This window comes from Pelobates fuscus, chromosome 5, assembly GCF_036172605.1.
Source record: "Pelobates fuscus isolate aPelFus1 chromosome 5, aPelFus1.pri, whole genome shotgun sequence".
Taxonomy (NCBI): Eukaryota; Metazoa; Chordata; class Amphibia; order Anura; family Pelobatidae; genus Pelobates; species Pelobates fuscus.
Window position 1 is genome coordinate 369,503,521 of NC_086321.1, and position 115,778 is coordinate 369,619,298.

The 115,778-nt window shown below is 41.9% G+C and overlaps 2 protein-coding genes across 6 annotated transcripts; both read right to left on the bottom strand.

Annotated features, from left to right (window-relative positions):
- Positions 1–9,723: 9,723 nt before the first annotated feature.
- On the bottom strand, positions 9,724–80,559 carry HELZ (helicase with zinc finger). Of its 5 annotated transcripts, none has more exons than XM_063456129.1 (33): positions 80,487–80,559; positions 59,555–59,782; positions 57,800–57,836; positions 55,983–56,107; positions 54,986–55,042; positions 52,412–52,463; positions 51,976–52,051; positions 50,796–50,994; positions 48,786–48,893; positions 47,765–48,062; positions 44,197–44,464; positions 42,322–42,655; positions 41,580–41,710; positions 39,750–39,800; positions 38,847–38,924; positions 37,179–37,358; positions 35,143–35,247; positions 34,282–34,460; positions 32,301–32,419; positions 32,035–32,180; positions 29,246–29,393; positions 26,792–26,975; positions 25,701–25,929; positions 22,410–22,620; positions 22,158–22,206; positions 21,709–21,893; positions 21,145–21,358; positions 20,752–20,828; positions 20,043–20,574; positions 18,411–18,633; positions 15,180–15,690; positions 11,175–11,427; positions 9,724–10,467 (listed from the first exon to the last, which is right to left on the bottom strand). In XM_063456129.1, the coding sequence occupies exons 2-33, from the start codon at positions 59,762–59,764 to the stop codon at positions 10,133–10,135; spliced, it is 5,904 nt and encodes a 1,967-aa protein (XP_063312199.1). In that variant the 5' UTR covers positions 59,765–59,782; positions 80,487–80,559; the 3' UTR covers positions 9,724–10,132. The 5 variants fall into 5 exon arrangements, with proteins under 5 accessions (XP_063312199.1, XP_063312198.1, XP_063312202.1 ...); XM_063456128.1 differs by having other exon boundaries at positions 41,556–41,710; XM_063456132.1 differs by lacking the exons at positions 38,847–38,924; positions 39,750–39,800 and having other exon boundaries at positions 35,143–35,244.
- Positions 80,560–101,009: 20,450 nt separating this feature from the next.
- PSMD12 (proteasome 26S subunit, non-ATPase 12) lies at positions 101,010–110,206 on the bottom strand. Its single transcript, XM_063456138.1, has 11 exons — positions 110,012–110,206; positions 108,773–108,832; positions 107,779–107,907; positions 107,163–107,270; positions 106,571–106,675; positions 105,421–105,570; positions 104,931–105,065; positions 103,744–103,856; positions 103,267–103,441; positions 101,842–101,919; positions 101,010–101,598 (listed from the first exon to the last, which is right to left on the bottom strand). The coding sequence occupies exons 1-11, from the start codon at positions 110,114–110,116 to the stop codon at positions 101,389–101,391; spliced, it is 1,368 nt and encodes a 455-aa protein (XP_063312208.1). The 5' UTR covers positions 110,117–110,206; the 3' UTR covers positions 101,010–101,388.
- Between the last annotated feature and the right edge of the window lie 5,572 nt (positions 110,207–115,778).

Genomic DNA, 115,778 nt, shown 5'->3' on the forward strand with positions numbered 1-115,778 from the left:
GTGTATAACAGAACTCCACAGCAATAATACTCCCAGTAATGTGTCTGAGTGTATAACAGAGCTCCACAGCAATAATACTCCCAGTAATGTGTCTGAGTGTATAACAGAGCTCCACAGCAATAATACTCCCAGTAATGTGTCTGAGTGTATAACAGAGCTCCGCAGCAATAATACTCCCAGTAATGTATCTGAATGTATAACAGAGCTCCACAGCAATAATACTCCCAGTAATGTGTCTTTAAACTACAATAAATGTGTTCAGAAATCAGTGTTCCTGTTTTAGATCACATTTTAGTTGTATAGATTGTTATTGGTAAGTCAAATTAAAGTGTCCCAATTTATCCATCTGAAATATTGGAAGGTATGGGGTAATCACCATACTGAGTGCGAATATATGTGAACTTACTGTGTCCTCTGGGATCAGACTATTTGTCCATCTATACAGCATGGATCAGGGAGTCTGTGCTGAACCCTCATAGAAAATTTCTCAGATATTATCACTGTCACAAACAGTCTCTTTGAGTCCAGCTGTCTCACCATTTCACAGAATAAAGTATGTCTCTGTACTGGGGAAGTCTCACTCTCATTGCTCCCAGCCAGCCTCTGTGTTGGAGCAGTCTCACTCTCATTGCTCCCAGTTTGTCTCTGCATTGAAACAGATCCACTCTCATTGCTCCCAGGCTGTCTCTGTATTGAGGCAGTCTCACTCTCATTGCTCCCAGGCTGTCTCTGTATTATGGCTGTCTCACTCTCATTGCTCCCACGCTGTCTCTGTATTATGGCAGTCTCACTCTCATTGCTCCCACGCTGTCTCTGTATTATGGCAGTCTCACTCTCATTGCTCCCACGCTGTCTCTGTATTATGGCAGTCTCACTCTCATTGCTCCCAGGCTGTCTCTGTATTGAGGCAGTCTCACTCTCATTGCTCCCAGGCTGTCTCTGTATTGAGGCAGTCTCACTCTCATTGCTCCCAGGCTGTCTCTGTATTGAGGCAGTCTCACTCTCATTGCTCCCAGGCTGTCTCTGTATTGAGGCAGTCTCACTCTCATTGCTCCCAGGCTGTCTCTGTATTGAGGCAGTCTCACTCTCATTGCTCCCAGGCTGTCTCTGTATTGAGGCAGTCTCACTCTCATTGCTCCCAGGCTGTCTCTGTATTGAGGCAGTCTCACTCTCATTGCTCCCAGGCTGTCTCTGTATTGAGGCAGTCTCACTCTCATTGCTCCCAGGCTGTCTCTGTATTGAGGCAGTCTCACTCTCATTGCTCCCAGGCTGTCTCTGTATTGAGGCAGTCTCACTCTCATTGCTCCCAGGCTGTCTCTGTATTGAGGCAGTCTCACTCTCATTGCTCCCAGGCTGTCTCTGTATTGAGGCAGTCTCACTCTCATTGCTCCCAGGCTGTCTCTGTATTGAGGCAGTCTCACTCTCATTGCTCCCAGGCTGTCTCTGTATTGAGGCAGTCTCACTCTCATTGCTCCCAGGCTGTCTCTGTATTGAGGCAGTCTCACTCTCATTGCTCCCAGGCTGTCTCTGTATTGAGGCAGTCTCACTCTCATTGCTCCCAGGCTGTCTCTGTATTGAGGCAGTCTCACTCTCATTGCTCCCAGGCTGTCTCTGTATTGAGGCAGTCTCACTCTCATTGCTCCCAGGCTGTCTCTGTATTGAGGCAGTCTCACTCTCATTGCTCCCAGGCTGTCTCTGTATTGAGGCAGTCTCACTCTCATTGCTCCCAGGCTGTCTCTGTATTGAGGCAGTCTCACTCTCATTGCTCCCAGGCTGTCTCTGTATTGAGGCAGTCTCACTCTCATTGCTCCCAGGCTGTTTCTGTATTGAGGCAGTCTCACTCTCATTGCTCCCAGGCTGTCTCTGTATTGAGGTAGTCTCACTCTCATTGCTCGCAGGCAGCCTCTGTATTGGAGCAGTCTAACTCTCACTGCTCACAGCTTGTCTCTGTATTGAGGCAGTCTCACTCTCATTGCTCCCAGGCTGTCTCTGTATTATGGCAGTCTCACTCTCATTGCTCCCAGGCTGTCTCTGTATTATGGCAGTCTCACTCTCATTGCTCCCAGGCTGTCTCTGTATTGAGGCAGTCTCACTCTCATTGCTCCCAGGCTGTCTCTGTATTGAGGCAGTCTCACTCTCATTGCTCCCAGGCTGTCTCTGTATTGAGGCAGTCTCACTCTCATTGCTCCCAGGCTGTCTCTGTATTGAGGCAGTCTCACTCTCATTGCTCCCAGGCTGTCTCTGTATTGAGGCAGTCTCACTCTCATTGCTCCCAGGCTGTTTCTGTATTGAGGCAGTCTCACTCTCATTGCTCCCAGGCTGTCTCTGTATTGAGGTAGTCTCACTCTCATTGCTCGCAGGCAGCCTCTGTATTGGAGCAGTCTAACTCTCACTGCTCACAGCTTGTCTCTGTATTGAGGCAGTCTCACTCTCATTGCTCCCAGGCTGTCTCTGTATTATGGCAGTCTCACTCTCATTGCTCCCAGGCTGTCTCTGTATTATGGCAGTCTCACTCTCATTGCTCCCAGGCTGTCTCTGTATTATGGCAGTCTCACTCTCATTGCTCCCAGGCTGTCTCTGTATTATGGCAGTCTCACTCTCATTGCTCCCAGGCTGTCTCTGTATTGAGGCAGTCTCACTCTCATTGCTCCCAGGCTGTCTCTGTATTGAGGCAGTCTCACTCTCATTGCTCCCAGGCTGTCTCTGTATTGAGGCAGTCTCACTCTCATTGCTCCCAGGCTGTCTCTGTATTGAGGTAGTCTCACTCTCATTGCTCGCAGGCAGCCTCTGTATTGGAGCAGTCTAACTCTCACTGCTCACAGCTTGTCTCTGTATTGAGCCCCTTATTCCTGGGAGAGGTGTTCATTGAATCCCTCAGTACCTGTGATTACTGACACCTGGGAATTAACCCTGTGTATCCCAGTCCTGAAACTGATCCATAGAAATCACACCATTAACTAACACATCATTCCTTGAGCTCAGGTGCAGTAATTAGTGCGAGTCACGTGACAGGCTCACCTGTGCTCAAGCCTGGAAGGTGGAGTGAATTTTACCATTCACTTCACACGTTATTACAAAGAAATCCATTAAAAAAATACCTGTTTATGTTTTATTTTTGAGCTAATTTAGATATCTGTACAGGGCATATCAGTAAGTCATGTGACACTCCTCCCAGACCCACCATTATAAACACTTAATGCTGTTGGGCATAACATGAAAAGTGCTGTCTATGGGTGCTGTTGTGGTTTTAGTCAAAGCCCTTCACACACATACATTGAAATAAATACAGGAGTAATAAATATATGTTTTGGAGAAATCCAAAACCCACTCCCAGAGTTTGGGTTTTGATGTAAAGAATATTATACCTTTTCTATAGACAGCGCCCACAAACAATACTATGAATGAATGACAAGTCCCATAAACCTCTGCTGGGCTGGATATATGGGATAAGATCAGAATTTATGGGTTAGCAGACCCAGGCAGAGAGTGATGATGCTTGGCAGGGGAAAATCAGCAGATGTAGGCCATTTCAATAAATGTTTTAAATATATATATTTTAAAATGTATTATTTCTATTACACTTCCACCCTGGGGAGGCCCTTTGATTTTCTCCCGAACTCTGGATTTCATGAACAGTTGGACTAGATAGGATCTCCTGTTCTGCCACCTTGAATGTGTTCTCTGGTGTCTCCAAAATTGATAAAGTGATTGCACTCTGCAAACTAAACACAGGCCATTCGGACCATATGGGATCATTTCAGATGTGCTGTTCAAATGGGTTTAGCCGTTCTGGCCAGGGCAGTGGTCGACCCAGTCTTCATGCTTTTTTTTCTTCTTCTAATTTTAAAAATTTTTTTTTTTTTTTTTTTAAGTATTGTCAGTGTAACACATTAAAGGAGAATTGTTACTTCCAAGCATTTTCCTTACTGTCTTTACTTATGACAAATACATATTTATAAAGGGTGAAAATAAAATATGGAAATCCACACCTCTTTATCCTGTATATAATTATAAGCCAGCCTGGCAGCGGAAACAGTATAAGGAAATCAGTCTTTGCATTCCTCTCATTTGCATCGTGTGCCCTGGCTGTGCCATGAATTAACTGGATTGTGATATAATTTGCTATTTCTATAAATATATGTAAAAAAACAAATGGGTTAATCCAGCCTCTAGTGGTTGTCTCATTGACAGCCGCTAGAGGCACTTCTTACTGTGATTTTCACAGTGAGAAGACGCCAGCGTCCATAGGAAAGCATTGAGAATGCTTTCCTATGAGACTGGCTGAATGTGCATGCGGCTCATGCCGTGCATGCGCATTTGCATTCAGTTGAAGACGGAGAAAGGAGGAGGAGAGTCTCCAGAGCTGAGGGAGCCCGGCCCTGGAGAAAGGTGAGTGTTTAACCCCCTTCCTCTCCATTCAGCCCGGCGGGAGTGGGACCCTGAGGGTGGGGGCACCCTCCAGCACTATAGTGCCAGAAAAAAAAAGAGTTTTCCTGGCACTATAGAGGTCCTTTAATTGTTCTTGTTTTTTTTTTTTTTTTTTGCAGGCTGTGGATTGAATTCCAGCAGGGTTTAGATTCTCTCCAAAATGTTACATTTGTTTGAATGAGCAAGGGGCTAAACAGGCATGTTACGTAGCTTTGACACCTAGATTGGAATGAAAAACAGCACAAGCAATATGGCTATCTTGCAGCGTATTATTGTATTATTTAAGATGATTGGGCACATTAGAAAACAATGCCATCTTACATTTACCTGCACAAAGATACATGTAGTAGGTGTGAGGCGATATAGAATCAAACCAAACGTCTAAAGTTTACCAGAATTCTTTATGTTGTCTGAATGTTTGTGTAACAGTCTTATGTGGTTATATCTTAGATAATTGTCCAAATTCACTAGATTTACCATTTTTGTGTTTCCAACAGGGTGGAAGCCAGGAATTCCACGCTCTGCCCTGATGTAAAATGAGGCGCATGCCTAAAGAATCCAATTGGCCTGTGTTGGCTTTCACAAAAGTGCAAGTCAACACAGGGCCTCAGTTATGTGAAGCTGGAAAGTAAAGCCAATGACAAAATTGACAAATGCCATGGACCTTCACCGAAGATGTACTTATTGTCAACCTGTAAGTTATACATAAGGAAAATCACTTTCCAGTGTTCCTTGTGTATACCTTTAAAAAATAAGCTTTGTTGGGGTGACAACAACTGCCCTCGTTAAAGACATCCGTTGGTGCCCTGAAAGACTGGACGCAATGAAGGCTCAGATATCTTAATGAACAGGCTGAGCACCATGTGAAACACTGTCCATAAAACCTAAAAGTGCCAATTATCGTGGCACCATATCTACTAAGGTGTGTCCTGATTAACAACTGGAAAGGCCAGAAGTTCATCGGAATCTCTCTCTGTATTGCACATAGACCATCTGTGCCCCATGGGATGAACTATTACCCATCGTTTTCCCAATTAATTTCCCTGTGATTCAGTCTGCTTGTGAATGTGTTTTAGATGTTTGACCCTACAGGTAGAGATTGTTTTATATTTTGCTAGAGTCCAGTTGGAGATGGAGATCGGACACTTGAGACCAGAAAGCCCTTAATGAAGCACTACCTAGGTCAGATCCCAGTTTAGGGACCAACACTAGCAGAGTTCCTCAAAACTGCCTTCCATGGCCCCATACAGGCCAAGAAACGAGGATGTCCTTATAGGTGGACAAGTGTCTCAAAGAAAACGACTGCTGCAATGGTTAAGAGTTCTATGAAATTGTGGCGTGGTGGTATCTGGTGACGGGTTTAATGCCAGGAGGAACAACACCCACAGACTAACAAAGCAGGTCAGAATAAAGTGTTAACCAAAACACGCTGATAACTAACAGTCACCACTTAGACTGCAGAAACTAGTGCCTGTTTAATTATGCGCAGCTTACAGGTATGCTGTCCACATTTACAAGGCATTCGTTCATATACAGTAATTTACAAATAATTCTTCTACATTCACTGTCACAAAGAGGATTAATTTGCTGCTGACCTGACTACCAAAACTGCATTTATTCATTAAATAAGTGACATCATCGTTGAAAAGGGAAGGAAAAATGACTGATTGTCTAGACAGAGACACTTACAGTTTCATTTTCAAAAGGTCATGATTAAATTGCTGCCAGTGTTTTTAACCATCGTTCCAAAGCTCAAGGCTCTGTACCATAAAACTTTACATGTGGCAAAAGTTCACCAACAATTTGGCTACAGGATCAGGTCATATAAGAGTTGGAATGCGAGCTCTTTGAACAAGAATTACATGTGCGCACGTGCATGTGTCAAGAACACTCAATCCGGTTTTAATTTTGCCATTGCTCAAGTCATAAATATTTTGGCATTACATGGCACAGTCTTTATAATTCCTTTATGTAGAAGATTTTGAAGACATTACTACTGAGACCTCCTATAGCACTAGAATGTGTGAAATACTCCCCACACGGATTTCAGAAAGGGTAGTTTATGGATAAAATTAGGACGCAACGTTATATGCCATTTTTCATCTGCAAAATTAAAAAAAAAAAAAAATGAATGCTACTGTTGCATTTTAAGTAGTTTAAAATGTGCTAAAATGCATTCTCTTTACCAAAGTCACTTATCTGGCTAGAAGCCACCAAGAAACCTAGACGGAAGGGACCAATAGAATATGTATTAAAATGGAACACTGTCATCAAAAGGTAACGGGGATGGTGTATTACATTCTACATTCTTTTCTTTTTTTCAAATAAACAACAAAACAAGACTATCTGAAATAGCAGTGTCTTTGAAATTCCCAAAACCGGATAACCGTGTTTACATCAGCTTTGCTGAGCACAGGGAACAAACATTGGCTATCCAATATGGAAAGAGGATTACGTAAATGGAGCCAACAGGCTCTCCTGTGCTCCACAGAAGACCCTTACCTTTTAACGGTATCCATATATTTAATAATATGTTTGTCAATTATTTTATTTTAGTGGAGCTGTAATTTAATATTTAAAAAAAAAGTAAAGCGCTGGAAGTAGTTTCTTTTTGCATTTTTAGCAGACTATATTTAAAGTTATTTTTTTTTTCAAACTGTAAAAACAAACCAAGCCCCATTTACTGGGTAAAATCTGTGCATACTGGTGTGATGAACACGTGATGCTAAAAACAGTCAAGGAAAGGGACAGTGGTATTCTAGAGAGACTTTTTCTTTAACCCCTTAAGGACCAAACTTCTGGAATAAAAGGGAATCATGACATGTCACACATGTCATGTGTCCTTAAGGGGTTAAGTAAATTTCACTTCAACTGCGAAACAAACCAAATCAGGAGAAGGAAAGAAACAGAATAGTTAATGTTTTCTGTGCCTTACAGAGTTACTATTTTCCTTATTTTTGAGAACAGTGATGTGTCCTGTTCAAACATAATAAACATCAATATCTGCAATAGGACAAACAGTGATCCTCGGCTGTGTTAGAAGAACGCAGACCGACAGAGCATCACACTAATATTGCAATGCAGTCCACTATCTTTATTTCCCTTTATCTTCTGTGCAGCAACGAATTGGAGGGTTGACATTTGTACATGTGGAATAGTCGGAGGAAAAAATAAGTCACTTTTGACACAGAATCCAAGGCTAGTTTAGTTGGTTACCTCCAGGTCTAAATTGTGGGAACGGAAGCACATCTTACGGATGAACATAGTCCTCAGAAGACTTTTAAAAACAGTGTAAATACTAAAATATTCTCCAACACACCAAGAAGACAGGCTTGAAACTATCATTAAGAATTCAACACTATCGCTGTTCAAATAAAACAGCAAAATGGTGTTTGTTTGTTTGTGTTTTCTTGAATAATGTCACATTTTAATGTAATCATCAAATAATGTACCAAAATTTTGTTTTGTTTTTACTGGAAAAGAAATGGAAGCGGTACAATTTGCTTCAATACCACTGAAGGGGAGAAGTTAAAGCCAGATTACAAACATTTACACATGCATAGTGAAAAGAAACATGTATCTTTACTAAATTCACACAGTTGTTTCCTTTTAAAATATGTAATAAAAATCTACTCAGCACCAACATATCCTAAAAATGTATTTTCAGCTTTCATGACTCAGAATTAAGAAAAAAAAATAATAATAATCTCAAAATTAAAAACTAAAAACAAGCTGGTTAAATGCTTGTTTAAAAGAAAATTCAGAACTGATTTTTTTTAATTTTAAAGTATATATATTTTTTTATATATTTATATATATTTATATATTTTTTTATTTAGTTTTTTGTCTTCTGCTTTTGCACATTTAAGAAGAGGATTTTGATTTAGGTTTTTGTATTTTGCTTACTGGAGATTGGGGGATATTTACCCAGCTTTAAACTACACACCTTTTTACATTCTGAAATTGTTCAATTTCAGATCCTATACTTTAATAAAATAACACCCCATCATCCCCAAACTCCCCAAAAAAAGATGGTAATATTGCTTTTTTGTAAATCTCAAATTATTTACCTTTTTCCAGTTACGAAGCAAGGTTATAACAATGGAGAAGATTTATAAAGATGTTGCTAACAGAAGCACTGGGCAATATTCTAAAGTGGAGCAATTAACACAAAAACAGAATCAGCACATACCTTCCCAAGATTTAGAGGACGATTACCCCATTTCTAGAACTTTGCTCTACTTCTGTATAAACCTTTTTAAAAATCTCCCAGTTGTTCTTGCAAAACAAAAACATGCAAATTAATTTTACCTTCTAAAAAAAAAAAAAAAAACAACGGCATGTACCATCATGTCACAAGATGCATGATGTACAAAAAAAGGTTAAAAATTAAATTTAAAAAGACAAAAAAAAACAAAACACAAACATAAAAAGGTAATTTTGTCCCACCAATATTACAATTATTTCACAACTTTTTTTGTTTTGTTTTTTTGTGGTACTTCCTAAAAACCCTAAAAAAAGTCAGACCATAAAGAGTTAAATATCAATTAATAGGTGGAATTTCGAATATCCTAGTTAATGCACTTCTCGTTTTAAAGTTATCTTCACGACCTTGCAAATTTGTGTTTCTGAATGGCATTAGGGAAAAAGAACTGCGCTTCCTTTGCTTAATGTAAAAACCAAATACATACACAACCTACATCCCAATAACATCGAGGGGTACACTACCCATAAGTATTCCCCGCATTTCATTATTACTAGCTGTTCCTTTGGATTTTATAGAAATAAATTTTAAACTTTTAAGTATACAGGTTTTACTTGAGAGGGAAAAAAAAAAAAAAGTTAAAGGCAGCATACCTTCACAGAAACAAAACAAAAACACAAAAATTATATTTATATATCTTTAGGAGATGCTGCACATTTATTAAAAAAAAAATTAAAAAAAAAAAAAAAGCAAAATAACATACAAATTTTACATTAACTGGTTATTTCTGGTACAGAAACCCAGTTTTGGATGCCAATGTTAATTGAATATATGTAAAGGCTACTAACTTTTTTTTTTTTCCTTTTTAAATTCGACAAAGTTTTGCTTACATTTTTCCTTTTTTATTTATTTTTTTAAATTTTTTTTTTTAATTTAACAGTCCAGCTAACTATGCTGCTAACTGCAATGCTTCATTTTACACACGTTAAAAAAAGAAAAAAAAAAATTTATTCTACATAAAAAGCAGTCAAAAGTCTGACCAACATTAAAATTTGCAAAATTATTAAATTTTCTTAAAATTGTTATTTTTTTTTTTTGTTTTAAATTTTTGAACTAGTTGCAAATTTAGCAGCAAAACCTTTAACTGCTGTCGGGACGTATATTTAGGAATATACCTCCCCCCTACATTTTATGGTTGTGTGTATGTTTGATAGTGTGTCTGTATATCCCTATATACACACACATTTTAGGATGTATATACAGACATATTGATTTGTGAATATGTATATATAAAATACTAAATATATTTATACTATATATACATACACACAAATACAATACACACACTTACACACAAGAAAAACAAAAATAGCTGAAAAGCACTGACGAGCCTATTTTTTTTTTCTTTTAACTCTTTATCCAAAGCTAAAACAAAGATTTTCTACAATACAAAAACAAAAACGGTGCATAATAAAATCAAAAACAGGAGGGGGGGGGCATTTATTTAAAATAGGAATAAAAGCCATTGCTACCTGATGAACTGCCTAAACTAAGTTCCTGAAACAAAGACAAAGGGTCACTATTTTTTTTTGCCTGCTCTGGTGGGGGTTTGGGCTTTGGGGGCGCCCGCAGTGCACTTGCGTAAGACATAGTTGGTTTGCTGTTGCTCTGCTGGACAGCCGCTGCGCCACTGGGCTCTACAATCTGTTTGTTGGGCATTAGAGGTGGGAACTGGCCAAGATGTTGTAGGACATTGTAGTTAAAGGAATTGGCCATCTGGATGTTTTCAGCCTTCAGAAGATCATCAGGAGGTTTTGACATTTTCGGTGGAGCAACTGCAAAAACACAAACAGAAGGGTAGCGGTTTTATTTCCTGTGAAAGAGTGGGTCTCCAGCAATAGTGGAGGAAAAAAACCAAAGGCCAAGAATGTCACATACAAAACTGTTGAATAATTAAATACAAGATGGGTGTAATAAGAGGCCTCTAGAGAGACTAGCGTAATTTGCCATTTTGGCAGACCTCTGCTTAACCTGAAAGACACTTCCAATGAGGAGCCTCTATTTCCATAAACTTCTGTCCAACAGAGATTTATGGGATAAGTAATTAATCCCGACAGGAAGAGTGGAACGGTTATGTAAACTGATAGAAGCATGCAGACACCAGAAGAGAGGAGAGCTCAGCCCAATATAGAGCCCAATATAAAGTTGTCTGTACTTAGATTTAAAACTAGGAGGGGGAGGAGAGATGGATGGGGGGGGGGGGGGGGGGGGGGGGATTAAAATAAAAAATTATATATATATATATATATATATATATATTTCTTTTTTTGTTTTTTTTAAATGGAAAGCCTAACCCCCACCAAAAAATACACAAGTTAATACAGCACTTATTTCATACGACTTAAAATAAATTATGTTTAAAAGTGCATTCCATAAAGGCCAAAGTAAAAAAAAAAAAAAAAAAAGCTCATAAACTTAACAGAACATGTGCCTGAAAGCTACTGACAAAAATATAGGTGCTGGGAGAGCAATGTATTATTACCTAACATGTCCCTAGGTGGTAACGGTCGATTGGATCCATTGCACGGAATGTTCTGATAGGAGACTGACGATGCCGCGTTGACCCACAGCTCAGGGGATAAGTAGCTAAATGCAGGCTGGCCGCCATGTTCTTGAGCCTCTTTACATGGACCAAGATTTTCTTGACAAGCTCCTAACTCCTCGGGAACAGCATGTCCCGAACTAGCAGAGATTCTTCTTTGGTACAGCGGCCTGCCAGGTCCTCGTGGTTCATACTTAAACAAGAAAAAAACGCAAAAAATAATGATAATTACAGACATGGTCAGATGTCAGCGATAACCATTTTTAGTGTCAACATTTTTATTAATTCCAAAAAAGTTTGTTAATTAATATTTTTAGTGACAAAAGCAACAGATATAACTGGGACCAAAAACAGCACAAAGAACAAGCCAACGTCATCCTGTTTTGGATCGCTAGAGGATCAAAGGCCTGCCTCCTGCAGCTGGTAGAGTCCCTTCCCCCAATATACACCCTTTAAACTGAAAGGGTTTTATTTACTTACACATTGTACAGCAGTGCTATAACCAGCATTTCACTCATTCTATACACAAACTAGTATAAATGGATTTAGTTATGGATTTCTTTTACAGGCCATTTCTATGGGAACATATTAATGTGATGCCATGACTAGCAGGGCACCGGTTTTGGAGAATAATTGACAGTACAGTGTCCAGTGCACTGTAATGGCACCCTACAGCTGTACTCTGTTGTCTCCTGTTAAATTAATTTAGCTAGAGGCACTTTATTTCTAGGCATGATGTTTTGATCTATAATTTACACATTCTGGTGTATACGAATGCATCACAGGAAAGACTTCAAAAAGGAAGGCCAATAACAGAGGTCACGCTCACATATTTAATGTGGATACAGACAGGTAAAAAAATGACAATGCTACTGTGCTCCGTGCATTCTAATCTCCGTACACATGTTATTCACTGTACATACTGCCATCAGATGTGATATTTCTGCTCCAATATGTGCAAAAAGCATTTTTCTAAAGAACAAAAAAAAAAAGGATTTGGTTAAACAAAAATATGGGTTCTGTAACCTTCCGCATTCCTTCTATCCACGGGGTGCATATACTAAAACCTCCAGCTAACAGACCCAAATCTCCTGCTTTCAGTAATGATAGTCTGACACTAAGTCAGACTTTGATCTTTATTTTCAAAGGGAAAGATTACTTAATAGAGTCTGCCCACTTATTTTTCAAAGTCGAAGCAAAGCACGCTACCGCAACATTTTAGGTCAAAATGCAAGCATTTAATGAATCCACTCCATTTGTGCAGCATAATCCGGCAGAGGAAAAAAATTGCCAAAATGTCCTGCATCCAACAGATGGTCTCCACGAAAAGGAGGCTTCCTGACGACCAAGACAAGCAACGCATTGCACAGGGGGTTGAGGGGGAATCTACCCCCACGGACTGAAGTTTGCTAGAAAAGGTACACAAATATATTTTATAACTACTGAAATCTCACTTTAAGAGAGCTTTTAATGGATTTAAAGGCACAAAATCAACCTATGCATTATTTACACAGATTATGGTTTATTTTGTTTTTTTTTTTGCATGCTCACTTTGTTTTTGTAAATGTAAAGAGATGTTTTTACAAAAAGTGAAAGTTTGCCTCCGACATTCTACAATACCAAGTTTTTCCCAGTGTACAGCTCTGTTTCGGTTATTCGCACCAAGCCTGCAGCATTCAATAAGCATTCATGTCACCAGGAATCATTGCAAAGCCTTCTGGGAGATCAGTTAACCACTGTCGTTCGCACAAAATGCAGAACTAAACAACAAATCCCAGGAACCAACGCTCTAAGCAGAACTGGGACTGTGCACAGAACGTTTCGATCTCTGCTAAATCGCAAACGACTGTGGATGTTTACTGAAGGGACTTGCCCAACATGTCAACAATAAATTACACTCAAATAGTAGTCACCATTAGAATAACAAAACTATTAGGACACCACTGAAATGATCCAACCACAATAAGTGTCCAGGCAGGTCCCAAATGCTCTGTAAGGTACTGGCTGTATGGAAATCAGAGAAGAAGGTGTCGCTAGATGCCCCATCTATATAATTCGGGGGCAGGGAAAATACGACAAATTTCTTTTCGTTTTAAATCACAAGACAAACCATTAAACTGAAGAGGTGGTCATGGACATAATGTATATATAAAGTATAATTTCAACTGTATTCCACTTCCATTTTCCCGTTACCTGTGCAATCTCTCTGAAATCTGCCAATGTAACAATGAAAGCATTACAATAAATTATATCTGCGTAGCAGCAGAAATGAGATATTCAGTGCTACCTCACATTATGAGAACGATTGGTTGGAGGCCACAGATCACAATCACTTATGTAATAAAAGAAGCTTCGTAATGAATTCCGTTTGCAGAGAATGACGTTACCCTATCCGCATAGAACATTCATAGAAAGGTGGTGGTGGGGTAAATGCGGTCATTGTTACATAGATGGGTTAACGCCCATTTTCTTATAATGCCCTATTGAACACTCCCAGGGTTTCTCACTAAAGTCTGAATTTAAAATCGACGATGAAAGCTGTGACTATAGCCGGGATGGAGAATGTTTTCAGATCAGCTATTTTGGTCTCTAGTTTACAATTCAGAATTAGGCCTCGGTTTAAAATGATCAGATAAGCTCTTTAAATGATTTAGTATTTTTGCAGAAAACAAAAAAAAAGTGTGTTTCCCCCCTCAAAAAATATTAAATCATTTGTAAAGCATATCCAGAAATATTAAAAGAGAGTTAATAATTCTGTTAAAGATATAACTCTGTTTAAACGTTACAAGGAAAGTAATCCTTTTGTTGATTCTTCCGGCTGCGGTCAGTGATCTGTACCGTTACACTGACTGGCGTTTGTAGAATACTTGGATCACAGCATCTTGACTGGATGGAGGGCAATTAACATGCCAAAGCCCCCAGCATATTTTATACAAAAGGGTCACGGCCATTAAACAACAGTTATTAAAGGGACACTATAGTCACCCAGACCACTTCAATGAAGTGGTCTGGGTGCCAAGTCCCTCAGGTTTTAACCCTTCACATGTAAAAATTTTCCTGCCACTTAGTTTTCTGCCACTTAGTTTTCCTGCCACTATAGTGATCCTTTAATATATATTCAATGCATACTTAAAATAACATATTAAAATGTTAATTTTATGGCAATTCATCTTTAAAGGGACACTATAGTCACCAGAACAACTACAGCTTATTGAATTTGTTCTGGTGAGTAGAATCATTACCTTCAGGCTTTTTGCTGTAAACACTGTCTTTTCAGAGAAAATGCAGTGTTTACATTACAGCCTAGTGATAGCTTCACTGGCCACTCCTCAGATGGCTGTTAGAGATCCTTCCTGGGTCATGGCTGCCTAAAATGCATCCAAACATTCAGTGTCTCCTCCCTCTGCATGCAGACACTGAACTTTCCTCATAGAGATTCATTGATTCAATTCCTCTCTATGAGGAAATGCTGATTGGCCAGGGCTGTGTTTGAATCGTGTTGGCTCTGCCCCTGATCTGCCTCCTTGTCAGTCTCAGCCAATTATATGGGGAAGCACTGTGATTGGATCAGGCTACCACTTCTGCTGATGTCAGCAGGCAGCTTGTTTTTCTGATGCAAACAACATGCAGATCTACAGCTTCAGGCTTGAATACAGTAAGATTTTGCTATATTTATGGAGGCATGAGGGTCCCAGGGTGGCTAGATGGTGGTTTTAACACTAAAGGGTCAGGAATACATTTTTGTGTTCCTGACCCTATAGTGATCCTTTACGGTGCAAGTAGAATAAATAACCATGCATATCAAAATAACAGCTTTTGTCCTCAGTGATACCATTAACAGCCAGGTCAATAAACCATTATGCAGACATTCACACATGATTAAGACAATGCATGCAGGCTATGCTACATCCCTTGAACCCATTAAATCCAACCTGGAGCATTTACCTCTTCTAAATTGTGGAGTGAAGAGGTGGACACTGCTCGCGATGAAGGCGGGTGAAATGCTTCCTGATTGGACGCTTGCTGATGGTTCTGTAGATGGTGTATGAACGGGTTCTGGGGAGGTCTGTGTTGAAGAGGGGTCATACCGTAATGAAAACCCTGGCCCATTAAGGGGTTTTGCTGTAGATTAGCATATGTCCATGATCCGTCGTGCTGCAGGTATTTGAGGGGCGGAGGTGTTAGGTGCCCAGAGGGCATGGGGTAAGGACTATTGTACATTTGGGCTATGTGCTGGGTAAATGCTGGATTGTTGGCCATTTCCAACTCCCGGCTGTTTTCGTTGAAGTTTGGATAGTGGCCGCTGTGGTTAGAGGAAGGGGATGACAGTGCTGGTGGGCTTCTGGGCTGGACCTGTCTGTATTGTAACAGTCTAGACTGCGGTGGGGGCATTTCATTCAGCTCACGGTTATCGCTTGGATCTTGATGGGAAAGTTCTCGCAAGAATTCCTGGAATCTGAAAGTGTAAAATAGAAGAAGATAAGAAAAAACATTATTGTGGCTATCCCAAACATTTTATCTACACCATCATCGAGCCCTTTAAAAACTGCTGATAATAAATAATCATAGTAAAATCTCTTCCGCCATTTATAACTGAATAAACTATCACTGACAAACCTGGACTTCCTGTGAGAATGATGTCCATCAGACAGTTGGAATATTACGTTTCCTTTTCTCTGAACAGGAGGATTCTGGAAACTAATGGCATGACTTGGATGTGCCCCTGCGCCTTTATTAATCTATGACTGTTATAAAAGTGGCACTAACTTTTTTAATTTTTTTGCAAAGACCACACAGGGTGAAACGTTTGCTTGTGCAGAGGTGGACAAGAGGGTTGCAGATTGGAAGATATACTTCATTTAGGCTGTCCTTCCTAGGCTTTCTTCATTATTGCTCATAGAAGATAATCTTGAGCAATAAGTATCAGGCATCTATTGAGCATCTTGCAATATGCTGCCTGTTCCCATCAGCCACTGTGACCAACGCTAAGATGGAGGCACTACTTGTCTCATGTATAATCTTAGGATTTAAAAAAAAAAAAAAAAAAAAAAAAAAAAACCCTTTAATAAAAATTACATTTTTACCTAAACTAAAGCTTCTTTAAGGGCTTATATGGCTTGACAAATTGTAAAACCGGTCATATGACAGTTTCTACTAAACACAAAATAAACCACGGGTATACTGACCAAAAGTATTGTTTTAAGTTGGTACTAGTATACGTGATTTAAAGGGAGAGGTTATAGCAAATCATACCAAACTATATTTCCTAAAACTATATATTACCTTCAGCATACATAAATAATAGTTAAATACGCTAAAATATGAAAGACACAGTGTGAATACATTTTTAAATGTGCACCCATTTCTGTTAATAAAGCTCTGAGGTGTATTATCAAGATTGATAATGTCTCCTATCAGAATATCTATGTTTGGTAGAAAGCAGTCTGGCTCCAGACAGAGATACGGTGACTGAGACAAGAAATAGAATAGGCATATTTATCATAGTAGCTTGCCATTTATTTCCCAATATATTTATTGCATTAAAGAATAGTTTGAGAATGTATTTAAAATATTGCAGTGATGGGCGGGGCCTGGCCGCCGGCCGGATCAGACACGCTTTGTCTGAGCTCCTGCCTCGGAGCCGAAAAATCGGAGCTAACGGCGGGCCATGGGCACTCAACAGCTTGAAAATGAGAGCACAACAACACCCATGTGATGGAGATTCCAGGGATACCCGATGGGACCCCCAAAGGCACCAAAGTCACCCGATCCAGGCCTGAGGCCTACGGGCTTGAGCTCGGGTGAGACGGCCGCTCACCCAGTTCTCTGGCCGGCGGTCTGCCACCCCCCCCCCCCCTCTGGGCCGGGGGGGGGGTCATCCCGGTCCCCACGGGCAACGTACACGGCTGCATTTCCACTCAGGCCGAGCGCTGTGGAACGGACAGCGCGTGCCAAGATGGCCGACCAACAACTCTACGGCATAACAGCGAGCAGCGCACAAACAAGTCTGGCTGTTACCTCGTGGCGGAGAACTACCGACCTCAAGAAGCATCTCCACGAGGCACTGTAACCCGCCAAGACAGCAGCACCACGCCAGACTGCACATATCACCTGAGGTATCGAGGAGATCCCCACCAGCGAAAGGGCGGCATAGGCTGAGCAAAGGGGACTGTGTAGGGGACCGGATCTGACTCAGACCACCCACAGAAGAAGAGACCATACAGACGACAAGCAGATAACTATATAAACTTCTGTGCCTATCTGCTCAACCTCCTCAGACTTTCCACTTGTTTTAAAGCGACTAGTACTTAAACCAGCTAGATAGGCATGTCACCTGTGTAAAAGATCCCTCTGTTTAAATCGTTTTTATGCACATCATAGCAAGATAACATCTGAGACCTTAGCCTGCCTAATTTCGTTACCCGTAAATGCTTTAGTTAACTTAACCATGTCTAGCCAGATAAACAGCCAAGTATGACATGCTTTTGTTTTAAGTTAAATGCATGATTATTTTGGCATGTCATGCTGCAAGAATGAGCAAGCTATTCTTAAGCCATGTTTATACCCAACCTGATGTCAAACCTATGTATACATTAAAAAAAAAAAAAAAAAAAGTGCATTGTTTATCTATTCCCCACTGTAACTAATGTCTTGAAACCTACATATGGATTGCCGTTGGGGTACCATATGTATGCCTGTGATTATTATATGCACTGCAAAAATAAAGAATTAAAAAAAAAAAAAAAAATATATTGCAGTGATTAGATTTTTTTAATCTGCGGAAGAAAGTTTAAGGGAAAAAAAATCTGTTACACGAAGCCTAACCTAAAACCGACTTAACACTTTAAAGGGACATTGCAGGCACCCATGCAGTAGGTGAAATGTAGGATATGGGTAGTTAAGCTGGATGGATTTGTATTTAAAAATAAATAAATAAATAAATAAATAAATAAAAATATAAAGCTATATTTTCTCGATGACCAAACCAATTTTATAGCACCTCAACGTCCAAAGTTTTCCTTTTATACATACAGCTGTTTATCCTGAGAAATTATAATTATAATTTCAATTATCACTTTTTGCCATTCAAAGTTTATTGAACAATATCATAGAACATAGTTACGAAGATTAGTGATCAATCTGAACAACAATTTACGATACGAACAAGCCACCCACCTGGAATAAGCCACCTCCGATTCATCCTCTGCATTGTTGGGGGTCTTCCAATTGGGTCGGACTAACTGCTGTTGGGGTATTCCCAATGCTTGCAGGTGAGGATGGGGATGGTGTGGGAACGGGATGTTGCCTTGGTTCAGATAGGCGTTATGCTCATTCCAATGCTGTAACCTCGTCTGCTGCTGTCTTAATGTTTCCAGGGCCACGCTGCCATGGAGGCGATCTGGAAAAGGAGGGGAGACCGATTAGCAGGGAGTATCAAGAAACAAAAGCACATCCTTCTGTTACATACAGTACTCATAGCTAACCAAGCCAACAGGGAATAGCGAGAGCAATTCAATCTAGTGTGGCAAATTCATATACGGAATGATACAAGTGGGGACTGATGCTTAAATCTTCAGATTTGTGTCCTATAACTTACTGACCAGGGCCAACTGCTGAATGCTCGTCACTCTATAAACAATGATGTAGCCCAATAAAAATGAATTTTAACAATGCAATACCCCAATGTTTTATGGGTCACTGGACTTCTATAACTATTCCAGACAAGTTAAAATGACATCTCTGTACAATTCAAATAAGATCTATTCTAATCTCAGCCATCTCAGGTCCTCATCTCTTCTACTCGTACTCGCTGTTCACTGTGAGACAACTTGGATCCAACATAACACCACCAACGTGTTCACTATACAGAGATCTTGCTAGGTAGCTGCCAATGTGTTTTCCTAAGATAAGCCAACATGCAGTAATCTGGGAGATCAGGAGCAAGTAAAAAACCGAGAGAAAACATTGCATTGGAGAGAAGTTTTCACACCCAGTGATTGGGCCATGGATGAACCAGTTTTGCATTTGTTGATTAGTTTCACAACAAAAATCTGTTCTGAATCGATTAGTCGGCATTTGTTTTTAAACAGATCAATCAGTTTAAATTTTTTTTTTTTTAATCAAAACGGGTTCTATGCAGGACAATCCGTTCCGGGTCAAACAAATCGGCAACTGCACATGCCTAGTGGCAAGAAATTTCTAGGCTAGTAGTGGCTAGTAGTAAATACAATACATAGCTATCATTGGGGTGATTGTTTTGTTTTTTTAGTTTCAGTGCCTGACCTTTTTCTTAAAATAATAAAGGGTGTTATATATAAAAAAAAAAAAAAAAAAAACACTAAATAAAAATACCCTACACTCCAATAAACTTACTGGTAATACAGTGGGAGAAACTACTTGCAGCAGCTACTCTTTGTTTAGATCAACAAATTTGATTACTTCTGTCCAACAAAATGTTACTCATAGAGAAGCATTGAGGACAGGGTATATGAGTAACCAAATCGCTCCAATCTGAAGCTTCGTATAGATTGAATAGATAAGATTGTTATAGGCATTACCCTGTATTATGTGGAATTTTTATAACAACTCGGCCTAAAAAAATCTGATCAGACTGATTAACAGACTTGTTCTGCATCCTTCAGGAAATAAAATATTCGCCTTGTGCTCTCCCACTTGAACAGAAGTGATGACCCAGATCAGCACTGTACATATAAATATGCATGTGTTTTGGTGCATATGGCATTTAATTAACCTTTAGTATGTAAAGTAAACAGACGGCTTTAATCCAATACTGTCATGAATACCCACCTAAAGCATCTCCAGCACCTAAACCCGGAGGACCATCTTCAATAAAATTGTTCATATGAGAAGATAACAGCGGGTTGTGTTGAGGAACAGATCTTAGAGGGTTATTGATGTCTTGGAGCATGTGAGGAGGTTGTTCGGGGATCATTCCATCCACGCTGGGGGAATGAGGTCGGTGGGGCATGGGGTTGTTAAAAAAGGAGTGGCTGGGGTTGGGCTGGAAGGCTGGAGAGAGCTGTGAGGGCTGAGATGGGGCTTGCTGTTGGACCACCTGGCCCTGCTGTGGAGGTATTTGGTTTTGCAGTTCAGATAAATGGTTTTGTTGCTGCTGCTGTAGAGAATACGCCGGTCTGGGTAATTGAGATAAGTGAGGGTAATGTCGATTCGGTATGGGGTACTGAGGGTGTGGAGGGGTGAGGTGGACGTTCAGGTGTCTTTGATTTGGATTATCTTTCCTGTGAAATTTAGGGTTGAGAAAACCAGGATTGGCCCGTGATTCTGGGCTTCTTGTTTGTGCATTTGGATCCATATCGACCTATCAAAAATAAAAATAAAAATACACCATATATTATGGATATAAAATAAAATCAACTGACAATACTAAACTTTGGGACAGGAAAGCAAAAATATAAAACACAAACAAAATTAAACCCAAAAGTAGCAAATATTAGCCTTTGATTCAAAGTCAATGGCAGTAAATGTAACGATTTACCTGTTTACATTCTTGTGGTTTCTTTTCTGGCGTGCGGATTTTATTCAGTTCTGCTACTGGATTGTGTTCGCTTTTACCTGAAATGTTAATTTATTGCTTTGTCAAATTTGATTTTAATGGGATTGCTGCTTCTCTAAATGAACACATGTGGATGAGATCTAAAAAGATCATTAATACAGACTAATCTGTATTATTCTTAATACTAGATCTAGTGTGGTTTCATAGTGCCCTTTAAATAATTTGACTTTCAAAACTTAAGTGTAATGGATGACACATTTACATATTTGTAAACTGCCACAGTCAGACCCCAAATATCACATAAATGTAAATGATACCATTTGTTATTGAAAACAGTAGGCAATTCTGTGGGAGACCTAAATTTCTCATACAGACCGTTCCTGTTTTGTTCGTGCTGCTCCTTGTCGGTGTGTGGTGGCTGTGGTGTCTGTTGCTGACCAACGTTGACAGGTGAGTGATGACCTAACCCAAAAGGGATGGGAGAGCCTCGGCCATGAGCCTGGAGAATGTTCATATTGTACGCCATAGCTGGATGGGTCATGAGACGGGGATCAACTGAAAATCTACCCTGATAGCTTGGCCAGGTCACCTGCAACAAGAAGAGGTCAGTAAAGTGAGGATGTTCAAGAGTTTTGGTATTTAAGAAATTCACTTGCTGTATCACTAAACTAAGGCTGGAACAGCGCAGAGTTTTGACGCGTATTCACAAGGGCTTGCCAATGTATGCATGAATGGATAATACAAGCAATGAAACAAAGAAAAGCAAGACCTGGTGAATACATTTTATAAAAATAAAACCTTTATCTCATTGTAATTACCAAGAGGGAGTTTTTATATACATCTAATACTGTACCAGTAACAGTGAGCTCAATCTAAGCAGACACTTCGAATCAGCAATACATTTACAGCCAAGCTTGCATTCACTGTTGGTATACTCACAGGTAAAGGCACAGACATGACCATGTTGCCTCCGTAGACAGCCGGTACATATAAAATGCTGGTGCCGGTGTGTGGATCTATTCTTTGTACCGGACTTGGAGACTTGCCCATGTTGGTGTGGGGTCCCAGGGGAGGAGTGTAAGCCCGGATAGGATTTCCAATAAGAACAGATGGATTGGGCTGAACTATATAAAAAAATTAAAATACAAAATTAAACCAGTGATCATTACATTTAATGTATTAATGTCTTAATTGTCCATTACCCAAAACATTCCATATTTGGGTTTTTTATTTATTGAAATATGCCATCATATATAACAATATCGCAGATCATGGTTTATACTGTAAATAGCCAATTAACAAGAACCCAATACACTGTTTAAACACGTTCGCAAGGTCATCCCTATAATCTCACAGACTGGATGCACATGGATTTTGCACCAACTTACCTAATCCATCAGCTGGAAAGTGCTCTGTTTGGTTGTGATGGCTTTTCCCCTGGAAAAAGCAAAAAGGCAGCATTAAGATCCAATCCAACAAGTACAAGAAAATGAAAGGAAAGATTTATACTGACATTTTGGAGGTAAAGCCTGTGCAAAGGAACCAGAAAGAGAGACACTTCTCAAACAACTATTTTTGGATGGTGGCACAGACTGGGGTCTTGCCCTGGGACTGGATGGTGGCACAGACTGTGGTTTTACCTTGGGAGGAGACTGCTGCTGCTGCTGTTTGGAGCTGTTTCCGGAATGCTGCTGTCTAAGTGCCCGAGGAATAAATTCAGGAGCCAGAGGATTAAGCACATAGGTTTTTTTCAACTCTAAGGCCTCGAGCTGAGCTTTGATCTGCTCGAAGGTGATCCCATGAAGGCTTTTATTTTCGTGACAAATTGTGATGAATTGCTCCCAAAACTTCCTGCAAATAAAACCGTGGATTATAAAGGCAATTCGTACAGTCTAGGAGAAAACGTTCTGTTGGGATGAATTCTGTTATCTGGTTATGAGAGAGATACTTCCTGAGGGTGTAATTACTAAAAGAGGTAGACTCTTGAGTATTTATATTAAATAGGAACTTTATTGGGAGGGTCAACTTTATGTTGTTAGTGGGTCAAATTCTGTGGAATCAATAATGATATTATTTCTATGTGGGTACGGATGTTAACATGTACATTCACAAAGGGTGATGTGTTAGCGGGCACATTCTCTGGCACCAACTCTACAAAGCTAGAACCACAGCTCTTCTATTAGATATGCAAACTGAAACACTACCCCACCCACACGAAGCTTTAACTCGGCACATCATCAACGCAGCTAAAAGTGTAATTGCAAAAAAGCTCCCATTATCGCAATTTTAACCCAAGACTCCACAAAGATTTGTCCCATACCAATAAAGGCCTGCTTCCAAACCTCACCAAGATTTGCTCAAGCTGGGACAACTACGGCAATTTATTAAATCAAACATATGCACAAACGGACTACTAGTTGTGTCTTAAATGCATGATTTCCACAACAAAGTATGGCACCTCAATAATTGCCTCAAAAAAAAACAAAAAAACAAAAAAAACATGCTGACTGGGATAAATTACTACACTATTTTATTTAAAAAAAAAAGGAATCACTGACATCAAATATAACACTTTACATGCCATCACAATGCAACCACTGGTGAGGTTGGACAGTAAGGACTACTGCTGCGTACTCTGTAACTGCAAAGCACAGTTGCCATTATATCCTATAAAAGAAGGGCATTTAGTCTAAGGTCTGGATCACAGCGAAGGTGCAGATAAATTAAAGGTGAACACTTGAAATGTTAACAAAGGACTGCCTTAAGAGACATTTCAATTGGGGCGGTAAAAAAACGCAATAGAAATGTTGCACGTCTATTGCGGCTGGTTCACTGACTGTACAGGCCGCTAGCTTGTACCAAATCGTGTAATCTGTTAAATATTCTAGTGGTGGCACTCTGTACCCCTCTCACAGCCAGCTGTATGTATCATAGGATTACTGCTTTAAACCTGAGTAACCTCATTACTTCTGCTTGCTGTACATCCTGCAAACAGACTAATTGCTAATCTATAAGGGATAGTCATCGCTCATGCAAATGTAAACCAATACTAAAAAATAAATTTGTCTGGCTAAGCGACAGCGAGAGAGTCAGTTAAGGTAAGCAGCTGAAAGATAGAAGATAAATTACTCCCTCTCCTACCCCCGCCGTTCTGTTTGTGTGGCAGCATTTAGAAATCTTAGTAGTCAACTGCAGCATTAAGGAAATTCTTTAACCAGTTCCAAGCAAGTAAGCGATCCTATAAAGACAAACAGCAGCCCAATAGTTAACCCCCCAGTTGACGAAGCACGCGGCAGAAACAAAATATGGAACATAAGCATAGTAGCGGCATTCACTAAGAAATAATCTGCTTCAGTAAGTTAAAGTTGTTTTGGTGCCTTATAGTGTCCCTTTAAGTAAGGGGGTTGGGGGTCCAATTCCAGTCTGATCTGATCAATATATGCTTGCAATTTAGTTATTATTTGTGGTGGGTTGATTCTAAAATTACAAGGGTCTGTTCCCATGTATTATTTAGTAAACCTCTGTTCATTTTGAAATCTGTCTAGAGCTTTTTTTTCCCAAAAACTTAATATATTTCTAACAATCCACAAGCCTCTTCCAATGTTTAATAGTATGAAATCTGAGCTGCATTTGGCAGCATTCATTCAATGAGAGTCAATTACAGCTACATCTGCTAACTCTTATTTTACAAGAGTATTAATCTGAGGGAAATATTGCTCCAGCCAGACTGGGGAGACTATCAGCTGAGAGAACGTTAACCATGTTAATGGAGATTGTATACATAATACTGTATAGAAGAGGTTGTTCTCTTCTTAGTTCCTGGACCTGGTTTTTAAAATGGTCAGAACGCAACGTTAGACGAAGCAGAGAAGACAGAAACCCGGGAAATAGTAACACAGCATCAATTCCAAGAGCCAGTAAATGAGGAGAATCATTCCCTTGAAAAGACCGACCATCAGCTGGCGCACTTTCGCCAACATCCGTGCAAACAAACACCCACTACATACACAAATCAACTTTTCTCCTGGAATCTAATGAGTTTTCAGAGATAGCTGACAAAACCCACCCAGAAACAGTGTTGGTTAAGACAGAGTGCCGCTCCACACGGTCAGCTGCCTAGCTGCACTAATTTGCTCTATTTAGGAAGCAAGCTACAGGCAATCGCTCTGATCATTCCTCTGTCCCTTTCACAGCCCTTTGAAGACTAAATTCTTTACCTGCAAATGATTTGTTTACATAGCACATCAGTTACACATTTACTATTTCATTGTATTTTACGGAGGGACGCAATTAGCTTCAGCTTGGTAGCAGAAATGGGTCTACAAATTGTATCCTTACCCAAAGCCAATATATCCGCTTGGTAAATATTTAACAGCTCTTGTCACACAATCCAACAGCAAACTAAAAGTTAGCCATCTGCAGCGATTTTATTTTTTTTTCATTTCCAAGACATAACATTGTGCAAGCAATGTCTGCTAGCATTGAATACAAATTCAAATGTCCTACAAATCCCTGAGCTTGGGCTGGGAATATGCAAATTGCAAAGAATCAGTGGGGAAGAAGGCCCAATGCAAAGGCAAGGCTCAAGGATGGATGATGTCTTGACCGAACAGAAAAGCCCAGATTTGAAGCAACGCAGTTAAAAGTTCTTTATCTAGTGTCACATTTAACATCACAGGAAAGTCCTCGAAAAGCAAGGCACAACATGCTTGCCAATAAAGTGTAAAACTACAAAACACAAGAGCGCACACTGTCAAGCATAGATGCATTTTCTACAGTCAAAGTGAAAAGGGGAAGGTTGCAGTAAATTGTGCTAAATGCTGCAGATATCAGTGCAATATAAGTTGAGCAATGAATTGGTGGTTATGGTGCTGGTAGAGGCCCTTTTATATATGCCAAGAGGTAAACAGAGGATTTGAAAGACCTCATACCTGCACCGTCCGATGGAACAAAGAGCAATCGGATCCCCAACAACAGCTACTAGGGACTGTGCCCGAGTGATGGCCGTGTTCAGCAGCTTGTAATTTGACAGGAAACCATAATCCAGGTCCTCGGTTGAATCCTCTAGGAGCTGCTCCTTCCTTTTTATTGGTGTCTGCTTGTGTTTGCAAGTGTGCCGTGTTCGCACAGTGCTGAGAAACAAGACTCTGAACTGTTTCCCTGGGGGGGGGGATGGGGGGGGAGAAAGAAAACATTTCATGAAAAATTAGTAATTAATGGTTAGCTACCAAGTACAGCAATGAGAGGTCAGGTATAGAGAGCAGAAAGGGCAAACCAAGGCTGCCAAGGGTAGGGGACTGATACTATGAAAGGCAGTCCCAAGGGTAGGGGACTGATACTATGGAAGGCAGTCCCAAGGGTAGGGGGGACTGATACTATGGAAGGCAGTCCCAAGGGTAGGGGACTGATACTATGGAAGGCAGGCCCAAGGGTAGGGGACTGATACTATGGAAGGCAGGCCCAAGGGTAGGGGAGTGATACTATGGAAGGCAGGCCCAAGGGTAGGGGACTGATACTATGGAAGGCAGGCCCAAGGGTAGGGGACTGTTACTATGGAAGGCAGGCCGAGTGTAGGGGACTGATACTATGGAAGGCAGGCCCAAGGGTAGGGACTGATACTATGGAAGGCAGGCCGAGTGTAGGGGACTGATACTATGGAAGGCAGGCCGAGTGTAGGGGACTGATACTATGGAAGGCAGGCCGAGTGTAGGGGACTGATACTATGGAAGGCAGGCCGAGTGTAGGGGACTGATACTATGGAAGGCAGGCTCAAGGGTAGGGGACTGATACTATGGAAGGCAGGCCCAAGGGTAGGGGACTGATACTATGGAAGGCAGGCCCAAGGGAATGGAAGTGATACTATGGAAGGCAGGCTAAGAGGTCAAAATTCAAGAAGTACTTTAAGCACCCTCACCACCCTAGTGGTTGTGGTACCAGGAGTCCCCCGGTGCCATATTTTGGTAAGGAGTCAACAGTGCTGCTTTAATGAAATTACAAAGAATACATGAAAGAAAAGTCTTACCCTGAACATTAAGTACTCTCTCCACGCTGACCTCTGATAGACGTTTCTTGCGCAGCTCAGCCCGAATTCTGAACACTTGATCGGCGTAAGGCGATACCACTCCAATGCTGCCATCATCTAGCTTGCCCCAGGCCACTGGCCACTTCCTCCGCAACTCCTCCACTCGTTCGACTACTTCAAAAACCTAAAATCGATAAAATCAATCAGGATAAAAGTAGCATTTTACAAAACCAAAACAATTTAGATAATTCCCAATAATGTTAAGTACACTATGCCAGGAATAGGCAACCTTGGGCACTCCAGATGTTACAGACTATATATCCCTTGACACTTTGCCAGCATTATGAATGCAATAGCATTTTGGGAGATGTAGTCCACAACATTTGGAGTGCCCAAGGTTGCCTGCCCCTGCACTAAGGGTATGGGTTTGAACAATATACAGTGATCTCGGGAGATGGCCAAAACCAAGGTCGGTCTAAGACTCTGCGCTACCATGCTGCTCCTCCACTGCCTCAAACAAATTCACTGTCCCCAGGCATTTTCCCTAGATCACTGAAGCGCCTCCAGAGACAACCCACCAAATTCAATGCCCCTCCCCACATCAACTAAACTGCCACCCAGCCATATTTCCTTAATTCAATGCACTTCCAGCTATATCTCAGCCAGCAATACTACCTCAAATTAATTCACACTCTTCTACCATACACTCACTAAGCCATACTTCCTCCCCATCACAGCTTCTTCCAGTCATACTCTCTCCTCCAATTCACTGTCCCCAGGCATATTTTAGTAAATCACTAAAATTGGAGTAATGGTTTTAATAATAATTGCTAAACTGAAGTTAATCTTTCATTGATATCATTCATCTCTATAGGGGTCACAGTGTGATTAGCTACAACATGCTATAGACTTGTTGTGGTTTGAAAACGGAATGACGGCATAGGTTGGTAACGATTTCCTATTCCTAAACGGAGCTACAGTTTGGAAAAGTTAATGGTTTTGCGATGACAAACTATGCTGGAAGACCAGTTGGGTACAGTGCTTGCTCTAATGATCCCATCTGGTTTTACCATAGGCCTTTAATCATATGACAAAGGGGTATGGAATGGAGCCCATGTAAGACTAGGTTTTGTTCTGCATGCATACTCAAAAAAAAAAAAAAAATAATTTAACCTGGTGAGGCAAAAATAAATAAAATGAGTGCATTTCACACGGAATGACACCTATACAATATTTTAGCATTGGTTTGAGTGTATTACTGAAAAAGGCGTGACTGTCAGCAAATGGAGTTAAATGTACACACAATTAAGGCTCTCCATGCATTGGGAATATGCCATTCCTGTACCGATCAATCAATACCTAGCACTGCAGTACATGAGACTAAAATCTGTCTGCTTTGACAAGATCGTGAAGACCTGGGAAGTCCCCACACATGAACTATGCATGGATTGCTCCAGAAAAGGGGCACACTGCCTGTAAGGTACACAAAAATACTAAAAATGCAGATTCAGGCTCAAGGAGGTTCCTGCATACATAGTGTGCACCCTGCCAGACAGTTCTATGTGAAGTGGAATAGGTTCTGGACACTGATAAGACACTAAAGTAAAATTAACATGGGATCTGCACGTTTGCTGTAAAACTGAAACTCCAATGAGAATTTACCCGTACTTCGCATGACAAGTCATCGTGCAGTTCTGCAACAAACGGGTCTAACATGCAGATCCATCTAATCTAAAACGTGATATTATATGAACGGCTTATAAAATCAGAGATCCTTTGAATAAGTGATCACTACATAGATTTATTTACATTCTCTCATGTTATCAATGATGAGCAAGGAGTAAAATGATATGAATGGTTTAATTGTGTATGCCTGGACCCTCTATATATAAAAAAAAAAAATTGTTACAGGTCGTTATTAACCCATTAACAACCTAGCCGCTATCACAGACTTAATTGCTGTCCATAGCAACACTTTCCTCTAGGTACTTTTCATAATCAGAAGCTGCTTGGGGTATGAGGTACATATCCCTTTAAAATCTGAGCATTTTGATGGGGTTTTTTTTTTCCCCCAACAGTAACTTAAAGGCTGAAGAGCTGTCATGAAAGACAAATTGTTACTCTCTAAAATTTGTGAGAATAGATGACGGGCTCACTTATGACAATTTTTACAGAAGAGGTAATGCTGTTTTAACTTCTGCTTTAAGATAGATTTTCAGGACTATTCAAACGCAAATGTTTACACATTGATTAATGCGCCTTTAAACAGCAAATACATTTTTAATTGCATGCTCTTTATCACTGTCATGGCCATAGAGTTTATAGGCTTGAAGGAGATTATATTCCAACACACTGAAATAAACAAAAAAAACACTTGTAGGTAAGCAAGTCAATAAAATAAGCTCCCTTTAAAGTGCAGCAGAACAGGTTGGTGACCCAATCTATAGGAAGTACCTCAGCGTTATTATAAAAGGCGGTACTGTTTTTCTCCTGGACATCCTCGCCACGTGCGGTGAAAAACGTCAGCGGATAGAACTCTTTATGGGCCGGCTGCTTTCCGCTGGCCATCAATTTGCCTTCATAAAACAGCTCAGAGGTGTAACTGTTCACAAACACATACAGAAAGTAATGAACAACAAAATCGTAACAAAATGGTAAACAAGTCCAAAGCCTCCACAAGTCACCGCTCCATACAAATATGTTAACTGAATAGGACACCGGTAACTCATGTGAGGCTGGATCATACCCACACCCCTCATATGATGGTCAGTAAGACTGAGGAGTAAAATGTAAGCTCACGGCTACCAGGAATACCAGGAATAGTAAAACCATAGCCCGCCCCAACATCTGTTGTAGAACTGAAACGGCTATCAAACGTAATGCACAATGAAACCAGGGTAACTTACTTTTGGCCAGAACAGGTCTATGCCCTAAGAATGAATCACAAAAGGTATATTATAAAACCAGTAGCAAAGAAAAGTTTGGGCACAAAATCGATGATATCTTGTAGCTTTTATTGGGTCAAAAGAGAATAACGCTTCGTTTTGTTAAAAGGTGTCTTGGAAAAGGTCTACTTGTGAGACCAAAACATTGTTCTGGACTTTGAACTGCTAAAAGCTACAAGTTACCAGCGGTTGTGTGCCCAAACTTTTCTTTGCTACAGAAGTATTGGAGATTTTGTCCTATCTTCTTCATTTATAAAAACCTGTGCTGTAGAAAATTTAGCCTTTACACAATAACAGGCCTTCCTGCAATCACAGGATATATTGGTGGTGTTTTACAAATCAAGTCCACTGTGTAACAACATTTAAATACTTTTGATATCTCAACATCCTTTAATTAGCAATTTTACGCTCCGCGGTAGTGAAAGCTATTCTTTGTGAATGGATTTCTCCGGTAAGAGAGGAGTTAAGATTTGCAGGCTTGATTACCAGTTTTTGGGTTTCACAGCAGGCAGTCATGCTTTTACACTCAGATTTATTGCTGTCATATACAGTTTACGCCTCTCTGATTTATGGCTCTCCAAGAACTGCTTTAAGTGACAGAATTTATGAAGTGAATATCTGGAAGGCAGGCAGATTGTTTTTAAAATGGATATGTTTGTTTTAAAAAATGTCACTGTCTTAACTTAAAAATAATGTTGAGACATCCAACTTCTATAGAAACACTTCAAATCTTTCATTGAGATACAGTGAGGGTTGGGGGGAAACTGACATTTTAAGAGGGTTTACAAAACAAACTATTTTGAAACCCGATTCTCTGCCTTTTAAGTTAACTACTAGGAAATATATTTAAATATTCAAGCTTGTATTTCCTTTCATAATGTATGGTGCTGTCAACTAATTTTGTGTAAGCACAGTCTTGGTTACATTTATGCTGTCATTTTCTTCGAGATACCTTAAAGGGACACTAAAGGCAACAAAACTATTTTAGCTTAATGAAGCAGTGTTAGTGTGTAGGCAATACCCCTTCAGTCTCACTAATCAATTCTCTGCCATTTAGGAGTTACACCTCCCTGCATGCGGCTTGCATAGCCTTCCTAAACACTTCCTGTAAATTGTGATCTAATGTTTAATCATTCTTTATTGCACAGTCTATTTAATTTCTTATCTCCTGCACTGTTAATTGCTTGCTAGACCTTGCAGGAGCCTCTTGTATGTGATTAAAGTTCAACTTACAAAGCGGGCGTAAAAATCTTCTAAAGCATGTTAACATCTGACTGAAAATGAAGCCTTTTTTTCTCAAGCAGGCCTGTGTCAGTCACAGCCAGGGGAAGTAGGGTTATGGTTTCACCAACAGAAACAAAAAGTGATTTAACTCCTCAATGGCAGAGAATTTAGCAGTGAGACTTCAGAGGCATGATTTATACAGAATAACTGCTTCATTAAGCTAAAGCGGTTTTGGTCACTATACTGTCCCTTTCAGTAGCCAAACTCTACGTTTATGGTTTACTCTCCGTATAATAATTCAAGCAAACACTATGTATTTCCTTGATTGATTATCTTTGTATAACTTCACAATAATGTGATTTATTTATTGATCTACACTGGTACAGTTTTCGGTTTGTACTATGTTCTCGTCTCAATAAAAGGAATTTTTAAAAAAGTGGGGGGGATAAATGATCTGAAAGTAGAGCAAGAGGTACAAACATTTCATTTGTTGACATGACTTCTACAATTTACTAATAGCATTTCAAGTATATTTTTTTATTTTAGCACTGAATCTATTTTAGCCGTTATTTAGCCTGTGGAGTGGAAGAAACTTCCAGTTCATAAATCATTGTGGAGGGGGATAAATAAAAAGGTAAAGATTTGTTGCAGTTCATCATATCGGGAGATCAGGTATCTATCATTGGGCCTTTGTAGACCTCAGCATGTACTGTATACAATGTATACTTTGAGAACATACTAATAAAGAAATTGTGTACACTCCTTTTGTCTTTGCAGAATAAACATAACTGGTGCAGAACTGTACATGGAAGGTACTATTTGTATGTTGGGAAAAACGCTCAAAGAAAAAGCTGTAATGCTCGAATCCAAGCAAATTCGCTCTTGATCCTTGTGAGGTCAACAAAACAGAAGCCATTTATTTGTGTAATAACATCTAGACCCGAGGAGCCAGTGAGAAGTAAGATATACCTTCACTGGTTTGGTTCCTGGCCTGAAAGTGTTTAATATAATGTTTAAAGGACAGTAAGAGGAGAGCCGGACAGCAAGCTGTGTGCTGGCCACGTTCACACCTACTTGATGATGGCTTCGTGAGAGCGATAGTTCTCACAGAGGAGAATCCTGCATGGAAAGTCCACTGGGTAATGCTCGTATAACCGGTCAAGTAAAGAGACATGAAGGTTTCGCTCTCTCGCAAACTCACTGTAGACAAAAGGACTGAGCTGGAAGACAGATGTGGAACGATTACTCCAAAATGCAGCCATTACATTTTTTTTTTTTTTTTTTTTAAAGGCCATGTGGCATTCTGCCTTACTACCCCGGTGAGTCACATTTTCCCTTACCTGCATGTGGTCTCCTGCCAACACCACCCTGGTGTGCTTATTCGCCAAAGCAAGGGGCATAATTGTTTCACACTCCATAGCTTGAGCAGCTTCATCTAACAGGATGTGAGTGAAGAATCCTAAGAGGGGAAAAACAAGCCAGAATGTTTCAAGGAGGATAACAGGAGCACAGTGCTAGGTTTGAAAGAACAGGTGATCTACATTTCTTAGAGACAAAGATGGCTATCTAGCAGCAAGAATTAAAAAAACAAAAAACAAATAAAACTAAAACTAATAACTTTTAAAGAACAGCTTTAGGGATAAATAGAGTGCCCCCTCATTACAAAAGTATTGATTATAAGAGACTGATTTTAGGCAGAAGGCTATGCCTCTCATAGAGAAGCAATGGATTCAACACCTCTCTATAAGAAGCACTGCTGGCGCAGCGTACTAAAATGGGCCCTATTTCCCAATGCTTCTAACTGGCTGTGAGATCCTCCGTACTAATGAACTCCTGACATACAATGCAGAGCTGCAGTGAGTGATGGTCTCACACAGAATTAGAGAAGAGTAATATTTTTTACAAGGGAACGGTTTGCAGGAAGGCGACCTCTAGTGGCTTTCTTTCCAAGTCACTTCCTCTGCTATAACCAAATCAAACTAGTAAAGATCAAACGATGCTCGCATGCGCACAAGCCTCCAAAAGCTTCCCAATGTAAAAGCTTTATATTGGACGAGATCATCAATTTTGATCATCTCAGCCAAGGAGGCGGAACAGCATTGTGGAGACTGGTGCCGCATAGGCTGAAAGTAACAAGCACCTGTCACACTGAAAATCTTTAGACGGGTGATCTGAATGAAGGGGAATTTATAGAAATTGATCGGGCAGTGGTTGTGTTTTGAACTAGCCTATAAAGTTAATAGTTTTCTGAGGTTTATTTTTATTTTCACAGCTGTATATGTCCTATCAGTAAAATTAACAAAGAAGAATAAATTATACGGGTCTTAAACACCAACACAACGGAACATTTTCCAACAGTGCATTTAAATAAAACAGAACAAATTAACCAACAAATGAGCATGAAAGACACATACAGTGGAGAAAGCACCAGCAAAGTTAAGATTACACCGCAATGGTACGAAAAGATATGTCACATTATCGACGACTCAAACAATCATACAGAAAACCAAAACAGAACATTTCCATAAACTAATGACAGCCGTTAATTACTGCCAATAACTAATGCTCAGAACTAAATCCAGCAATTGCGGACATTATCCATCAGAAAACTGCACAAAGAGAGTGCATAAAATCAGAGGAGAAGGAAGTCTTCATGATTAATATGCAGTTATAGAAAACTAATGTTTACAGCCATCCATGCACTGGTGAAGGTGGGTTTGGGAGCATGTTTCATCCAGGATAAGAGAAGGTTAAGATGTAGTATCATTCACAAATGGGAAGATTACAGATACAATAATATAATACACTATGTCCCCCTCCAGCAACTACATGACAGATAAATACCTTTTCCTTCATTAAGCAGATTGAGGCTGGGTAATGAGCTTTACATTGATGTAACCTCACACATTACCTTACCAGATCAATAGCAAACATTTTACTGCTAATGCACGTTCTTTAGACAGATCAAAGAAACAGAATTCCAGGCTTCCTGTCCCTCCGTTTTCAAACAGAACATTAAGAAGCATTTTCAAGCTGCCTAGAATTCAATGTGTGATCAGGAAAAGGGCTGAGAAATGGAAGGTTGTGCTTTGATATACACTAGACTAATGATCGCCTCTATTGTGCCAATACTAGACTAATGTCCTGTCACAAAAATAATACAAGTTATACAACACATGGCAAACACAGACACGTCATATGGAGAAGTTAAAAACTTCTTCAAGAGGAGATTACTTCAAAGCTTAAATACGTTTCTAGACAGACAAAAGCAAGGCAAGCTTTGTAGCACAATCTTAAGATTGAGAAAGTCAACCAGCTTACCAGGCTCGAGATCAAGCTGGCAGAGGTACTGGGAGGTGCTGAGAGTAACTACAACAACTCGATGCCTTAATATGTCCTCCTTCTGCGGCATCTGAAAGGTGGAATGTGTGGCGGAGATCAGACAGTACTGATGCACGACTGGGTGTACAGTCTTCACCCAGCGATTCCGGAAATAAACCCTGTAGAAAAAGGAAACACAAAAATGTAAAACCAAAACACAAACAATACCAAACAAAATGAAAATAAAAACCGTCCATACAACAAGCCCATCTGCCAATGGTGCGATATCACATTTCCGTACCCGTCATCTTCATTTAGGAACATTTTACAGAACGGACAAACAAACTTGCAATTTGCAGTGAGAAAAAGATCATGGGCAGAGTAAAGTGGGCTTTGGCAAAGGCAAATATTCTCCAAAATTTAGAAAATTTAACTTTAGCTTTTAAATGATGTCCCAGGAAGTGATCTCATACAGAATGGTCATTAATGCAAACAGCCCAACCTCAAAACACAACACTTTGGCTTCTATTATATTCCTAATTATCATCATTCAATTTCACGAATGAAACTACTCATGTGTGCCTGTGCACAGATGCAGCAAGGTCATAGAAGTTACCATTGTAGAGCAGACAACATACTAAAATCTATTCAGTCCAGCTGGAATTTATATCTGAATCCACAGCATAGGAAAGCTGTGGACGGATTGTGTAGCATGCAGCCCATGTGGATGCATGCTCACTATGTGTATATTGCTCACATATCGCTGTTCTATCAAACTCTTACAAATAAAGATTAGCCTGTTTTTTTTGTTTTTTTTTGAATAATAAAACTAGACTGTTAACAAAACATTTGGACAAATACCTGAGTGGTCTTGCCTGGGGATTCCCTGTTTCTACATATGGATGCAAATAGTCCTTGATGTAGAGGTCAGCAGCACTGTTGGAATGGGTGCAGATAAGGACCCTACTGGAAAAACAAAACAAAAAAAGAAAATGTAAAAAAAAAAAAAAACACCAAAGATTTTGTAAACAGCAAGATGGAAAAACCCAACAAAAAGAAATAAAAAACAAACAAAACAAAAAAGACACGAAGCAGAAGATTATAGCGCGCACACACACACACACCATGAATCAGCCACAACATTAAAAAGCACTGACAGGTGAAGCGAATAACATTATTACAACGGCACCTGTCAAGGAGTGGGATAGATTAGGCAGAAAGTGAACAGTCGGTTCTTAAATTCTATGTGTTCGAATCCGGAAAAATGGGCAAGTAAAAATATCTATTTAACTTCGACAAGGCCAAGTCGTGATGCCCAGACAACATGGTCTGAGTATCTTGAAAACACCAGGTCTTGTGGGGTGTTCCCAGTATGCAGTTGTTACTACCTACCAAAAGTAGTGCAAGGAAGGACAACCAATGGACTAGCATCAGGGTCATGGGTACCCAAGGCTCATTGATTCACATGGGGAGCGAAGACTAGCCAGTCTTGTCCAAATCGCACAGAAAATCTACTGTAGCTCAAACTGCTGAAGAACATGGGAAATCTTGTTTCCTGGTATTTATGCTGATGTAACTGACAAGTACCACCTACCTAGAGAGTCTTGAAGACCACATACACACCTTCATTACAATGGTGTTCACTGATGGCAGTGGTCTCAGCAGGATAATGCACCCTGCAAAATTGTTCAGGAATGGTTTGAGGAACATGACCGTTATTAAAGGACCACTCTCTAGTGCCGGGAAAACACTCGTTTTCCTGGCACTAGAGTGCCCTGAAGGTGCCCCCACCCTCAGGGACCCACTCCCGCTGGGCTCTGGGGGGAGGAAGGGGTTAAACTTACCTCTTTCTCCAGCGCCGGGCGGGGAGCTCTCCTCCTCCTCTTCTTCCTCGCGACGTCATCGGCTGAATGCGCGGCAGGAGCCGCGCTCGCATTCAACCGGTCGCATAGGAAAGCATTCATAATGCTTTCCTATGGACGCTTGCGTGCTCTCACTGTGATTTTCACAGTGAGAAGCACGCAAGCGCCTCTAGCGGCTGTCAATGAGACAGCCACTAGAGGCTGGCTTAACCCTCAGTATAAACATAGCAGTTTCTCTGATCAACAAATCAATCCATGAAGGCACTAACTTGTAACTTGCAGGATTGAAAGGATCTGCTGCTAATGTCTTGGTGCCAGATACCACAGGACACGTTCAGAGGTCTTGTGGAGTACATGCCTCAACGCATGTGGTTTTGGCCGCAGCGGAGGACCTACGCGATATTACGCAGGTGGTTTTAATGTTGTGGCTGATTAGTGTGTGTATATATAGAGATTAGATAGATACAAATATTACACTTTGTTACCAGACAGCAATAGTGATTTAATGGACACAGGAAACGTACACTGTAAAGGCATATTACAATAAAAACAAACTTGCAAGAAAACAAGACATAGCTAGAAATACACTGGATATAATAGAGTGATCCAAAATATCCCCTCAACCTCAGAATGCCTTAATCCACGGGTCTCTGTTTCTTTAATCACGTAGCCTGTCAATAACCCCGATGTACTAAGGTGCATTTAGTCTGGTTTCTGTTTAAATGGGTAGACATCCCCTTGGGAAATAACGGAGACTGGTATAATTTGTGCAGCTATATAGAACTCAGATTCCCCATCAATACAGCAGACACATTGTCAGTCACAGGATAATGTGCGATCTACAATGTATGAAAATTAACTCCTCATTATGAGATACAAAACAGGTATCAGGTTAAAAATATTTGTTTATACAGTATAAACAAAATAGTCCAAAAAGGATAGGAATGTGGGTATTCTGAATAAGCCAATATATGGGGGAAAATTAATCCTCTGATAGATAGAAAGTGTAATTAGTGCTAGTCCGATAAAATTTACCTGGTGTCTTGTTGTTTAAGGATGTGCTTCACAGCCTGCGCCAATGTAAAAGTCTTGCCGGTCCCATAAGGCCCAATGATGAGGACAGGGGGGAGCTGAATGGAAAGGGGGGTGGTAATGGCTAAGATAGCTTCTTTCTGCTTCGCATTCAACCGTGGATCCAAAAGCTCATCCCACTGCCTGCAAATTACATTAATCAGCACTCCAAATACTTCTCCAAGAACAGTTTTAATTAGTTAAAATTGTAAATGGTTTTTAAAGAAACTCAGATGTCAGATTTCAAACCATAGCAGTATCATTCACCAACACCAAACTATTTAACAAAAGAAAATCTAGACCAAATTAACACATAAAAAAAAAATCTAAATGAAAAAATTAAATATTGCTCAATAAATCATTTTGGTCAGTTTTGCCTAAATTGGACAATTCAGTTTTCAATTCACTAGAATGCAGTGTATATTGAACAGAATCCCTTGGTGTGTAGGAGACAGCAAACCCAGACACCGGAGTCATTCACAGCCGTTTATAACGGAGCAGAATTAAAGTGATAACAACAAGACAGATTTGTAGTAACAAACAAGCATTGTGTAAAGATAACCCTTAACTAAAACATACATTTTTTTTTTTTTTAAAGCACCCCCCCCCCCCCCCACTCAAAACACTAAATCAGAAAAAGAAAATACTGTACAGCACCAAGAAAAATGTTGGTTCTGTCTAAATGTCATTGTACTATCCATTTAGGAACCAGTAAGATGTGCATCCATAGTGTCCTGTCTAACACAGAATGATTGGGAAGCAAGAATAGGCTTTGCAGCAGTGGCTCTCTGGGCTTGTCAAGTGTTGAACGGATTTATTAAACACTACATAAACTGTGTAAACAATACATGACAATCTGATGACTTGATGGCACATTTTGATTTTAAGATTTGACTGTTTAAAACACAAACTATTGTATTTTATCAAATATCAAAGAGCAGTTTTAGCTCCATTGTGCTGAACAGTAACTATCCATTTATTCCCCCTTTCGATTTAATTGCATAGCAGGCGGCAAAACTGATGTCAAAACACGGCATGCCTCTAACAAGCCCTCTATCTCGGGTTTAAATGGAGAATTTGAAAAGCGTAGGCCTTTGTTGGCTTTTAAAATATGAGTCAATCAGAAGGGCTGTTCTCCCATTAATGTTATCAGGGCCTATTGTTTAGATATAAAGCTTTATCTTGCCAAAGATGTTTGACAGAGAGAAAAAAAAAGTCAATCAAGGTTCTTCAAACAAACTGCTATTTTGCTGGATTCTTGTCCAAAACTATTTCTGCTCCTGCCAAAAATATATAATTTGCCTGACAGTGTCATTTAGAGATAAAGATGGCTGATATGTCATCCACTTTAAGGCTAGCAATTACATATGGCAGGTCTCCGGGGGAAACAGTGGCTTTATGGAAGTTTATAAACTCTAGATTGTCATTGTGTTCCGTGATGCTGGATACATATATATTAAAGCGGCACTGTCACTTTGCAGGTTTTGTTTTCTAATTTAGCCTCTCTGCCCCTCCCCCCCCCTCCTCACCCCCTCCCCCCCAATCCATCCCTCCCTCCCCCCCTCAATTTCTTCTTTTTTTAAATTTATTTTAAATTCACCTTAGTTACACATAAGAAAAAGTAAGAACTACCTTTTTATGGGGAGCGTGAAAATTGGCAATTTTTGGCAATGGGCGGAGCTTACGCATAGTTCCATTTCAGTTGCTAAGCTAATTTACCCACAATCCATCAGTCACAGAAGGGCAAACAGATATTATGGACAGAAGGAGAAGAAAATGGAGGCGCCCAGGTATTGAGATCCGGCACAAGGAAGAAAAGATAATACATATAAATTAATGCAAGTGGCAACGAGGGCAGTATTGTCATTAAGATACAAGGGCATAAGGAAAGGAAAACTGAAAGATAAAATGACAGTGCCACTTTAAATGGCTTTCCTCATGTTTCAAACATATCGATATACTGTATGTATGGTGTTTACTTTTTTTTTAGATGCAGAGAGTTTGTAGAGTTCTTTTAGAGATGTAAAATGTTACTTTATAACCTTAATATGTTCTATTGCAAAGTGCATATCTTTCAAGCTGGGCTGCTATTTTACAGAATGAGGATTTCTATTGGGGACAGTTCTTTCACCCCAACCCAGCAACACTACTTTCTACGATCTCTTGCGCACGTTTGGCATCTGCTAAAATCATGGGAACGATAGATTGCTGTGCCATCAATGTAAATGAGTAAAAGACAGACAGTTTAGCTCCCTATTGGAATATGCCATGATCTACAAATAGAAAGAAGTCCTTGTGAGAAATGGTTAAAACCAAGCATATTCTGTACTTCAGTAGTTCTCTGATAACCACAAAGGTCTCATACTAAAATCACAGCAAGAGTTAGGATTCTTAAAGACACAGTGAAAGATTGTATGTTACTAGCATCTAAACCATTATTATGCTCATTGCCAAGTAAAAGAATTCCGAGAAGTAATCAAAAGGAAGCGTTTCTAAGTGTGCAGCATGGAGATGGGTTTGAAAAGTCTTACACACCTAAGCCTGTTTATGTCTGTGCGGTCCTTCGAAATCATACAATCCTGAGAACTAAACATAGAAAAACTGAATCCATATATGCCTTACAATGCAGGCTGAATACCTGACAGTGTTAGAGTTAGGCTTAGCAGCAAACGTTCACATTACAATTAAAGCTTTTTATTCAGATTAAAACACATTTGAACTGACCATTAAATAAAACGAAAACAGTTCATTGTTATTTTAACACAGAACTCTCTTCTGGTTAGCTCCTGAATTCTAAAATTCTACGTCAGAGTGCACTATTCTTCCCAGTGTTTATTTTGTTTAAAAAAAAAAAAGTTTGGTCAGTTTGTCAAAACCATGTTTTCAATGACGAAAACGGGACCACTATAACTATATAACAAAGTGATGACAAAAGCCATAACAAAAACTAGTGATTTTAGTCAAAAGGCTTACTAAAACTAAATCAAATTGAATGCTGCCAACATTGCCTATTGTAGCTGTGTAGACACGCTTTTCTGTTGTGTTGAGTAAATGGATCCTTTGCCTTTGTGTGAGACAATTGTCTAAGAAGGCATGCATGTCATTTTAACAGAACTGTTGAAAGTTCCATATTCAGCTTAAGATAACAGCAACAGCATTTTACAGTCATCAGAGTTCATCGTTTCAATATTTTAAAGTTTCACTTCAGCTTCAAAGCAAAGAATGTTTTGTTGTACGCAACAGCTTCTGATTTTCAAAATTAACACAAAACTGTTAAATGTTCTATATTCAGGTACTATGTGCAAGGGCAAGACTTACAGCCAATACCTTTTATTTTTATTAATATTTTAGAGTTGCATTTCTGCTTAACCCCTTAAGGACCAAACTTCTGGAATAAAAGGGAATCATGACATGTCACGTGTCCTTAAGGGGTTAAAAGAATGAAGAATGTCAAATTTAACTTGTTTATAAAATCAATGCATATCTAATTACTGGCCTTTTGTGAAAGGTTTCTTTGGGAGACTTTATGACTTATCTTAAAATTAAATAAAACAAAGACATGTTATATCACAACAGTTAGATCATAAAAAACAGGTTGAGTTTTACTCTTCCAGGAGTATACAACGTGCTTGGAAATTCTAGAGAAATGCTTAAATAATACATTACACTTTAACGAAACGCATTCGATTTTAGTCAACTAAGATCTTAGGATATTTAGTCTTCGAAAACTAAATACAGATGGCTAAAATAGAACTAACACTAAATGGCATTTTAATCAAAGGACTACGGCTAAAGCTAGATCATAATTTGCTGTAAAAATTAACACTGCTCCCTATGCAACCCACCTTTCTCTCCTCCACTCAGATATTCATTTCTCCTCCCCCCCCTACATCCCCACGCCCCAGTAACAGAGCCTCTCATAACCTTACACTATTAAAAAAAAAAAGTTCTCCCTCAAAGTTTAACTGTTAGTTCATTTAAATCAATGCAACATGTAAACTCACCTTTTTTTTGTACAAGTTAAATCCTTGGATGACCTAAGACTAATGGAAAGTATACAGATACTATTGATTGGTGGTCCTACATCTGGGGAACACAGTTAGGCATATGCTACTAGCTGCAAGGTAAAGCATACTAACTAGGGGTGGATTACTATTCGCCATGGCTAAATAGTTACTTGCCAATGGCTAGTGTCAAGTGAAAATGTTGAGGCTTAGTAAGAGTACCTCTACTAGGTGTTTTTACAGAGTGATGCAGTAGTCACCATCTCTCTACACCAAGCTCAATGTCAAACAAAACTTGTAATGAGATTAACAGACAGCAGACGCCATTACTACAAACCTGCTCACGGATTGATCTTTATACCTGTTTGGACTCCATGGGATCGGGGGTGTCATGCTCAGATCTGGGAATAGAATACTATTATCCTTGACTCTGTCCAGTGCATAATGCATTTCACACAGGGGCTGACGATTCAACTGGAACTGAAGCTCGACCTGAAAGATCAGACTCGTCAGAAATCGCAAATAAACCACACTGAGGGAATTTAAGTAATTGTATTATAAAAAAAATAAGTATTTGCCATTTCATATCAAATGCATTGTATGAATAATGGTTTGTATTGTCGCATTACTTTTTACTACAAGTCTGAAAAACAAATAAAGATTACATAAACAAGTCATCTGCAAAGCAAGACCATTACAAAGTAATATTATAAACATAATTCTTAAAGAAAATGAATAAAAAAATAATATACACAAAATTCATATATTGAACAAATGGCACATGATTGAGACATGATACAAAGGCCACGAGGGTTTGAGAACCAGCAGGTTATCAGAGGGATTAGTAGATTCAACAGAGGAGATTTTTAAGGCATCAAAAAAGTCAAATTTTGCACAGATCACTTATTAAAATGTCATGGCTTTAGACTTGCCATACAATATGTGCGCAGTACTAAAATGTGATCACCTTAGACCAAAATTGTCATCCAACACATGTGCAGTTCGCCACTTTTGGATGGAAAAACACTGCTAGATTACATGGAGAACCACAAATCATGAATCCTTTGCTCCAGAACATTACAATGGACCCGAAAAGGAATCACCTGCATCTCTCTGTCTGGCCGAAGTCGCAATTCATCACAGCAGTCTCGGCATATTCTCAGGAAGATGTAATCCTTTGTTTTCTCCTCAATAACCGCCTCGTAGACCCGCTCTTTGGTGCTCTGACTCTGCATGGATTTGTCCTTTGTGACAGGTAGTAAATATACCGCGTTGACTTTGGTCATCACTAATCTCCCAGCCAAGGTGTCTTCAGAAAGTGTCTCAGTGAGTTTAAAGCGACCGAAGAGTTGGCCATTTTGAGCGTATTTTGCACCCCCAGAAACACCGGTGAGCATGAAGCTAGACAATAGTTGCAGTTGTACTTTGATATTGAATCTATGATACAAAATGCAAGATTGTTAATATAAATTAAGAGCTAAATATAGACCCTTTTTTAGAGATCGGTTTTAAATACAGCAAAACATCAGAATAATGAGCAAAAATTTTAGGAGCCAAAAATGAAGGTCTCAGGACATTGGTTCAGCCCTTATTAAATGCATTCTTAACATGAAGACCTTATTGACATATCACTACATTTACAATGAAAAGTCGTGGCAAGGATGTTGGTCTGCAACCAAATATTGAAACTAAAAGCATTTACTTGCGATAATTGAAAAGTGTAAAGTGAAAAAAAAAAAAAGACAATTATAACAGAACTGTGAGTTAGGTTTATATGGAAGAGAGTTTTGGTGTTACAAAAAAAAAAAAAAAAAATCAGTAAGTCAGTAAACTACAATGAGGCCCTCTAGTGGCAAAATATTTTATTAAAAGATATAGAAGATGGATCTATTGCGTCCAACAAACCAGCTCCTAATCGCTTAAATGCATATATGTACAACATCGGTTTGAAATTTTAACTCGCAGATCCAAAACAAAGACTAGTTAAATGATATAATAAAATACTTTTTAAAAATGCGTATTCGTGCACTTCAACTCCAAATTCCCCCAGCTACCACTTGTCTTAACTTATAAACTAGTTTTTTAAAAAGGGGGAGTTAACGGGTTATCTAGCCAAGTACTTAGTATGAAAGAGCTTCATTTGCTAGATCTCAGCACACAAGCCAGGCCCTCTTTACCTTTTGTATTGGTCTGTATATATTGTACTGTGTTTTCCCCCATATTGTACAGCGCTACAGAGTATGTTGGTGCTTTATAAGTGCTAGTAATAATGTAAACATTTATATAAAAATCATACTGAAGTTCCCCCTTCTGTGGCAGACCCTCAACAAAACGAGAAGTGGTTTTAACATTTTAGCCAATCCTGGTGCTTTCATAATTTGGAAGCCTTGCGCAAACCCCCTAAACCTTTCTACAGTTGAGGTTTATAGTGGTTGTAGTTCATCTGCCAGCTTTTTTCAATATCTGTAGAAGTTACATAAACCATGAAGTTGTCTTGGATAATAAGATGGGAACTGACCGTTTCATTTCTAGAGTTTATTAGTGATAGCTGCCAATACACTGCTTGGGCTGATCCAACCACAGTTTGCTCAATTCATAAATACCGTAAACACTTTATAGGGACAGAGGCCAGCGCTTTATAGGAGAATGGTAAAAGGAGCTACAGCTCAACTTTCCTCTTTTAAAGCGACCTCAAGCATTTTTAAAAATTAAAGTACTTGCGCTGCTGTAAGGCATAATGTAAATAAAGGATGGTTACCAGCAGCGATCCTGGATAGAGGAGGTTTAAAGCTGGAGAAAGGAGACCCTACCACAAGCATGTGCTATATTGTATTGAGGGCATATCTGGGCCATTCTGGCCAAGCCACTGTTTTGCACATTTCTATCTTGTGTACGAGATTTGTAAGTGTGCAGTGTTATATTGATGTTTGTACAATAGCTATTGAAGCTTTATATATATATATATATAGGGCACTTACTTGCTCACTTCCTTATACTGTGCTATCTCCTCTATATAAAGCAGGTCATGTAGCCGGGACTGATAATTCGTCTTGGTGAGAGTTTTATCCAGGACTGACTGTGTAAACAGCTGGTCAGCAGAGAGAGGGATTTGGTATCGGCTGAGAAGGCTCCTCTCCAATTCAGTAGTTTCATTAGGTTCGAATTCTACAATGATTTTAGACATGGAGTCCCAGCGTTTCGCCGTCGTTAGCAGCTGTTGTCGAGCGTGCATCAAGTATTCAAGGTCTATGCAGCAAAGGGAAGAAAGGAGCATTTCATATTAAATGTAGTCAGGAAAAGGCTGGAAAAAAACAACAACAACACATAATAAACTGAATATTCGCTTGCTCCGTTACAGCTCAAATACCTTTGTGATATTGTATCAACCCGGAAACCCTGGTTACAGTAAAAGCTCTGTATGCTGTGTGGTTAAGGGGGCAAGTCATCATATTACCCATAATCCATTGGCGGCAGTGTGACCATCAAGTAAGACAGGTTATCATGCCTGGATGCAGTGGGAAATTCTGTAGGCCATGTGATGGCATAGTTAGGCAGGCCAAGCAATAGGGTTGGTTGATTTATCCATGCTTTCCTTGACAAAGTGCAACTGGTCCCTTAGTCACACAATGTTTTAATGACATGTTCCTGGTGGAATTCTTAATGCCGCCTATTACGACTTCATGAGCCGTTATGGCTGCATTTAATATTTTTGTTTGTCAACATAAATCAAAACATGATATTTAAATCTCATGAATGTCCCGGTCAAGTGTAAACATAACTTTTACTTGACAAGAATTCTTTAAAATCTAATTAAGTATTTTCCACTGAGAAACTACTGAGGGGAAATTATGTGCCCATTATTTCATATTGGAAATAATGACAGACAGTGAATGATATGGAAACACAGCCTTGGGAAATCCCAAACATTTTTTTTATTTTCTATCTTCCCAACGAAAAAAGTTGTTTTTTGTGAATGCAATATACAAGACTTGCCGTGCATAATATCAACAGCAGGAAATTAGTCAGTGGCAATGTCAATATAGCACATGAACAGTTACATTCACAGTTTCAAGTTTAACATAACAGAAGTAAAATGTAAAAAAGGATTTGTCAATCATAAGGTCTGAGTGTAGCTCTAACACCGACCAATAGGATACCAAAGAAACATCTCAGCAGATATAGTGACAGTAACAACTGAGCCCAACTTTGGCCGCTCTATAAGAAACATGGGATGTTTCGCACTGAGCAATATTAGAAAATAGTATTATGTACGACAATGAGTAATAACGTATCACTCAAGAGTGCTGTATAAAGCTGGTGGAAAGCCTAATAAAGGGGAAAAGGGATACACCTCCTACTTAACAAGTGTTAGATGGAAAGTGTCCAGCATTATCAGCAGAGTATCCACATCTAATATCGAATTACAGCATCCCCCTGCTATCAATAGGATAAGACCATAGTTTAGTGGTACGGAACGGTAACCAGATCCTGTTATAAACAAAATATATGCCCTAATAGGTTACAGTTGGTTAAATGTTGCAAGTTTTCTATATTTGGGTGAGGGAGGGGGAGAATTATTATCATTATTTGTTTTTCTTCTCTCTTTTAAACTGGTATCACACTATCCTTTCGTTTTTGTCTATTCCTCAAACTGCAGTGTATCCCTTTTGGCTCTAATGATATCACCGTACACGATTACTTAGGTTTCTGGGACCTGCAGAAGAACTGTTAAAAGCGAATGGAACTTAAACTCCCAGACACGCTTGCTCTACCTATAAGGCACATTTTATGGGCTTTGGTTAGCAGACCTTGATCGAGCTGCATTCTGTTTGGTGAGAGCTCACAATAGAAACTAAAGTCTGGAAGGGATTTCGCATTACGTGCAGGAACTTTACACACTAGTAGTTTTTACATCAATTAATTATTGGTTTTACTTTTATAATGCATTATCTAGTAACGCATCTATAATGGAAATCTAGTAAAAAAGTTGGGTTGGATCCACTGTGAGTGTTCCTTTAATGCGCGGCTATCTAATTTCTCTATCCACAACTAATTTTTGAAAATGATGTGCCATCTTCCCACAATAGGTTTCTGTTTTGCATTCCCAGTTTGTAGCGAGGTGAATTAACATTCGTTATCTGATTAGCGCAGCTGTGGGGACAGGCACACGACAAGTCCTGATTTCCTGAGGGAAAGTAAATAATGAAACTTGCAGCCTCATTGCATTACCTGGAAGCTTTTTCAATAAAATTCCAGAAATTATCAACCTCTGCAAACACAGTGAGGCTTCGTATTATCACAATTGGCAGGCAGTGAGAAACTAGAAGGTAAATCGAGGCTCTTTAGCATAATTTGTCACTACAGTTATCAAGAATTCAACTGGGGGGGATTTACAGAAATAAATCATTGAGCTTTCCCCCTTGGTCTTTACAGAGGGGAAGCTGTGAAGAATGTTCACTCTATCCTTCACGTGTCGGAGCGTGGAATGGAACAGAATTGAATTTTAGGGCCTATTCACTGAACTCCAAACTGCAGCGATCTGGGATTTGATTAGCAAAATTGTAGAGTAAAAAAGCACGCTCGAGGCTAAAGCAGACTAGGAAAATTTAATTACCGGTAAGTAAGCAATTTTAACCTAAATTCTGACATTCTGATTTTAGATTTCAAGTGCATCCACCCGGACATTGAAATATACGTGCATAACAGTGCTTTAACATAGCTTCAAGACTTCCTATGGTGACACTGAAGAGAATTGTTTTTTTCTAAGTAAACAACTCTCTACTTTCCCAGAAGCCTCCAGGGCTGTTTCAATGCACAAGGGTGGTTGATGTATGATAGCTCAATTACAATGTCTGAAGGAATCCAGGTCAAGAAAGTCATAGTGCACTTGGGTTTTAAAACATGCTACCTTGGTGGGCTGTCATTTTGCAAAGTTATAGCAAGTTCTATTGAAGATCGTGGGAAGGATGACTGCAAGATTCGGTCTGTCCTGAGTACCTTGCATGACTGTACTGCAGATAAACCTCACCAGTCTTTTATGATTTGAGATGGAATAACATGTCAGTCTCTAAAGACAACTTAAACAAAAATAAACCTTGCAGACATAGGTTATTGAAATGGTTTCTCAAGGCACTAATAATTAAAGATTTCAGCCGAATATCGTAATTTAATGCAGGGAAGGAAAAAAAAAAAAGTAAATTCTCTTTTAAATACAACATGAAATATTAAAAAAATTAAAAGAATTTGCTCTCCCATGACAATGTATCAGAAAATTAATGATCTTGTGTCCTCAAACTTCAGAAGTAAATTTATTTATTTATTTATTTTAAACTGGACTGCTCCCAGCATGTCAAACATGTCAGGTAAATGGTCTAACTATAAAGGAACGCTGTTTAAGGGATTTTTAAATTTCATTGATTTGTAGGTATACTGGCAAATAAAAAAAATAAAATAAACAACTTGTATGTATTTTCTCTGAAGTATTAATTTAAGCCAAACATTGATGGGAGTTACACAACATCATTAACCATTTGTTTTCCTCATTACCTTCAGTGGAAGCCGCATCCACCATTATTCGCTGCATTAACACTGGTTCCACTCCAAAATCGAACACCACCGTTTGTCGAAACGTTCCAAATATCTCTGTGTTAAAGGCAATCGCCACTTTGTATATGCAATGGTCAATCCCATTTTGGGCCATCTTCTCGCCAACCCATTCTTGACAACCTTCTGTGACTTCCTGGGACGCTTGTGAGTTTCCATCTCCAACGGATATTGCAATGATATTGAAATGAGGTCGGTGTGCGTCGTACAGCAACGCCACACGATGAAGGAGCCGCGCAGGCTGTAGGAACACACAAGGGTTTTGCAAAAAAAAATAAAAAAAATGAGAGGAATGAATTTGTTACTTCAAAGAATATAGAACTCTAATAAAAATATACATATTCAATTCACACCTCGAACAGTATGTGTACACTGAAATCAGGAAATAATTTAATAACGTAATACGAATAAAATGGTTTCAAATGGTAATTTGTTAATGTTAAAGGCAACAATAAAATAGGTTTAAATTAAAACCTACGAACAAACTGCAAAAATAAATAAATCACATTTTACATCACTATGGAACATTACAACGCTGTCTAAATTAGCTATGTTTTCACAAAATCCATAAATAGGAAGCAGCGCACACCAAATCATTGAAGGCTACTTTAAAAACAGACCTCAATTGAAAAATCATACGGTAGACCATATCATATAGTCAAACTATGCAATGTTTCTAAGCTTATAACCTCAGAGTTTTTGGAGATACTTTCATTAATATATAACATGTGTTAATAGTAATTATGAGCATGTATCTACACAGTAAATGGCAGCAAGACAATAACTGCCCTGCAAAATATGGTGGATTTAGGAGCCCAAAAGACAGCAGAGTGAGATATAGACAGACAGACATACACACACACACACACACACGACAATTATACATACAGTAATTAGGAACTATGGGATCCCGCTCTAAATGGAACATCAGTGGACTCCAGAAACTGATGTAAATAAGACGTACCTTGCAAGTGAGCAGAAAAGTCCATGTTTGATGAGATTTTTTAGAAGTAACTGTGACAGACAGCTCCGGACTGTGCTCCACTCTGACACCTTCCACAAATTCACTGAGCTGGAAGGGAAGAAGAAAACAGTGAGTGCACTGTCCACAACAGACAGGGTAGCCATGTATACAATTTCACATACTGTACCTGCATGTCTAACAAGCCATGATAACAGCTACACAGCAGTACTCGGATACAAGGTACTGGAATGTTAGTAACTGAACGCGAGAGGATCCATTCAGATTCTCAGGCCAATGAATGGAAAATGCTTTAAATTCTTCCCAGCAATGTTTACATAAGGAAGACCCTACCTGTGCAGTCTGTGTGGCTGAAACATTATTAAACAGACTCACAAAACAAATTGTGATGAACTGGAAACACTGAAAATGTTCGGTATGAATTGCAAAAACGATAATATTTTCTCGTTTGGCTATTTTGGCCTAGAATTTAAGATCTACAACAATCACAACTTTGGGGAGGTTTATAAAGGGTCTATTCACCAAAAGTAAACGGAGCAGTTAATCACGTAGAAGGCACCCCCAACACATATTAATCTATTGACCGACAAAATAGAACTGTCTAGTGCAAAAACATTTTTGTATTGCTTTAAGTAATCTGCCATAATAGATATCATCCGACCTGCTGTACACAGCATTTCATAAAGGGCAATTTCAGGACTTGAATAAACTCCTGCTCGTTTCCTCCGTACAGAACCAATTAAACCTCAATGGCAGAACTTGATCGGCCAATAAGAAAGGAAGAGTGAGGTGCATGATGGGAAACCTCTCAGCTTGAGATATGGGAATTGTAAAAGCAAATGTGTTCTTAAAAAAGAGAATATTTGTAAAATAGCCTTTAAAAAGTTAAAGGACCACCAAAGTCCCAATGAAGTGATCTGGGAGCTCTGGCCTCGCAGTTTTATCCCTGCAACATAAAACTTTGCAATTTTGTAGAAGAGGAGCACTGAGCTGGACCATCTGCAAGAGAGCAGGTTGACGTCACATGTGGCAGTGTCGACACTAGAGAAAAAGCCAAGCAAAAATAAACTACAAGCCACTCTTGTGTTTAGATCCTACCAAACTGAACACAAGAAATGCCCTGCCCATGTTGGATTACAACTCCCAGCATGCTCAGTGAGAATCTTGCTGAAGCTGGTGGAGCTTAAAATGCATGCATCTGATGTCACGAGACAGTGAAGTAACCATTTCTTAAACTGCTTATATGGAATATAAAACTCCACTAGAAATACATCTAGCAGGCAATTAAAGAACCAATATTGTTACACAGACAACTTAATCTCCGTAAAGTTTTCTGGGTGCAGGGGTCCCTTGGTTTTAGCCCTGCAATGCAATATATTGCAGGTTTGGTTTTTGGAAACTGCAATATTTACATAGCAGGGTTAAAGCCACCTATCTTCCTGGCAATCGCTAATAGTTCTTCCACTGCACTACCAGAGTTAAATGCAGTCAGGTGACGTGGAAGCTCGTAGGAAAGCATTGGATGCACTTGCAGTACTCGGCCATGCGCATGAGGTTTCCAACTCTCCTCTATAAAGAGCATTGGATGGGACAATCGCGGGAGGCAGAAATGAGAGTAGTGCTGAGGGAGTCTCGACGCTGGAAAAACTGAGTAGATCTTTATTTTATTCGTTTTATCGGGAAAGGGGCATTATAATGTTTGGAACACGGGTTTGTATTCCTAACACTATAGTGTTCCTTTACGATTAAGACTTAAAGGCACCTTAATACAGTACTAAAGTATTTTTTTTTTTTATACATAACCTTAAAACTCAATAAAAAAAAAAAAATGATATGCATGCATTTTAGACACAATTTCCTTTAAACTGCTCAAATTCCATTGTAACCTATAATCTTGAAATACCCTCACAATTATCGCCCACTGAATCTACTAAAGCTGGGCAATTAAACCCCGGGGTGCGAATCCCAGCCAAGAAAGGCAATATCGCTCACCACTTTCTCAGGGGATAAGGAATTCATCCATTTTTCGATCAGGGTTTCCATGTAACTGCCGGAAAACTGCGTGTTTTCTTTCTGCTGCTTAAGCCGGATGAGGCGTGACGCATATCTTTTCTGCCATTCTTCAAGCTCTTCCTGGGAATGTGCGGATGTGCACTGTGCTCCGTACCTGCAGATCCCTTGCTCCAGGAACCTGGCGGAGAATTACAGCATGATTAGAACAGGATTAAAAAAAATAATAATAAAATTGGAGAAAAAGGAAATTGTATGATTAACTGTTCTGAAATGAAGACTTGGACACCTGCCGGATAGTCTGTTCAATTGATATATAAAGTTATTTAAATTAAACACATGCAGAGTTTGCGCTGTGTAAGTCAACTAAACTATGTAAAGGGAATCTGCATCTCAGAATAAACCTCAGTATATGAGGTCAAATAGTAAGTTACCTGCAAGGCAACTTCATAAGCCATGCACAATAATGCCAATTACATTGGGTTAGAGTCACATATGTGCTGCAAGGTTATCTAGCCATGAAAAAGCCTCTCACCAGAATGCAGTTTCACGGCAGCAATAGATTCTAGTGGCCAGGACGGCTATAGTCTGCTTTATCCACTGACTGACAGTCACACTGGCTGCTTTTGGACTGCATTTCTCACAACTATCAGCCAGTTAGAGCCTGGCAGAGAATTCTGGGGGTTGCAATTGGACATCCTCACCCTAAAGAATTGCTCTAAAGGAGCCCAAAGTCCTTAGATGGAGGAAGGCCCTGTTCAGCCTACCCAAGTAGGAAGGCCCATATCAGTCTATAAGAATAAGGGGAACTTTAATAAAAGACTCAGAAGTGTGAAATGTTATCGGTTTTGCTGTGAGCACCCGATGAAGTACATTGGAATTTAAAAGGATTGTGCTGGATTTTTCATGGTTACCTTCATAGTTGTTTGTGAGGTAAGAAAGCATTCATTCACCCTTCGGAGTAAAAGGTCCTACTTTCAGCCACTGTTAATTAGCATTTCAAGAATTACCAGGAGAAAACATTGGATTGGCTTTTAGAAAACAATGGGAAAAGAAAGATTTCCTGCTAACTGTATCCAGTGAAAATTCAGTGTTCGAGGAATCACAGAACCAGCAACAACTGCCACTGAAAACCCAATCCAACGAACGTTTCGGATATTACCTTTTACATAGAGTGTATTCTTCGCTACTTGTAACACCTCGAGGTGGGGGGCGAAACCGCCATCCATCATGGGACCCTGAAAATAAATATCACACAATCAGTGTCAATACCTGGAATGCGGGCAGATAATACACTACCAATAATCACGGCTTGTGGAGTTAAAGAAAACAGTGGTTGCTTTACTATATTTTCTTGCAGTGTCAGAATTCATTGTTACTTGACAAGATCCACTGTTAAAGACGAGGACAGGAGAGAGAGAAATAGATACACTCATTTTCAGAAAGATGAATAAGGTTGTGGAAAGGAGGAGGCACCACCTTCAAATCCACAATTAAGCACAACGGTGTATATATTACAATATATGTATATAAATTACCCTGAATTAACCTTCCGACAAGACACCTGACAGAGAAACAATCAGATACAAAATACATACCATCTTCCAGATCCTCTGTGTGGTAACTGGACCGGACAGTGTTGCTAGCGGTCTGTGACCACATATTTGAGAGTGGGGGAAAGAAAAGAATAGAAAAAAAAAAATCAAAAACACTTTCTAGAAAATTACATTAGAATTTATGAGATTACATATTAAATGAACTATGCAGCAGGGTGTTGCTTGATAAGCCCAGCCAATTGAAACGTTAAACAAAATAAACCAAGAAAAATCCAGTTAGAGATCAAGGGTTTAAATTAAATTATGCATTCCATTTAAAATATATATATCTCATCTGTTCACACACTGAACCCTGCATCACTTTACATTGTCTTTTGTTTATAGACAACCATTATATAAAGTTTTTTAGAGGGCAAAAGGGGCTTTAATTTGATGCGACATATACTTCGATAAATTCTCATTAATTATTATTTTAAAACAACACACATTTTTCCCAACAGTTTTGGCAATAATGGCGCGTGCATAATATGTCCAGCTTAGAAAGAGTAATTCAAAATAAATTCATTTATAGAGAACATAATATGTGTAGGATTTCAGCTTATTTTGAAAGTTACAGGTCACAAAATTTCAATGTGAAACTATTTTAGAAGTTGGTATTTTTGTCTTGTAGGTTTAGTAGCCATCACAGAAAAAATTGCCACACAAAAGTATATATTTATATAAAGTAAACATCACAGGCTATTTACCCAAGGTTAGTTTGACACTTTTTACGTAGCCATTTCATCAACAATCTCTGCTAAATATTGGAGTAAAGTTGTGTTTTTTCTTAATTTTGGCATATATACATATAACAAGGTTTTTGTAATATGTATTTCGTAAAGCTGCTATTTCGTGTGTGCTATTCCTGCACAGAACCCAATATTGTGGTCAGCTACATCTGCTGAGTATAACGATACCCCCATTGTATGACCTGGACACTATTTTGTGAAGTTACAGTGCTGTAAAAGAGACGGGACAAGTTCAGGTTTCTAAGTGTGAATTTTCATGGAGGGTTTTGATGCGTCCGTGTCCCACTTGTAGCACTTGAGCAGGCTACATATTCGAACTACACCATAAAGGCATACCATTTCTTAAAGAAGACATCCCAGGGTATTTCAAAAGGCATATTTTGAACCTTGGCGTGGAATAATTTTTACGTTAGCTTGTACCAAGTGTAGTGGTAATCAGCATTTTTTCTGCCTTTTTGACACACAAAGTGAGTTTGCACAGTATATTTTGCGAGCCTTATGTGTGTTACGACTGTATAATACTTCATATGTTGCTCAGCTATGTCGTCTTAGTACAGCAATACCCCCGTATGTACCTTTGCCAGGTATATGTGGATATTAAAGGAGCACATTTGAGAGACAGCCATTCCAGTTTTTTTTTTTCCAAACTTTAAAGTTTTACGCTGTGTCCATGTTTCATTTCGGAGTAGTTTAGCTGGTTGGTTATTCAAACTACCCCAAAAACACATACTATTTATTAAAGAACATACCCCGGGGTCATTCAAAAGGCATATTTTGAACCTTAGCGTGGGATAATTTTTTCGCTAGTATGTTCCAGGTGTAGTGGTAATGAGCATTTTATAATGTTTTGGGTTTTTTTTAGCGGTGATCTGGGGTTAATTTTGGTGCATGACGGAACCAGTCCATCATGCAACGTTAAGTGCTTCCCCAGCACGACAGACTGGGTCTGTCATGCGTCCTTAAAGGACCACTCTAGTGCCAGGAAAGCATACTCGTTTTCCTGGCACTAGAGTGCCCTGAGGGTGCCCCCACCCTCAGGGACCCACTCCCGCCCGGCTCTGGAAAGGGGAAAGGGGTAAAAACTTACCTTTTTCCAGCGCTGGGCGGGGAGCTCTCCTCCTCCTCTCCGCCTCCGTTCCTCCCCGTCGGCTGAATGCGCACGCGCGGCAAGAGCTGCGCGCACATTCAGCCGGTCACATAGGAAAGCATTCATAATGCTTTCCTATGGACGCTTGCGTGCTCTCACTGTGATTTTCACAGTGAGAATCACGCAAGCGCCTCTAGCGGCTGTCAGTGAGACAGCCACTAGAGAATTAGGGGGAAGGCTTAACTAATTGATAAACATAGCAGTTTCTCTGAAACTGCTATGTTTATAAAACAATTAGTTAACCCAAGCTGGACCTGGCACCCAGACCACTTCATTAAGCTGAAGTGGTCTGGGTGCCTAGAGTGGTCCTTTAAGAGGTTAACGATGCAGCTCTCCACACCGCCTTTTGTTTACAGTGAATGATGCAGCTCTCCACACCGCCTTTTGTTTACAGTGAATGATGCAGCTCTACAGAGACTTATCACAGAATTCTGCAGAGTCCAATCTATGGGGTGATAAGTGCCAAATATCCTGAAAACAGCAGAACTCAATGAAACTAAAAACAATCAGACGAGGACTAAATTCTTAACACTGAGCACTACATTTTGTGAACAGACTGCAAGATACTCTGGCCACAGACAGCAAAACATTTGTGTTACCAGAGGTTATAGTATAGTGCCGTCAGTGGACTTTCACAGAATACCAGAGTTTACACCACCCAATGCATTTATACCAACTCACCTCAATTTCAGCCAGAAGGGTCTTTAATCTCGTTAGATCCTTGGTTACCATCCCATTCTAAAAAATAAAAAAGTAGAAAATAACTAAATGGAGAGAAGTCTCACTGTGGCAGAAAAAGATTAGAAAGTGACAACTACCATGCATATGTATACAGAAAAACACAGGGGAAGGTGTGACCTCCTGTTTGCGAATAAAATATATTTACTAAGAATTTTGTGGATACCTAAGAACAATTGTAGAATTGCAGACACTTGATTTTATGGTGCTACATTTCTAAGTGTCTGTCCGGTTATCTATAGTTTATAAAGCCCAGAAAATATACTGGTAGACTGCAGGGATACTACATGAAGTTATCATTTACATATGTTACACTCCAATGTGGAGTCACTTAAAGCTGTGAAAACAACGAACGCCACACAAATCATCAATTAACAGAAAATTATAGATTTTATTCTGTTAGCTACACAATGCATTCATTACGGCTTTCCATAAGGGGAAACAGATTAACCTTACAGTCAACAGTAGATATTTAAATGGGATAATACATGCAGGAAGTAGCAAAAATATCCATAGAATTCAGAAATTATACATCTAAAAAACACGTAAAGAGTCACGCCACAAGACTGGAGAATCATGAAGGACTATACTACAAGCCAGGGTAATTAATGGGAACAGTAGCCCAATTAGAGAAAGATAATCTATCTGCACACATCCTCTGCTACAAGTGGATGGATGTTACTCAAAAAGTGGTAATGTAATGTAGTCTAACTACGTAGTCTAGGTAGCGGGGTACACAGCATTACCATGTATGGTTAACGGGAAAGCTTGTTTAATAAGGAAGCGGTAGATCAAGTAGGTAAAGACAACTAGAGCTGTACAAGATTGGCACAAGAACATTTTAATTGCTTGATGCTAAAAATAATAAATTTAAAAAAAAATAAAATAGATATTTGTTATGAGAAAAGTGATCCACTTCTGTATGTTCACCCCAACTTACCAGTGTCTCCCCAGCAAGGGACTTGGAAAGTACGCTGGATAAAATCTGCAGCTTCCCTTCCATGTGCATGCAGCACAGCACGGCATGGACAGATCCATCCAGGCGCACATGACTAGGCCCCAAAACTGCATTAAAACAGGAAATCAATAAATACGCCATTACCACTGCATGCAGTCTGACATTTCACTAGAAGTTATTGGCTATACCATAAGCTGCATGGGCTATTAACAAGGAGTGATCATTAGCAGAGTCTCCGGTGTTATTTTGGGGAACACTAACTTCTGGTTCTATTTAAAGTGTGATGGGTGCATTTACATTATTCCGAGAAGCACTGTGCTTTAGGAGCAAATGCATGCCCAAGGGGCATTCTTTATCTACGTTATGAAAAAAAGACAGGGTATCATAGCGGAATAATGGGGCCTTGTGACACGTCCATGATATAATGCAAAACCCTTCTTACTCCCAACATTTTAGGGATGATGACATTTTAGGGATGACGACATTTTAAGAGATTCCCCTACATTACTAGCTTTAAACATTAGGTCACATTTAAGTTTGTGGGGCTTTCTTGGGTTTTAAAAACAAAACACTTTAAAAACCTCAAGGTGATCACGTTTCTACAGATGAAATATCTGGTTCACAGTGAACACCTTGGTGGAGAGACCGTTCAGACCTTGAGTTAGTTTTCTGATAATCTTTATACATCTACATTTGTGTGTGCAATGTAGGACCTTGGTGCAAGCGTACCAGTTTACATAAACGTTACGCTCATCACTCTTTATATACACTGCCTCAATTATGTTTATTATAAGTGACCTTGCAGACCATGAATATGTAGTCAATACATCGTGACAGGAAGAATCTGAAGCAAATAGATCAGAAGACAATAAGTTATTCGCTCCATCCTCTGGTAATATCAATGCAGTTCAATATGTTCATTACATAAGTGGGTGTAATATATACAACCTGCAGACTAAAGGAACACATAGTCCAAAGACAGCAGATTGACCTTAAATTAGGAGCTTGAATTGTGCTGTAATTGCATGAGAAGCTTTGGGTAAATGCTCATATTTCACAGAGGGACTATAGCACTCAGTGGATAAATGGAAAGACCTGTATCAACGTGTCTACAGGACCAAATGCTAGTCAATTACAAGTGTTCATACAATCTGATGCAGCTATCCTTAAGTCAGAAAAGATGGCTCACAGTGGTATGGACATGAAATGTGTTAACAGGATTAATTAAATTCTATTTATAAGGATGAATTCAGAAGTCACAAAGATTCAGTAGAGGGCAATGCCAAGACCTTTCTGATGATCTACGCATTTGTTTGTAAATCGACCACTGACAAAAAGTGGTTCAGATATATATTAGACACGTGTAAAAATGTGTTTTATGTGATTTGTCAGAACTAAATTCCTGGCGAAAGAAAGAAAAATAAAATGGTTTCTGAAATTTCAGTTTAAAGGGATTTTAATTTGGATGATTCTAATTCAGTTAGTTTGTGAACCAGCCAAGTTTTCAGAACAGATTCGTTCAATGAACTCCAATTTTATTATTTTGACCATCACTTGAAAAAAATAAATATAAATATATATATATTTTTTTTTTTTATTGCACATGTATAATATAGATCTTGCTAATTCCAGAAGGCTGGTGAAAAACACAAGGTTGCAAAGTAAGGGATGTATTCAACAGCAAACAGGATACCCCTGAAAACACTGAATGTATTACAACGCTGAAGATGCCACTGTAATATATACAAATATTACAGTAATCAGTATTAAACTAAATGCAAACAAAAAAAAACACTTACCCAGCTTACAGTCTTCATCAGCTTGGTCATAATTTTTCTATAAGAAGAGAAAGAGTTGTAGATTGTTGATTGTACTTGCATGACAGAAAAAATATAAATATCTAATGATATACACACAAACCTAATTACAGTTATGCATCACCTGTAATATATATCTATCTATCTATCTATCTATCTATCTCAAGTCGGACTATGAGAAGTCCTCCTTGGACACAAATTAGGAAAAATCATGCTTCCACAGCTATCCCAGAGTTCCCAGATGACTACGTAAACTTTCGATAGACAATTTTACTATAAAAATTTTTTAAAAAAACCTCCCAAGCACAAACCAAAGCTCCTACTTGATGGTTTACTCCTGAGACATTACTGAAAGAGGTTTTAGCCCTGTTCTGATGTAGTTAGTAATTACTACAAAGCAATGTTAAGTCAATAGGCAGCTGTGCTATAACTATTTATATATTTTGTTTCCTTTTTTTCAGATGTCTTCAGTACTTTTCTTGAAGAAACTTGACGTGTTATTTTTCCAGACAGACATTTCTCATTAGTGTCAATTCTGTTAACGACTTATGCAGTAATACATTTTATTATTGTCCTTTCTTGCACCACTTTTGGTAGGCACTAACCACTGAACACCCAACAAGTCTTGCCGTTTTGGAGACGCTCTGACCCAGTCGTCTAGCCATCACTATTTGATCCTAGTCAAGGTCACTCAGATCGTTTCCCTTGCCCATTTTCCTGCTTCCAACACATGAAATTCAAGCACAAACTGTTTACTTGCTGTCCAATATACCCCACCCCTTGACATTTGATATAGTAACTATATAATCAACGTTATTCACGTCACCTGTCTGGTTTTAAATGTGGCTAATCAGTGTATATATAAAAAGAAGTAGGGGGCAAACAAAAATAGTTTTTCCATTTACAAGGCTACTTAAAATCATCTCTCTCCGAAAACAAATATGGTGATTTAAAGGATCAGGATCACAAACATGTATTCCTGACCCTATAGTGCTAAACCCACCATATTAAGCTGTAGTTGCTCTGGTGACTATAGTGTCCCTTTAATTCAGGTCCATCATATTGCCATATCGTGGTAAACCCATCACTACGTCAAATATCTGTGGATCTCACACACACACTTTTTTTTAGTATTCATTTTATTTTTTGTTATCACTGCCATCCCAGGTTGGACAGTTTTGGACTATTAGTTCACAAGCATAACTTCCTCATTATTTAGGCAGCAATCGAGTGAGGTTTTTAAGAGGGTCCCATTCTTTATTTTTATTTTTTAATAGCAAGTATCTAGAGTTATTAAAAGCTCGGTTTTACATCAAATTATGAGCTACGAGCAAAGTGGGTCCCGTTTTTTTGTCAAACTACTCAAAAACTATTTGACAGGAGATGGGAGGACGACACCAAAAGGCTCCGTGCATCATAACCACTTCGACAAGCGGTACATTAAAAAAAACAATCATTTTAAAATCACAGTTTTGGTTTTAAAAAAAATCCAAACGTAACATTTTATTTTCCTAAAAGATCGGTGACATGATAACACAGATGGCCCACTGATAATCAGTTTTTGTAGAACAGTTGCATGGCCTTATGTCAGCCTTTGGGCCGAGCAAAGGATTGTGGTAGTTAAGGTTTTACAACAGCTGTGGGCTGCTTGTCTACCATGGCGTAACGGTGGTTTTTGGGGAGGCACGAGTTCGGAGCCCAATAAAAATCATATAAAAGAAAACGGATTTGACTTACGAGTTGCAGGAACGAGGCAATTCTGTAAAGAAGACTCTCAATCTTGATACGGTTAATGTGTGTTTGACTGGCCTCTGTGGTGGGGCTGGTATTATAGTGGCTGAGGGACACCAGAGCCTCCGTACAATGGGATACGGCCACCTCATACTCTTGCCTTCTGAGCGAATCACATGCTTGTTCACAAATATTCTCCAATCTTCTGTCTGCCATGACTTAGTGACAGAAATCCTAAATAAATCAATAGCAAAACAAATAAGGCATAATACAGCTCACCTTCTCAACCAATAAATAACAAAAAGTGTGCTTTATCCAGCAAGGACTAGATTATTAATAGATTTAAATATAGATACACACATTGAGTAGCATGATCTATTCGCTTTCGGATATATTGATAGTTTCCAAGAATTGCAGCTTTTTCACGGTCTCATTATTGAGGATTAGCTACATCCATATACCAGGGCTTTATATAAATGCAGGGTTTTAACATTAATGACATATAATGGGGAACCCAAGTGGAGCTTGGAAACTTTGACCAATGAAAATCCCAATGGCCGCCAAGGGTGTTTAGGTCTCTGCCATAAAGCAATTCGTTTTAACCCAATTATCTCTTCATGGGCAGAGGAAAATATCAAAGTTACCACTGGCACACTTCTGTGGGCACCATTTTATATATAGTAATACCGCTCTACACAATAATTCACTGTACAGCGCTTTCTAATGATTTTCAGTTTGCAGTCAGATAATGGATCTATTTTCTGGTTAGCAATACATATGGTGGTAGCATGGTTATATTATTTTTACATATTGTTGGTCAAACATTTTGCACTCATCCACAGTGTGCTTGTCAGCATAAGTATAAATCCAATGACTTTTAAAAATAAATTTAGCTTTTATTTGCTCAAGTAAAACTCAATGTTTCAGTTTGATGCCCAAACTTTTGTCACGATCCTGACACACACACACACACACGAAGAGAAGAGGGAAAAAAGGGGGAGGGGTGCGCAAAACCCCCCTCACCCCACAGATTAACTTTACATTGATGGTCGGGTACCCACCATAAATGTAGCAGAATATACAAAACAGTGATAGATAGGGACTTCAAATAAAGAATCTTACACACACACACACACACACACTCAATACAAACAAACCAAAAACCAGACCAGTTAAAAAAGCAAAATTTATAATTCAGCAAAGTGGAAAATAGGTCTCTGCTCTTGCTGAATGTTATGTCCACCACAGTGGGGGCCACTGGATGATTTGTGGCTTTGTTAAAATGTTCCTGTTGACCCCTGCTGTGCTCCATCAAAACATAGTACATTTAAAATCTAAAACAAGTTTCTTTCCATCCATCAAGGCAGCTCTAACACGGACAGCTGTGTTTTCCAATTCAAAATCCAATGTTTCCAACCACATCTCTGTTAAATATAATGGCTGGCTCAACAAACCAGCACACAGGAGCCAAGGAACAAGAGCCGGAATTGTCTTAACACAGCCACTGCTAACTCGGGCACTCGAGAAATGTAACAACTACAGTAATTCACAAATATGTGGCAAACATTCTAAATGTTACAAGAACTATATTAAAAAAATAAAATTAAAAAAATAAAAATCAGTGTGTTAGATGCACCTGAGAAGACATCAGAACAATCTTTAAAAAACACGTGCATTAATTACACTGTGCAGTGTAACTGAAAACAATGATCGGACATTTAGGGATTAAATGCATGTTCAAGCAGACTTGAGTTCTAAAAAAAAGTGCCTAGTTCAAGAGAATTCATCACTTTTACAAAGCCCCGTAGTGACACTCCCAGCTGTCGAGACAACCAGTGGGTTTCCTGTATACATAAGCACCCTAACAAACACCCCCTTATTTTTTTTAAATGGGTTTTGATTGGAGCATTCCTTTAAAGACCTTGCTGAAATTTTTAAGATGTTTTTGTAAAGCAAATCAAAGTAATAATGTGTCTTCTTTAATTATTGCTTTGGCTTCTCAAAAGAACATCATTGCTAAAGAAAATATATAGAGAACATGAGATACAAATACAGTCCATCTAATGTTATTTTGGACCATAGGAAAATATTTATACAGCAAAATAAATAAGTGTTTACACAATTAAATCCAATTCCATTCAAAACACATTAAACAATGGAAATTGAAGCCACTGGCAGGGTGTCAGAGATTACTGATATTTTGCCAGTGGAACCTGCACTGAATAATTGATTAGTTCCCAGTCCTTTCACCATTCGCTAGTTATTACACTTCAATAGCGATTTCTGGAAAGTAGCGTAGTCTGCTTTTCAGAAAAATGGTAATCGGATTCTCACCTTACACAAACATAGTAACCAAAATGCAGTAGAGACTTTAAAGAAATCAGAATTAAGAAAGTTTGATCCTGTGTTGCTAAATGGCTACATTTTAAGTCCTTGAGGTCTATTGGATAAAATGGAGTAATGACAAGTTGCATAAATTGTCCATTTTTGTTTGTGGTTGGGCAAGATCTGGATCGACAGAAGTGGGCCTGGTCCTCTAGATCTCTACACACGATTCCTGCAAAAGGACTGAAGTGTTGGCATGCACATAATAAATAGAACACTGCCTGGTGCCCATATTGCCACGTTTTCATTTGCATACTGTTGTCCTAGGCATTGATAGTATCCCAAATTCTGAGCACACGTGTTACTAATATTTCTCCAAGGTAAAATATAGAAATATCACTTGGGAGCATGCTGTATTTCATTTTTTACAATTATTCTTATATAGTGACAACGTATTCTGCAGGGCTGTACAATAGATCGACGTGTTTTCTTAGCTAAATGCTTGTCTTGTTTAACATATGGAACAGTGGGTGAAGAGGGCCATGCCCAGCAGCGCTTACAATCGGACAAAATAAATTAAAGCATGAACATACAGATTGCAATGAGACTTGAATCCAACTGTGAGAGTGAGGAGAATCACACAGGTTGATGTACCAACTGTACGTCGGCCAGCTGTATGTGGCTACAGTCCTCTGTTCTTTGTACTATTTCCATAAACTAAATATAGATTCTTCCTGCATTCAGCACTGAATGATGCAAGTGCTTGCATTTCTCAGAATTACTATTTTTACTATTAGGTGCAAGGTTACTAGTGAATTTATAAAGAACTCGTGTGGCTCAGAGAATAGGTACCGCCATCATATTTAGCAGCACAGTACAAAAGATAAATTAAGACAATTCATTCTGATAAACACGTTGGGTAAAGAGGGCCCTTTAATTTGTGGTCAGTGTTTAAAGGGAAACTATAGTTCCAGGAAAACAAAGTCGTTTTCTTGGCACTATGGCTCCCTATAGTGCCCCCCTCCCTGGTTAAAAACCCCTTCAGTCACATTTCTGATTCCAGCGCCAATGTAGCTAAGCGCTGATTCAGGCTCCGCTCTTCCTCAGTCAACATCAGCCGGTAGGGGAGGACCTAATGCGCATATGTGGCTCTCATTAGGACTTCCTCTATAGGCAAGCATTGTATAATAATGTTTTCCTATGGGGTTTTGGTGACGAACGTCCGCATGCAGAGTGTGAGGACGTCCAGCGTCAGTTAGGAAACCAAAAGTCGCCTAACCACCCAGAAGTCAGGTAGACAGTCACTAGAGGTGGAGTTAATCCTCCAAGGCACTTATTGTATTTTATCAAAAACTGCAATAATTACAATTGCAGGGTTATGGGACCAGGGACAATGCACCCAAACCCCTTCAATACGCTAAAGTGGTCAGAGTGCCTATAGTGTCCCTTTAACCCCTTAAGGACACATGACGGACATATACCGTCATGATTCCCTTTTATTCCAGAAGTTGTGTCCGTCCTTAAGGGGTTAAGTACGTCTTGGGACGCCCGTTGTTACTCTATAGGAGCTGAAGTGTAGCAAAATTTAGGAGGTACAGGAGATATTGCACTCTTCCTTAGCCATACCAATTCATACCAGCAATGGGAGCTGTGATAGCCTGAAAGGACAGGACATTGCTTTTAAAAGGTATGTTTTGTAGTTTTACAAAATACTATGAAAATAGCAAAACCATATCTGATATGTGAGAGGTTACCACTTTGAGTTATAGGAAATAAACTGATATAAAGCCTTTATTCTACTCACACAATATATGCTTACATCCATTAGATATATCTTTATTTGGTACATTTATAAGCAGAAGCCGTTAACATTGTACAAACAAGTCACACCAGGAACAGAATAGGGAGAAAATGTGCCCCGCAGCGCTCTGCTGAATTTAATTTGTGATATTACTAAATTTTTCTTTCACTGAAGGAAAATGGTGAGTAAGCACTAAACGAACGAGCACTTGAGTCATAAATATCATTAGGACAGAGAAAAACACAAATCTAAAAGCAAGTAAACATTTAACCCACCCAGAACATTTACTGCATGAGAAACATTACAGTGGCCTTCAAAATGCCTGAATAGAATCCGCTTTGAAAACACAAACAGGATCGTGAAAGCTTGCCCGCAACGCCATCCACAATATTCCCAGAATCCAACAACGTGAGTGTTACAGAAAAACGGCACAGGGGGGACAACTATATTGGTAAACTGTCAGATTACTTGGTACAGTAAATACCAAGTGAGTGTGTAACTCACCAAGAGCATACACACACCTCACAGATATCGTGGGATAAGCACGGTCTCCAGCTAATTTCTCGCAAACATTGGCAATATCCAATACCAGGGTCAAACCTTAAGTGCTGAAGTAAAGGAGTTAGCCATGACATACGTATCCAGCAATCATCCATCTCTACTGCCAACCTCACAGATATTTCCACCTGTGTACTTACATTAGACAAAGCCTTAGTATCATTATCGTCATTTTTAGAGCGGCAACAAATTCTGTAGCGCTTTACAATGGGTGGACGAACAAACATGTATTTTTAATCAGATAAGTTGGACACACAGGTACAGAGGGCTCTGCTCAATGAGCAAACATGCTAGAAGAGGGAGTGGGGGTAAAGTGACACAAAAGGTAAGGATAGTGTATTAGACTAGTGACAGTTGCAATAGAGGAATCAGGAGCTATTAACAGTTTAATTGATACGCTTTTATGAAGAAGTGGGTTTTTAATGATATTTTTGAAGGAGTGGAGACTGGGTGAGCATCTAACGGAGGAGGGAAGTGAATTCCACAGGAACAGTGCAGCCCTCGAGAAGTCTACATACATACCTTACAGATATTTCCACTAGAAGTCACCACCATACTATATGCCTTACAGATAGTCACATGACTAGACTATAAAAAGTTAGGAGATTAATCCCAAGAGCTAAGAAATAGACTATGCAGGTACTGTCACAAGACACACTGCAACAATTTATTTAAGACGATGAAATTAAACAACCCATTGGAAAGAAGCTACAACAATTTTAACAAACAGCAACAAGATTTCTCTCTTTCTTTGTCAATGTCCGTCATTTGTACCTTTACGGACAAAGTGAGTGTGTGTGTTAGAGATAATATATATATATATATATATATATATATATATATATATATATATATATATATATATATATATATATATATATATATATATATATATATATATATATATATATATATATATATATACACACACACACACACACACACACACACTTATATTTAGCGCTTATATTCCCATTTAGAATTGTTAGACACTTGTTCCGAAGCAAATAGACTGAAAGAGATCGTTCAATGGGACAGTAAGAAGTTTGTGAACCAGTTAACTTGCTAAACAAACTCAGGCTGGAGTCAGGAACATTTTAATATAGTAGCTCTGTTGTGCTGGTGCAGAGGTGAGGACATTCTGAATGTTTTCTCTCACACTAAACCTTTTTTAAAAAGGGACAGAACGTTTACCGATGTGCTTATAATACAATGAGAGTTTGGGTACTGTCTACCTGTTTGTCCCCCAAGCTTTAGAGATTTTCCTAGACACCCTTGCTGTACTCATTGTAGGGTTGAAGACCCTGGCTCCATTCTTTGGGCTCCTCAGGCCCCTGATGCAGATCTGGAATGCACAGCAAAACTCTGACCCGAGTAATAGAACAGGCAAATATATTGCATCCTACATTTATGATTATGGCTCTGACATACCCGTCTATCATCTGTAATGTGCAACAACTTAATTTCTACCCGTTTATTTATTTCTACCTGTTTATTTATCTGTTTCGACAAAACTCAAAATAATGATTGTCAAAATATAAATATACATACACTATACCTCCTTGTACTGCAACCTGTATATTGCCAAGTACACCAGTTAGCGCTATATAGAAATACACAAACAGTAAGTGCAGCAATTTATCAGACACTGGAGCAAAGAACATATTGAACCTCTTAAAAATAAGTCAAACGTCACTTAGCAGTTAATAAAAGCAAGACGATATGTCAAAATCCAGAAACTGGCTGAAACTCTGCAGTGATAAAGGCCCAAACCTTACAATAGCAGAGTCAGATATACTCCAGCAGCAGGGCTCCGCATTTGTTCAATATATTTTTTAATAGGACCCGGCGGATGGGCCCATCGCCTTAACCCTAAAAATATAAAGTTGGCGCCTTGCTAAATCCATCTGGCTCCTAAATTCCACAAACATCTGTCAATGCAAGCTCTCCGCTGCACCTAGAATATATAGCCTTGGAATCTTTAATAGATGTTAATTCTATTTTCAGAAGCTGTGGGATGTTTCGAAAACAGTGTTCCTTAAGTTATATACCATTTCCTCTAGATTGCAGGGCTAATTTTGGCGGCAGATTTCAATGTAGTTTTAGTCATATTTTAGTCTTGGTCAACGAAATATTTTTTTATTCAACACAACTAAAATCTAATGGGTTTAGTTAAAGCCTCAGTCTCTTTTGCTCCATCCCTAGACCGTCTGGGTTCTCTTTGTGTCCCCCCCACCCAACCCCTCTAGGTGCCTCACTACAAAGCCCCAGTATGTCTCCTTTGCTCCTTCCACAGCCCCCCGGTCTCATTTCCCTAGCACCTGGTCTCTTTCTCCCCCTTGTGTAATTTCCTCTCCTCCCTCAAGTGTCTTAGCTGTCTGTGTTAATTTTGGCGACACATTTCAATTGGGTTTTAGTCATAGTCTTTTGACTAAAAAGCCATTTTAGCTTTAGTCGACTAAATCTCAAGAACGTTCGTCGAATAAATGAACACTGCAAGAGTGCAAGCTCACATGCCACCAAAACTAGCTTGAAGCTCACATTCAGGTTTTTACCCCCTCGGGCGTTATTTTATATTGTTATTGTAATGTCTCTGTCCATTATATGTTAATGCTGTGCCATATAATTTTTTGGAGCATTTTGCTTTATATTTAATAAAGTGAATTGAAAGTGTAAGGCCAGATTAGACAAATTGAAAGCAGTTCAGGAATTTTTAGCTTAAACTGGGAATTCACTTGTAATTCTCACTTTTGGAAATAATCATGTTCGTTAACTTAAACTGGAAAGTCTTAAAACTATGTAAAAAAATAAAAATATAACTGCAGTAACAATGTGTTTTTACATAACTCCGTTTACTTGAGCTCATCAACTACATATTGAAAGTAGGACTTGAGACGACTGACACGGGAGCAGTAATTCAAAGAAATATTTACACAATCCTCCCACAATTCCCAGTTTGATATGCAAATAAGCACTTCACACTTTATCATGCAGTACCCTGAAAAATAGGGCACTGTTTAAAACAAAAAAGATTTTTAGAGCAAGGCATAGGGTTGCTCTGATAGAAGGGTCTACGATATACTGCTGATCCTGGACAAGAAGCTGAGGTCTTTCTGCAGATATATAGACAAGCGGTAATTTGTGGTGAGACCAAGGAGGATAAACCCAGTGTGGAGTTTTATTGTGCTCGCTCTCACCACAACTTATATTGTATGGTAGCTCTAGATATCCACAACATGCCTCGCAGGACAATGGACAGATTCACAAGAGAGAAAAAATTAACTAAAAAAAAAAAAAAAAAAAAAAATTTAGAAAAGGAAAATGTACAGATCAATATTGTTACATTCATTTTACCCCCAGGATTAAGAAATAAATAAAAAATAATCAATCCCACGAGTGAATTAGTGAAAATTACACTGCATCTTGTGTTTTAGGAGGTAAAGAGCAGACCCAATATTGCTTCACTGTTTTGTAATAGTGATCAGTATATTTGGCAAACACAGAAAAAGGACCATTTTGTCCAGCAAACTTGCTTTTTTAAAAATGATTTTTGTCATTAAAAAAATAGGGGGGCGGGGCCGGACCGCCAAGCTGGATGGCAGCATGCACGCTGAGCTCCTGCAAGTTATCAAACTACGCTTTGAAACCAGGTTTTCCAGCTCCAGAACCAACCACCAGCAGCGGTCCACTGAGCTAAAGGGACACTGGATCCAGGGTGAGGCTGGCTTACCAAGCTGCAGTCCCCTGGAGGAGAGGGCGCCGATGCCCCAATCGAGGCTTACTCCGGCGGTGAGGGAGGCAGACGGCCGCTGCCCCTCTATCCTGCCCAACAGAACCTAGCCAGGGGCCCAGACGAATATGGACAAGGCCCTGTTCCCCCTCCCCACCGGACCGGGGGAGTGATCCCGGTCCTCACCCCGTGGCCACACTCGAGAGCAAAACCATGCCACTACACGGGCCCAAAGCTCATATCTAAGATGGCGGAGGCCACACGCGACAGAAACGACCCACAAAGCCCAAAGATGACCGCTGACCCCAGCTGGCCCGACACGCAACGCAGCCAGCATCAGGTACGCAGTGCAGGGCCCCAACAAGACACTCACCTCCTGCGACGGGTGGAAGAAGAGGAGGGGAGATAACAAGCAAACGACGGCACCACAGCAACCGCCATGGCGGCCTACCCAGGGCTACCTACCACCTGAAAGATCCAGAGAGCTAAAACCCAGGCCAGAAAGCAGCACTCTCCCCCAGCAACCCTGGCCATGATCACTTGCAGCTCTAGGGGCCCAAACCGGGCGCTATCAATCTACACCACGATGGAGAGTACTTGATGCCCCGCAGCTGAGCCACTACACAATCAGGGTGGAAAAAACAGAGGCTCAAGATGACCCCTCAATACTCACCACAAGAAGAAGATCCTGCAGCAATTCAATGTAGAGCGATCGGAGCCTGGGTGGCAGTCTGGCTGTGTGCTGGCAGTCTCATATCGGTATGATGGGACGGAATCATGCTAGTGGAGGGGTCTGAGTGGTCTCTATGTGGGGATTGAGAGTCCCTCTTTATGCCTAACTCACTGTAACTCTGCTCATTTTGCTTTGCTTTATTTTTACAATACTCATCTGGCTAGCGAAAAAATCTGGTTGAGTTCAGGGTTCTTTTGATCTGCACTAGCTTTTTGTTTGATATTTCACATGCCACACTGCCTCAAGTATTTCTGTTTATACTTCAAACCATACTGTGCAGTTTCTAAGATGTAAGCGACTTCTCTTTTCTAAAAAATGTGCTATGACCTTAAATGCCAGACCATTGTTTTTCCGATGTTTATGTGACAAGCAATAGCAGCTGTGGCATTGCCATCCTATCTGTAAAACCTATGCACAAATAAAATAAAGAATAAAAGAAATAAAATTAAAAAAAACACATTTAACAAAAAGATAAAAAAAAAAAAAAAAAATATATATATATATATATGCTATTGTTTCTGCTTACATGATGGATTAGCCACAAAGTGCCTGAAGGAGGTCATCTGCTGACAATTTTCAAGAAATAATAAAAGTATATAATGTGTGTGAAGAGCTCCAATAATGTACCTAGTGCGAGAGTGCCACAAATTCCTTTTTTTAAATTATTATTATTATTATTCCGGTATGACAAGGCAAGGCATGCAGTTTTTTATTTTTTTAACTAATATAGTATTTTTATTTTGAATGCACTTTTTCATATCTGCCAAAAAAAAAAAATTCACGCCACCAATTTTTACTTTTTCTAAAACATCTATCTAAACTGCCAATACTGTGAGGTTCTTTTTATTATAATTATTTTAATATAACAGTTTATGTGGTCAATCTTGTAGAGAATGTACAAAGCACATTTTTGCACATAAACTGAGCCAGATAGGGGTGTGCATGCGTGCTCACAGCATAGTTCCTACAGATTTATCTATATGTGAGCAGACTTTAAATGAAGATGCTGTGCACATATATAACACTATAGTGCCTTCTGGTGTCTCTCTCTCTCTCTCTCCCCCCCCCAAAAACACTTTAAAAACACTTTATTTACTTATCCGATTCTAATGTGGTGTGAGATCTGCGCTCTGCCTCCTCCGACAGGGGGACCTAATGTGCATTACGCCCTTTCCATAGGAAAGCACCCCTGAAGCGCCGGTAGTGGCCATCTGGTAGACAGCCACTAAAGGCAGTCTTAGCACTGCAATATAAACATTGCAGTTGCAAGTTTGGGACAAGGACACAGCACCCACACCACTTCAACGAGTGTCCCTTTAAACTTGAGTTGTTTTGGTGACTACAGTGTCCCTATAAGATGTACTGGTTACAAGTTATAGAGGTTATGGTGAAGACAATGTCTAAGAAATGTCGAAATAAATATATATATATATATATATATATATATATATATATATTTATTATTTTTTTTAAATGAAAGGTCTTATAAACATGTGTCAAACCTAAAATTGCAATACATATCTCTATGAAGATATATTTGACTATACTATTACAGGAAGGAAATTGGATATAAAAATTTACCAACTTGCTGCCAGCAATATGTAATTTATATGTTAACCTGCAACTTGGGGGAGGGTGGGGGTGAGAAAACTACCTTTAAAATGTGTGAGAGAATACAATACAATATTAAAAAAAAAAATTAAAATGCTATATTAACAACCCACACATTTTTATGGGGAAAAAAAACAACAAAATAACAGAGCAATGAAAGGTACATTACACGGGGATTGAGAAAATATGAAGAAACTGAAGGAGAGGATCACAAATTAGGTCAAGCAGAGATGATGCCGGTTTAATATATCTAGACTTTTAGGGTTATTCAACGAAATGAGAACTGGAGAACTGCAAAATGTGCATTTCTTCACAATCACCATTTGAGTAAATAACCCAAAGAATGTTAGACACGGCTTTTGACATTTTATTAAAAAATCTAAGACAATGAGCAAAGAGTTAGTTTGTGCTAAGTCAATATAAAACGGTTGGAAAAAAGATAAAAAATACATTATATATAAAATTAATTTTAAATAAAAAAATTAAAAAAAAGGTTCCTAGTGCATTCCATTTCCATCCAACATTTGCCATCTCTAACTCTGGATGACAATGACAGAGCGCTTTTAACATTTAGATATTACTACATTTTTCGTTTTAATTAAAGGGCCACTCAACTGCCCAAATAAACACTATTTAGGAGATATACCCCCATAAAACATGCATGATTTTAATTATAAATTTTTATATTGGGATAGAGAGACAGATAGATGGATATACACCTCTAACAGTTTGGAAAATCTACAGATAGCTTGCTTTTTCCTCCCCCATATATCTACCAGAACTTCCTCGAGTTTAGCTCCACTAAACTAAACAAACCAGGCATTAAGAGGACTGAGAGCGGATTGACAGCCAGAATTAAAAAAAATAAAAAAAAATAAAAAAAACACATTAAAAAGTAGAGGACACACCTTTCACATATAAAGAAGTGTGTTTTAATCGCCACAATAACAGCCAGATGGTGTGGAGCAGGGATCTAATCTTAGAATTCTTTGAATGCCATAGATGACCATAGAAATCATAAGATGTAACATCATGGGGTGTAAGAGCTTAAAGGGAAAATATAGTCACCACAACAACTACAACTTAATGTAGTAGTTCTGGTGAGTATAATCATTGCCTTCAGACATTTTAATGCAAACACTGCCTTTTCAGATGGCCACTGGAGGTGCATCCTGGGGCATTGATTCAAATCTTCTCAATGAAGAAGTGCTGATCGGCCAAAATGGTGTTTGGCCCCACCCCCATCCTTCCTCCTTGCCGATTTTAGCCAATCCAATCCTTTCCCTATCAAAGCATTGGACTGGCTAAAGATTGGCAGTTCTGACGAGGTTATCAAGGAGGCGGGTCTGGGGAGGGCCAGCGCACCCGTACCCTATAGTGCTCATTTAAGATGCTTGATATAAAGCAGCGTGTCCAAACTGGTGTTCAGCTGAACACTAGGGTTCCGCGAGAACAAAGTTGGGGTTCCGCTGTGATTTGCCTATCAGGTGGCCCAAGCATTTAGTGCTAACCTATGGAATGGCTAAACAGGGGCTCGGTCAGGCGAGGGGGCAGTCTAAAACCGCAATTGGGCCCCTGATATACGGGATGCTGAGAGGAAGTGACAGCACTTCCAGACAGAGCGCGCCGGAGAGAGGGGGAGCAGCGGGGACGGAGCAGCACACCAACCTCAGCCAGCAGCACTGAAGAAAGTCACCCTCATGCAGAAAAAGCTAAGTGAACAGGAGGGTGACTGCAAATATAAAGAAGAAGTGTATGTATGTACATCTGTATTTTAAATGTGTATCCGCCATAAATTGTGTGTCAATGTGTATGTGCTAGTGTCGTGTGTATCTGTGTGTGTGTGTGTGTATGAATGTGTCATTGTGTTTCCGTGTATGTCAGTGTGAGTATGTGCCAATGTGTGTATATCTGTGTTTTAAGGTGTGTGTGTGATGGTCAGTGTATCTGTCAGTGTGTGTACCTGTATGCATCTGTGTCGAGTTGTGTATATCTGTGTTTGTATATGTCAATGCGTGTGTGTGTGTGTCAGTATGACTGTGTGTCGGTGTTTGTTAATGTGTATGTATGTGTAAGTATGTATGTGGCGTGGCATGGCATGGCATGACATGCACAGAGATCCCAGCAAACACCAACACAACACATACTCCTGCAAACACAAAACATGACATACAAAGACGCCCCTGAACTCTACCCCTAAAATTATATACAAAAACACCCAAACACTACACAAAAATGTACATCCACATTTAAAATCCAACACTACAGCCAAACACATCTCTGCACGCAAATGCAAACATTACATCCCTGTATTAAAACGCTAAAATTATATACAAACACCAAGCAGAATTACTAATGTAATAAGATGTTGTGGTTATAGTACTTTCGAATATAGCAACAACAACAAAAAATACTCCCTCCTGCAGCAAAGAAAGAAAGAACACTTAATTATTGTGGCAAGGGATTATACACCTACTTGTTTTTTTTCCTTAGTACAGACATTTTTTATTTTGTATACATATCCCACCGCAATTAACTCTTTCAGGATGTTGGGACAGTATGCTGTATTAAATACAGTGGTCTTGAAAGCCATTCGAATGGTAAGGTACACCTTTTTCATTTTGGTGCGAGGAATGTTAAATCCCTGAATAGGACCTTGCACCGAGGAGACCCAGGTATCAATCGATATCCACAGCCATATTTAGTGGCCCCAACTGACAGACGGGTTGTATGCAGCGCTCAATGTGAGCACTGCATTACCCTCTTTAAACCATTTAAATCACAGCATCTGAGCGATTCAATGTATCCACTGTGATTATAAGCAGTCCCCTAGACAGATGGTCAGAGTCTGAAAAGGCCTGATAAAGTCTCTCAGCATGCCCCCTCTGCCACAAGTGGTTGGTACTGGGCTGTGCCAGTTGCCTAAAACCGATCACTGTGACTGGCAGCAATAGCAAGCAGGAGATCTCCCTTTCATGCAACAATCACAGGGCAGACAGCGCTCTGTACTGGGAAATCCCTCTGCTGAGGTCAGTGCTGAAACCGGTTATGAAGTACATTAAGCGAGTCAATAACATCATGAGGTGAAATAGGGGACAATGTGACTTGTACGGGTACTTCTACCATCCACCCGGATAGCACACTCCAGCTGAGGAAGCCCAAGTGGTGAAACATATTCTGGACTTTACCCTGTGCGACATTTTATACATATGTGTACAATATTACACTTGTTTAAATATTTCTAATAAATTGAGCAATATTTAAAACCAGGCCTGAGGATCTACACATGCGGTGCTTTTTAAAGTGTGGAGTCAGTTGCATTAGGCTCTTAAATAAGGGTTTTTTTTCCTATAAACCATCCTTATATCCACCTGTTTATCAGATTTATGCTATGAAGTTTTACTCTACTACAGAAATGCAAACCGCTATTTTTCTAAATTTTGAAAAGGAGGACTATACCCAGGAGGATAAGTCCAACTGTGCTTCACATCAGATCCAAAGGTCGAAATTGGCTCTATTATATGAGAGTCTCCTCTTGAGTGTGGCTATCATATTAGATTATATTGTATTCATCTATTTTAGATATCATTTGGTCTATTTGTCAACATTTAGGATAATTAAACACAATGTGAAGCGCTCCACCTATTTCACCTATTTTTGGCTAAACGTTTTGTGTTTAGAAGGGGTTCCACAAAAGGTGTTTTGAGCAGCCAATTGGTTTCCACCAAGGGTTGTGTATGATTTCCTACTGGGTCTGGTTAAGAGTATGGCTTTGATGTAACAGAGTGGGGTTTAGTGATCAGCACTTTTTATCATCGCTCCTTTACCACGATTCCTTCGTCTAAAGCTGCCAAGTCAGCTTCATCCAAAGGGGGCAAGCAATTGTAAAAATCTTGCTGCTGGTACTGATCTGGAGGTGAATTGGATCTGCAGACTAATATGATGTAAACACAATCACACTGGGTTATTACAAGGATTTTAGAAAGAATGGCTGATTTATGTTTGCAGGATTTAAGAGTTAGAATACGTATTCATAGATACTGGATAAATATGTAAGCAGTGTTCTTGTTGTTCCCAGGTGTGTTTATGCACATCACACACACTACAGCAGCTGGAGTGCCAAAGGTTGGACAACTCTAGTTTTATCAGAATAAATACACATAATGGCCCTTTAAATCAACAAGATCTACTCTGATACACACACACACACACACACTGATAGAAAAATGGCACACACTGCGTTAATTACCAAGATTTTCATGAATTTAAATCAGAAGTAAAAAAAAAAAAAAAACGCATTTCTGATTTAATTTACTAAAATTATGAGTTTAGTTGATGACCCAGAGAGTACTTGGCTCTTAAATTTTTTACAAAATTAAAATAAAAAACACCATTAACTCTCTACAGCACACATTATACCCACTGGAATGTTGCAGGACACATTCCATGGTTTCCTGTGCAGATTCCAAGCATGAGATCCGAAAGGTACATTTCCCCGCGCACAGATAAGTACAGAATTCACTGCGTTTGCTGCAGATTTCATGGGTGAGATTCCACGGTTAGATATTACACAGCTGGTAGGAGAGTTTCCTCGTCTCACTCAGGTGATTCACTCCCATAGGTTGTCCAGAAGAGCAGTGTGTTCACGTTTCACAGTGCAATCTAATCCTTGCCAACCCTGACAAAATATAGCCAAACCCAGCTTGAGCTGCACTGACGGGGAAAGCAAAACTAGCAATACTCTACTAAATTGGGATCATGGGAAATGGCAAAACTCCTGCTGATGACTCCTGTTCTAGACACCTCTATAAAATCAAAAAAGTATGTTTTATCAGAAATCCAGCAAGAAAATTAAATCAAGTATCGCAGTGCAAAGAAACAGGAAGTATTAGACACAATATGAAACCTGAAGGGGAAACAACTAAAAAGATTGGTTTAAGTTGCTTGGCTGTGCAAATAGTTAGACGATATAGAACTGCTGGCATTTAACTTTGAAGAGATCGCTGTGAATATATCCATTCTCGGTACTGAATGCCTGCCTTACTCCTAAATTATACATAGATTGGTTCAGGCCTGCAGTAATGACATAAAATAGGCAAGTTATTCCATAATAAACAATAACATTCAGTGATGACAGTCGATTTGCTCCATCTATCATTGTAAGAAGTGGGATCATTGTCTAAAATTTAGGGATCGACCGATATTGATTTTTTAGAGCCGATACCAATACCGATATTCTGTGAACTTTTAGGCCGATAGCCAATATAATTTGCCGATATTCTGTACATTTACTATTTTGGAAAATAAAAACTATTTCTAAAGGTAAATGCACAAAATATACATGCCACGTGTAGTGGATGCAGTGTGCTTAGACAGGGGAGCCGTGTATGTTTGTGTAGTGTGTGTGTAGTGGATGTAGTGTTTGTGTAGTGTGTGTGTGTGTAGTGGATGTAGTGTTTGTGTAGTGTGTGTGTGTAGTGGATGCAGTGTGTGTGTGTGTGTAGTGGATGCAGTGTGTGTTTGTGTAGTGTGTATAGTGGATGCAGTGTGTATTGTGTATTTGTCTAGTGTGTATATAATGAAAGCAGAGTGTTTGTGTAGTGTGTAGGTAGTGTGCGTAAAGTGAATGCAGTGTGTGTAAAGTGAATGCTGTATATACTAAATGCAAAGTGTGCGTGTTTGTGTAGTGTGTGTATATAAGGAATGCAGAGTGTGTGTATTTGTGTAGTGTGTGTATAGTGAATGTAGTGTGTTTATATAATGCAGAGTGTGTGTGTAGTGTGCATTATATATAAACACACTACACAAACACACACTGAATTATATAAACACACTACACAAAGACACTGAATTATATAAACACACTACACAAACACACTGTGTATATAATGCAGTGTTTGTATAGTGTGTGTATAATGCAGTATGTTTGTATAATGTGTGTATATAATGCAGTGTGTTTGTAGTGTGTGTATATAATGCAGTGTGTGTTTGTATAGTGTGTGTGTGTGTGTGTATAATGCAGTGTGTGTTTGTATAGTGTGTGTGTGTTTATAATGCAGTGTGTTTGTGTAGTGTGCATTATACAAACACACACTGCATTATTATAAACACACACTATACAAACACACTACATTATTATACACACACTATACAAACACACTACATTATTATACACACACTATACAAACACACTGAATTATATACACAGTGTGTTTGTGCAGTGCATGTGTATAATAAGAGTGTATGTGTGAGGGGGCATTTTTTTATAAAAAAATTTTTTTATTTTTATATTATTTTTTTTTATATATATATATATTTAATTAATTATTATTATTAGTTTCTTGTTGTCCCCCTCCCTGCTTGTTGCCTTGCCAGGGAGGGGGGATATGTTAATCCCTGGTGGTCCAGTGGCATTGGCTTAGCTGTGGGAGGAGGGGCAGCAAGCGTTTACTCACCTCCCAGCAGCTCCTCCAGCTCCCATGTGTAAATCTCGCGAGACCCGCGGCCGTGAGAGCTGGCCGCGGGTCTCGCGAGATTTACACTTGGGAGCTGGAGGAGCTGCTGGGAGGTGAGTAAACGCTTGCTGCCCGCCCCCACCAGGACCGCCGGGCTTGTAATGAGCCTGGCGGTCCTGGTTGGTATTATCGGCAATATCGGTATCACTATTGGCCGATACCGATATTGCCGAAAATACCGAATATCGGCCGATTATATCGGTAAAACCGATAATCGGTCGATCCCTACTAAAATTTCAAACGGGCATCCTAGGAAATATCAGGAACACTTTAGTAGTCTCCCTGGTAAGTTATCATAAACTGTATTTTCGGATATCGTGTGTTTTATTCTTCATACTGTGGAGTGTGCAGAGATGACACAGGTTTTGCATAACACGAAGAGAATCTCAAATGCAATAGGTTTGTCAACTCACGCTAGTGAACTAACCATTTGGTGTTCGGGATTTATTTTATTTTAAAAATGGAAGAAAATGTTTGCAGAGTTGCTTTAGATAAGAGAAGATAAATATTTGTTTAGTGGAGAGACTGCTAGTATTCTCAGGCTGGAAAACATTGCGTAAACTGGATCCTAAAAATATCATTTCAGAAGCTGTTGACAGGTCTACCCCTGCCTCCAAACCAAGAGAGCAAAAGGAGAAACTAAACTTTTACAGAGTTATTCAACAAATTCAATATTGAGGAAAACTGACAAAGCTTAAAACTTTAGCCCACAATGTAAAAATTCTACAAATCAGCTAAATATACAGCTAGGTTATCTTGTCCTAAAATCTCCAATTCCCTAGTCAAAACTCTGCAAACCCAGGCGAGTAAATAAATCTCACCAGAAATAAAAAAAAAAAAATCTAACTGCACAGGGGTATCTGTTTGCAGGCAAGTATCACAGAGCTGAGAGCGAGCCAGTGAACTAGGACTGTGTCAATTCGCTTATTTAATCAAAAATTCCCAAAAATGTGTTTTCCCTTCAGCCATCTTAGAGGAAGGCAGAACAAACTTCAGAGACCATTATGAAATGTCAGACACCATCTTGCCACTCTCATAGGATGACTGATAATCTGACGCTTTATTCACTTGACCTGATTTGCCCTCTGTCAAACATGGCCAGCATTATAAAAATAAACTGGTCAGTGTCTGCCTACAAACAGGGTGAATCCTAAATATTAGAATACAATTCTTAATTCACCACAATGCCAATAAATAATGGGCAGGCGCTGTCTTCATAGCTATAACCCCAAATATACTGCATTCACTTCTATTGTAATAAAAGAGCGAATCCTTGTGTACCCTGAAAAGGCACAAATCTATCACATATGCATTCACTTTACAGCGGGTCTCCAGTTTCTATGTCACTCACCAATTTTTTAGCAAAGCACCAGCAGATAAACACTCTTAACAAAGGGCAAACATTAAAGGTTCTCAAAGTTACTTGTTTATAACAAATAGCTCATGTAGGCCCAACTATAGGTCTCTATCCAAGCATTTCAATGGTGGCAAATTCCTTTTAATCTACAGTAAAACATCTCTCTCCTTCCAGGATTTACCAGAGTTTAATTCGGGTTTAATTGCTTCGGGCGTAGATTAAAAGTAATTTTTGTTAGTTTGCACCAACTTAAAAGAATTTGAGCGCAAGTTTACCAATTATAGTTTTCAGTTTTACCTGACATTTAAAATAATGGAAGTGTGAATCCTTTTTGAAACACCCATGGAATTGAACTGCAAAATTTAAGGAAAGGATGTATTTGAAAAAACCAAACAAAAAACATATGGTATAGCCAAAGCTTAGCTATGTTAGCCTGAATTTTGCAATACAGTTTTCAATTCACTGCAATTTATTTTTTAGAGAATACAACCCATGTGTTTCAAAGCTGCCTTCTAGTTATGTGCACCTCCTTATCCCCAAAATGCTAAATTACCATAACTAATTCTTGGCCGGACATCCATTCCACAAAATTGAGGAATTTAGAACTTTCTTTAAACATTTACAATGTAATAATGAGTTAGCATCCCAATAAGTAAAGACTGTAAATATCCCAATTCTCCCTTCTGTGCATATAGCTGTTCTGATAGCTGTACCCAGTTTCGGGAGTAAATTTTAGGTTAGTTTATAAATAAAAATGAAATAAAACTCATGGGATCCCTGCTCTAAGATACAACCCTGCAAAGGTCACCACATACGTTGCCCCAAAATATCCATCTTGTTTTCTCACAAAGAGCTCAGAACCAAACACTGACCTGTCCTTACACTCCAATCCCACAGCAACCGCCTGTTAGATTAACCCTCAAAAACCACATAAAGTAAAGTAATACATATTTTTTTTTTTTTTAAATGGAAGTCTCCCCCACATAGCCCAAAAATTATTTGCAAATCCAAAAATAAAATCAAAATAAACTGCAGCTCCCTATTCACCATTGCTCCCAAAAAGGCACCTCTCAGATATTACTGGCAGCCCCATATTTAGCAGGGACCCCAAGTGACATTATGCCCATATTTAGCAGGGACCCCAAGTGACATTATGCCCATATTTAGCAGGGACCCCAAGTGACATTATGCCCATATTTAAGAGAAAACCCATATTTAAAAGGCCACCTAATTTACATCAGCCCCATATTTAAAAGACACCAATCATAACATTATCCCCACATTAAACAGGAGTGGGTGGGGGTTAAATGACATTAACCCCACATTTAAAAAGGCATTATTAATATAACATTACCCCCAATATACACTGGACCCCCCAGATATATAAACAATACCCCATATAATAATCCCAAATTAAGCTGCCTGCCCCCTCAATTTAACCAGGAGCCCCCCCCATACCAGTGTCTGCACCCCAGGAGTGTCCCCATTCTCCAGCAGCCCCCCATGCCCGTGTCTGCCCCCACTCCCTAGCCCCCCCATACCAGGGTCTGCCCCCCAGGAGTGCCCCCACTCCCCAGCAGCCCCCCCCCCCAGGAGTGCCCCCACTCCCCAGCAGCCCCCCCATGCCCGTGTCTGCACCCCAAGAGTGCCCCCACCCCATGCCCGTGTCTGCACCCCAAGAGTGCCCCCACCCCATGCCCGTGTCTGCACCCCAAGAGTGCCCCCACCCCATGCCCGTGTCTGCACCCCAAGAGTGCCCCCACCCCATGCCCGTGTCTGCACCCCAAGAGTGCCCCCACCCCATGCCCGTGTCTGCACCCCAAGAGTGCCCCCACTCCCCAGCAGCCCCCCCCCATGCCCGTGTCTGCACCCCAGCAGCCCCCCGTTCCCCGGCAGCCCCCCATGCCCGCGTCTGCCCCTGGAAGCCCCCCTGAATCCTGCCAGCCCCACAAAGTGCTGTAAACTCCCATCACCGCCCACATCCAGCCCCCATCTCACTTAAAAAAGCCCGAGCTAGGCCCCCGGACCGGGAATGCCGTCACCCCGCAGCCTTGCCCATTGATCCCGGCCCCCGGCCCCTTCCCAGAGCCGCGGCCTGCACTGGGCTCCCGCCGGGGGCTCGAGTACTTTCCCAGGCCGGGGATGTAAACACCCCGCCGGCCCGCACCGTGTAGGCCTCTCCGCTGCCCGCCCGGGCCCTCTCCCTCCAGGCTGGGTCCTGGGGTGCAGGGGGAGCCCCGGGTCAGGGGGGGGATGGCGGCTACCGGGGGGTCCGGCCGCTCCGATCGTGGGGGGAGTCAAGACTTACCTGTCATTACTTTCTACGCCATCTTGGATCGACTTGTCAGGGGCCGCAGTGCATGGCGGGAAAGGGCTGAGAGTTCCTGGGAGGGGAGGAGAGAGATATCACTCACTGCCAGGGGGAGGGGAGAGAGAGATATCACTCACTGCCAGGGGGAGGGGAGAGAGAGAGAGCACTCACTGCCAGGGGGAGGGGAGAGAGAGAGTGCACTCACTGCCAGGGGGAGGGGGGAGAGAGAGCACTCACTGCCAGGGGGAGGGGAGAGAGAGAGAGCACTCACTGCCAGGGGGAGGGGAGAGAGAGAGCACTCACTGCCAGGGGGAGGGGAGACAGAGAGAGCACTCACTGCCAGGGGGAGGGGAGACAGAGAGAGCACTCACTGCCAGGGGGAGGGGAGACAGAGAGAGCACTCACTGCCAGGGGGAGGGGAGAGAGAGCACTCACTGCCAGGGGGAGGGGAGACAGAGCACTCACTGCCAGGGGGAGGGGAGACAGAGCACTCACTGCCAGGGGGAGGGGAGACAGAGCACTCACTGCCAGGGGGAGGGGAGAGAGAGCACTCACTGCCAGGGGGAGGGGAGGAGAGAGAGCACTCACTGCCAGGGGGAGGGGAGGAAAGAGAGAGCACTCACTGCCAGGGGGAGGGGAGAGAGAGAGAGCACTCACTGCCAGGGGGAGGGGGAGAGAGAGCACTTACTGCCAGGGGGAGGGGGGAGAGAGAGCCCTCACTGCCAGGGGGAGGGGGAGAGAGAGCCCTCACTGCCAGGGGGAGGAGAGAGAGAGAGCACTCACTGCCAGGGGGAGGGGTGGAGAGAGCACTCACTGTCAGGGGGAGGGGGAGAGAGAGCACTCACTGCCAGGGGGAGGGGGGAGAGAGAGCACTCACTGCCAGGGGGAGGGGAGAGAGAGAGCACTCACTGCCAGGGGGAGGGGGGAGAGAGAGCACTCACTGCCAGGGGGAGGGGAGAGAGAGAGAGATCACTCACTGCCAGGGGGAGGGGAGAGAGAGCACTCACTGCCAGGGGGAGGGGAGACAGAGAGAGCACTCACTGCCAGGGGGAGGGGAGAGAGAGCACTCACTGCCAGGGGGAGGGGAGACAGAGCACTCACTGCCAGGGGGAGGGGAGACAGAGCACTCACTGCCAGGGGGAGGGGAGAGAGAGCACTCACTGCCAGGGGGAGGGGAGAGAGAGCACTCACTGCCAGGGGGAGGGGAGGAGAGAGAGCACTCACTGCCAGGGGGAGGGGAGGAAAGAGAGAGCACTCACTGCCAGGGGGAGGGGAGAGAGAGAGCACTCACTGCCAGGGGGAGGGGGAGAGAGAGCACTTACTGCCAGGGGGAGGGGGGAGAGAGAGCCCTCACTGCCAGGGGGAGGGGGAGAGAGAGCCCTCACTGCCAGGGGGAGGAGAGAGAGAGAGCACTCACTGCCAGGGGGAGGGGGGGAGAGAGCACTCACTGTCAGGGGGAGGGGGGAGAGAGAGCACTCACTGCCAGGGGGAGAGAGAGAGAGCACTCACTGCCAGGGGGAGGGGGGAGAGAGAGCACTCACTGCCAGGCGGAGGGGAGAGAGAGAGCGCACTCACTGCCAGGGGGAGGGGAGAGAGAGAGCATTCACTGCCAGGGGGAGGGGGAGAGAGAGCACTCACTGCCAGGGGGAGGGGGAGAGAGAGCACTCACTGCCAGGGGGAGGGGGGAGAGAGAGAGCACTCACTGCCAGGGGGAGGGGAGAGAGAGAGCACTCACTGCCAGGGGGAGGGGGAGAGAGAGCACTCACTGCCAGGGGGGAGAGAGAGAGCACTCACTGCCACGGGGAGGGGAGAGAGAGAGCACTCACTGCCACGGGGAGGGGAGAGAGAGAGCACTCACTGCCACGGGGGAGGGGAGACAGAGAGAGCACTCACTGCCAGGGGGAGGGGAGAGAGAGAGCACTCACTGCCAGGGGGAGGGGGAGAGAGAGCACTCACTGCCAGGGGGTGAGAGAGTACTCACTGCCAGGGGGAGGGGAGAGAGCACTCACTGCCAGGGGGAGGGGAGAGAGAGAGCACTCACTGCCAGGGGGAGGGGAGAGAGAGAGAGCACTCACTGCCAGGGGGAGGGGAGAGAGAGAGCACTCACTGCCAGGGGGAGGGGAGACAGAGAGAGCACTCACTGCCAGGGGGAGGGGAGACAGAGAGAGCACTCACTGCCAGGGGGAGGGGAGACAGAGAGAGCACTCACTGCCAGGGGGAGGGGAGAGAGAGCACTCACTGCCAGGGGGAGGGGAGACAGAGCACTCACTGCCAGGGGGAGGGGAGACAGAGCACTCACTGCCAGGGGGAGGGGAGAGAGAGCACTCACTGCCAGGGGGAGGGGAGAGAGAGCACTCACTGCCAGGGGGAGGGGAGGAGAGAGAGCACTCACTGCCAGGGGGAGGGGAGGAAAGAGAGAGCACTCACTGCCAGGGGGAGGGGAGAGAGAGAGCACTCACTGCCAGGGGGAGGGGGAGAGAGAGCACTTACTGCCAGGGGGAGGGGGGAGAGAGAGCCCTCACTGCCAGGGGAAGGGGGAGAGAGAGCCCTCACTGCCAGGGGGAGGAGAGAGAGAGAGCACTCACTGCCAGGGGGAGGGGAGGAAAGAGAGAGCACTCACTGCCAGGGGGAGGGGAGAGAGAGAGCACTCACTGCCAGGGGGAGGGGGAGAGAGAGCACTTACTGCCAGGGGGAGGGGGGAGAGAGAGCCCTCACTGCCAGGGGGAGGGGGAGAGAGAGCCCTCACTGCCAGGGGGAGGAGAGAGAGAGAGCACTCACTGCCAGGGGGAGGGGGGGAGAGAGCACTCACTGTCAGGGGGAGGGGGAGATAGAGCACTCACTGCCAGGGGGAGAGAGAGCACTCACTGCCAGGGGGAGGGGGGAGAGAGAGCACTCATTGCCAGGCGGAGGGGAGAGAGAGAGCGCACTCACTGCCAGGGGGAGGGGAGAGAGAGAGCACTCACTGCCAGGGGGAGGGGAGAGAGAGCACTCACTGCCAGGGGGAAGGGGGAGAGAGAGCACTCACTGCCAGGGGGAGGGGAGAGAGAGAGCACTCACTGCCAGGGGGAGGGGAGAGAGAGAGCACTCACTGTCAGGGGGAGGGGGGAGAGAGAGAGCACTCACTGCCAGGGTGAGGGGAGAGAGAGAGCACTCACTGCCAGGGGGAGGGGGAGAGAGAGCACTCACTGCCAGGGGGGAGAGAGAGAGCACTTACTGCCAGGGGGAGGGGGAGAGAGAGCACTCACTGCCAGGGGGAGGGGAGAGAGAGAGCACTCACTGCCAGGGGGAGGGGAGAGAGAGAGAGCACTCACTGCCAGGGGGAGGGGAGAGAGCACTCACTGCCAGGGGGAGGGGAGACAGAGATAGCACTCACTGCCAAGGGGAGGGGAGAGAGAGAGAGCACTCACTGCCAGGGGGAGGGGAGAGAGAGAGAGCACTCACTGCCAGGGGGAGGGGAGACAGAGAGAGCACTCACTGCCAGGGGAGGGGAGACAGAGAGAGCACTCACTGCCAGGGGGACGGGAGAGAGAGCACTCACTGCCACGGGGAGGGGAGAGAGAGCACTCACTGCCACGGGGAGGGGAGAGAGAGAGCACTCACTGCCACGGGGGAGGGGAGACAGAGAGAGCACTCACTGCCAGGGGGAGGGGAGAGAGAGCACTCACTGCCAGGGGGAGGGGAGAGAGAGCACTCACTGCCAGGGGGAGGGGAGGAGAGAGAGCACTCACTGCCAGGGGGAGGGGAGGAGAGAGAGAGCACTCACTGCCAGGGGGAGGGGAGGAGAGAGAGCACTCACTGCCAGGGGGAGGGGAGGAGAGAGAGAGCACTCACTGCCAGGGGGAGGGGAGAGAGAGAGCACTCACTGCCAGGGGGAGGGGGAGAGAGAGCACTCACTGCCAGGGGGGGGAGAGAGTACTCACTGCCAGGGGGAGGGGAGAGAGAGAGCACTCACTGCCAGGGGGAGGGGAGAGAGAGAGCACTCACTGTCAGGGGGAGGGGGGAGAGAGAGAGCACTCACTGCCACGGGGAGGGGAGAGAGAGAGCACTCACTGCCAGGGAGAGGGGGAGAGAGAGAGCACTCACTGCCAGGGGGAGGGGAGAGAGAGCACTCACTGCCAGGGGGAGGGGAGAGAGAGAGAGAGCACTCACTGCCAGGGGGAGGGGGGAGAGAGAGCACTCACTGCCAGGGGGAGGGGAGAGAGAGAGAGCACTCACTGCCAGGGGGAGGGGAGAGAAAGAGCACTCACTGCCAGGGGGAGGGGAGAGAGAGAGCACTCACTGCCAGGGGGAGGGGAGAGGGAGAGAGCACTCACTGCCAGGGGAGGGGAGAGAGAGCACTCACTGCCAGGGGGAGGGGAGAGAGAGCACTCACTGCCAGGGGGAGGGGAGAGAGAGCACTCACTGCCAGGGAGAGGAGAGAGAGCACTCACTGCCGAGGGGAGAGAGAGAGCACTCACTGCTGAGGGGAGAGAGAGAGAGAGCACTCACTGCCAGAGGGAGGGGAGAGAGAGATATCACTCACTGCCAGGGGGAGAGAGCACTCACTGCCAGGGGGAGGGGAATGAGAGAGCACTCACTGCCAGGGGAGGGGAGAGAGAGAGCACTCACTGCCAGGGGGAGGAGAGAGAGAGAGCACTCACTGCCAGGAGGAGGGGAGAGAGCACTCACTGCCAGGGGAGGGGAGAGAGAGAGCACTCACTACCAGGGGGAGGGGAGAGAGAGAGCACTCACTGCCAGGGGGAGAGAGAGATATCACTCATTGCCAGGGGGAGGGGATAGAGATATCACTCACTGCCAGGGGAGGGGAGAGAGAGAGAGAGCACTCACTACCAGGGGGAGGGGAGAGAGAGAGCACTCACTGCCAGGGGGAGGTGAGAGAGAGAGCACTCACTGCCAGGGGGAGGGGAGAGAGAGCACTCACTGCCAGGGGGAGGGGAGAGAGAGAGCACTCACTGCCAAGGGGAGGGGAGAGAGATTGCACTCACTGCCAGGGGGAGGGGAGAGAGATAACACTCACTGGCAGGGGGAGGGGAGAGAGAACACTCACTGCCAGGGGCAGGGGAGAGAGAGAACACTCATTGCCAGGGGAAAGCGCTCACTTATTTCCAGAGATTGTGGGGGGGGCGGAAAGAGGCGGAAAGAGAGCTCACTCACTACCAGGAGGAGGGGGCGAGAGCGAACATTCACTGTCAGGGAGGAGAGAGAGCTCACTTATTGCCAGAGATAGTGAGGGGAGCTCACTCACTGCCAAGGACAGGGGAGATAGCTCACTCACTGCCAGGGGAGGATAGATACATCACTCACTGCCAGGGGAGAGCGCATTCGTTGCCAGATTGGGGGAGAGAGTGCTGACTAACTGCCAGTAAAAGGCGAAGAGAGAGCTCAGTGCCAATGCCAAGGGAGACAGGTAGAGAGAGCTCAGTGCCAAGGGAGACAGGTAGAGAGAGCTCACTCGCTTCCACTGCAATGAGGGGAAAAACATTTCACTAACTGTCAGTGGGATTGAAGGAGAGAGAGCTCACTCAATCACTGCCACTCAGTGCCAAGGAGAGGGAAGTTTACTTACTGTAAGGGGGGGGGAGGGGATAGAAGGTTTACTTACTACTCACTGCAAGTGGAGGTAGTTGAGTACTTTAACTGCAAGGAAGAGTGGAAAGAGACTGCACTCAATGCAGGAAAAAGAGATAGCTCACTCACTTCTAAGGCAGGTAGGAAAAAGATCACTCACCGCCAGGTATAGGGGAAGGCAGTGAGTGCAAGATACATGGCCAAGGGTAAGGGACAGCTGGTACTCACTGCACAGGAGGGTAATTCTTACTATCATTGGAGTGAGCTTGGACACTAAGGTGGGGTGGTCCACCATCCCCCCTCATGTGTGCCACTATCCCCCTAGTTCTAGCTGCTCTCAGATATTGAATTTTCTCCGAATACAAACCCTATTGATAGAGCTATTGGTATATAGGCTTTTGGTGTAACAAATAGGTAGGCCAGACGTGGGAATAGAGAAAATTTATGACAAACTTACCGTAATTTTCTTTTCCTGGCTATTTCTCATGGCAGCATCACTTATGGGTAGCTCCTCCCTTAGCAGTCTCAGGACAGGAATTAATTAGATTAATCAATTAGACTGATAGGTATAAAGAGTCCCTCCTCCCCTTACACCACAGTCCAATTATAAAGCTGAAAACAAAAAATGGGCGGGAACCCTGATGCTGCCATGAGAAATAGCCAGGAAAAGAAAATTACGGTAAGTTTGTCATAAATTTTCTCTATTCCTGGCTAATCATGGCAGCATCACTTATGGGTAATACCCAAGCTCAGAGAATATAGGGTGGGAATAAAATTACGCTAAAATACACAGAACAGATTATTATGCTACGACTGAATTTAATATCAACGGGACAAAGAAACCGTAGACAAGACACTCTTCCCAAATGAGGTGGAAGGAGTATCCACATCTAGTTTGTAGTGTTTCATGAACGTCATCGGGGAAGACCAGGTGGCTGCCTTGCAAATGTCATCATATGGAACCTCTGCCCAATTAGCTCATGAAGTTGACAATGCTCTGGTTGAATGAGCCTTTATCTTCAGTGGAGGAGAGTGATCTTTATTGAGATATGCCCTCCTGATTACAAGAGCAATCCAACGTTTCAACGTAGATAGAGAGGCTGCCTCACCTCTCCTGGCCCCTGAAGGCAAAACGAAAAGCTGGTGAGGTTTCCTGTAAGGAGCAGAACGTTCAAGGTACATAGACAGGCAGTTCATGACATCCAAATGTTGCCACTTGATCTCCTCTGGTGAAGAAGGATTGGGGTAGAAGGATGGCAGGACCACCTCTTGAGATAGATGAAAACGAGAGACCACTTTAGGAAGAAATGCTGGATTAGGTTTCAGGCACACCCTATCGTGGTAGAATTGTAGACAAGAAGGCAAGGTGGAGAAGGCCTTGATCTCTGAGATTCTCCTAGCGGAAGTAATTGCCACTAAGAACAATGTTTTGTAAGTTAGGAGGACAGCATCCAAATTCTCAAGAGGAACTAATAGATCCTCAGTCAGGTAGTCGAGAACAAGCGGAAGGTCCCAAGGAGGGGTAGTGGATCTCGAAGGTGGTCTCAACTTGAAAGCTGCCTTGAAGAACCTGGAGATCAATGGGTCTGATGACCAAGAGGTGTTGCACAAAGCTGACAGAGCCGAAGATTGAACTCTAAGAGTGCTGATGCTAAGGCCCTTATCCAGACCTTCTTGTAGGAACTCCAAGATTTCAGTGTTGCGAGGGCGTATGAAGTCAACTTGCTTGGCCGAAGCCCATTCTTGAAACACATCCCAGATTCTATGGTAGCATGAGGACGTAGAAGCCTTCCTCGAGTGTAAGAGGGTATTGACCACTGCTTCTGAAAGGCCTAATTGTCGAAGTCTTTCCTTTTCAAGACCCACACCCCCAATTTGAGGCGTTCCGGATGAGGATGGAATATTGGACCCTGCGTTAGCAGATCCTCCAGAACAGGCAGGGGCCGAGGCTGTTCCTGGCTCAACATTGACAATAGGGGAAACCACGGCCTTTGAGGCCAAATTGGGATTACGGCAATAACCTTCTTCCCTTCTGACCAAACTTTCCTCAGGAACCTGGGTATCATGGGTAGGGGAGGGAACGCATACCCCAGATCGAACGACCAAGGAAGAGATAGAGCATCCTGGCCCAATGCCTGACTCTCTGGGTGGAGGGAGTAGTAATTCTCCACCTGGCGATTCCTGAACGAAGCCATCAGGTCGATCTGGGGCATGCCCCACCGATGGGTGATCCAAGCAAAAACCGACTGGTGAAGTTTCCATTCTCCCGGGAGAATTTCTGTTCTGCTGAGAAAATCCGCCGTTATGTTCTCTGAACCTGGGAGATAGATAGCCTTCAGTCCCAGGAGATAGGCCATGGCCATTTCCATTAAAGGAGCTAGTTCCTTCAAGAGCTGTTTGCTCCTTGTGCCTCCCTGGTTGTTTACATATGAGGCCACCGCTCGGTTGTCCGTCTTGATTAACACCCATGAATTCCTGATCTTTGGAAGGAACACCCGAACGGCCTTGGAAATAGCTCGTAGTTCTCTTAGGTTCGAGTGGAGCCGACTTTCTTCTCGGGTCCACCTCCCCTGAGTCCACGAGGAATCGAGGTGGGCACCCCAACCAGAAGAACTGGCATCTGTCGTAATAACGGTCCACGGAGGCTCTTCCAAGGGAAAGCCCTTTGCTAGGTTCTTCCTGTTCTTCCACCAGTTCAACTCTTTTCTTACTGGCAGTGGCAGAGATATCTTCTGTTCCCAATCCGTTTTTTCTCTGTCGAACTGGAGAAGGAAGCAACTCTGTACAGGGCGAAACTTCCATTGGGCCCACTTTACCAAACCTATCGTAGATGTTAAAGAACCCAGGAGACTCATGACTTCCCTTGCCGAGGCCCTTTCGAGAACCTGGAGCTTCTTGACTTTGTCTTTTATCTTCATGACCCTCTCCGGAGACAAAAACACACGGGCAGAAATGGTATTTATCACCGCTCCGAGGAATACGATGGTCTGAGACGGAATCAGGGAGCTTTTTTCTATATTGAGAAGCCACCCGTGATCTTGAAGGATGTTCATTGCCACTAATGTATGATGCTCCACTATTCTTTGTGAAGGCCCTATGATGAGGATGTCGTCCAGGTAATGGAATATCTCGATACCTCTCATCCTTATGACGGCAATCAAAGAGACAAGGACCTTCGAGAAAGTCCTTGGCGCTAAGCTGAGGCCAAACGGAAGCCCTCGGAACTGAAAGTGTCTTCCTAAAGCCCAGAACCGAAGGAACTGCATGTGATTGCTGTTTACAGGGATTTGGTAGTAGGCGTCTTTTAAGTCTATGGAGGTCATCCAATCTCCCGTTTTTACGCACTTTAGGATAGTCTGTAAGGATTCCATTTTGAATGTCCTTACGTCTAGAATGGTGTTCACTCCTTTCATGTTCAGGATGAGACGCCACTTTCCCTGGGGCTTTGGGGCCAAAAACACAGTGGAATACATCCCCCGGAACCTTTCGTGTGTAGGGACTTCCTCCAACACCTTCTGTTCCAGTAGAGTGGAAATGCAAGTCCTCATGGCCCTTCGTTTGACACCTGCCGACACTTTTGATTTTCTGAAAAGAGCAGCATGTGGACGAGAAGAAAATTCCATCCTGTAGCCTTCTTTTATGATGGATGTGACCCACACGTCTGTGACATTCGCGGCCCATACCGGGTAAAAGAACTTCAGTCTTCCACCCACCATACCCAGATGGGCCCGAGGACCTTCAGAAGGTCTTCCCGGAGGTTCTGGCACCTCTACCTCTGGAAGCCTTATTGGAAGAGGAGTGAGAGAAGGACTTCCACGAGGAATTCCTGGAATACTCCCTTCCGGGCTTGTAGCTTCTGCTGTCCCGAAAGGACCGATCCTTGAATCGCCTGGTTTTCCAGGAGGAGGAAAAACTCTTTCTGCTGACTTGTGGAAGAAACGCTTTTTTCCCATCAGCAGCTTTCTGAATGGCATCCTCCAGGATCTTACCAAACAGGAGATCCCCCTGGAACGGGAGACCACACAAGGACGCTTTGGAGGCATAGTCCGCCCCCAGGAATGAAGCCATAAGGCCCTTCTGGAGGCCACAGACAGGGCCATACTTTTGGCAATCATGCGAGTGATGTCCAGGGAGGCTTCGGAGCAAAATTCAGTAGCAAGGCTCAAATCCTTGAGACTCTCCAGGAGATGTTCTCTACGGACACCTTGACCAATGTCTTCCTCCAAATTAGCGAGCACTCTTAATGCCCTGGAGAGAGTGGTCAGCGCCACTGCTGGATGAAGGGCGGAGCCTAGTGCCAGATAGGCTTTAATTAGATCACCATCCATACGCTTTTCCATAGGTTCTCTCAAGTATGCCATGGAGTCTATAGGAAGCGTGGTCTTTTTAGCCATATGGATCACTGCAGCATCAACCTTGGGAACCGAATTCCAAAGGCAGCAGTCCATGGCAGAATAAGGATAAGTCCTCGTGAATTTGTTTTTCAAGGTGGACTTCCTCTCCGGCTTATTCCATTCCTGAAGGATCATGTCCCTTATAGAGGAATGTACCGGGAACGTTGGTCTATTAGGCTTCAAGTCCTCAAAAAAACTGTCAGCCTCTCTCAATTCAGATTTTTCTTCCGTGAGGCTAAGAGTGTCTCTGAGGAGAGTAATAAGTCTATCGATAAAGTTTGAGTCCAGAGACCTGGAGGCATAGTCAACTTCCTCCTCCCACAGGTCAGGATCCTCCTCAGAGCTGGAAGACTGAGGTTCCGCTCTGCGTCTTTTAGGAGGGCCACCACATCCCGTGGTAGACTTAAAGCCCTCAGCAATTGCACGGGAAATACAAAGTTTAAGGTCGTCCTGCGGTGAAGTCTTACTGGGGACATTAGCCGCTTCCGACAAGCATTCCCTGCAGAGGTTCCTTCCAGGTGGAGCTGGTGATGAACAATTGATGCATCTGTTGGTCTTGTCCCTGGATTTTCTTGCTGGAGAATCCAACTGTTTGCTGCGGCTGAAAGAAAGCCATATATAACATATATTACAGGCTCAGTATGGCACTCTTTTAACAACCCCCCCCTGAACAAAATAAATGGCTCACCTATGTTTTCTAGAGAGGGATCTAGCAGAGGCAGAGGGAGAATCCATACTATGAAAGGAACAAAGGCAAAATCAGAAACACATACCTAATAAGTCCAAAAAGGCAAACCCAAAGCCCCCAGCAAAAACCATGGAAACAGGCAATCCTACCTCATAACGGCAGAAAACACACTCCAGGCAGCCAGGAGACAGCAAGAAGGAGAACTGGCGGAAATTCAGAACGCAAATCAGAAGTTCCGAACAGCTGACAGGCAAGTGTCAGTATTCCCCTGTTTAAATACCTCTGCGCCCGGTCCGCGCATGCGCAGAGCGCTGCAACGCACGCCATGCGTTTCAAGCCTCGCGGCCGGCGCGAGGCACTTCCGGGTTCGGCAATTCCGCGTCTGGAACGCACACCGCGGCAAAACAGCAACACTGGCCGAGGAAGAGCTGAACACAGCCCCCACAAGGACAGCAACTCCCAGTAAGCCCCCAGGGGCAACACAGGGCATGCAGGCAGGAAACACAACTCCCAATAGAGCACAACAGCACCCTCCATCAGGATGACTGCAGTATGGATCCCCAAAGCAAGGTAAGGGGGGGGGGGGATTTCAACCCCAATTACTAGGGGCACTTCCAGAACAAGGGGAAATTTTTAAGGATAACCAACCCCAGGAAGCTTAGAACAGTGTCTCCCTCAGAACACTAGATATACATCCCACGCAGCAGTTCAGTACTTACTCTGAACCTGACCCAGTTAGTCCTGCTCATGCAGGCTGTTTACTGGGTCCTTCAAATGAAGAGAGGCTGAACTTCATTTGGAACGAACCCACGACAAACGCAGGAAGGTGGCCATAAAATAAAAAGTAAAAAGTCCTGTAGAACTTGCTAAGGACAGGAAAAAAGACTGTGGTGTAAGGGGAGGAGGGACTCTTTATACCTATCAGTCTAATTAATTAATCTAAATAATTCCTGTCCTGAGACTGCTAAGGGAAGAGCTACCCATAAGTGATGCTGCCATGAGAAATAGCCAGGAAACATACTTTCCTGGCTAATCATGGCAGCATCACTTATGGGTAGCTCCTCCCTTAGCAGTCACAGGACAGGAATTAATTAGATTAATTAATTAGACTGATAGGTATAAAGAGTCCCTCCTCCCCTTACACCACAGTCTTTTTTCCTGTCCTTAGCAAGTTCTACAGGACTTTTTGGTTTTTATTTTATGGCCACCTTCCTGCGTTTGTCGTGGGTTCGTTCCAAATGAAGTTCAGCCTCTCTTCATTTGAAGGACCCAGTAAACAGCCTGCATGAGCAGGACTAACTGGGTCAGGTTCAGAGTAAGTACTGAACTGCTGCGTGGCCTCCGGGAAGACCTTCTGAAGGTCCTCGGGCCCATCCGGGTACGGTGGGTGGAAGACTGCAGTTCTTTTACCCGGTGTGGGCCGCAAATGTCACAGACGAGTGGGTCACCTCAATCATAAAAGAAGGCTACAGGATAGAATTTTCCTCTCGTCCACGTGCTGCCCATTTCAGAAAATCAAAAGTGTCAGAAGGTGTCAAACGAAGGGCCATGAGGACTTGCATTTCCACTCTGTTGGGACAGAAGGTGTTGGAGGAAGTCCCTTCTCACGAAAGATTCCAGGGGATGTATTCCACTGTGTTTTTGGCCCCAAAGCCCCAGGGAAAGTGGCGTCTCATCCTGAACCTAAAAGGAGTGAACGCCTTTCTAGACGTAAGGACATTCAAAATGGAATCCTTACAGACTATCCTAAAGTGCGTAAAACCAGGAGATTGGATGACCTCCATAGACTTAAAAGACGCCTACTACCAAATCCCTGTAAACAGCAATCACATGCAGTTCCTTCGATTCTGGGCCTTAGGAAGACATTTCCAATTCCGAGGACTTCCGTTTGGTCTCAGCTTAGCGCCAAGGACTTTCTCGAAGGTCCTTGTCTCTCTGATTGCCTTCATAAGGATGAGAGGTATCGAGATATTCCATTACCTGGACGACATACTCATCGTAGGGCCTTCGCAAGGAATAGTGGAGCATCATACATTAATGGCAATGAACATCCTGCAAGATCACGGGTGGCTTCTCAACATAGAAAAAAGCTCCCTGATTCCGTCTCAGACCATCGTGTTCCTCGGAGCAGTGATAAATACCATTTCTGCTCATGTGTTTTTGTCTCCGGAGAGGGTCCTGAAGTTACAAGACAAAGTCAAGAAGCTCCAGGTTCTCGAGAAGGCCTCGGCAAGGGAAGTCATGAGTCTCCTGGGTTCTTTGACATCTACGATAGGTTTGGTGAAGTGGGCCCAATGGAAGTTTCGACCGGTACAGAGTTGTTTTCTTCTCCAGTTCGACAGAGAAAAAACGGATTGGGATCAGGAAATTTCTCTGCCCCTGCCAATAAGAAGAGAGTTGGACTGGTGGAGGAACGGGAAGAACCTAGCAAAGGGTTTTCCCTTGGAAGAACCTCCGTGGACCGTCATTACGACGGATGCCAGTTCTTCTGGTTGGGGTGCCCACCTCGATTCCTCATGGACTCAGGGGTGGTGGACTCGAGAAGAAAGTCGGCTCCACTCGAACCTAAGAGAACTGCGAGCTGTTTCCAAGGCCATTCAGGTGTTCCTTCCAGAGATCAGGAGTTCCTGGGTGTTGATCAAGACGGACAACCGAGCGGTGGCCTCTTATATAAACAACCAGGGAGGCACAAGGAGCAAGCGGCTCTTAAAAGAGCTAGCTCCTCTAATGGTGATGGCCATGACCTATCTCCAGGGACTGAAGGCTATCTATCTCCCAGGCTCGGAGAACGTAGCGGCGGATTTTCTCAGCAGATCGGAAATTCTCCCGGGAGAATGGAAACTTCACCAGTCAGTTTTTGCTTGGATCACCCGTCGGTGGGGCATGCCCCAGATCGACCTGATGGCCTCGTTCAGGAATCGCCAGGTGGAGAATTACTACTCCCTCCACCCAGAGAGTCAGGCACTGGGCCAGGATGCTCTATCTCTTCCTTGGTCGTTCGATCTGGGGTATGCGTTCCCTCCCCTACCCATGATACCCAGGTTCCTGAGAAAAGTTTGGGCAGAAGGGAAAACCGTTATTGCCGTAATCCCGATTTGGCCTCGAAGGCCGTGGTTTCCCCTACTGTCGACGCTGAGCCAGGAACAGCCTCGGCCCCTGCCTATATTGAAGGATCTGCTAACACAGGGTCCAATATCCCATCCTCATCCGGAACGCCTCAAATTGGGGGTGTGGGTCTTGAAAAAGAAAGACTTCAACAATTAGGCCTTTCAGAAGCAGTGGTCAATACTCTCTTACACTCAAGGAAGGCTTCTACGTCTTCATGCTACCATAGAATCTGGGATGTGTTTCAGGAATGGGCTTCGGCCAAGCGAGTTGACTTCATACGCCCTCGCAACACTGAAATCTTGGAGTTCCTACAAGAAGGTCTGGATAAGGGCCTTAGCATCAGCACTCTTAGAGTTCAATCTTCGGCTCTGTCAGCTTTGTGCAACACCTCTTGGTCATCAGACCCATTGATCTCCAGGTTCTTCAAGGCAGCTTTCAAGTTGAGACCACCTTCGAGATCCACTACCCCTCCTTGGGACCTTCCGCTTGTTCTCGACTACCTGACTGAGGATCTATTAGTTCCTCTTGAGAATTTGGATGCTGTCCTCCTAACTTACAAAACATTGTTCTTAGTGGCAATTACTTCCGCTAGGAGAATTTCAGAGATCAAGGCCTTCTCCACCCTGCCTTCTTGTCTCCAATTCTACCACAATAGGGTGTGCCTGAAACCTAATCCAGCATTTCTGCCTAAAGTGGTCTCTCGTTTCCATCTATCTCAAGAGGTGGTCCTGCCATCCTTCTACCCCAATCCTTCTTCACCAGAGGAGATCAAGTGGCAACGTTTGGATGTCATGAACTGCCTGTCTATGTACCTTGAACGTTCTGCTCCTTACAGGAAAACTCACCAGCTTTTCGTTTTGCCTTCAGGGGCCAGGAGAGGTGAGGCAGCTTCTCTGTCTACTTTGAAGCGTTGGATTGCTCTTGTAATCAGAAAGGCTTATCTCAATAAAGATCGCTCTCCTCCACTGAAGATAAAGGCTCATTCAACCAGAGCATTGTCAACCTCATGGGCTAATTGGGCAGAGGTTCCATACGATGACATTTGCAAGGCAGCCACCTGGTCTTCCCCGATGACGTTCATGAAACATTACAAACTTGATGTGGATGCTCCTTCCACCTCATTTGGGAAGAGTGTCTTGTCTACGGTTTCTTTGTCCCATTGATATTAAATTCAGTCATAGCATAATAATTTGTTCTGTGTGTTTTATCATAATTTTATTCCCACCCTAATTTTGTGAGCTTGGGTATTACCCATAAGTGATGCTGCCATGATTAGCCAGGAATAGAGAAAATTTATGCCAAACTTACCGTAATTTTCTTTTCCTGGCTATTTCTCATGGCAGCATCAGGGTTCCCGCCCATTTTTTATTTTCAGCTTTATAATTGGACTGTGGTGTAAGGGGAGGAGGGACTCTTTATACCTATCAGTCTAATTAATTAATCTAATTAATTCCTGTCCTGTGACTGCTAAGGGAGGAGCTACCCATAAGTGATGCTGCCATGAGAAATAGCCAGGAAAAGAAAATTACGGTAAGTTTGGCATAAATTTTCTCTATTTCAAACCACAACAAAGTGCTGTAGTGGTTGTGGTGCTTAGACGTCCTCTTTAACAGTGAATTTAGGGGTAAATTGAGATTCCTTCTGTTCTGGTGGAGGATTCACTTTTGGTAAATATTTTATTACAGCAGCAAGAGTGTTTTTCTTATTCTGTTATCTTCAATACATTCATTCCAAACATGAGAAGGGAGAAAGTTCTCCACGCGTGGGTGGAATTAGGGAAAACTCATTCAGTGCCAGGGTGCATTCACTCAGTACTCAGAGTAAAGGAGAGTATGAAACCTCACTCAATGCCAGGGACAGGGAGATTGAGACCTCACTCAATGCCAGGGATAGGGGAGATTGAGACCTCACTCACTGCCAGGGACAGGGGATACTGACACCGCATTAACTGCCAGGGGAGACTGACACCGCACTCACTGTTAGGGACAGGGGAGATTGAGTCCTCACGCACTGCCAGGGACAGGGGAGACTGACAGCGCACTCACTGCCAGGGACATGGGAGACTGAGAACTCACTCACTGCCAGGGATAGGGAAGATTGAGACCTCACTCACTGTTAAGGACAGGGGAGACTGACACCGCACTCACTGCCAGGGACATGGGAGACTGAGAACTCACTCACTGCCAGGGATAGGGAAGATTGAGACCTCACTCACTGTTAAGGACAGGGGAGACTGACACCGCACTCACTGTTAGGAAAAGGGGAGACTGACACAGCACTCACTGTTAGGAACAAGGGAGATTGAGACCTCACTCACTGTTAGGGACAGGGGAGACTGAAACCGCACTCACTGTTAGGAAAAGGGGCAATTGAGACCTCACTCACTGCCAGGGGCAGAAATAACTCCCCAAGTGTCAGAGACAGCATAGTAGTCAAGGTATTTGAGTTGCCATATTAGTCCAGTAATGTGGATGACCAATAAATATTACATTATCTTTTAATACCATTTTTATTGGACTAACAGAAATTTGTAATGACCAGCTTTCCCATTCCTCCCTTTCTCAAGTCTAAAATCCAACACATACAGAGAGAAAGGAATATATCATGGAGGAAGATGAAGATAGCGATAAAATGTTTGGAATCCGATCCCCTGTGAGCACTTTATAAAACAAGGACAGCAAGTTAAAAAGGACTGGTCACAGGAAGGAAGAGCTGGGACAATCAGTGGGAGTGAGTGTGCGTGTATCAAAGATAATGTGATCTCAGTTCTCGAAAAGGAAGGTGCTCCCTCACGCTGGGAGACATCTAAGTCTTTGTTCAGGGTAGGAGTTCTCGGTGTGTCCTCAGGCCACGGTGGAAAACCTTGTGACAAAACATCTGCTAATGTCAGCACGAGGACTTAGAGCTTTATTCGCTGAACCCTAAACTGCCGTATATTGAAAACAGCAAAATTTAGGCAAAAAAATTCTAAAAATTACAGATTAATTCTCCAACTTGCACATCGTTATTTACTTAACTTTGGTTTCTGGGAGCTGGCACCCACATTACAAAATGTATCCAACAATAGCAGATTTAGAAAACATCACTAACTCCGCTACAATTCCAGCTTGATTGCTTTAGCCTAAAAGGTGCTTTTTAGAGGTCAATTCACTGTGAATTTGGAGTGTAACTACAATTCAATTCTGTGTTCAGCAAATAACCCCTTGTATAAAAGGCTTGCATGTGCCCACCCGCATGGTCAGGTCTCACACATGGCCTGGGATAATTGGGCATATTTACAGTGCTTGTTCCCATGAGGACGTTGTGTCAGAAGACCCATGGACCACCGACAACATAAAAGACATTTCTATGAAACACTCATAGGACAAAATAGTAAAAACGTCAATTCACAAATGTATTGCATATGACCTTGCTTACACATATAAAGTGGATCTTCCCGTTTCCAGCTGAAATGCTTTATGTGTCTGCTGTTCCTTTAACCCCCTAAGGACCAAACTTCTGGAATAAAAAGGAATCATGACGTCACACGTGTCATGTGTCCTTAAGGGGTTAATTGTACTGGGTGGGTTTTCCATCCACCTGCCATTTTGCTCTCTCCCACAATCAACAATATTATTTTTTTTGTTCCAGTAATGTTTACCTGTATTTGAGATAATCACATGTACCTCTACTGACCACAATGGCTGCACAGCACAGATTTGTGTTGAAGGCTCAACCACATCATTTAGAACCCTCTGCATTGCCCTAAATGTTCTACAGTTCACACGTTTACAGCTAAGCCACTTCCTGGTTTAATGAGCGTGCACTGCAGAAGCTGAAAAGCCTACGGATATATAATGCTGGGACAACAAAATAGCATTTATTTTCTGTATTTATGGATTCTGAATTTAATGCATTAAAATTAGTATTGACCATCACAAGACCTGGACTGTCTGTTTAAAACGAGCACTCCAATACTATCCCACACCATTGTAAGTAGTCAAACCATTTTAGAACATTTTAACTTCCTATCTGGCAAAACTCACACCTGCACCATTTTTGCTGATTGCACTCAGCCAATGAGCTGAGCCCTGCACCTTGGGTTAGCGCATTGGCCAGAGAGCTTCTGGCGTTCTTGCGGATGTAGTGCAGGCAGGGAGTGGACCCCAGGCATCAAGTCAGGCCATGGAATTATATATATATATATATATGACACTTTTTGGTTTTGTATTTTAGGAAATTATACATTTAATAAGTGCTTAGCTTTTTTTTTTTGCTGAACCTGCTAGCAACGGTTTGTTCTCTGTGAGTAGCATTTTGAACATTCTAGAAATGCCTGTAATAAAAAACAACATCCGCCAAGAAGTTAGTATGTATTTATCTTCTAGCTGTCCTCTCCAAGATACGGATTGCTGAAACCACTTGCAGCCTGCATTCATCCACTATCTCAGGATCCTGATAAGCAGAAGTTATTTTTTTGTGAAGTTATCCGATGACACTCCTCCAGATTATTCCGAGAAATGCGACCCTGGGAAAGCAACCAAACGTCTCTTTACAAGATCTTCTACTCCTTGCATAACACTCATTCAGCTTAAAATGGTTAAAGTTCTAAAGTGATAAAAAGGACACTCCACGACCCAAATAAAAATAAATCTCTGTTTTGTACATATACCCCCAATGAAAACATGCATGCAGTTAATCATCAAAAACCATCTTGCAAAGTCTGCAGCCTTTTCAAGCCCTCCCCTTCTAACCACGCCCAGACTTTCTGTGGCTGTCCAATCACAGACTTCCCAATGCAGCTCAATGAGAAGTCCTTGCAAGGCAGGAGCTCTGGGCAATTGCTGCCTCTAGAGTTTAGCTCCATAGAGCTAAAACTACGAAGTGACAGGACTGACAGGCAGGTGGTGTAACAAAGTTGATTTATAAAAGTGGCAATTTCTTTTGATTTGGAATACATTTCTTTAAAAAAAAAAAAAAAAAAACTTCACGCACAAAGCATTTCAGCAAGCTAAAGTGCGTTATGGGTCCGGAGTTTCTCTTTAAGCAATCTATTTGGTTCTTTTCCACAAAAGCAAGTGAAAACGGTTTACAACAAATTGTGGAAAGAAAGCAAACATGAATCAATAAAATCCAACAATTTACAGTTTTTTGTTTTTTTTATGTTTTGTCATTGCCCGGTGGGGACCAAGGTAAGAGGACAAAACGTTGTAAAACAGTTTGCCCCATTATAGGAAAGTGGTGCGAGGGTACACCTATATCTATTATAACCACTACAGTGAGCTGTAGTGATTATGATGTTTGAAGTAACTCTTTCATTGTGTTTTTCATATTTCGTGTCCATGCTCACTGTTAATCATTCCCCTGGAAAGAAATACTTGAGGGAATAAATCGTCAGATATTTTATTATTAGGTATAGATGTTTTAACTAAAACCTTTCATGAGGTTTCCCATAGCTTAAAAGTTACACTGTATGCACCACAACCACTTGAACATATTAAAGAGGCTAGGGTGCCTGGAGTCACAGGCACCGGCTTAACGGTTTACTCAACCTCGGGACCCAACAGCCTGCATCCCAGCCTCTAATGACAAAATGGCAGAGAGCTATGCTCTGCTTCAAACCATACTAGGGGTTGTGGACAGAGATAGGCTGAAAACATCATGTTATTGATCACTGCCCAAATCCTTGGTAAGGTGTGAAGATATGGTTACATTGCCTACACTGCTCCTTTAAGGCTCATAATGCATCATGTTATTTGTAGCTTCACAGTGGCTGAGGGGTCTACCTTTTGACTACATAACGAAAAATCTGACTGCTTGCTACAGAAGACTAACTGGATGTATGGCAGAGTTTAGCAAAACTAGGGCCTTTTGTAGCTAATACATGGGCAAGACTTTAATCGGAAATGTGTTTATAAAATGGAGGATGGACAGCTGAGTATTGCAGACTCATGATTGTTAAAGCGGCACTGTCAAACCACCCCCTCGAAAAATAAGTATTTTATAAAGATAGAATTTCACTGAAATTCTGAGATATACTGAGACACAGTGGGGACTACCGCAGTTTAGAAGTGTCAATACCCCAAGCCATTACCAGTGACGCCTGCAGGGAATTGGCTCTATCTGCAGTCTGGTAGGATTCTCCATAGTTCCAAAATTGTACTCGTCAGCTCCGCTGAAGAGGACCTGCCGGGTAAAGATGTTTGCACCCGTGAGGTACTAATTCAGGTAAGTAAATCTCACCTTTGCCTGCGTGCCTGGACCCCCAGCAGCTATGTTACGGGTCTTTGCAAATTCTGACAGTGCTGCTTTAGTGCCTGTCTGAGTTTATAATATGATCCATGCTTGCAAAATGTGTGTGATATTGCCCTTCCAAGCAAGTAAGCACAGAATATAGAATCTATAATTCCATTTAATTAAATCCCCATATAGCAGAGATCCATTTTATTTGTTAATACGTTTTATAGCTTTTTGGCTTTTTTTTCCTGCTCGTAAGAAATACAATTTACTAAGCAGTGAAATGCATACTGTATATGTAGTGTAAAAAGAATCTTGATTTGAGATTCTTAATCCGTTCAATAAGCAAAATAAGAATTCTGTGCAGATTTAGAGATATACAGGCAGAATAGCCAATGAGTTTCTGTAAACTCTTCCTATGGATCTTGCGTCACACCTTTACCATGCCTTGTAACACGGCCATCACTGCACAAACAGAACAATGCTGTCTTTGTAATAACTTTAAAGTTGTCCAAGAGCCACATTAATAAACCACACGGTGCCAGGTTTCCACTGCCTGATACACTTTAATGTTTTACAAAAACCATCAGAAACGACCTCTTCCCCCTCATAAAAATAAAAAACACAGTCAAAAGCAATATAGAGCTAGATCTTTCTACCGGAACACTAATGGCGGTAACACAGGCAAGTGTACAGGTGTTTTATTATTAAGGTTTAACAATCAGCATTCCTTAATTTCTTGCTCTTAAACGTAAAAGAGAACATAAAAAAAAAAATAAAGAGCACTGGTCCAACCCATTCTTTACCCATTTGCTGCCAGAGTGTCTGTAACATGAGCCAACAATACAGAAAGCAGCCCCCAGGAGAAAAAAGGACATACTGATCCAGCACTAGCGATCCGCTGGTTAGTAAGGCACTGCATGGCTCATTGCAGATTGTGGATCATCTCCTCTTTGGCTATGAGATGGGTGGTCTTGTTTACCAACGCCATCAAGGAGTTCAGTTTTTGGGACCAGTCATTGAGGAGGTCGTTGGGGTCCTTGGGCCTCTGGAAGTTGATAATCCCAGCCAGTCTGTCTACTTTAGCATAGATAGTCTTATTCACCACCAGAGTGGAGAGGAATTCTTCAGATTCCTGGAAATAAAGTAAAGAAAAATAATGAAATGTAGGTATAAACACAAACCCTTCAGACCGGTTTTTGAAATGAAGTTTTGTTGTCTGTATACCAACTACTGGAAGAGAATTATTAAATGAACACATGGCAAAAAAAAAAAAAAAATCTATGGATGGGCCAAATAAACAACTTCATCTGAAAAATCTTAAAACGGCTGCTGGCCTATGGCATGCACTAAAGCAGTGATAGTGCGTAGTACTTACATCAATGGAGAGATCCAACAACTGTGCCATTCTTTTCATGGTGATTCTGGTGTAATATTTAGCCATAATTCTAATATTCTGCAATAAGAGAAGCATACCATGTATAAAATATAATAGCTCATACATATAGTCGCACATTTCACAAATAAAAGGAGCTCATATTTGGAAACAACAGAGACAAACGGGGAATCCAAAAACCTAGACCTAGAGCCTAATGACCTAGAGCCCAAATAAAGATTCAAATTAATAAATACATTTAAAATTGTACTAGTTTTATGCAGTATCAGCTAGTTATATCTGAGAGCAAACAAATCTATTAACACCAAATAACATTAAAAGGAACTTGTAAAAAATGTTGATTTTTTAACCACAAACATTGACAAACTGGTGAAAAGAGGTGGCAAGTTAAGGCACAATACATGCCGTATGAGATACCCTGTACCGTCTTCTTTTACAAATGGTAGAACTTTTTAGGGTTATTTGAACAGTCAAACTGCTATAATGCCCCAAAGTGAGGGTCCATCAAAATCATCTATGAAAATTCTAACCATAGAAACTTTAAAAGACCTTTAAGTAAATAGAATCCAATAGCTACTTTATAAAAATATACATGTTTGCATGGCAATGTTGTTTTCTGTGATGGTTATTAAGCTTGATAAACATAACCAGGACATACTTGAAAACTAGAGAAATATCAATGTATCTTTCCTGGTAAAATATTTTTATAAATAAAATAAATATCAACTTCTAAAAATGTTTCACATTGAAATGTTATTTTACGCCTTGTATTTTGTGACCTGTAACTATGAAAATAAACTGAAATACTAGCCATTATGTACTCTAAGTTGGGGCAAATAGAATAATTAATTTTGAATTACATTTCTTAAGCTGCAGTTACACACACACACTATTATTGCCAACTTGTAGGGCGGAGGGGAGGAATTGTTTTTATTTTTTTTAAATGTTCTATTATAAATTAGAATTCATATACCGGTAGGTCACATCAAATTAAACCCCTTTTTAAAAAAAGGTGTATAATGTGTGTTGATGCAATAAATTAGAAAAACGCAAACTGCAGTTGAGCACAAATGGCAAAAAATGCAGAATTACCTGTGTCCTTAAGTGCAAGACAGGCTTCTGATCGATGTCCTCAAAAGGGATATTCCCCCAAAAATAATCCAGTTCTAAACTGCTAATAATTCTGTTTGTATATTGTGAATGTTGAAAAACTAAAAACATGGGCTGGAATGTATTTTCATAATTTTATTCTCCCCACCAGTATTTCAGAAGCAATCCTATGTGTTTGGCTAGTACAATTTATAGATAAAATGAATAGCAATCCTATGTTTGTGTACAATATACGATCACAGCAGCAGACTGCACTTAATTGGTCATCTGCCACCTCTCCATCCAGAGAGGACTTACATGTTCCACCACCCTGTTTTTCAGGTCTTTCCATCGTTTCTCTCCCTCTTCGGTGTAGCTAAAAACATCTGTTGCTGTGCTGTCCAGAGAGCCTTCCCTGAGTTCCTTCCCATAATCCTCTACCAGGTTACTCCAGCGCATCAGTTCCATAGTAGTGAAGAGCTTCAACAGGTCCCTGGAGAAGACAATAGGGGTTGGTATCTAAGCAACTACTGAAAGACCATCAGACTTGACTTCCTACAGAATCTACACAACTAAAGTAATGAAATATTTGACATTGGCCAGAATAGGTCAGCATGGCCACAGTGTTGGCCCAAACTCTTGTGATCTACGAACACCATTATCAACGCTGGTTACTTAAGCCAGTAATGGCAAGTCTTGGCTACAGCTACATATCCCATGATGCTCAGCTGGCCTTAAGGTAAGTATTGATTAACCACAAACACTATTACTATACCAGTGAAATCCTTTACTTACTTATATTTTGGGATGTCTTCCAATTTTTTGTCAGTATTTATTCTATGGACCAGATCGGACTGTTCATTGTCGTACGGTGAGAGGATTACATAAAGCACAACGCTCTTCAAAGCCTATTGATAAAGATGTAAGACAGCATGTGTCAGTTAAATGTACATATTAAAGGGTCACTCCAACCACCATGACCATTTAGGTGATTTGAAGTGGTCATGGTGGTAGGAGTCTGAATGTGCAGCTTGAAACACAGCACATACTGAGTTATTGGCAATTCTGTGCCAGGGGCTGCCGAACGTCAATTCTGTGCATAAACTATGTCTGACTTTAAAATCTTCCCCTTGCAAGCAGAGCATCTCCTTCGTGTTCATTGGTGTGTTTTTTTTGGTTTTGTTTTTTAATTATTTCCCCCCCCCCAGGTTTTACACAAATTGAGAGGGGACTTTCCCCACAGCAGCCAGTATGGCATATTATACCAGAAAGCTTCCCCCTCTCATTTAATGTGTCTACTAATTTGGTGCAATTTCTCTAAAATGCAAATAAACCCTGCATGAGTCTATTTTTTAATGAATCGAGCAAGCTTCAAGCTTGATATTGGAGCATCATAAAGTGTTACAATGCAAATTACACCATATGTTGGTTGTGCAGCTGTCATACTATAGAATTAATGTACACTAGTGATCATGCAGTTGAGCATCCATCAGAGACCACGCAGGACAGGAGGCTTGTTTGTCTACGTAGCTGCATTACCTTAACAGGCTGCATTTTAACAGGTCAAAAATTTTAAAATGACAAAATACTGCTCAACAAAAAGCAATCTTAGATTCCATTCCTCTAGGTCTCCAAGAATAAAATCCTCTTAATTACATGTAAAATTGATAAATAAAATCAAACCTTTTTCAGATAAATCATTCCCCATTACACATGCCATGTTTTGACTAAACAGGAATCGTCTCATGTCATTAGCCAATAATTGTATTACCTACACAAAATGTAATAATTGACACGTAGCCACAAAAATACAACACTCATGATCATTTAGCACACACATATAGCCAATTGACATGAAATTGATTTCAACAGGAAATAGATGCATACGAACTCGGTGGAAGATCTTGCAGTGAGAAATCACTAGCCGTGTCAGGTTAAAAGCTCTACTTGTGTACATGTGAATAATGGAAATATCTTCTTACCTGCTGCCACTTTTCACTCTCGGCCTGGATACAGGGGGTGTCGTAAATGGCCCGGTAGTGTTTACAGATTGATAAATAGGAGTCCTCGTGTTGGTCCAGTTGTATCATTAAATTGTAATATTTCAGTTTCAGGTTCTAGAACAGAAGATTGATGAGACATTGTGTAAAATAAGCAGTTGCCAAGAGAACTAGAGTATTCTCAAACTTCTGTGCCAAGCATTCATATCAGCACTCAGTACAGTTTCACATAATGTGGAGTACTGCTCGATATTAGCACAGTATTCCTCTTCCAATCACTCATACATGAAGGCAATACAGAGTGTCGCTCATTATTAGAATACAGACAGGAACTTTATAGATCTGCACTTTCCTATTTCCAGTGTTTAGCAGACGATAAACACTAAAGCAGATGGAAAGACACAGAGCCTACAACATTCATGGAAATCAAAACAGATACAAGACACTAATCAGCACGACGCACGGGATTTACCTCTGTGTTGTCGTCTTGGAAAAACTTGGTGTTGATTTTCTTGCTGATGATTTGGGTTCGAATGTAATCTTTAACAGCAATACAGAGTCGCATCTGCTCCAAAATAAATTCCACTTTCTCCTTTTTCTCCATTGAACCGTAAGTCTCCACCTAAAATGGTCACAGAGGAAACAAGATTATTTCAAGGAACAGAGAGAGAGAGAGATAATCCAATTCATTATGTTACAATTTTAGCCAAACTTGAATCTATTTCTGGACTCCATAGATAAAAGTGTCTTTTTTTTTTTTTTTTTTAAGAGTAAAGTTAAAGAGGCAGAACATTAACATTGATGTTAAACATTTCAGACAAAGACAGGATACAAAAGGGCAGAAAGCAGTGATCTCTTCAAAGCCACCAAGGGTCTTACGTCTGGCTTTTAACAAACTATTATTCAAGTATAAGAAGTATTCACTGTGGTTTTTATAGGTCATAAATCATATGAATAAAGAACTAAATCGTAAATGTGCAAGAGAGTGAGCTCAAACAAGACTTTCAATGATAGTCTAGATTGTCCAACAAAAAGGTCTCAAGAAATGTATTGCCAACACTGTAGACAAATTGTGTTGTTTTGCAGTAATGTATCAAGTAATTTTGCAACAAGTTCTTCTATATTTTCATATAGCTAATTTTCTTAAAGAATTGATCAAGGTTCAGGATTGGAATTCTGTGCATAATCTATGTGTAACGCATCTCCTTCCATATGTTGAAATGATCTGCCACTAAATCGAGCATCTTTTGGATCAATGTTGATCCCAATTTTTAAATCCCTTATAAAGACAATGCATTACCCAACATTTCCATGCAGCGTGTGCAGTGAGCTCTTCCTAGACCAGCAAGATGATCTGCCAATCAGACAATGATACACAGGGAGATATTATGGGATATGCATTTCAGGCCCAAGCACCAGTTGCATTATAAGATTGGCTGAGTGAGCCTTAACAGCCTTTCAGTTTACAGATGATTCAATTTAGTTTGTGAGAGCAAGAGCCCGATACACAGATATGTACAATATTGGAGGGTAATAAAAATAATAGACCCATCTTGTAATCCTGGCTCTATGGTCACCGAGTTTCCTTGGTTAGCAAGTTATTGATGAGTTTAGAGAATTACCTGAAGTTCTTGTAAAATAGCTGAAGCCTCTGTCACATCCCCGCTCTCCTCTTTCATACCAGCCAGGGTTTTAGTAATTCGAGCGCGTTCAATCTCTACGTATATCTGGAAAAGACAAAGCAAGAACGTTGTGTCAATAATCTTACCACATTCTATACAAGTAGGGAGTCATCAGAGTATTTAAATGGACAATCTATTTACAACAAGTAGAGGGCTGCCCTTCTACCTAAAGCATGACCTCTCTCTGCCGCAGCCAAAATAATGAGAAATTTCACTTCAAGACCTATTCTAACTTCGATGGCAATGACAGACTGAGCAAAGGGCTAAACTGTGCCCAGCATTAAAAATATATTATATATATATATATACACACACTCAAATTTTCAAATATGAAATAATGTCACCCACACATCCAAATTGTACAACTGATGCCACATCCGCACATGACAACACAGCTAGGGGACATAAACCCAGATGATCTTTAAATATAATCCAAGTACTAAGCAGCAGAAATGATTCCTTTTACTAAGCAAGCAAATAGTAACTGCTACAAAAGAAATTTGACATTTTTGTCACTGAAGAGAGACCTCACCTTTCCCTCTGTAACAGATCGGAGTGTGTCGATCAACCGCAGTTTAGTGGTAAGGTCTGTGATCTCCTCTACATACTCACAGCTTTTCTGTACCATTTTCACAACCGCCTGCAATGCAAACAAAACAAGGATATTGAAGTTTATTTGGTATAAACATGCTCACTGAGTTAGGGAGCCAACAAGCCCTTTAGGGACATAGTACAATTACATTGTTACCCAATCAGTTACAACATAAAATAATTAAGATTTCGGTTAGCATCACCAAAGGGTACAAAAAAAATATTAAAAAAAAAGGGAATGGCTGACATTATCTCACTCCAGCAGATGTGGACTATGCTGCCTATGATGCCGAGGCAGCTGGCAAACACAGAGCAGTTCATCTGTGGTAAAGGTTAGCAATCAATTTTCTCAACAGAAACGGCTATATATTAGAAGTTCACTCTTTGCTTTTAAATTGCCTGCTGCCATTTAGGCCATGAGAGAAAGCATGTCGACCCAGGACATACTTGAAAACAAGAGAAATCTCAATGTATCCTTCCTGGTAAAATATTTTATAAATAAAATAAATAATCCACATCCTCAGAATGAGCCAATAAAAAGCAGTCTTCACACTCACCTGTTTGAGTTGGCTCCTCCTCTTTGAAAGAAGGATGATGTTTTCATTAAGCAAATCCCAGTCCTTGGCCTCATAGCACATTTTAACAATAGCCACCAAGATACGAGAAGTGGAAACCATATCTGAAGCCTGTGGAAAATAAATAGGCTCCCGTAAATATATGACTTGTTTCTTACATATCAGGAGTTACTGCCCTCCAGTGTCTTCTCACTAGGCTCGGATAACCTTGGCACCCTATACCTTTATAAGCTACACCCAAATTAAATGAGCATCATGGGATATGTAGTTCAAACATCTTGGATTCCAAAAAAGAGTAAAATCATGTATTCAGATGGAAAATTAGCACGGAATCATTGGAGGAGCAAGAGTGTGTTTAGGATTTATAGCCAGGGAAGAATACCATTTCATAGAGTAAAAACAAAATGATTTCAGGGCAGTCAAGAATTACAAATATGAATAAAGTAAGCTAATTAAAAAATAAAATACATATGGGTGGATATTTATTAAGGAATCTGAAGTCATCCACCGTATGTTGGCATTTGCAGAATCATAATAACAAAGTGGACCAGTTTTACCTGTGTGCAAAAACAAAAGAATAATCTGCCCCTGCAAATAACAGATCTAAAAGAAATTCCATAATACATTTTTGGGGAAATTAGATAAATAGATACAATAAATGTTTTAAGTGAGTATACTATATTTTGTTCTGGACATATTTCCAATAAAATACATTTGCATGAAGATCACTTCTGCCACTACCAAATGGATAATTTAATGGAGTCAATCAGATACACACACATTTGTAAGTAGTAACCATCTCAGACGAAGTAGGATATTTCTCCCCGCAGATGAGGTCTGCATTAGAACATTATTTAAATACCTAATCTCTAAAGATTCTGCTAGCAAACGAATAGATAGAGGAGGAGAGTGCCTATCGCAGTGGTAACATCCATGATTCCATTTAAATGTAATAAATGCTGCAAAGTTTACATACCGTCCTGGTCTGCTTTTCTAAAGAGAGCAGTGTTTCAACCACCTCCTGTAGTCGCCCTTCCTGCAGGAAATCAGATTTATTTGCAAGTTAAAATTTTGTTATTTAACATAATCTTTTTATGTTTTTGTTAGTCGAAATATATCCCCAAATCCAATTCTGCTCTATTTATACATTATATTATGCTATAAATCACCTCCCTTTGATAACCACCCCAAGGTGGTTGATAAAATAACCGGCAGTAAGACACGGACAAAATCCTATCTATTCTAGTATGTAGCCCTGAGGAGAATATACCTGATATATATATATATTGGAGTGTCCCCTAGATTGAAATGGTGTATTGGGGAGCTTTGTAGCTGTATTTGGGGTATCCCCTACTTTTAGAGGGTGTATTGGGGGAGCCCTGTATCTGAGGTGTCCCCTACATTAAGAGAGTGTATTGAAGGAGAAATGTAGCTGTATTTGGGGTGTCATCTAAATTTTGGGTGAGCCCTGTAGCTGTATTTGGGGAGCCCTGAAGATTTGGGCTATATGCCTGCAGTCAGAGTATTGGGGGATCCCTGTAGTTGTATTGGGGCGTTTCCTACTTTTGAGGTGGTGTATTGGGGAATTCTGTAGATTTGGGCAGTTAGTGTATTAGAGGAGCGCTGTAGCTGTATTCGGGTGTTTCCTAGTTTGAGGTGTATTGTGGGAGCCCTGTAGATTTGGGGTACATGCAGGAAGTTTTAGGGAGTCCCCTGGTTCACAAGATGGCAGTATTTGCAGTGTCCCCTGCATTAAGGTGGTGTATTAGAGGAGCCCTGTAGGTTTGGTCAGTTAGTGCATTGGAGGAGCTGTAGATTTGGGGTACATGCAGACAGTTACAGTATTTGGGGGTGTCCCCCTGGCTCTCAGTATTTGGGGGTGTCCCCCTGGCTCTCAGTATTTGGGGGTGTCCCCCTGGCTCTCAGTATTTGGGGGTGTCCCCCTGGCTCTCAGTATTTGGGGGTGTCCCCCTGGCTCTCAGTATTTGGGGGTGTCCCCCTGGCTCTCAGTATTTGGGGGTGTCCCCCTGGCTCTCAGTATTTGGGGGGGTCCCCCTGGCTCTCAGTATTTGGGGGGGTCCCCCTGGCTCTCAGTATTTGGGGGGGTCCCCCTGGCTCTCAGTATACCCCACCGGGCTCTCCCTCTCTCGGTGCCCGGCTGAGGCCTAACCTTGCCCGGGGTGACTCAGCCTGCGGCCCCCATTTCCCATCTCACCGCTGCCAGCTTCTCGCACTCGGGCAGCCGCTGGTCCACCGTGGCGGTGTAGTCCACGTCCATCTTGACAATGCGGCCATCGGAGCGTTCGGTATCGTCGGACATGGCGTTACCGGAGCAGAGACACAGAGAGCAGCCTGACAGGACCGGCAGCAGCGAGCAGGCGATCAGCGCGGACACCTAAACCGCGAGGACCCCAATGACAATGAATAAACCATAGACATACACTGCAGGCGCAGCGCGGACACCTAAACTGCGAGGACCCCAATGAATAAACCATAGACATACACTGCAGGCGCAGCGCGGACAGCACGAGTGACGCAACGGATACAGCAGCCATGCACTTCCGGGACCAAGTCTAGGCTGCAGGTTTTTTTTCACTCAGCTTAATTTAAATCACAAATTGTAACACTCTCTCCAGAGACAATTATAGTGAGCTATGGGGAGATTTATTATTATGTTAATATTTATTATGGCAAAACGGTCTCTAATTTGGGTTCACATTGCTAAATGTTAAGAGAGTCTTCCATAGTGATTAGCTTGCCTTGATAAATCTCCCACTAATTTTTAGAGAAATTTACCACTATTCCAGTCTCTCGCTCTAACCACTACCTACTGTATTCACGGTATGCCCTCTCACCACTACCTACTGTATTCACGGTATGCCCTCTCACCACTACCTACTGTATTCACGGTATGCCCTCTCACCACTACCTACTGTATTCACGGTCTCCCCTCACCACTACCTACTGTATTCACGGTATCCCCTCTCACCACTACCTACTGTATTCACGGTATCCCCTCTCACCACTACCTACTGTATTCACGGTATCCCCTCACCACTACCTACTGTATTCACGGTATCCCCTCACCACTACCTACTGTATTCACGGTATCCCCTCACCACTACCTACTGTATTCACGGTATCCCCTCACCACTACCTACTGTATTCACGGTATCCCCTCTCACCACTACCTACTGTATTCACGGTATCCCCTCTCACCACTACCTACTGTATTCACTGTATCCCCTCTCACCACTACCTACTGTATTCACTGTATCCCCTCTCACCACTACCTACTGTATTCACTGTATCCCCTCTCACCACTACCTACTGTATTCACTGTATCCCCTCTCACCACTACCTACTGTATTCACGGTATCCCCTCTCACCACTACCTACTGTATTCACGGTATCCCCTCTCACCACTACCTACTGTATTCACGGTATCCCCTCTCACCACTACCTACTGTATTCACGGTATCCCCTCTCACCACTACCTACTGTATTCACGGTATCCCCTCTCACCACCACCTACTGTATTCACGGTATCCCCTCTCACCACCACCTACTGTATTCACGGTATCCCCTCTCACCACTACCTACTGTATTCACGGTATCCCCTCTCACCACTACCTACTGTATTCACGGTATCCCCTCTCACCACTACCTACTGTATTCACGGTATCCCCTCTCACCACTACCTACTGTCAGGGCCGGACTGGGGATACGAAGCAGCCCTGGAAAAAAATCTATGCCAGCCCCATGAGTCATTGTGCTATGTAGGGTGTATATATAAATAAAAGCTGTTGTACCTTGCACTCAGGCTTCAAAGTTGTGTGACCGGGTGCATCACCAGGGCTCCAGTATCCAGGCTATTGAAACAGTTGGCTGCACTCTCACATTTCCTTAAAACGTAACTTTTATTGAAATATTTAAGAGAAGATCAACATTTCAGTCCCTCTTGTGGACTTTCATCATGATCCTGATGAAAGTCCACAAGAGGGGATGAAACGTTGATCTTCTCTTAAATATTTCAATAAAAGTTAAGTTTTAAGGAAATCCGATATATATATATATATATATATATATAGATAGATAGATAGATACATTTCTTCTAATTCAAAATATTAGTTCTTTCAGGGTAATTAAATTATACAGTAAAGCATACGCACATGCAGACACAGACAATCTTACTGATGCACACAAATAGGCTCATTGACAGACACTCTCAATGACACACACAGACAAGGTTACTGGCACACACACAAATTTAGTACAGATAAACTCTGATACACACACAAGCTTACTACAGACAAGCTCACTGTCACACACACACACGCTCACTACAGACAAGCTCACTGATGCGCACACACTTTCCCTACAGACAAGCCCATTGACACACACATGCTCCCTACAGAAGAGCTCACTAACTCACAAATTCACTACAGACAAGCTCAGTGACACATACAAACTCACTAGCAGGCGCTCACACACAGAGGCTCCTTCACTAGCAGGCGCACACACACACACACACACACACACACACACACAGATGCTCGCTCGCTCACTCACTAGCAGATGCACACACACAAAGGCAGACAGTCACTGACACCGAGGCAAACATACATACATACAGAGACAGGTGGACAGTCACACACACAGGCAGACAGTCACACGCACGCAGTCACACACAGTCACACAGTCACAGGCAGACAGTCACACACGTGCAGACAGTCACTCACACAGGCAGTCACACACGCAGGCAGTCACACACACAGGCAGTCACACACACACACACACACACACACACACAGGCAGTCACACACACACAGTGTCCCTCTCACCACTACCTGTGATATTCCCCAGTGTCCCTCTCCCCGCTACCTGTGATATTCCCCAGTGTCCCTCTCACCACTACCTGTGATATTCCCCAGTGTCCCTCTCACCGCTACCTGTGATATTCCCCAGTGTCCCTCTCACCACTACCTGTGATATTCCCCAGTGTCCCTCTCACTGCTACCTGTGATATTCCCCAGTGTCCCTCTCACTGCTACCTGTGATATTCCCCATTGTCCCTCTCCCCAATACCTGTGATATTCCCCAGTGTCCCTCTCACCACTACCTATGATATTCCCCAGTGTCAGAGTCTCACCACTATCTGCTCATTTTCTTCACTATTAATTACTACGGGGTAAATTCCAATCATTGTTTAATTGACACATTAACAACTAACATTGAGCTGGTTACAAAGTTGACATCATCACAATTTTACCATTCAATGCTTTTCCTCAACAAACAAGGTTAACTAATCACAAATACTTCTGAAGAAGACCTATCAACACACTATCGTGATCATTGGACACTTGGCAATTTTATCATTAAAGGACCACTCTAGGCACCCAGACCACTTCAGCTTAATGAAATGGTCTGGGTGCCAGGTCCTTCTAGGGTTAACCCATTTTTTCAGAAACATAGCAGTTTCAGAGAAACTGCTATGTTTATGAATGGGTTAAGCCTTCCCCCTATGTCCTCTAGTGGCTGTCTCATTGACAGCCGCTAGAGGCGCTTGCGTGCTTCTCACTGTGATTTTCACAGTGAGAGCACGCCAGCGTCCATAGGAAAGCATTGTGAATGCTTTCCTATGTGACCGGCTGAATGCGCGCGCAGCTCTTGCCGCGCGTGCGCATTCAGCCGACGGGGAGGAGAAGAGGAGGATCGGAGGAGGAGAGCAGGAGGAGATCTCTCCGCCCAGCGCTGGAAAAAGGTAAGTTTTTACCCCTTTCCAGAGCCGGGCGGCATGGGGTCCCCGAGGGTGGGGGCACCCTCAGGGCACTCTAGTGCCAGGAAAACGAGTATGCTTTCCTGGCACTAGAGTGGTCCTTTAACACAGTTATTTACTAAATAGAGAAAATTTATGACAAACTTACCGTAATTTTCTTTTCCTGGCTATTTCTCATGGCAGCATCACATATGGGTAGCTCCTCCCTTAGCAGTCACAGGACAGGAATTAATTAGATTAATTAATTAGACTGACAGGTATAAAGAGTCCCTCCTCCCCTTAAACCACAGTCCAATTATGAAGCTTAAAATAAAAGAATGGGCGGGAACCCTGATGCTGCCATGAGAAATAGCCAGGAAAAGAAAATTACGGTAAGTTTGTCATAAATTTTCTCTATTCCTGGCTAATCATGGCAGCATCACTTATGGGTAATACCCAAGCTTACAGAAATGAAGGGTGGGAATAAATAAACAGAGAAAAAGACACTAAACAGACTCTTATGCTGCAAAGAAATGTAATATCAATGGGATAAAGAAACTGTAGACAGAACACTCTTCCCCAAGGAGGTGCAAGGAAAGGCCACATCCAGTTTGTAGTGTTTTATGAACGTCATCGGGGAAGACCCGGTGGCTGCCCTGCAAATATTATCGTATGGAACCTCTGCCCAATTAGCGCATTAAGTCGACAATGCTCTGGTAGAACTCTTATCTTCATTGGAGGAGACTGATCTTTAGAGATATATGCTTTCCTGATTATTAGCGAAATCCAACGTTTCAATGTAGATAAAGAGGCCGCCTCACCTCTTCTGGCTCCCAAAGGTAGAATGAAGAGCTGGTCAGTCTTTCTGTATGACTTAGAACGAAAAAAGGTTTTGGTCTCAGACACACCCTGTCCTGATAGATCTGTAGGCATGAAGACATGGTATAAAAGGCCTTAATAGTAAGTAAGAGGGTAGTATCCAAATTTTCAAGGGGAATGAACAGATCGTCAGGTAGTTGAGAACCAGGGGAAGGTCCCAAGGAGGGGTACCGGATCTGGAAGGAGGTCTCCACCTGAATGCTGCCTTGAAGAATCTGGAGATCAAAGGATCCGTAAGCCATGAGATGTTGCATAATGCTGCAAGAGAAGAGGATTGAACTCTAAGAGTGCTGAGGCTAAGCCCTTTGTCCAGGCCTTCTTGGAGGAAATCCAAGATCTGATTATTGCGAAGATGCAAGAAGTTAACGTTCTTGGCCGAAGCCCATTCTCTAGATATATCCCAGATCCCATGGTAGCACGAGGAAGTAGAAGCCTTCCTAGACTGCAAAAAGGTATTGACCACTACTTCCGAAAGACCTAATTGTCGAAGTCTTTTCTTTACAAACCCCATACCCCCAACTAAAGGCGTTCCGGATGAGGATGGGAGATTGGGTCCTGAGTCAGCAGATCCTTCATTATCGGAAGAGGCAAAGGCTGTTCTTGACTCCTCATGGTTAAGAGAGGAAACTATGGCCTTCAAGGCCAGATCGGAATTCTGGCAATTACCTTTTTGCCTTCTGACCAAACCTTCCGCAGGAATATGGGTATCATAGGTAGGGGAGGGAACGCATACCCCAGATCGAATGACCAAGGAAGAGAGAGAGCATCCTGGCCCATCGCTCGATTGTCTGGATGGAGAGAGAAGTAATTCTCCACCTGACAATTCTGGTAAGTCGCCATCAGGTCGATCCGGGATATGCCCCACCGATGGGCAATCCATGAGAAGACTGCCATGTGAAGTTTCCCTTCTCCTGGAAGAATTTCTGTTCTGCTGAGGAAGTCCGCAGTAATGTTCTCTGAACCCGGAAGATAGATTGCCTTCAGACCTTGGAGACTGTTCACAGTCACCTTCAACAAGGGAGCTAGTTCCTTCAAGAGCAATCTGCACTTGGGCCTCCTTGGTTGTTCACATACGAGGCCACCGCTCGGTTGTCCGTTATGATTAGGAACTCCTATTGGGAGCATCCGCTATTTCCAATAAGCATTCTCTGCAGGGTTCCTTCCCTGGGGTGCAGGCAGTGGTGTATCCTGGTTTTGTGCTGCCCTAGGCAGGACAAAACTCAGACGCCACCCCCACCCAACCCTTCCCCCCGCCCCGCCTTCTAAATACACACACACACATTCATTGACAGATACACATACACTAACAGACACACACACACACACACACACACATTAACACTTT

Bases quoted from the DNA above. Each gene is read 5' to 3' on its own strand.
- PSMD12 (XM_063456138.1), bottom strand. From the start codon at position 110,116: ATGTCCGACGATACCGAACGCTCCGATGGCCGCATTGTCAAGATGGAC. The intron at 103,857-104,930 runs GTAAGAAGATAT...CTTTATCAATAG, and splicing joins AGAGTGAAAAGTGGCAGCAG to GCTTTGAAGAGCGTTGTGCT. The intron at 103,442-103,743 runs GTAAGTAAAGGA...TGTCTTCTCCAG, and splicing joins GAAGACATCCCAAAATATAA to GGACCTGTTGAAGCTCTTCA.
- HELZ (XM_063456128.1), bottom strand. From the start codon at position 59,764: ATGGCAGACAGAAGATTGGAGAATATTTGTGAACAAGCATGTGATTCG. The intron at 57,837-59,554 runs GTAAGTCAAATC...CTCTTCTTATAG, and splicing joins TTGCCTCGTTCCTGCAACTC to AAAAATTATGACCAAGCTGA. The intron at 10,468-11,174 runs GTAATAATACAT...GTGTTTTTGCAG, and splicing joins ACCACCTAGGGACATGTTAG to TTGCTCCACCGAAAATGTCA.